At 37.0% G+C, this 144,179-nt stretch overlaps 1 protein-coding gene across 2 annotated transcripts; it reads left to right on the top strand.

The window, feature by feature from the left end:
* The first annotated feature begins 23,101 nt into the window (after positions 1 to 23,101).
* Positions 23,102 to 112,073, top strand: GLRA3 (glycine receptor alpha 3). 2 transcript variants are annotated; one of them, XM_075751926.1, is made up of 10 exons: positions 23,102 to 23,612; positions 46,823 to 46,950; positions 53,401 to 53,468; positions 73,097 to 73,320; positions 76,107 to 76,189; positions 88,897 to 89,034; positions 97,998 to 98,212; positions 99,831 to 99,977; positions 105,168 to 105,287; positions 108,845 to 112,073. In XM_075751926.1, the coding sequence occupies exons 1-10, from the start codon at positions 23,494 to 23,496 to the stop codon at positions 109,112 to 109,114; spliced, it is 1,512 nt and encodes a 503-aa protein (XP_075608041.1). In that variant the 5' UTR covers positions 23,102 to 23,493; the 3' UTR covers positions 109,115 to 112,073. The 2 variants fall into 2 exon arrangements, with proteins under 2 accessions (XP_075608041.1, XP_075608042.1); XM_075751927.1 differs by lacking the exon at positions 105,168 to 105,287.
* The last annotated feature ends 32,106 nt before the right edge of the window (positions 112,074 to 144,179 follow it).

Below are 144,179 nucleotides of genomic sequence, written 5' to 3'. Positions count from 1 at the left end.
GTTTTCCCAGATTAAATTCAGCACATTCAGCAGCTTTCAGTTGCTGTTTAACCTTAACATTAGACTTTTCATATCATCTACTGGATGCCAAGAAAGTGACTAGTCTACATTTATGCAAAGTTGATTCACTTCTCTTTCTTCTTAATTTTTAATCAGAAACATGTACAAATAGTTTTAAGTTTCCTCAACAGGCTGTCTTCGTGTTTAACAAAGAAAAGGAGACATATATGCCCACCAGAACAGAAAGCTGAAAAGAATAGTCGCTATTTCTTCAGCTTCTGTTTTCTACTGGAGAAAAAGTAACATCTTCAGTGATAAAAGCTACAGAAAAAGCTATTTTCCTGGTCAGTTCACTTTGGCAAATGCAGGGACACTTGCTTCATGCCTATTTAGTGTCCTCAGCAGTTTGGTGCCAGAACAACACAGCATAAATTAATTTTCATGAAGTAAGAGATGCAAAAATATCTGGAAAATCAACTGGCACTGAAGGCCAAACTAGGAGTGCCATAGAGTCCCTCAATGGTAAGTGGTGTTTTGTTTCACACGCTGCTTTGGAAGGCCGCTCTCAGGCTTTATGTGCATTCACCTCATGTCAACTAAAGTTTTTTGGGTCTCAGTTATTTTTGTAACTGGCAAGGAAATGTAGTCAACATTGCCCTGGTAGAATGGCCCTATCTTAGGGCTAGTCAGCTAAGGGAAATAGCATGAGCTTTTCCATAAAAAAACCAAAAACTGATGCACAACAGGTAGTTCGCAGTTTATTTCACTGTCTGGAAAGTGACTAATCTCATGTAAGCTATTTCAGTTGCTACTGGTCATAAATTAGGGTGGACTTTGACAAATTGCTGTAAAAACACCCCAAAAAAACCCATACTTAAACTGTTCTCTTAAGACAAAACCCCCTCCTCTAGGCTCAGCTGGATGGCAGTAAACAGAAGTCACTGACCAGAAGCATCAACATGGTCAGCATGAGCCCCAGTACAACAAAAATCTTGTAAAGGCAACTTATTTCATAGGAATCATAGACTAGCCCAAGTTGGAAGGGACTTTGATAGATCATCTGGTCCAACCTTTCATGGGAAAGGAAACCTAGATGAGGTTATCTAGCACCTGCCCAATCACACCTTGAAAACCTTCAGCGATGGGGACTCCACCACATCCCTGGGGAGTATTTTATATAGGATATTCACAGCATTCTGAAATTCCTCCCATTTGTCTTCTTTCAATAAATAATAGGGTTTAAAAAAAGTGACATTCACACAGTTTGACACATTTACATACAATAGCTGTATCTTAAAAAAACTTTTTGAACACTATGCTGAAAAAAAGAAGACGGGGACACTTAGCCATCTTCCTTACTGCACTTTCATTTCTGTTGAGATAAGCTCTTTGCAAATAATTTATTTTCAAAGAAAACATTTCTAAGAACTGATTTTTTGCCTTTCTTGGCTGGAAAAATCTGATTCACTGTAATGCCAAGCTCCAGAAGTCTCATGGTTTCCAAGGGAAGTTTATTTCCCATCAGATGATTTTGCAAGATGTCTGCATTGTATTTAAATTCAGGATGTTATTTACATGTGCATCCTTCCCATAAACAATATTATGGCTAACTATTGCCAACAGCCACCAAGTAGCTTTGCTATTAATTCTAGTAACCCAACACTTTTTTCCACTTTACATTTGTTTCACCTAACGGCCTTCACTTTTTCAAAGCAAACTCAATACTGAAATACACTGCAAAACAAGTAATTTACTAATGCCTGAGGAAGTAAAGAATTCAGATGCTTTCAAGAATCCAGTATGAATTAGTTTGGATTTGTTTTATATGTAATTTGTATTATCACCTCTTTATGGTGGCACAGCACATAGCTTCTTTTTTTATTAATTTATTTGTGCAAACAGAGCTTCTGAACTATGTCAAAATTTGTTGTTACTGTTTCTGCTGAATGCTGCTCGAGCTAAGAGGAGGTAGCAGTTATCTTTTTCCTAAGTGTGTTTTGTTGCCTTATCTGCTGACAAGGATGTCTTAAACTTCAACAGTTCAGCCATTCTGAAAAGCTTTTGCTGAATAAGATATTTTTGCCAAGAGGTTTCTATACAGCAAAAATATTTTGGTCCTTCTTCTAGCAGGAGTATCCTGATATTCATGAAAAAAATGAGCAATTTTTCCAGCAGGTCAGGCCTACTTGAAAGTCCTATATGTTACTGATGTCTCACAAATGGGATTTCTTCTTTACATCCGTCATTGGGGGTGTATTCAACAAGCTGAATGGATCTCAAATCTATATTCAGTCATTCAGCTATGCCAAGAAGCAGATAAGAAAGAAAATAATTTTTACTCCCATTTTAGACTCTGGAAAGAAAAAATAAAATAGAAAAAGTATATAACAGATTTTGAAAATAGCTATACACATTCTCCAGATTAGAGAGCATTAATATCTCCAAAGGATTTGGAGACACTTAGGTTCTTCCAAGAAATAAAAGACAACTCCTTTACTGACTTTCATATTTCATTCTATTTCCCTAAAATTAGTATGAAGCAATACCACAAGAAAAGAACTGCTGACAGCATCACTTTCAATTTGTTCTCCTGAAGACACTATTCTAACCCTACTGAGGCCTGGGAAATGCACAGCAGCTTAATTTATTTTTTGCCATTACTGCATTCCTGTTCCCTTGGTAATAGGCTGCATATATTGCTAGACATCCTAATTGGTGAACTGACACTCCATTTGTAATGCAAGGCTATTTACACCTGTATTGCAGTTTTTCATCCAACTTCTTTCATTCCAGGGATATGGTCACAAAAATCCACAATAGGATTGCTCACCAGTCAGAGACTATTTGAGCTCTGCACATTTACATCCCCAGACTGAAAGTATGAATCACTCAACATAATTTCTACATATAGACCATAGCTCCTTATCACCAGTTATGAATGGATTTGAACTTGATCCATCAGGGTTTCATCTGTTCCAAGGTCTTACACCCATAGAAATACAGGCATATTTCTCATTTGTCTCTCTCTTCTCCTGGGCTGACATACAGGACCATTTCTTTTAGAAAATGGCTTTTGATGTCATTTTCAGCAAGAAGTACCCTTACTGAGAATAAAGAATAGAAATACCACCTATATAAAATTTATCATCACTGCTTCAATTAATCTCATTAATTCTTCCAGTATCTCTAGAATTCTGCAGGGTTCAAACAAACTGCAGTATTAAAAGACATACTATCAATACACTCTGATTCCATGTTTTTGATGATTTCAGTTGAATCTGAACCTTTATATCTATATCTGTGATTGAAATAGACTTTCTTCATGTTCTGCTACTCCTCAGAAAAAACTAAGGTGCAAAAACATACCAGGAACATCATTCAGAAGAAAGAAACTTGATACTCCATATCAGATTGCAATTAGTATATAAACAGAACCAAGACATTGTCCAATGAAGCAAGCTGCTTAAGTCAGCAAAACCACGTCAGTTCCCTCTGCCTCAGAAACACACACACACGGTAGCTGTTCTACCACTATTTTGTTGGCAGTCTCATATTTTTCATGCAGTTTATATAAACTAGATTCCTTTTATTTCCTGCCTCCCAGCCAATACAGTCAGGATGAGAGAGTAGTAGTCTTCCATGCCTCATCTCTTCTGAAAAGGTGAGACACAATTTGGTCAACACGTGGAGTGATAGACTGCAGAAGGGTTGCAGAATCTCATCTCAGTCTTCCTGTATCCTGCTCCTATTGTTTACCACTCCCAGCAACACATTCCAGTCTCCTGAAGCTGTGAGCTATTCCAGACTCTCATCACACAGGTGAGCCATAAACAGACTGCTGAAGGGTGCTGCAGACCACACCAGTGAGCAGCACATGGACTCAACTCTCCTAGATAAATGCCATGACCCATGAGGTGTTTAAATACATACGCTTTAAATTTTTGTCAGAGATCAAGCTGGACTCACATGAAGATGCACATTAAATCTTCTCTAGTTTGTAAAAGGAAGAAATTACTATCTTGACAAGCAAATACCACATAAAGATTATTTTAAAAAACCCCAAAGAAATCCAATTAAGAGAAGTGGTCGAGGGTTGAAAAGTCCCCCCTGAGAATTACCCCAGGGACATACTTATGGACAGAGAGGAATGAGCGGCTGAAGTAGCCCTGACTACATAAAAGGGAAGTCAAATAATAGATTGCAATTTTTCTTTTTCCTTCAGAAGATTCTAACATCCAAGATGGGGAACAACTCAATACAGCTTCAGAGTCAGCAGTTGTGATTTCTAAAGTACCACCTCCCTCTATTCTAAATTAAATTCTTTGAGGTGTGTGGGCATGAAAAAAAATAAGTCTATCTTGGGGGGAGCTGGGTGCATATCTGTATATAGACTATACATCTTTCTCTTCTTCTATAAGTCAACCAAATAATGTTTTCCAAAAAAAGAACGAAAAACCCCCAAACTTAGAAGCAGTTGCCAGCTTGAGATCGTACATACAGGTTAGTTTTCCTTATTGATATAAATCATCTATTCTATAATCACACCTATAGTAGCAAAAGATGCCAAATTGGTTTGTCTGGGGTTTATGGTTTGGGGTTTTTTTTTGTTGTTATTTGGTGGTAGTAGTTTGTTTGGGGTTTTTTGTTGTTTGTTTTTTAAAAACTCACAGTAAACTCCATTTGTAGTAACATATATTCCCTTCCCCATCATACTTCCTAAAGAAAAACAATAACTATTTCTACCCATATCTGCACAAAGAGGGCTAATAATCACAAGAGATACTGCCATGCTTTCAGAATGCATCTGTAAATGCCATTAAAAAGTATTTGTAAGGTATACAAATAGGTTATGATTTCCCATTCTTCAAGCATTTCAAAGCTTGCTTTTATTATTCCCAAACTAAAGGCTAAAACTATGAGATACACGGGAAATTGCCATCCTGCCTGCACTCATGGAGCTCCCCCTCATGTGTGCTGTTTTGTAGATGTAGAAAAAAGGTTTTTCACTCTGAAGGAACTAAGCATTTTGATACTACAAGAACTCCAACACAAGTATGTAAAGCTACAGATTTCCACCAACCCCCTTATCTTCATGTCCCAGAGCATCCTCGAGGACATTGTAGTCCACAAGCTTACAAAAAATTAGAAACTTTAAGAAATTGTTAGCTTCCTATTCATTAGCTGAAGTATTAAAGTTACAATAAAAATGCAGCCTATGGAGTCTCACTGTTGTAACCATGCCATGCAAAAGCCTCCTCTGAAGTACCACCCTCAATGACCACACACCAGTTTGCTAACAGAGCAGGGCACCCTACCCCAGGGCAGTACCACGAGGTGTCTCACGTGCCTGTGCTTTGCAAGCATCTACTCAACAGCAAAGCAGATATTTTCTGACTCCAGAAACACATGCCTGACCTAAGTGGGGGGGGAGTCTGGGCATCCCAGAGGGTCCTCTTCCATTCCCAGCAGCTATCCTCTACGTGGTTACAGTAATAAGTCCCCAACTTCATTTTATCTATTAATGTAAAACCTTCACGAAGGCACTGCAGTTCTTCAACTTAGGAAAGCAATTGCTTAAATAAAACCTTGAAATAAAAGTCTCAATTCTGCTGTGATCTTATACAATTTAATGAGCTTACTACAAGTGAAGGAATGCACTTCTGCAAGTTTTTCATGCAGTGTCTGCTGTTTTCTGAAATATTTATCTGTTAGTTCATATGCTTCTTTTATTAATAGATTAAGTGTCTTAAGTTCCACATCAGCTTTCTATCTGTAGCTGAAGTAAAATTCCTGTTAAGTTGAATTGAAGATGCAGCCAAGAATAGTAACTTTAATGTGTGAAATAAACTTTACCAAAAGAGAATGTGTTTTTATACTTCACTGTCATTTTCTACTTCTGAAGTATTTGATTTAATGTTGTGATTATGTCAGAAAAGGAACTTGCAAATTCTAAAATTGTCTGTACTCAACAATATCACATAGTAGAGACAATAGAGAATAAATCCTTGAAACTAAGTTATAAATATGATCAATCATTAATTCAAGATGAAGTTTGCATTATTTTAAAACTTTATTTCAGACGGAACTTAATGCTATGTTATATTTAAGCATACGCTATATGTGTATTTTCACATGTGCATTCAAATCACAAACACACATCTGATTCAGGCCGTGTAACTGTTAATGAAACAGAAAACAAAACAAAACATTATCTACAGCTAAGTAGTACAAGCCACCTGTCACATCTCTCCTCCACCTGCACTTTGACTACGATCCAGAGCAGGGTAGTCACTCCAGCATCCTAAGGTCTGAGGATCACTCTGACCTCCTGCTGTGGAAGCATCTAGGAGCATAGAGAGCAGATTTTGGGTCACTGAGGAACAAAATGATTGCTATGTTGGATCAGAAGAAAGGTGCTGAAGGTAAGCCAAACTGAAAGCAAAATTTTTATTCACTTAAAATATCTTAAGGGTCAATTCAATGAGATTCAGTTGTTTCTAGATGCTTTAAAGGTAAGATGCATCACGTGCATGATCAGCACATACACGTAGGAAGTGTTGACTGCTGAACCAGAACTTTTAAAAAAATTACTATATATAGGTAAGCAATAAAATATCTATTTCATATAACAATGAATGATAGTCTAGAAAAGAGATGAGTACCTCTGAGGCAAAAGGTTTTAGTTACAGCGCGTTTGGAGGGGAAAAACAGTTTCACTTCTCTAACACTTTATATACAAGCATACACAAGTTATAGAAGCAGCAGTTATCCTTTAAGCGTGTGGGTTTTAGAACAAAAAATTAAAACTGATGTTTAATTATCTTGTTTGTTGATGACCTAATCTTGTTAATAGCCTAATTTGTAACCCATAAAAGTCCTACCAGAAAGGACACTTACGAAGTTGCATCTTAAAGAATGGAACATCATTAATAAAAATCTACTTTGTAGTCAATATCTGATAGAGATACACTTCCACTGTGACACTGATTTACTCTGTCTTTAAAAAAAAAATCCACCTTTAGAAAGACGTAGCTGTTACATTGTAAGACACCAGTAATGCACTGAATGGGCAAGTACAAGAGTTTTCCTCTGCCCTTCCTCTTACAGGATTACAATCAAGTGTATACTTCAAAACCACATATTTGTATAAGACTATTTTAATGTTTTGAGCATGTTGAGTATGTATTTTAACTATTTCCAATCTGTGTTTAATATTCTCGAAACTGTGTCTTTTATGATTTCTATTTTAAGTACACATGCTGAAGAACTGCCCCACAGCCTGTGCGAGCCAGTCCTAGAGGAGCGAGCCTCAGGTCAACAGACTTGTTCTACAAGTGAAACAAGTCACCCAAAGAAGCAGGTGAATCTTATTTGTTCTCATTTTCTACTATTAAATAACTCCTTCTGCAGAGTCTCTTACAGAGCTTTAACATTACTGAAATATTAAGCTCTCAAGATTTACGTTTTCAAATTATATCCTTTTAAGATATAATTACATGATGCACTTACCCCTTTCCTCCCTCCCAGAATAACGAGGCTAGAAAACACTCCTTAAAAGGACTACCAAATAGTTGCATTAAGTGAATCAACAAAGCAGGAGAAACTGTATAGAACTACATCTCTCAAAGCTTTCCTTGGATCCTTCCTGCATAAAGCAAGTTGCCACACACAAATAGATGCACAACTTCTAAAGAAGCCCCGTGGTCAGTTATGGAAGCAATCTTCCCCCACTATCTAGCTACTGTTACGGTAGAAATATATATGTACACGTGTATACATAGCCCACTGTTCTAGTTGCACAGCTGGATTTCAGACCACATTATGCCTAGCCATAGGAAAGGGCTGGCACGCTGGTACCACTTCCCTGGTTGTTCACACCAGTTCAGTGAGCAGGACCCCTTGAACCTCTGCCACTTCCACGTTCATATTGTTCACACTCAGGTTGGAAGCGGAATAATCTAAACAGTCTACATTTAGGGTTGTGGTGGGTTGACCCTGGCTGGGGGCCAGGTGCCCACCAGAGCCGCTCTATCACTCCCCTCCTTCACTAGACAGGGGAGAAAAGGTACAACGAAAAGCTTATGGGTCGAGATAAGGACAGGAGAGATCACTCGCTAATTATCGTCACCAGCAAAACAGACTGAACTTAGAGAGGAAATTCATCTAATTTATTACTAAGCAAAACAGAGTACAGGAATGAGAAATAAAATCAAATCTTAAAACACCTCCCCCCACCCCTCCCATCTTCCCAAGCTCAACTTCACTCCCGGCTTCAACCTCCTCCCCCCCCAGCGGCACAGGGGGACAGGGAATGGGGGTTACAGTCAGTTCATCACACGTTGTTTCTGCTGCTTCTTCATCTTCAGGGGGAGGACTCCTCTCATCATTCCCCTGCTCCAGCGTGGGGTCCCTCTCATGGGAGACAGTCCTTCACGAACTACTCCACTGTGGTCTCTTCCACGGGGTGCAGACCTTCAGGAGCAAATTACTCTGATGTCATCCCCCACGGGGTCACAAGTCCTGCCAGCAAACCTGCTCTGGCGTGGGCTCCTCTCTCCACGGGTCCACAGGTCCTGCCAGGAGCTTGCTCCAGCGCGGGCTTCCCACAGGGCCACAGCCTCCTTCAGGTGCCTCCACCTGGTCCGGTGTGGGGTCCTCCATGGGCTGCAGGTGGAATCTCTACACCCCCTCATCCTCCCTCCATGGGCTGCAGGGGGACAGCCTGCTTCACCATGGTCTTCACCACGGGCTGCAGGGGGATCTCGCTCCGGCGCCTGGAGCACCTCCTCCCCCTGCTTCTTCACTGACCTGGGTGTCTGCAGAGTTTCTTACATCTTCTCACTCCTCTCTCTGGCTGCAAAAGCTCCCTCTAACTGGTTTTTTTCCCTTCTTAAATATGTTATCACAGAGGTGCTGATTGTCTTGGCCTTGGCCAGCGGCGGGTCTGTCTTGGAGCCGGCTGGCATTGGCTCTGTCAGACACAGGGGAAGCTTCTAGCAGCTTCTCACAGAAGCCACCCCTGTAGACCTCCCCCCCTCCAGCTACCAAAACCTTGTTACACAAACCCAACACAAGGGTAAAAGAGGAAAGGCAAGCAGTGCCAAACAATTCCTAGAAATAATTCCAAAATACAAAAACAAAACCAATATGGACTTAGGAAATGCTATACCAGCTAATAGTCATGTTTCAAGCCCTTTTGAATATATACTTCCTCTCACCACATCTCTATTTTAGTGATGAACAGCACTAGCTGGAAATGTTTAGTTGGAAAGCATTAGATAAAAGAAAAACCAAAGGCATGTTTCAGAAAAAAACAATAAATCAGAGAATTAAACACACTCCTTTTCACACATGTGAATTACAGATCCTACAAACGTGAAGTAAGGTAAAAGACAGTAAAAGTTTAAATTAGGAGATAGAATGATTTGAAAATTAATACAATGAACCAAGCAAGCAGAGAAATAATAACAGTGTAGGAAGTCCAATAATCACCCGTGTCAGCTAAATATTGCCAGCACAGCCTCCCCCTCCCTGTAGTATTGCCTCTTTGCTTCCACACAGTAAGCTCCATGCTGAAAACTGCAATAGAAAGAAGAGATGATAGGAAGCCAGAGACTTTCTCCAAACTCTTTATACTCAAGAAATGCACAGGTGCAGCTATAAAACAGCTGAAACAGTCCCCTAGCATTCAAAGGCAGAATAGGATTTTTCAAGATTTCAAGGCATCCCTGGAACTTGTCAGAGAAGCACATTACAAAGAAACAGCAAGCCATCAACCATATTAACCTTCCCTACTTTAGGAGTTATTACTGTATGTAGTGAGTCCCAGCACTCAAAAAATACTTATAGAACAAAACCAAAACACACAACAAAAGCTACCTTCAAAGAACCATATTCCCAAGGAACAAATAGCAGCCCAGCAACAGAAAACATTTCATAAAAAAGCACGAAATAAAAGAAATCTTAAAAAAAACCCCATAAACCCACCTGTTAATTACCTTTCTGGGAGCTGTACCTCTTCAGCAGGTTAGAGCATCAGAAGAGCCTACCTGATCTGTTCTTCCTAACATAAAGAAAGGAGCAGTAGCTGAGACCAGGTTTTCTAGTTACCTTGTTAAGAGCTTAATTGAATAATTTAATTCTCCTGCTGAATGTCTGATTTTGCCTGTAGTTGCTCTAGCCTCTGTCTGGAGTGTGAATGAAAGCAGAGTGGTGGGGACTGCAGTTGGGAAGAAATAATCTGGAGACACTTCCCCCGCACCAGAAGTGGGGGGTTTTTGCAATATTTTATTATTAGACGTTTTTCTCAAAACTCTTCTTTTATAGGAGACAAATAAGTTTTTGCTTTAGGATGTTTATGAATTTTAAATAGGTTTTGTATAAACATCTTAAATTTTGTTCGTACTTTGACATGACATTTATTAAAGTTTTTAAAAAATAGTATCCATCATCAATAGATTGTGGTTGTGTATGGTGCCTGTATGAACAGCATATCAGCATTGAAATCAGAAGAATAGTATAAACTCATTTATTTTTGTGCTATACATTTCTGCATTAATAAATATGTATTAGTACTGAAAAAAAGAATTAAATTCAGTCAGACATATCATGTTGTTTAATACTTCTAATTTGAAAACTAGACACGAATCTATACCATTGAAGCTGACATGAGAGGAATAAGCCAGTGGAGAATATATTCTCCGAGAGTTGCCATCACTAGCATATTTTTTTAAATCATCAAAGCATGGATATGGGTATACAGCGTTGCTGAATCTTCACAGCCTTGGCCTTTTGTAGGATCAAAGTAGGTGTAAAGCACTACCATGTGAGAACAGAAGCTTTTCATACCCACTTTTCAATGCGTTTTCAGAGACTTTTCATTTTCCTAGAAGCCTACATGCTTCCAGCAATGTGTACAGCAAGGCACCAGGGAGCTGCGAGGGCTGCCTGACCCTGGAGGGGAGGTGAGCCAGGGCCCAAGAACATACCCAGGACAAGCCATGCCCTCTCTGATGGGTCCCACAGCACCCAAGCAGGGCAGGCACAGTCACACGCTGCCAACAGGGTCCATTGACAGCACCAGACACAGCAAGGGGTGAACCAGGTCCAACGGGGAGATCCATCAAGAGGCAGCAGGAGATGGGCCAAAGAGGGGACTGAAGGAAAGGCTACAACACAGGTCCAGCCTGGAGCAGCAAGAGACAGGGCTGGAGACTGGCGCACCTACAGCGTAGCTCAGGATGGGACTGAAGGCTCAGTCTTGAGCTTAAACGGGGCTGCTGGGCCCATGTGCAGGGTTGTTCTGCATCAAGGAGGTACTGGTTCTTTTGGCATCTCAGTAAGAAAGGCACGAGCACTTAAAGCTGGTTAACGAGTTTATTAAGTAAAAGGTGGAAATAATGGAAAAAGCGATAGCAATCTTATGTCCCTCCTGATGCTGAATGTGGCTGGAGGCCACAGGTGAGGCTGTGTCAGGGTCATTAATGCCCACTAGTGCACTTAGGACCCTGCTGTGAGTGTACAGGATCACACTGTTCAGGGCACTCATTGAGAGGCCTGAAATTTTACTCCTTTCCTGCTCGGAATTCCCAGTCATTTGCAATACATCAAAAAATTAAGGCCAGTTAATTAATGTTTAAGCAATAGGAACACTGAGGGTTGAAGGCTGTTACATAGCTGAACTGTCCTTGCTGCAATTTTGAATATGCATTGAAAGAAACAGGCTCCATCTTTCTTGCATGCTGACTCCCTTTGCACTTTGCTGTCAACCTTATCAAACTGTAGCAGCAGCTGTGTATCTACTCATGCTTGGGCTAATGCCTTCTGTAGACCAGAACAGCAACTAGTGGCTAAAGCAATGAATGAGTTTGTCTCCCGGTTCTGCACATCAGGCATGTTTGTCCTGACATGACTACAGGTAGAACAGGGACAGACAAGAGAGGCTTGGCTGCCTTGCTTTACCACTTGGAAACTCAGTAGAGGACTTATACTGACACTAAGACTGGCATCAAACTGAATAGAATAGGATCATAGGGTATCCTGAGTTGGAAGGGACCCATGAGGACCATCAAGTCCAACTCCTGGCTCCACACAGGACCAGCCAAATCAGAGCATAAGACTGAGAGCATCATCCAGATGCTTCTTGAACTCAGTCAAGCTCAGTGCTGTGACCACTTCCCTGGGGAGCCTGTGCCAGTGCCCGACCACCCTCTCAGTGAAGAACCTTTTCCTGATATCCAACCTAAACCTTCCCTGTCGCAGCTTCATTCCATTCCCTCGGGTTCTATCACTGGTCACCAGAGGGAGGAGATCAGCGCCTGCCTCCTCGCTCCCCCTCGTGAGGAAGCTGTAGGCCATGATGAGGTCTCCCCTCAGTCTCCTCGTCTCTAGGCTGAACAAACCAAGGGGCTTCAGCCTTTCCTCATACGTCTTCCCCTCTAGACTCTTCACCGTCTTTATTGCCCTCCTTTGGACACTCTCAAATACTTTTATGTCCTTTTTGTGCTGTGGCGCCCAAAACTGCACGCAGTGCTCGAAGTGAGGCCGCACCAGCGCAGTGTGGAGTGGGGCAATCACTTCCCTAGACCGGCTGGCAGTGCCGTGCTTGATGCACTCCAGGATACGGTTAGCCTTCCTGGCAGCCTGAGCACACTGTTGACTCATGTTCAACTTGCTCTCGACCAAGACCCCCAAGTCCCTTTCAGCATGGCTGGTCTCCAGCGTCTCATCGCCCAGTCTGTATGTATAGCCAGGGTTGCCCCTTCCCAGGTGCAGAATCCGGCACTTGCCCTTGTTAAACCTCATGCGGTTGGTGATTGCCCAGTTCTCCAATCTGTCCAGATCTCTCTGCAAGGCCACTCCACCCTCAACGGAATCAACAGCTCCTCCCAATTTGGTGTCATGTGCAAACTTGCTCACGATGCCTTCTAGTCCTACATCCAAGTCGTTTATGAAAACATTAAAAAGAACTGGCCCTAAAATTAGCTACACTGCACCAAGAAATCTAGCCCTAGAGTTTTATTTGTAGACTTAAGTCATGAGCATTCACTGATCACTACAGTACATTTTAAAATGTAATGAAATTATTGATAAATATTTTTAACTTAAAAGTCATTGAGACGAGTAAATTTCGTGAGCTCTGAAGAACATAAATGAAGGACCAAGATAAGCAAGACATCTAAAATAATATCTAACAAGATGGTCCTAAACCCATGAACAAGGATATTTTTGTTTATTTTCTTTGATTTGGTTCCAAATGAATACTGCATATGTCCGGAATGTTTTCTTGGTATTTCCTCATGTATTGGAAAAGTTATTTTTATAGGGAAATACTAGTGCCATTCTATAAAGTCCTGAACTGACCTTATGCAGAATATTGCATTTTACTGTCATCATTTAGTTTTGAGAAAGTGAAATTCAAAGTGGAAAAAAAGGTGAGAAAAGCTACTCAGGAGACTGAAAGAGCTTGGTTCCTTTGGTAAGTGCATTTCCTGAGGTACAAACAAAGGAAGGAAAAGAATAATATTGTTGAAAACCCCACAAATGCAAAAATCAACCAATAAAACAGAAAACTGTATGTGAATTCAAGCTTTTCAACAGGGTTTGAAAAAAGAAGAAAAAATCTTATCATCAAAGCAGTGAGATACTACACCTCTAGGAGCAGCAGCAGAAAAAGGGTTAGATATTTTTACAATTTAACTCACATTTGTCAAACTGTCGATGACTTTTCATGGTGCAATTACCCAAAATATCTGTGGACTAAACCTAAGTCTCAAAGTCAACTTCCAGACCTATGTTCAGCTTCACAGTACACACAGAAATACTCTCATTAAGTAGAGGAATTAGTGCCATACAAGCAGGTGTATACCCTGTTCCCTTCCCAACATGACTAATTAGGCCAAGGCAGAGCACCGCAATAGTGGTTATTGCCATTGCCAAATTATTTCAATTTGGCTCGGGTGTCTTTAGAGATTACTACGCTGAGTCAGGTAGAATCGTAAGTAATATCAAACACTTCTTTCAGTATACGGCTGCTGAGAGCAGACCTCATAGGGCAGTCCTCCTCTCTGTCCCACACAGTGATTTCCCATTCATAGTCAAGACGACTGAAAACACTCTGTGTGAAAATAGTTAGGTGGAAGCTAGGATAAACATGAAGTGAAAATTAGAGAAAAATAACCATAATCATAATCATGATTAATCATTGACATTTGAATGCTGTGTTACTTTTCCAGTTTTTAATGCATTGATCACATTTAGCAATTAATAGTAAAATTAATATATAATAATAATTAATGATAATAAATTCCACCAGTAAACTATGCCACTTGTGTTGGTTTTGCGTGGCAAGGTTTTGGTAGCGGGGGGGCTACAGGGGTGGCTTCTGTGAGAAGCTGCTAGAAGCTTCCCCTGTGTCTGACAGAGCCAATGCCAGCCGGCTCCAAGACGGACCCGCTGCTGGCCAAGGCCAAGCCAATCAGCACCTCTGTGATAACATATTTAAGAAAGAGAAAAACAGTTAGAGAGCGCTTTTGCAGCCAGAGAGAGGAGGGAGAAGATGTAAGAACATCTGCAGACACCAAGGTCAGTGAAGAAGGAGGGGCAGGAGGTGCTCCAGGCGCCGGAGCAGAGATCCCCCTGCAGCCCGTGGTGAAGACCATGGTGAAGCAGGCTGTCCCCCTGCAGCCCATGGAGGGAGGATGAGGGGGTGTAGCGATTCCACCTGCAGCCCGTGGAGGACCCCACGCCGGAGCAGGTGGAGACACCTGAAGGAGGCTGTGACCCCGTGGGAAGCCCGCGCTGGAGCAAGCTCCTGGCAGGACCTGTGGACCCGTGGAGAGAGGAGCCCACGCCAGAGCAGGTTTGCTGGCAGGACTTGTGACCCCATGGGGGACCCACGCTGGAGCAGTTTGCTCCCGAAGGTCTGCACCCCGTGGAGGAGACTCACGTTGGAGAAGGCCGTGAAGGACTGTCTCCCGTGAGAGGGACCCCACGCTGGAGCGGGGGAACGATGAGTCCTCCCCCTGAGGATGAAGAAGCGGCAGAAACACCGCGTGAGGAACTGACCGTAACCCCCACTCCCCGTCCCCCTGTGCCGCTGGGGGGGGCGGAGGTTGAAGCCGGGAGTGAAGTTGAGCCCGGGAAGATGGGAGGGGTGGGGGGAGGTGTTTTTAAGATTTGGTTTTATTTCTCATTCCTCTACTCTGTTTTGCTTAGTAATAAATAAGATGAATTCCCTCTCTAAGTTCGGTCTGTTTTGCTTGTGATGATAATTAGAGAATGATCTCTCCCTGTCCTTGTCTCGACCCGTAAGTTTTTTTTTTTCATTGTACCTTTTCTCCCCTGTCTAATGAAAGAGGGGAGTGATAGAGCGGCTCTGGTGGGCACCTGGCCCTCAGCCAGGGTCAACCCACCACACCACTATAAGACTACACTGAAACCAATGCTAAAAGGAAAGATGCTAAATGCAGAACGTTTACTTTGTAATGGAAATTTTTCAATCTTTTGCTAATACTGTTGCAATTCTTTATCATCAAGACCTGATGGCAATGATGAAAATGATTTATGTGAAGTTTCTCGCTATTACGTATGTAATTTTGAAGTATCGTGCACAATTGACTTGGATGCTTTAAATCCTTCTCCCTGACAACTATGGATTCAGATCAAGAACAACTGTTTCCTTTTTATGGAAACTACAATTTTAAAGTCCAGCTGACTTTGGCAAAAAAAGAAAAGAATTTAAAAAGGAACACTAAACTGACAGTATTTGTCTCTGACTTAGAACATAAACATATTCAAAATCTTGTGAGCTATGAGGTGTTTTATGGTTTATCCAAATTTAATGAATTATGAGAACAAGGGCTGGTTTTACAAGGGTTGAGGAATATTCAAGCTCAAGTTTGACCTGTTATACTTTCAGGCTCTTTTATCTGAACTTATTCTGCAACAAGTCTGAGGGAGATGCATTCACCACCCCTTGAGGAAGTTCTCACTGGCACTCCCAAGTTCCTCTATGAAAACATGTCAGCCCTTTTAATGAAGATATAGTTCACAACTTACCTCATCAGGATTGCTCACATGAACACATTTTCAAAAATCCTAAGGTATTTAGTCACTTGCTGTAAAAGGAATGTACAATAAGGTATGTTATAGCAATACTTTCTGCTGATAAACTATCACTTTACATACTACATCCATTTTTCCAAATTATTATAACTTATATCCTGCCCAAATGGAAATGTCCAATAGGTCAGTTGCTGTACAGAACAATCAGGGATGATCTCACTTTGATCAATTGTTTAGTTTCAGGGATAATGTTCATCTGCTGTATGTCTTGAAAGAGCTTCCAAGGGCAGGAGTCTTGAGCAGGCTGGTGAAGAGGGAAGGTCAGAGAGATGGATAATTACACCTCAGTGTAAACAATCCAGTTGTCCAAGCCCTTATAAACAAGTCAAAATATGTTGTCAAGCACTTATTCCATATAAAATGTAAAATATATATAAACAATTTCATATAATTATGACAAACCGCCCCTACATTTTCAAGCAAATTAATTAGCTGAAATAGGTCAATAGATGTCAAAATATGTTTAAGCAGAGCTACTCAGTAAAAAGTGGACAAAAATTGTTTGATTTTCAGTCGCAACTCTGAAAACCAGTTTTGAGTAACAGTGTTTATAAAGTAACACCAGATAGCAAACTAAGCTACCCCAGGTCTTATGTTTTGGAATCACTTCCCAGATCGTTATAAAAGATCTCCTCAAGTTATTGAAGTCATACAGGAATTCAAAGAGTCATTGACAGTTTATACAGCTCATAATCTTATCAGATTTATGTCCTTTCTCTGTCCTTATGCTAGAGGTAGCATGTACAGTCAGTAGAAGCATTGTACAGACCATAGCAAGAGAGAGAAAACAGTGGGAGATTTTCCACTTTGATCTACGTCTTTAGGATTCACACTCTCCCTAGATTCATATCTGTGTTTGTTAGCTTTCAGAACATGCTGCAAAATCTGAACGCTCTCCAAGATGAATGAGAAAACCGGTGTAAAGTATGGTGGGATGAGAAAATCTGGGCTCCCAGGTCTGATTCCTTCCACTTCACATACACCTGCTTGTCACTATGACTTTGCTGCATCTGTCTGTGGGCGCTGAGAAGTGCTTATCTGAAAGGGGGTTTTTTAATATATTTTAATGTAAAATATTGCAATAGAAACAACGCTAGTCTGACACCAGCAGATTTCGAAAATGTCATATCTAATCCCCTGCCTCTAAGCACAAACATCAATACAGCCTAAAATATAAAACACCGAGGTGCCCTTGTAATAATTCCACTCATTACAAGATCCACACATTTTCAGCTGTATCATTAAAATGGTCTCAAATCATACTATGTATTACACATGCAAACAATCACATTTCTAGCATCAAAATCTATGGGAGTTAATTTATACAGATACAATTTGCTTCTCAAAGGTTGGTTGTTTGGGGTTTTTTTGGTATGCAAAACTATTCCATGGGCAGAGGAAAAAAAATAACACTCCAAAAATTGGAAGAAACTTGAAGTTTCACACTGGCAAATGGCAGGCTACTCTGGATATTTAAGCATTGTTCTGCTATGATTACAAGGAGTAATTAAATAAAAAAAGAGGAGTGCTCACTAACTAGCAGGAACTGTCTTCCTTGAGGCTTGAGCCAGCAAACCATTCACAGGGCCGCCGACTCCAGCAGAACAGCTGACTGGCTTTGAGCTAAACAGAGTTTAACGGACTGAAGCCTTGATTAATAAATGGAGCTAATAACGAAGTATGAAATTAGTTTGAAAATCTTTCAGCTTTTGATTGGACTCTGTGCACAGTGGTTCACAGGCATTTCTGCCCCCTTTTTAGACCACTGTTTGCTCTGTACTTTTTTGTAAAATATAGAGAAACTACTAATTTCCCATTGACTCTCATTATCTAACAGAAATTCTGTTTATAAGCACATAAGGAAAAGACTAGAGTTTGCTCCAAGGCAGTCAAGACACTATAGTGAATAGGCAGTCAAGACACTTCAGCACTTCTTTTCAGTGATGATTACTTATGAGGTACAAATTTACACTGTATTTATATCCTTGCTTAGTTGTCTTCATATAAAGTGAATATATATATGTGCACATTTTATAAACATTAATATTTAATAAAAAGTTATATTTTGATATTAGAAAATTTCAGGGTCATATTTTTATGTATATACCTGTTATTTACTGGACCATGGAGTTTTTCACTGAAGTTTCCAATCTGTTCTCCCCGTATCGATGTATTTTCCAAATTCTGCTGTATATACACCTGATATGTACATATGTTATGTTATTACTCTGAAATATACCACTCTTATTAATATTGGATGAGCTCTAGTGCTGAGAGTAAAATATAGACCACCTATCTGTATTAATTTCCACTAGTACTATAACCCACTCCCCTAGAGATTAGCTCCCCATATAGTTTAGCACAGATCTAAAGAACATGATGGATGGAAGAACATCAGTTGCCAGTGGGTTTGGGGAACTCCATCTGAATTAAGAGAATTAAGACTTAAGATAGAAGGTGCTTGAGAAGAAAAATTATCTGAAGAAAAATGCATGCAATCTGTTGGTCATATCTCAGTTTGTTAAAAGACATAATTTAATTAACCATGAAGTAGAAACAATTCCTTTGTATGCATCCAGAAATTAAATGCAACAGCCAACAGTTAAGCAAACCAGACAAAAAGTCTATTTATTTTAGTTACCCCAATACTTGCTTTTAACATAATACATTTTGAAGAATGTTATCTTACAGCCTTGCAGTGAGCACCTATACTTTTTATGCAAAAACTGGCAAATGGTCTTATACAGACTCCCCATTTTATTTTCAGAGACTGAAATACATAGTTAAGCTTTTTGTTGCTTATTGAGGTATACTGCATGACTACATTTTTCTTTTCAGTGACTTTGCTCCCATATTTTAAAGTTGGCCTTTCTATTTTAGGATTGAGTTTATAAAAAAAAAAATCTATTCTTTTTGTAGTTTTCTGTTTAGTAATAGGTCAAAGCCTCTGGGGTTTTGCACTTGAATGAATTACATCCTAGGGAATCCTGCATACTGAGAAAGCCAGATTAATTAACATAATCAAACATGTCTCAGTAAAATCAGGATCTAAAACTACAGTGATGTCATATCCCATCACAACACCCTCTTAAAATGCTGGAATGTTTAAACTGGCAATAATACAAGTGTGGTAAAGACTACATACGTGAGATCTTTATTCCTTACCATTATGCTACATGCGGTTTTCAACCCCGTCATCTTGGAAGCCAATCTAATGTTTGTAAGGTCAATTTATTGCTTTTCCAAGAAAGTAAATAACATCATGAAAGTGTCTAAAGATGCCTCTAAACCTTCCTATTTTTTACAAGCTAAACTGCTTGAATCTTAGTATTCCAATTTGTAATGTTCTTGTAGCTCTTTTCAGAAACCTTTCAAATTTGTCAGCAGCCTTCTTACAGAATGATTATTTAAACAAATTGAACCATAATGTTCCAGGATTGGGCACACTAAAATGACAATAACAACTTCTCACGATTACCACTATGATTAGTTTGTCTTCCTATTCCACAAGCACTCTGTCGCACCAAAAAGTACGTTCAGTAATCCTTTGATCCATATCTGCACATTGGCTTCTCTGTATGAATACTGTTGAGTCGGTTCATGATCTTGCATTCAGTCGTATAAATTGTGAGTTATTGAAGTGAGCTACTCTATAAAACTGACCGATGCTTATCCCTTGCTGAGTGCAAATACACAAAGTTTTTCAAGTATCCCCATTTTTGGGACCAAAAAAAAAGTAATCTACTGTTATGATCCACATTAAGATCATCTCCTTCCAGTAACCTCAAAGCATTTTTGATTCTCAGGCTACTCCTGGTGAATATCTCTCAAGCTCATACATACAAGTGGTTTACTTTCAAATATACCTAAATACTGGTTGGACCAGAGAAAGAGTAGCTATACAGCCTGCTGGTTATGAGGAGAATTAGAGATTTTAGAGATTGGCATTAACATATTTTGGTGAAAACTTTCCATTTCAAAATACTAGTGTTTTCCATTTGTGAAGAATATGCTTCAAGTAACCTAGAATATTGCTGAAACTAAATTATACAGCTCAGCTTTGTACACATATGGTATACATGTACCAGCTATCATGTTCTGAATGATGAGTAATATTTTATGACATTGTTATCCAGGTAGATGAGGCATATATAAATGAACAACATTAATATTTGAGACAGATTCATACCACAAGTACCAAGTATCAAGCGATACCATAAAGATGTTCTAAATATTGGACATAGCCATGCGTTCAGCATTGTATAACAACAGTAGGTAAGTCTACCAGTGGTGATATGGAAAGAATAAAATGATGGTAATTAAAACAATAGTGAATTAAAACACTTTAAAAAAATTAAGGAATATTTTATCAAAGCTTGTGATTAAAAACTAATTATGCTTGTACGCTTCTAATCTCATTGAAGTCAATAGTATGTGCTTGAGTGTTTTGTTGAACTGGAACTTTTCATAAATCGAGGCAAGTTGTTTGAATCCACTCAGAAAAGAGCATTTTAATATTCAACACTACCCAAATGAAAATTTTCAAAGGCTTGAAAACAACATTCATATTTAGCAGAACAAAATGTTGCAACAGCAAAACTGCTACGTAAAGCACAAGCAAGTGTACGTTTTTCCCACCGGCATTTTGAGAAGTTTGAACTCTGCATATCTAAAGTATAGCCTATATTTATAATTAACAGAACTGTTCTGATTGGAAAACTGGAGAGTTTGTGCTGGTAGTTTTAACTAATAGCATCATAAGAAAAATGCACTTTCCTCAGTGCAAATAAATGACATGTTAGACCAAATCACTGTTGAAGTACATAAGCACAAAGATAAACAATGCCTGGAGAAGCAGCGTCACTAAATACTTATTTTAAGGGGAAAGATAAGAATCAGCTGTTCTGAATATAGAAAGGAAGTACTCTACACTGATTCTGTAGAACACCTCCATTGACAGACCGTCCTTGAACAAATACAGGGATTCTTTAGTTTGTTTGCTATTATGTTTTCAGTTAAGGGTTTAAATTAGCTTCTTTTCATGATCATTGTTCCCACTCAGGGCGAGGGAAGAAAGAGAATAAAAAGATAAACTTTTCGCAAAGTGGACCTAGAAACTTAGAGTACTGAATACAAAGAGTCCCTGAATTGATGTAACCGCTACTAATAAAAAAAAAGTTCAGGGAAGGAAGAAAAAAAAAAGTTAGTGATATTCTAGTATATTCTTCAGCCATAGACTTGACAGGTATCAAAAAAGAAATCCAAACTGGATCTAAAATGTGTGGTGAGCATTATTATCTAGAGGAACAACCTTGAAGAAGAGCTAAAATAAGAATAAGGATATGGCAAAGGTGGAAAACATGAGTTAAGAACTGAGGTGAAAGCTGCATGTGGGATATTTTTGAAACAAAAAAAGACAATATACCTGGAAGAGGAACATATGATTGCCTCTAAAGATTCCTAGTGATATACCCTATTTCTAACACATCCCCTATCCCTGGATATAAGGAATGCATAAAATCCCTGTTTCTTATTTCTTTCCTGCATCTCCTCTACTCAACAAACTTTTAATCTTTTTTCTATTCTGTCTAAAAAGTTGTTCTATATTTCACTCTCTGTCTTTCCATCTTCCTTTTACTGTCCTGAGTTTATTACACTTCCTTCAAATTTCTGTTTCTCTTACTCTGCTTCACGTGCCTAATCTTGCTGAACCTTTGCCTTTTCCCACATCTGCTTCCTTTGTCAGCACTTGAGCTTTCTATAGTTTTTTAGTAGTTTAAGACTCTGGCCTGAGATAATCATGTGGGCTGTGCAACTAGTGGAGCTGCACAAGTAGTGGGGCTGCTGTCTAACACAAATTAGTGGCTATAGGAAAAAGCAAGCCAGAAGATTATACCGGGGTGAACACAGAGAGGGGGATATGCCCAGCCAGATACATTTCACATATGCAGAGATCTGTCCCTGAACTGCTCCCAGATTTCTCCTTCCATTGGCTCTCCCAAACATGAGGTAGGTCTTCAAAGGCCATTGCCTTTTAGGCTCACAGAGAGTATCCCTGCTCTACAATCTCAGACATATTTTCCTCTTCTGTCCCTCTCCGAGTACAGCCCTTCCTCACATATCTTTCATTTTACTTCATGCACAAACCATACGGATGCCCACAAGAATTTCGCAAACAATGTTTCTTCGTATCGACTCATAAATCCTTATCCTTTTCTAATGCAAGCAGCTCCTGGCTTGCATGAAATGTTGGTTGGTTTCTCTAACAATATCTGTAGTCATCTCACTGTCCTACTGTCACCTGTACTTGTAAACTCATTCTCAGTTCCTGCCTCTTGTCTTGAATAACTTTCCTGTTTCTCTCTTACAATGTTCTTTCCCTTGTTCCTTCCCATAATCCCTTCCACTCTCCTCCCCAGCCAAACTTTCAAACTCTTTGTATTTCCCTAATAGTCCGCCTTATGCCAATAAATCATCTCTCTTTTCTAAAGAGTGGAATAGAACAGGATATGTATTTCCTGAGTCCATCAGCACTGTACTTTCAAAGAAGAGGCTGAAACACAGAGGTGGGTTTTTTCCCCCCCCGTTTCCTAAGAAGCAGCATACCACCAGCCCTACGGGCGAAGCAGAGTAAATCCCACCGCTCTTTCCCCAATCCTTTCCGAGACCCAAGGTTCAGTGAATTCACCCCAGCTCTGGAACGCCCAGCTGCCCTGGGCAGGCATCGCCCCCGCCGCCCCTCTTCCCGCAGGAGGGAAGGCACTCAGGCAGGGGCTGTTCGGGGCACAACCACCAACCCCGAGCCCCGGCTCAGCCCTCCGCCTCGCCCCCCGCGGGACCATCCCCCCTTCCAGGGGCAGCCCCTCCGGGGCGCCCCCTCGCCGCCGCCGGCCCCGGTCCCGCCCCGCCGGCCACCGCGGCGGCAGCGCGCTCCCGCTACGGGGGGGGGGGGGGGGGGAGGGCGGCCGGGGCCGGCCCCCGCCCTGCCTCCCCGCCCGCCCCGCCGCCGACGGGGCCGCGGCGCCCCCCGCGCCCGGCATGCGGCCGGCGGCGGGGTGCCGGCTGCTGGCAGGAGCCGGGGGCAGGCGGGCGGGGAGGTGGTCTCCCGCCGCCGCCGCGGCTCGGCGCCGCCGCCGCGGCTGGGATTAGGCTCCCGCTCGGCTGCGATGCGGAGCGGCGGGGCCGGCGCGGCGGGGCCCAGCGGGAGGGCGCGGGGCGCCGCCGGGCACTAGGCGGGCGGCGGGCGCGGAGCCGCCGGAGCTCTCCAGGGTGCTGGGGCGCCGCCCGCCCGCCCGCCCGCGGGGAGCCGCGCCGCCGTCCTCGCCCGCCGCGCCGAGCCGAGCCGAGCCCCGCCGCGGAGCCCCGCCGATGCCTCGGACACGACCGCTCCAGGGCTCCGCGGCGCCTCCAAGCAGCATGGCCCGGATTAGGTACCTCCGAGCGGCCGTCTCGGGCTTTTATCTGTGGGAAGCCGCGGTATTGCTCAGGTGAGTTGTTTTCTTGGGGAAGCAAAGGCAGCCCCGCCGGTTTTCTCGGGCGGCTGAAGCGCCTGGGACTCGCGAAAGAGTGGCCGCGGTCACTGCTTTTCTCACCACTAATGCCCGGCTACCTTCGGCAGCCAGACTGCGGGCACGGAAACTAAATGCGTGGGGTCCACACTTCGTGAATGACTTTGTAACATTGCTTTGCCAAGGATTTGATTTTGCATTTTGCAAACCTAAGGCCGGGCATTTCCTTCACCTGTTCAGTTAGGGTTTCCCCTGTTTGATCTGTGTTGTATCACTGTTTTTAGCAGTAAAGGTAACATGAAAATTCTTCAGGTGCAAAGTGTCTATATGTAAAAGTTAGAGAAGATAATCTGAGTTGAAAATATATAGACTTATTTATTACTATCAGTTCTTTCCAGTAAAAGGAAAATCAGGGATCGTGTTAGGTCATAGAATACTTATACAGAAACAGAAAAATGATAGCTGAGTGAACAGAGGATATGGTCTACAGAATTTCCCTCAAGAGGGAAAGCATTTGCCATACCACGGGCAGTCTAGGAGTTGTATTACGAAAGATAGCAACATATCCATAAATCATGACCTGAGTAGAAGACTGAGGTTCATACTGCTTTTTCTACTTTCTGCCCAGCACACTTTTTATAGCTAAAGTAATGGTATGATATCAATGCAAGCATTCTTTTAATATATAGGTCTAAAAGCATGGTGATAGCAGGCTAAAATAAACTTGAATCCTCTGTTTAAAGGCAAGGGGGAAACTCAAAAAGAAAAATGAGACATGTAAGGAAGCGGATTTCAATGTCATCATGTATTCGCTGCTGATGCAGAGTTAACCATGCTTGTTATCAACAAACATTCTAGCTCTGTATCACAATAAACAGACTGTGGCATATAACATGACAATGCCAGACTATTTTAAGAATCACATTGCTACTTGACAAAGATAAAAAAGGAAACTTACATTTGAAAAATGGTTCTCCAGAGAGAGTTTGGGGATTATACATGGAAGGGATTTATAACCACAAAGTTAAAACAGTAGCATGTAGTGCCCCACAATGATGGCACACTTCACAGGTGCTCACAGGTTCCTAGTAAATCTTTCCTTTTTTTAAGTTAGTTTAATGATTGGTTTTGTAACAACATATGTAATGTAAATAGTTTATAATGTGATTTTATTGTAATTGTGCCAAAAGAGATTTTTAAGAAACTGGGTCACATGGTATGGGATTAATTGACACTGGGAGGAAAGCATAAATGCACGTATATTACAGTTCAAATTTTCCAGTTGCATTGAGTATTTAATGTTCAGAGTAGATGACCAAACCCCTGTGTAGTGCAGGCAATACAAGTAGTACTGTGCTATTATTATTCTACTTCAATGTACTTATGGAACTTATTTTTCCTCTGCATATTATTTAAGTGCCATCCTACTGTTGAATGATTTATCCTTTATTTTAATGATATAAAACCACATCTTATGTTCCAAGGGGAAAAAAAAAAAAAAAAAGTTAAAAAATCACTTTTGGAAAGCATACATATACTTTGCATTACATAATTCTGGACTAACATTTAATTGTTTCAAAATGTATACAGGCATCTTATTTTGCATACATTCAAATTATTCTGTTCAATGTATAAATAACTGTTGAATTGCAATAGCTTTCTGCTCTTAAATTGTCATTTCATCACAATGAACATGGTTACTGTGCACAAGGACTATATAGTCTGAGAAAGATTTCAGAAAGCTGCTCAGAATCTACGTATATCTTTGATATATACCTCAACATAGAGACTGCTGGTGACTTTAGCTCTAGCAATAATACCTGAGTCAGTTTGAGGCACACAGGAGTCCTCTCCATGCTTTAAAATGGAAAAAGTGTTTAAAAAAAAAAAAAAAAAAGGTTGAAATATTAAAACTTGTGAAATTCCCAAGCTTTCTGGAGCCATTAATTCTAGTTCTTTTCCAGCTTAAGACTTGTGAAATTTAGAAACATTAGAGCAAAGGCAACAGGGAACAATAAGAAGCTGCTTCCACTCTGTAAAACACACAGACTCCAGCCTTAACACCTGTATAACACCCTCAGTGAGAAGATGGATGTGCTGTGAATTTCTAGGAACAACCAAACATTAAGAGGTCCACTTGCTTAAACATTGTGGAAAAAATAATGTATCTTCTCTTACATCATGCAACATTAAAACTTTTCTGCTCTTCATTAGCAAGCACTTAAGGCTGTGTGAGGACCCTAACAGGAAGAACCTTCAATTCTTGTCCAACAGCCTGGAGGGTGTTTAAAAGTGATTGTTTAAATTATATGCCTGTGAAGATAGACTTTTACTTTTATTTTCAGTACAGATCAAATGAAAACAAAAAAAAGGATTTTTTTTTTTTTCAGTATAAAGTCACAGGCTTGCTGCTTTAATGAGCAGAGTCTCTGGATTGGCATGCTTCACAAGAGGAAACTGCACCTGATTATTATTTTTTTTAATAATAATTTTTCATCCCACTTCTAAAGGCTCTTCAAATTGAAATGACTGAAACAAGATGTATATTGGTCATAGTAGGATCTAATTATTAATTTGATTTCTGAAAGACACCATAGAATAAAATGCTGTTAATAGTCTTTCATAATATTGCACATGTTTGTACTACTATGTCTTCGATTAATAACATACTTTTGGTAATATATTCATAGATTTTAGACATGAAAACAAAGGGTTTAAGCACATCGCACGCTATTATGTTTTCAGTAATATATTTGAAGACTAGGAGAAAAGCTATCATCAGACCCAAAATAAAAAAAATATTATTTATTAATGACTGCCAGGCCAAGCCCCTGTGTGATATTAAGAGGGTAGAGATGTAAAAATGAGGGTAAAAGCTAGGGAAAATAATTTAATGGAGCCTAAAAATTCACTACATAAGAAGGAAAATAAACACGTCTAAGATATGGTTTGAAGTGATAATAATCTCTAAGACAGAGTATTCCTCTATTTTCATTAAAGTAATAGTGTTAACAAAAATTCCTCTGGATTTGCCTAGATTCTACGAGGTCACACTGAAAGCAAAATGGTATTTGTAGAGTCAATATGAAGATCGTGTTTGTGAGTCAATCAGTTTTATGACAGCCCTCGAACCTGCAAGGGCACCAGCACAGCTCTCTTAGAACTGCACTGTCAGGGACTGTCCAGGGACTCTGCTTTCTCCTTATAGAGTATTGTATAGGTATTTTATATGTAGACCTGTGTATGGGGAAAACAGAGGATGAAAAGGTAGGTGGCACTGTGGAAATGCAAAATAGATTCTCCCTATATGATATTTCTTTAGATATCCATATTAGCATAGACCAAGAATCAAGCTACAATTAGGTTATTGCCTCTTGTTCGATTCACTGCCCTGTTGGCCTTATATTGAAGGAAACACTATCACAGAGACAGCCAGCTGCACTTAGAGACCAGATCCTTGTGGGAAAAAGCCCTCCATGCAACTTAGCTCTGGGGCATGTCTGAGCTCACAGTTAACTGATTTTGAAATTATTCTTCCATTGCACTGCAAATTGATTTCAGATTAATAGCTTTAAGAAGCAGAAGTCAATATTCTTTAAGCCAGCATTAGTTCCTCCAAATAATGAAAGAGAAAAAAACCAGCAGCTAAAAAAATACTAAATCGACATATCATTACAAACATCTTTGAAAATAAAGATTTTTCAGATGTTCTGATGAGACTTCAGTAGCTTATTAATATGTTAAGAATTATACCTTCGATACTATTCAAGAAATAAAAGTGTCTGTTAAAATCAGGATGTGAATAAAATAGTGTGTGAAAGAAAATGTAGTAATTCAAGCTGAGAGCACTAAGGCACAGTACCTTTCCTCAGCAGCCCAGACTCAATTTGAAAAGATAGTTTCTGTGGGATAAATCAGTCAATGGACTCCAGGTCCTAATGAAAAACATTTGATATATCTCAGGGAGCTGCAAGGGAAGGGAAGGTGAGCTGGGAGTTCAGATTCACAGCAAAATAGGCAGGAGCAGGGTCCTACCAACAAAGTCTGCAGTCCCATGGAACCTGTGCAGGAGCAGAACAGATCCAGTCCAAATAATAGTTCAGACTGCCAGGCACAGTTGGTAGTGATGAACTAGGTCCAAGGTCAAGCCAAAAAGTCAGGTCAGCAGATCAGGTTGAGGATCAGAACGAGGAAGGTACAAGGCTGGGTGAAGGTGTACTTGCAGAGACCGAGGGCATCTCCCCAGCACTCCTGAGGGAGAAAAAAAAAAAAAAAAGAAAAAGAAAAAAGAAAAAGAAAAAAGAAAAAGAAATAAAGAAGAAGCAAAGAAAGAAAAAATTAAAAAATCAGCTCCTGAGAGAAGAGGGGTGAACCCCTGCTGAGGCTTCTACAGCTTTCTATCAAACAGCTCTGCTTCAAAGCTGGGCTGCTGCATTATCAGAGCTGGCACTGAGCCCGGGTAGCCAAGCCCCTGGGATAAAGGAAATGTGCGCAGGGTCCTTATAAAATGTCAAAGGGAGAGAATCGGGGTTCCCTTGTAGGATGTACCCAGGAGCAGACATTGTGCCTTCCAAAACTCAGACAAAAAGGAAGTGGGGGGGGTTGTGACCAAGAATATGTAATTCAAATTCCCTCATGTTTCAACTATACCAGTGAAAACACTGAAATCCCTTTGAACCAAATATGAGCTTTGTCACAGGTATGAATTTGATCAGAACTTTTACTCTCCATTCTTTATTTCTATAAAAAAATGCATTTTTGTAAGTCACTACCATGTTTATAATTTTGAGAAAGAATTCTGTGTAGATTTTTGAGTTTATAATGTTATAAACTGTGAGAAAATTAAATAACAAAGAAATTTCAATTAAAAACATGATTCGTTCAATTCTTACTGTGTTACTGACATTTTCTTACTTTTCAACCTCTCCTAATTCGTTCCTAGCCAATTGATGCTAACAACAACTGAAAGCAAGTAATATTGTGAGATAAGCGCGGTGCTTCTGTATGATGAAAAATGTAATAGCTCCTCTATCAGATTACTCTTGTCCAGCTATCCTAGGAATCATGACAATTAGAGAAAATGAAAACTTTTATAAGATTAGAGCTTCTTCTTTTAACAGATTTAGAATGCAAGCTTCAAATGACCTTAGTGAGCATTATGTAATAATACCTATAGGGAATGATTCCCGCAAATCAGCTTTTCTCAAGTAATGAACAATGAAGAGCCCTTCTGTATGGTGTTGCATCTTCTCCTTTTTTATTGCTTTTCCTACTGATCTTCATGATGTTTATTGGAAGAATCAGTAAAAGGAGATAGGAACTAAAAAGGAGTATTTTTTCTTTCACTGATATGTAGGCATTGTGAACAGATCAAGCAAAAGGCACTGTTTTGAGGATGAGTATCAACCATCGGCAGAAAGGGAACATCCCAGAGAGCAGGGAAAGACACAGCTAGAAACTATGAGTAACAAGAAGGCAAGAATCTTTGAGACTGTACTTTTTTCTAGCACAGACTATAATCCATTATTTTTTATGGCTTCTGAAGCAAGATGATCCTTCCTGACTGATGTCTTTAGGTGCTGTGTCAATACAAATGCTAAGTAGTGCGAGTGAAAAGAAAGAATGAAGGGGAAAAGTATAAAAATAGACAGCATGTGGTTATAAAAGTATAAAAGACTGCATTTTGTTATTACTCTTCCAGTCAGCTGTCTAATGAATTGCTCCAACATTATTCAACAGCAACCAGGGTAATAATACTTGGTGTACATTGCAGTGGACTTTCTGCATAACGAACACTTTCTATATAATTTCCCTGTACCACATATTATCCTGTTATTCCTCTAGCCCTACCGCAGAACTACAAAATGAGCAGGGACAGAGGGGAGAGTCAGGACTATTCCCAGGTAGGAACTTCCCTAAGGAAGATCAGTCCTCTTCAATCTTGTTATTACCAAAGTTTCTATTTGGTGACGTGGAATATTAGTGAAATGCAGTTTCCAGGGGAAACAGTTTGAGACCACAGAAAATGTAGAAAACTTCCAAGAAGTCTCTTCCAAGCTAATCTTGTGGTCAGGTCACCGATGGGGCTGTTGAGAGTGGAGCTGCACAAGTAGTGGGGATGATGTCTGATACAAATCAATGGCCATAGGAAAAAGCAAGCCAGCAGATTATCCTGAGACTGTTTCAGTGAAACAATCAAGTGAGTAGAAAGCAAACACAGGTCTACTAAATTATCTCAAACTGTGAGGTTGAGTTAATTGCTATTAACCTGTATGTGATTCTTACAGCTAAAACTAATTTAGGAAGGGTATCATAAGCAAAATCAGTACAGCTATGAAATTTAAAAAAGAAAACTAGTTTTTTACTCTTCCTGATTAAAACTCAAGCTGCAGTTACAGCTGCATAACCTTCTGCCTTAAGATTTTGCCCTTTGTTGCATTCCATCTTTGATATAAAATATATATTAAAATATCTTTGATACCAAAATAAATAAAATTGGAATATGCTATCCATATACCCATCTCACCATTGCCCAAGGCTTCACATACTATGTACAGTTTGCACAAGACTCCACTATGTCTAGAATATATCTCCAATTTCTTATAAAATAATTTTTTCTCCCTTTCAAAATTTTGAAAGGTAAAATATGAGCCTAATGTAATCCTAAATAGCATCTCTGAGGATCCACAGGTACCAGAGTATGTAATTTCCAAGATGACTTGGCTGTTTACAAATTTGTATAATTTTTACCAACGATTAACTTTAATTAACTTTAATTTCACAATTAACCACTCAGCAGAAATGCCTAGTAAATACAGTTATACCAGCATGGTTCTTCAGAAGGTTGAGGTTTTTTAACAGTGTTATTTCTTTACATCCAGTGGGTGACTGCAGAGCTTAGGGACTTTTTTTGTGAAAAGTTAGTTTATAATGGTCTGGGATACAGTGGGAGCTGATTATTAAAAAGATCCCGAGTTTTTGTCCTGCTAAGGCTTTTAATTTCATAAAGTTTTCCAAACTGCACTGTCATCTGTTAGCTCCAGTAATGCACAGGAGTGTCCGTTCTCTGGGCATGTGTAGGCTAAGACATATTCATCTGCAGGGACCAACTAAACTTCCAGTTATGTGAGCAACATACCCGCTGCCTAAGGGTGCCCTACTGGATAAATAAAATAAAGGTCACAAACTGGAAACTTGCTGGCAAAAGCAGGGTAAAACTTTTCATTTTTTGAAGGGAAAAATAAAAATTTTGAAATAAATCATTACTAAAGCACTGACTTCACACAGCTAAATTATGGCTAAATACAGTATTCTAAGGTAAATGTTAATTCTGTGCCTAAGCATCTATGTAACACCTCCAAGAAGGGATGCACATGTGAGTGATGTTTTCTGTGATGCTATCGGGTCAGATCATTACCTCTGACTTAGTGGTATTAGAACTAAAATCAAAGTAGGCAGATTTCAGCATCACATCTGGAGTACATCCCATAAAAGATTTTTTTTGAATCGTAGTGGGTTTTGTCGTTGCCTTACCTATCAGAAAGAATGCTTTATGCAATGTTTTGGAGGGTGGGTTGTTTGTGGGGTTTTTTTTTTGGGGGGGGGGGGGGGGAGGAAGCAGATTTATCAGAGTTTGCTTTAACTCTTAATTTGCAAGAATTAAAGTAAAATAAACTATCTTCTGTTTTCCTTCAGTTCTTGCACATCAAAGAGTGTACACTGCAACTTTTTAATGCACAGTCAATATGAAATGCACCCACTTGTGACAGTAGTACATGATTACAAAAAGTACAGTGGAGTACTGGAATTAAAAAAGCTATTTGAAACCAGTTTTCATAGAATCATAGAATGGTTTGGGTTGGAAGGGACCTTAAAGATCATCCACTTCCAACCCGCCTGCTGCGGGCAGGGACACCCTCCACTAGACCACATTGCCCAAAGCCTCATCCAACCTGGTCTTGAACACTTCCAGGGATGGGGCCTCCACAACCTCTCTGGGCAACCTGTCCCAGTACCTCACCACCCTCATAGTGAAGAATTTCTTCCTCATATCTAATCTAAATCTGCCCTTCTTCAGCTTGAACCCATTACCCCTTGTCCTGTCACTACACTCCCTGATAAACAGTCCCTCACCATCTTTCCTGTAGGCCCCTTCAGGTACTGGAAGGCTGCTATAAGGTCTCCCCGGAGCCTTCTCTTCTCCAGGCTGAACAATCCCAACTCTCTCAGCCTGTCCTCACAGGAGAGGTGCTCCAGCCCTCTGATCAGCTTCGTGGCCCTCCTCTGGACTCGCTCCAACAGCTCCATGTCTCTCCTGTACTGGGGCCCCCAGAGCTGTATGCAGTACTCCAGTTTTTCCATATATCCATTAAAATTTTACCTCCAAAATTCCAAAATTCTAACACTGTGCAAATGAACTCTAAGAATATATCTATGTCTTTAACTATTTTTCTTGTTCCTGTACACAGATCTTTGGATGTACGAGTACTCAAATTTTCATCTGTAATCAAAATGTGAGCACAAACGTACTTGTTCAGATTCTCTAGGTAATGGTTAACAGAATGGCCTCTTCTCTCCTTTTTAACAGTGGTGACTCCTTCGGGACATGAAGTGTCTTGCACATAATAAAGAGCAGAACGCATTCGATCATGGTCTTTCCTTCACCCAGCATATTTCCATTTGTTTATACGAAGCTTAGATGACTCAGATGATAATTAAGGGGGTACTGGACACATGGCATAAGCAAGACTACTGTAGCAAAGACAAAGCACGTATCTGACGGCAAGTTTAAACACCGCTTTCTGAGTGTGAAAGAGAATGTGTATATGTGTAGTGGACCAGGATAATTTTAGTGGAAACATGAAAGGCTAGCAGCACTGTTTTTTAACCTTCACACTATTTTCTCTGACTTACTCAGTAAGGAATATGCTTCAGTGCATTTATTAGGAAAACTGGGTTCTGTCATTATGTGGCATGAATCTGCCACTCTCATCATCACCCTGAAGCTCAACCCTGTTTTTCCTTAAAGAAAGTCTCATATTGAATCATTATTGTGTTGATTCTAGGTAGAATTAACAAAAAGGAAAAAAATTACTTAACCCATTTATCTCATGTAAATTAACACAGCTGGCTGAACATCACCATTCCTGTCTCACAGAAAATTCCAAAGCTCTGAAAAGATTTTATTGCTTTTTCAATGCATAAAAGGAATTTTAAGTTGCAGAAAGCAGGAAAAAAATTTGTGGGAGAGATGTTCAGAGAATTTTTTGAAAATTAGAACCCAAGACCCCACCTTCAGTACCCATTGACATTAGAAAACTGATTGTGGCTGCCAGAATAGAAAGGACACTGGACAATACTCCACCCAAGCCTGCCAGCATTTCATTAAAACACCATTGAAACAGATATGGTTCTGCAAAAACCTATTTCAAGAAATCAGTATTTTTCCAACTAGAACTATTTTGTCTTAACTGAAAATTTTTAATCAATTGTAATAACACAGTATCTACACTATAATTAGATGACTAATCAAAATAAACAATTTCATGAGAAATGTTTTGGGAAAGAACTTTGTATAGCACTGAGTTCTATTTACTGATAAGTTTTGACTTGTTTGGGCTGTAGTCCTGCTTGTTGAAATACTTTATTTTAAGGTGAGTGACTCTTCAGGCTATATTCAGCTTTTCTTTAACTGAACTTATATCTCATCCAACTTATTTTGGAGAAAAAGTCTCATCTTCTAAACAGCCATCTGACATGCTCACTGAAAATACACTGTTGTACTGATACAAGCAGAGCTTCCCTAAGGCAAATGGAGTAGTTTTTAATTGAATTGTGCTTCAGTCCTCACAAACCCTGGGGTTTTAATTCAGAGTCAAATTTTTATCTAGTTTTGATAAACCCCAACCATGTCATTCTATTGTAATATTTTCTGTGAAGATTTTTATAAATACAAAAATAATTGTTTGAGAAGAAACATACTGAAGAACCCCAGTTTTCAGATTCAGTTACAGTTTTCAACTCATAAAAGTGGATTTTAAAGCAAAACAAGGCAATTGAAGAACAGAAGACTTATGACATTCTAAATGGTCATTAATTATGATTACAATAAATATCTTTTTTCTACAGATGCACACTTCAGTGGACACTGTTCTTGTTTCTGTTGAGTGAGAGTAGAGCAACCTAGTGGATGTAAAGTAAGCTTATGGGGCAATGCCACAACAATAGTTAGAAATCTAGGCAGTGAATTAGAACTAGAAAACACAGTAATGTGCAGCTCTACAATTTAAAGGACATTTCAGGATGCATTCAAAATACAGGGTCGACCAAGCAGCTATAATTCTGTTTTCAGTATTCACAGGTTGCTCCTAGATTTGGGAAGAGTTTGCCTTGGGAGACAATAGTTTGCAGTTTTTAGCCAGGTGGAAGTCTCATTTTAATTAATTCTCCTTTCAATCTAGAGTTGCCTCATTGACATCAGTTGAATCACTATTCATTATAGTGGTGAAAGACACCAGCCAGTTCCTGCACAAGTTCAGTTGGTTAGAGGAATTATTCATTAATCACAAAAATTAATGTAATTGTTCAGCTCTGACATGCTTTTATAGAAGGATATTTGGTGTTATAAAAGATAATAGTCTGAAATTATTTTACTTGGTCATTTTGCAATCTATTCATTACTCCAATAACTCCTCTCCATTACTCAATGAATAGACTGTCATGACTTAGCCCCAGCCAGCAGCTGAGCACCATGGGGTCAGTCGCTCACTCCGCCCCCTCAGTGGGATGGGGAACAGAATCGGAAGAAAAAGGTAAAATTCTTGGTTTGGGATAGAGACAGTTTAATAGTACACCAAAGGAAGAGGAAAATAACAACAATACTAATAAAAGAATATACAAAGCAGGTGATACACAATGCAATTTGTTCACCGCCTGGAAAACAATGCCCAGCCTGTCCCCAAGCAGCATTCCCTCCTCCCCAACCATCCTCCCCTTTATATGCTGAACATGACATCATATGTTATGGAATATCCCTTTGGCTAGTTTGAGTCACCTGTCCTGGCTGTGTCCCCTCCCAATTCCTTGTGAAAATTGACTCTATCCCTGCAAAAAAACAGACATACACAAATTAGTCTTTATAGTGAGATAGTAATGCAAGTTCAGACTACTATAAATCAGTGATTTACAGTTTCTATTTTCAAAGATATTCCATTCATTTTAGCCAAGTATTACCTGTCTTAAAAAAAACCCCAAACAAACAGTTGAATTTTGGGAAGATCTGACTGTCTTTAAATCAAAGTTAAAGTTGTCAAAAACTCAAGTCATGCAATAGGTCTTTGGAAGAGTGAGAGATTTCAGAATTTGAATATTTGAAACATTCTCTGCTCCTTGTATATCTTTTTGAGTCAGCTTTTCAACATAGGTTGAATATATTAAGAAACAGCAAGAAACTAAGACCTGAGTTTAGAACATACATAAAAATAAGGTATACAACAGGTACAAAAAAACTAGTAAGGAAGTAGGTGCTTCTGGGAAAGCAATGAACAAATTACTCAGATTAGAGTTATAATTCATAAAATGTCTTAAGAAAATTCACATGCTGCATGGCTGAAATCGGCAACAATAAACTTGTCTTAAACAAGAAAGCAAAATTAGGGGGACACCTGTAGTTTATTGAATCCGTATCTTAATTAAGCTAGAAAGCCATGCCCATAGGATTATGAAGAACGCTGACAAATTAGTTTTCTTCCTTTACCCCAAGAGATTTTTATTTTTCCCCAAAGGGGGGGTGTGTGTGTGTGTGTGTATTAAAGCATTGATCTTATGTATACATACGTAGTCAGAAACAAAAACAAGTACATACCAATTTAGCCTCATCTAGAATATAAAGCCCTTTGACCTGTAGAATGGTGATCACGGCAGAATGACTTAATCAGAAGACTTAAAACCCCATTATTCTCTATTTTTTCTCTCTGTTAAGGAAACACTCCACAGCAATCGAAAGCTTTTTTTAAACCATAGTACATAAAGTAAATAAGCTATAAACATATCATTTTACTTCCATGACAAACAGGACTGGAGGAAGACTATAGGGCTGGAGGAATTCTCAACTGTATTAATAAAAGGGAAGAAAATATGACACCATAAAGGTATCGGGAACATCATAACAAAATGCTTGTAAACATTACCTAACCTACAAAGAGCACTAAAATGCAATGTTACTTCAGTCATTGAAACAGAAAAATGGAATTTTTCCAAATCTGAAAGAAACAACATTTTTTAATAGTTGCATTGACATGCAATCACATATATTTTTCATGTAGTGTTAATTTCTAACCACTAAAATAATAAAGAATGGCTAATTAGTGATCTTAAAATGGAAATTTATTTTTTGTTGCACATAGAAATTGTTACTTTGGCTGAAAATGTGTCCTAGTGTAACTCTACTTATCTCTGCAGTATTATATTGAAAAATTAATCTGACCATTTGAACTTATTCAAAATAAGAGGATAACAGGGCAACTAGAAAAATCTAAACTTGTGAAAAATCAATAGAAAATCTAACCTGTCACAGAAAATATTTAAAATTCTCCTGAGGATTTTTCTTAGAAAATACCTCTTTAAAACCTTGCTGATACAATGCTGCTTCTCCTGTTAGTTGAAGTGACAGTCTTTTATCTGGCAAACATGAGTTTAGAGTGCTTCTCTCTGATGTGATAAAATTATTATTATTATCTAAAACATTGTGGGATATGAAAATTTGCCTTTTCATTGCATTTGTAACTGACAACTTCATGACCTACAACAAATAAAAGAAATTTCATCTTTAATTAGCAAGCAACACATTATTGTCAGTTTCAACAGAAATGATAGCAAAAAAGTTGGATCTTGGTTTTATTTGAGAGATTGCAAGCTTAATTCTTTCTCCTTCATTTGCTGTCTTCGGGCTTAGTATATGTCACCCTCTTCCACTACTCTTTCACCATTGGAAACTCACTTTGTTGGGTTTGGGTTTAGTTTTTTTTGTTTGAGGTTTGGGGGTTTTTTTGGTTCCTCAGAATGAAATTAATTATTCACAAATAGAGCTCAAGTAGAATTATTTTTGTGCTAGAATAGAAAGGAGTTGGAAGGAAGTTATCTCCTTGCATTAACCTTAAAGTGTAGAAGAAGGTAATGTTACCTAATTCAGGCATCTAAACTAGGAGTTCAGTTACCCTGGGTTCACAATGGAGATAATATGAAGAGATTGAGTTCTTCCAAAAGATAATTCAGAGAAGGAGCTGAATTGTGAGTCTTCCTCATAAGAAACTCTTTCTGTGTGAGCTAGAATGGGACAGCAGTGACAGTTGATTCTGTATGTCATTTTCTGGACTGGATCCACATAGCTGTCATCCTCTGACACAGCTCCTGGCTTTTCAGAATGACCCTGGCTTTTCATCAATCAATACTGCTGATGAATGGCTTCCAATAAGAGAAGTCTTTTTATCTTCTGTTTTCTGTGAAAGGATTTTAATTTGCAGTAAAGTGAAGAGATTGCCTTAAATTTTATTGCCATTTAAAAAAATATTTGCTTTAAACATATTTGTTCCTCCCTTCTGAGCTCCTAGTCCACAGTATTTGTCTCATCTGCAAGGCTTTCAAAAGTTAAAATTGTTTATTGAAAGAAAAACCAGAGAATCGCATTTCTGTTCTGACACAGCTATCTCAGGTAACCAGTTTAAACACATCACACCTCAGAAGAATATCTGTGTCATGCTACTTGACTGAACAAATGCATTTTAATGAGAAATGTTGCAAAAATTTGGAAAAAAATTAGGAAACAGCTTTATCCACAAAAATCAAATTAATTAGTATTGTCTATGATTTACATTGACTTTTTTTTAAAAATTGAAAGCAGTTTTTTTCTTTCTGAAAGAGCAGGATTTATTATTTTTGTTCAAACATGGAAAACATTCATTTGAATGGTCACACTTGTTAACATCTCTGGGGTTTTGGTTTAAGCTGTCGTATTCTGGAACATTCTTCTGTCAAAAAGGTTATCTTTGTCAGGTTTATGGTCACTCAGAATAGCACGTGCAAATTCTACATACTGTAAAGTCCGATGTTTTTAGTTCTTTTCCAATTGTAATTAATAGTTCAGATAATTAGAGACACTCCCTTTACAAAAAAATCCTGTGCTTTGACCTCTTCAAATATAATGTCCATTTTCCCCATTAATTGTACCAAATACTGTTATTAAGAGATCCATATTACACAGAAGAGGGTTTAAATACTGTCTTCATACCACAAAATCTTATTGCCACAATTTTCAAAATGTAATTATCAGACATCATCTATTCAAGGATCATTTCGTTTTAGCAGACCTTGTTAATTACATGGGTATACTGAATAATTTTTGTTTTAAAGTTGATGAATTCTATCACCATTACTTACAGAATCAAGAGAAGTAATCATGAGATTAATTCACTTAACCATTATTGGTGAACCAGTGAATAAGTACAAATTCAGATTAATTTACTGAAATGCTTTTGTGTATTGATGTTTGTGAGATGCAATGAGTGCATATTGGCTGGCTGCAGTTTTAGCTTTCCTTATGAGTGTGTAATTAATTTCCTTCAGCTTCTCTGCAAGGCTTTTTAATGTAAAGTGCATTAAAAACATTCAAGCATCAGCTGGAGAGAATAGACTACAAACACAAGATCCAATTGCTCCAGGGGTTTGGCCACACTTGCTGTCTTAGAGAATAAGCTAAGTAATGAAATGAAAGAGCTATTGGACCATCATAATGCACGCAAAGCATCCTATAACAGCTCTGTGGTGTGCATTGTAAGATGAAATACAAAACTGCTACCTCTCTGAATGGCTAAGATGGATTGTGTTTGAGAAGAAATAATTTAGGATCAGATGAGAAAAATTACCAAACCAAATACGACAGTATCTTGGTGTTAATACAAGATTTTCAAGATAAAATGTATAGGTAGTTTAACTATGGAAGGAAGAAAATGAACAACCATCTAACTCAAAGATTTTTGAATTGTATTCAAAAGTAAGTTAGTGAGACTCTGGAGACTACTCTCAGAATCACTTGGATAAATTAGGGGATTGCTGTAACTTGGACTTGGAAACTTCTCTCTGGGAAGTTTCCAGTGGAAAGTCTCATTACAGCACACCATACTGTGTCATCTGTAGCAGCAACAAACTGGGAAGAGTCAGCTGTCCTGGTTTCAGCTGGGATAGAGTTAATTTTCTTCTTAGCAGCTGGTATAGTGCTGTGGATTGGATTTAGGATGAGAATAATGTTGATAACACACTCATGATATAGTTGTTGCTAAGTCAAGGACTTTTCAGCTTCTCCTGCCCTGCCAGTGAGAAGGCTGGGAGAGCACAAGAAGCTGGGAGAGGACACAGCCAGGACAGCTGACCCCAGCTGGCCAAAGGGATATTCCATACCATATGACATTGTGCTCAGTATGTAAACTTGGGGAACTGGCTGGGAGGAAGGGCTCCTCAGGGACTGGCTGGGCATCGGTCAGGGAGTGGTAAGCTATTACATTGTGCATCACTTGTTTTGTATATTCTTTAATTGTTGTTGTTGTTATTGGTGGGTTGGTTTTATCCATTTCTGTTCTATTAAACTGCCTTTATTTTAACCTACAAGCTTTACTTTTTTTTTTTATTCCAAATTTTCTTCCCCATCCTACTGGGCAGGGGGCAGGGGTGAGCTTATGGCTATGTGGTGTTTAGCTTCCTGCCAGGTTAAACCACATCAGCAAGTGGTGTAAGATGTAATTTCTTCCTTCACATTTTCTCTATACTGTTCTTATTAAGTTCTTCTGGAGGGCTACAACCTTGCTTCTACAAAGGTTGACAGTAGCCCATTACTTCTTTTCTTCAATATTTTCAAATAAATAGGTATTCTTTTAAGGCTGAAACAACACACTGAAAGCAATTTCTAAGAACCCATCTTAAAGATTAAAAGTTCAAAAGAGAGAGGAGAAATCAGTGAAAAACAGTACTTTCTGTAGAACACAAATGATACAAAAGTCTCAAAGGCAGTATGATTGAAATTATTTTGGAAAATACACCTTTTAAAATAAAGCATATATAAAGCACTTTTATTTGGAATGTTCCTTTCCTGCATTTGTGCTTTGGTAAAAATGTGCAGAGGTTTGGGGCAGACGGAAAAGAGACAGTTTATGAGTAGGAATACAGTGGTTCTTCAAAAAAACATGAGAAAGCTTCAGTTTGTAACTTTAAATGTTTTAGAGAAGGAAACATTTGTGGAGATTGTGAAATTCCCTTTGAAGAGTTTTTCTCAATCATTTTCTTTTGGAGAAAGGGAAGAGAGTGATGTTTTCTCTCACAAACATGCCTACTTTAAATAGACATTTCGGGAGCACAGATTCATGACCCATGCTTTCTCTTGCTATCTAAATTGCCAGCTGCTGGATGAGATCGCCCATTTAAATTCTATAGATGTTGGTGCTCTGACTGCATAGCTGTGATAACTATATATTTTTTCAAAGTTCTGTAGTAGTAATTATTTTTAACGCATGAAAGAATCAATAATAATGTAAACATATCCTCAGCAGAGGGATCAGAAAAGAACTGAGTCCCATCACCTGCAATCACAGTTATACATGTCACAGCATCCTAATATCCTTATCCAGCTCCATCTTGAAACACACAGGGATTTTCTATCTCTACTCAAAGTGCTAAACTATTCCTGAACTGAAGTTTTTCAGTGGTTGAAAGCCATTTAATTTATGATCTAAATTTATCCCTGGTCTCTTCACATCCATTAGCTTTCATGGCAATGCTACCATTTGGCTTAAAATTCTTTCCTCTTTGCAGGTGCATTGCATAGATAGCACATTAGCTCATTTTTTCCTAGTAGTGGTCAATCTCTGATTTTTTAAGCTGCCTTTGTTTATGGGCAGCTCAAGTGCACTTTCTGTTATGGAGCTTAATTCCATACCGTGCAAGGAGCTGATGCTCGTACAACTGCTGGGTAGTAACTCAAACACCCAGCTGTGAAAGGAATTGAGCAAAGTGGGCCAAGATTACCACATGTAACCTGCAACCCAGATTACAGGTTACAGTACAGGCAACTGCAAGCCTCCAACCCAGGCCCAGGATAGAAGGACCCTAAGAAGACATAATTTTCCACTTTGAACTACGCCCATTGCTTCCCTTCCTTAAGGTCTTCAAGTCCGTAAAGTGTCTTTTGGCAATCTGAAGATTTCTGCATGAGATTTGTAATGTCTACTCTGAATTTGCCTGCTTTTCTATATATCATATGTCATTCCTTTTCACCAAGCTAACCATATATGAAACAATACCTCACATTTTGCTAAATTGTTTCTTCCAGAAAGCTGTACTGTCTTGGCTGGTACAGTTTGATCTTCTGTTGCATTACCTTTATTAAACTGTGTGCATAAATTCCCATTTGAATGTCTGTCTCTCATTAATTTTTCTTCTGCCTTTCTTCTTTAGATAAATGTTTTCTGCCCCTTTGAGGTATTTATACACTTCAATCATGTTATTTTTCAATCTTTTTTTTTTATAAACTAAGCAAATTGAGCTCTTAATGTCACTTACTTTAAGAAAACTTCCCTAACTGTCAGATCATGTTTTACTGGCTTTGTTCAGTACCTTTCCTAATGCTATAATGTCCATTTAAAGAATTTGATGCAATGTCCCAGAACTGGTCTCATCAATATCATATAAAATAATAAGTGACCTTCATGCTTCTACTCATTCACGCAATCTTTCCACACCACTGGATAACACAGTAGTGCAGTGAGAACTTTACCACAGCAGTGCTGACTTGTTCAACATGAATTCTGAATCCTTCTTCAGACTCACTGCTTTCTCCAATTCTGCCCACATTCCCAATTCATATATCTCTTCATATCCTTCCTCTGTCTTTTTTAACTGTTTATTTTGGGTTTGCGTGGCAAGGTTTTGGTAGTGGGGGGGCTTCTGTGAGAAGCTGCTAGAAGCTTCCCCTGTGTCTGATAGAGCCAATGCCAGCCGGCTCCAAGACAGACCCGCCGCTGGCCAAGGCCAAGCCAATCAGCGCCTCTGTGATAACATATTTAAGAAGGGAAAAAAACCAGTTAGAGAGAGCTTTTGCAGCCAGAGAGAGGAGTGAGAAGATGTAAGAACATCTGCAGACACCAAGGTCAGTGCAGAAGGAGGGGGAGGAGGTGCTCCAGGCACCGGAGCAGAGATCCCCCTGCAGCCCGTGGTGAAGACCATGGTGAAGCAGGCTGTCCCCCTGCAGCCCATGGAGGGAGGATGAGGGGGTGTAGAGATTCCACCTGCAGCCCGTGGAGGACCCCACACCGGACCAGGTGGAGGCACCTGAAGGAGGCTGTGGCCCTGTGGGAAGCCTGCACTGGAGCAAGCTCCTGGCAGGACCTGTGGACCCGTGGAGAGAGGAGCCCACGCCAGAGCAGGTTTGCTGGCAGGACTTGTGACCCCGTGGGGGATGACATCAGAGTAATTTGCTCCTGAAGGTCTGCACCCCGTGGAAGAGACCACAGTGGAGTAGTTCGTGAAGGACTGTCTCCTGTGAGAGGGACCCCACGCTGGAGCGGGGGAACAATGAGTCCTCCCCCTGAGGATGAAGAAGCGGCAGAAACAACGTGTGATGAACTGACCATAACCCCCACTCCCCGTCCCCCTGTGCCCCTGAGGGGGGCGGAGGTTGAAGCCGGGAGTGAAGTTGAGCCCGGGAAGATGGCTCAACTTCACCCCCCCCGGAAGGGGGGAGGTGTTTTAAGATTTGGTTTTCTCATTCCTGTACTCTGTTTTGCTTAGTAATAAATTAGATGAATTTCCTCTCTAAGTTCAGTCTGTTTTGCTGGTGACGATAATTAGTGAGTGATCTCTCCTGTCCTTATCTCGACCCACAAGCTTTTCGTTGTACCTTTTCTCCCCTGTCTAGTGAAGGAGGAGAGTGATAGAGCGGCTCTGGTGGGCACCTGGCCCCCAGCCAGGGTCAACGCACCACACTGTTCTACTTAAATTGACTGAAGTTAAGAAATAGGTTATTTTCTTGCCCTCATCAATATTTATATCTGTGAATTTTTTTTTTTCAATTCTTCGTTTCATTCATCAATGATTTTGTATTTTCTTTCCAGATCATAGATGGCAGTGCTGAATGCCATTGTTACTACAACTCCCTACAGTAGCTTTTTGTCTAGAATTTAGGATGTGGGTGCTGATCTGGAGAAGCTGCATCTTGGCTCTGCTGGGATGCTTCTTACTATCTAACATACATATTCCAATGTAAATGTCCTCAGCTTGACCTAAGAGTTTCTGACTCAAATATGACTCTTGGTAGGTCATGCACTCTCACAGACCTGTGATTCAGGATGTTTTCATCTCTCATCTCTCCTCTGATTTTAGGTGAACACTGATTTGACAGACATGCTAGACCAAAGACAGGAGTAATTATCATCCCGGTGATTCTAATTTTCTGTTCATGCTTGGGTTTGTATAACAACTTATTTGGAACAAAAATTCTTACCCTAATTTTTGATAGTGTAAATTCAGCCCGTCACAGACAATTTTTTGAATACATCGTTTGACAACTTTCTCCATTTTTTTCTTGATTTTTGTCCTTTACTTTAGTTAACAAATTTCATTTTAATTGTTTGGCAAGGCTTAATTTACATTGAAAAGATGTTCAGGACACATTCAGGAAAGTGAAATAAAGTACTGCTTTAAGTCCGAAATTGGAAAATCTTCTAACTGTTAGTAATATTTACCAATAGCCCACAGGAACAAGACAGAATCACTACCAGGGCTTGCATTTTTGTTGGTAGCTTTTCCTGGTAAAATATGAATAGACCAGAAAAGTGGGAGCTTATGATCTCTCTCCAATAGACTTCAGCAATGGGAAGCCTTTGCTGCCTATACCTGTGAACAAAAATGTACAGCTTTCCTTCTCGGTAATTTAAAGTTGCACGATGACTTTATGCTAATCACAAAGTCTATTGTAGCTTACTTCTGAATGCACCATAGGATTAAAGTTTTGCTGATATTAAGTTCTTAAAATTCTGCCTGTTAGAAAATGCATGGACAAATTCTTTAAAAAACTGCGACAGGCCAGAGTAAATCCCCTCTAGAGGTGCGCAAAGCCATTCCTGGACTTATGCAATAGTTGTGATCAAGGAGGAAGCTATGAGCATTAGCACCAAAAGGAGCTAAATTCATACTTCATGAAAGGAGCGTAACTTTCTCTCACCACTTAGCCGTTTTTCAGATGTGACGTGCAATAAAACTGAAGAATCCTTACCATGCAGAATTCATTTTTATGTTAATTTGCAAACAGAAACGCCATACTTTGCCAGGTAGGCTTTCCTAAAATCCACTGCCTTGCTCATATTTACTACATTCCCAAGTCTTGCTCCTTGTTAACAAGAAGAGTATTCCACGAGTCAGCTCAGACAGATAAAAGTATTATTTGTCCAACGGTATTCTTGAAATACATGTTTTCGATTAAAGGTACTCAGTAACACACCAAACTGAGAAAAAGGGAAAACATTCCTTGAAGAAATATTTAGTTACAAATTATAGCTGATTTCTAAAATAAAACTTGCTTATACAAAATGTATTAATTATGCTGAATATATTGCTTTCAGAAGGAGGTGATTAAATTATTCAAAATATTCTGAGACTTTTAACTGGCTAATGAAAGCAAATATTAATGATGCTATCATACAAAAAGGTAAATGCCACTTAGAGAAAATCCATAGTCACAGCAATTACTATTTTCCCTATTCAGTATTAGTTACTTTAATTTCAAAGTACTTGATTCCATGACAGCATTTAAAAGCAACAAGTAAAATTACAATAAAGATAGATTTAGAAAAAAGTGCAGAGAAGTGAAAAAAGGACAAACAAATAAGTTCTCCAGTCAGAGAAAGTGATCAATATTGAAGCTAACAATGGGCCTTTCAATATTTGTGTTCTGGAGAATTTATTTATATCCAGAATAAAAATATAGGAGATATATATCCTGTAGTGTAGGAATTCTACATACCTTATAGAATAGAAATATAACTTGCTTATACAATAGTATAAGACAGAAATCTAAGTGAGATACATATATACACACTGTGTATATGTGTTATATGTATATACACAGTAACCTGATTCTCCCGGCTTGCAAATAGATAAAATCCAACAAAGTGTAATTGGACTCTTCTATTTTATTTCTTTTATAAAAACTTATGATGTTTCACAGAAATATCAATGACTATGAGTTGCAATAATGTGATGAATTATATATATTCAGAATGATTGATAATGAAAATGATGCCATTAGGATAATTTCAAATTGAACTAGGAAAAGAATATGTTAAGCACTTACCTTCTCAGAAAGGGAAATACATTCTCCAGCTACGGGAAGAAATAAAGAACTAGGTTAGCTACTGAAGGAGACTAAAGAAGCATTTTTACTGAAAGATAATACTGAAAGAGATACCAAAGTATTCAGAACAATTTAGAAATATCCAACAATATAGAAATGTATGAACAATATAGAAATATGCAAACCAACTTACACATATAATAGAGTAAACACTAGATAAGCAAATAAGCAGGATTAATTTTTAACTGTCTGGTTTCAGTTAATATTATAATTAAGACTTAATTGGTGGTTTTAATTAAAATATGAGTAAAAATATGATTTTCTATCTTCATATTCTGTCTGTGTCCAAATTCATAACAAACAAGACTTATTATGAAATAATTTTTAAGATATTAAATCCAAATTTCAAATTTGAAGACAGATTTTTTAGCAGACATTTTAAATGGAAGTTACCATAAAACTGTAACTTTTCATGACCTGAGTAACACAGTCTTGGGAGGAAAAAAAATGACATTCCCAGTCTGCTCATAACATGGTATCTGCATACACACATACCTGTATGGAATTTTTCCATTTTTGAACTCCATCCATTGTTAACAAGCAAAGTTCAGCACAGGTTTTTTAGGAGTTAGAAAATTCCTAAGGGGTTTATATTATTCCCTGTGTTTATTTCTAAACAAAGGCATATTTAAGCACTTCTAAAAGAGTGAAATGGCATTAATAGGAGACAATGCAGTGGGTAAGTAAAAAAGACGGACATCCTTCTGCAATAGAATTTTGACTAGAAGTGATCACAAACTGGAAAAGCTCTTTACCTTTTCTGAGACTCCAAAAGCCACAAATGGTTTTAGTTGCACTGTGTATCACAATGTTACTAACAAATTTTATTTAGGTATACATTTACTGATTGGTATTGGCTGTATACTGATTGTATTGGTTTTTCCATGTGTTGGCGAGCACTCAAGTAAGAGTTCTGCAACAATAAAGACCTTTTCTTTGGGTCCACACGGCTGATTGCAGTGCCGATACTCCTCTCTTAGCATGTGCAGAGCACACTTCAGAATGTCAATGGGAGTTCTGCATACATATGGAGAGGAGGCTATAGGAGATGACATTTGCCATGTGGCCCTGAGATGAAAATTTTGCCCTAAGATAGTTCCTTCAGTAAGTTGTGGGGTTTTTGCCACCGCAGCAGTCACTTTTGTTTTAACAGAAAATGAACGTCTAAGACCTCTAAGAATACCATTTGCCAAGAGACTGATATGTTGAATTATGTTTCAATATCAACATAAAACATTGGCTGAACAAAAACTGGTGGTAGTACTATGCTATGAAAGATCCTTACTACATTTGTTGGGGTTTTTTCCTGATCTAAGCTTATGTTACACCACATCCTGTTAAACAGACCAATCTTAGAGTAGACTCCAAATTATGTTATTCCACATGGACAGCTCTTTGTATAGACAAAATTATTTAACTCTGTGATAATGGATTGATTACTGTGGACTGGAAGAGTTACTAATCTCCAGAAGTCCTAAGAGGTAACAGCAACCTATAACTATGCAGCTTAGCAAAATAAAATGACAAATACAAAAAGAACTTACTGTTTCCATTTCTTTGCTATTACTACTTTTGAAGCATAAACTGGCTTGAAAGGCAACCTTAGCTTTCCTGTTTTTCTGTTCATACAAGAATGAGCTGTTATGATTATGAAAAATTAGTTTCCCTAACAAAATCTCTAACAAAATGCTTTGTTCTGTTTTGGTTTTTTTTTTCTTTGTTTGTTTTTCCTTGCTGTTAGCTTGGTAGCCACAAAGGAAACAGACAGTGCAAGATCTCGTAGCATGCCAATGTCGCCATCTGATTTCCTGGATAAGCTAATGGGTAGGATGTCAGGCTACGATGCAAGGATCAGACCAAATTTCAAAGGTAATTTCAAAACTAAACTTCCAGGTTTTCAGTATTTCAGTATTTCTTGTCATACAAATGCTGTTTCTGGAACAAATATAAAAATCAAGAAGTACACTCAGTGAAAAAAGAAGTGCCTTCTTTTGTGTTTTTTTGCTATGACAATTCATTTCAGTAGCAATATGCTCTATTATTGTCACTTTCACAGCTGCCCAAGTGCAGACCTTTTGAAAATTTAGCTTATCGCTAGATTTGAATTGTCTTGGGTTGTCAGGTTTTTTTTCTTTTTCTGAAATACTTGTTAATGGATTCAAATTCCCACCTTGGACTACAATAGCCTGAAGCACTCCGGAAAGCAAGTTCTGTGAAAGACAAGCCAAACCCTCATACTTGCATGATCCTAACTAAAAAGGAAGAGTGTGTTAATCAGAGTCAAAATCAAGAGAGCTTATCTTAATTACCAAATCTATCACTAAATTCTCCTGTGACATTAGATTCCTCATTCCTGTGCCCCATTTTTGCTTTGAAATGGCAAAAGGGACCATCCTTCCTCTTGTTTCTTTCCCTGTTTTCAGTTCTCCACTGAAACTGCGGGTTCTCAATACCTGGAATTGTCTCTTGGCATGTGCCTTTCATGCACTTATCACAAAGGAGATTCACCCAAGACAAAAGGAGATTCAAAGACTGAAAGTCCAAAGTTTGCAAATGCAATGATTACATCTTCTGGGGGTCTTAGCACAAACCATATTATCCAGAATCAAGCATGCTAAAGTATTTAATGAAGGTTTATACAAACTATGTTGTTATACAAATATACAAACTATTATACAGACAAATACCACCCATTCTAACTTTTGCAGTAGGGGAAGTTTAGGGAAATTTTACTATTCTTTTTTTAAAATGCAAAGAGTTCCAATAAAATAGTGGAACTATATTTAACTCTATTTCTGAATCTTTAAATCAAGTTATCAGTCTTTAAATTCTCCATAATATAAATATTTTTTAAAGAATAAAGTCTAAGAGATTCTCTTAGTTCTAACATTTTACTACAAGGTGGGATTTACTCCGTGTTAACTACAAAAATTTCCCTTCAAGCAGACAGTCCTTCCTCCTCTAAGTCATCTGTCACTGTCTTTCCATCTTAATTCTTATTCAGCACTAAATTTTATAATTTTTTGACATTTCCAAGTCCCAGAAACTTAAGTGGTTATGACTCTAAAGCCACTGCTATTTGCTGGGTTTGCCAGAATTTGTCCAGACTGATTCATAAGGACCAAGTAGTTTGTCAAATTACTTCCTCATCAGTAAGCCATAAACAGTCGGTGCTGTACATACAGACTTATTACCCCGGATTTACTGCGGCTGGACATGCTTTGCTTTTAATAAGTCAGCAGTGCTGATATCTCTCAGAAAATTATAAACATGCACTGGAAATTCAAACACATCACTAAAAGATTTACAACAGTGATCAATATTCCTGATGACCATTCAGAATGAGTCCCTTGGACTTTCCTTGCCAGAACTACTGTGAAGAATGTTCCAGTGCCTGGCTTCCTGGAGGGTTAATGTCTCAAACAATATTTGCAAAGTAATGCAAAACACTGTATTTCTAAAATTACTTTCTTATATGAATGGTAGCTTTTAAAATAATTTTTGCTCCTTATTAAAGTTACCTTGACTTGTTGCCACAGTATACTCTTTAGCACGCAAACTGAAGGTTCAACCTAAGGTGAAGCTGTGCTGGGCAAAAGACCTCAGGCAAAGCCTAAGCACTGCAGTTTTTCTTCTTTCTTCTTTGAGTCTCTTGAAGTCCTACAAACAAATGTTTAAAAATGAAGATCTTACAGCTTAGCAGTTGATTTAGGGATTGGATTTTGGAGTTTGTCATGGACACCATGCAATCACAATCTTCCGATGGGGCTACAATGAAGAACAGGCAGATGGTTTAGAGATCAGTGACTTCAATACAGTACTTCTTGCAAGTACAATTCAAAAGACTTAGAGCCTTGTTTTGTAACTATTGAAATTTAAAGAGACAAAACGTAATTTGACATTGTGCTTTTTCAAAAAGTGCACATTCTAAATCTTCTGGACAGCTATGCAGTTTGAACAAATCTGCCCAGAATGATTCAGATCTATCACTAAGAATAAGTATCTCCTTAAGTGACTTTGCCACTTTCTGGTTAGTTTTATTAGTCCTAGAACAAATGCTGGGGCTTAATGCCTTTTTGAGTTTATAATCTGGCAACAGTTTTGAAGAAATAGAACGAGTACTAATAAGAGAACTCAGACAATCATTTTAAACCATTTGTTCTTCCAATGAAATTCCTATGTAGATAAGATTTTTAGATACCATCTTTCAGTCATAATTAATCTTGATCAGTAACACATAATTATATATTTTGTCTGAGTGCTCTGCTTTTGGATAAAGAATTTTGCATATCTGTTCTTGTTCATCAGAAATAATAGAGAAGACTGTTGGTATTTATTTAGCTATGGAATAAAACAGAAAATTAAGTACTCTTGTAAAAATCTTTGTTCCAGTTGCAAAATATTCTTATTTCAAGTACATCAACCCTATTCAAGATACTTCTCTTACTCAGATGTTCCATATCCCAGGCTACATCTGTTCGTGCAAATATGGGAAATACTTTACTGTCTTTCAAATTTGGACACAATTATGTATTCTGTGTGTAAAAATTGTCATGGCCTCAAGATGGTAAAAATTAACCTGATACAGAAGAGGTGTTATATTATTAAATCTATACAGCCCAGATTGCACCATTGATAACAAACTATTAAGGCGGAAATTTGGGGATTTACATAGCAATGTCTGAAGTGTTCTTTGCCCTGGTATTGCCAAACTGTATTCAGCAATCATTAGTTTAGGAACTTGTTAATCCAAGACTTAACTGAAAAAAAAAAAAAATTAGGTAAATATGTTCTTCTGATCACTTCTGGAAGCTGTTTATGCTTTTGGCCTTTCCAGTATTTCATGGCAATAAAATCTTCATGTTTTGGAATAGTGAAAAGTATCATTTTTTGTTTGCTTGGAATTTGGTGACTATTTTACTTATTTTATTGCCATATGACATTGAGAAATGGAGGAAAAGGATTACTTCCTTTTGATCTTTACAGATTTGTATACTTACGTATCACTCCCTACCATTTTCCTTTTCCAATGTGAAGAGATCTGTTCTACGCAAGCTGCTTTTGTGTGGCAGCGTTTCACAGAATTTGCGATCCTTGTTTGACTTCTTGACATCTCTTTTCTCTCTAATATATCCTTTTGAGGCGGACAGAGAAGAAATTTTCAAGTATTCAAGATGGAAGTTCATGATCTGCTTGTATGGTAGTCCCTATGTTTTTATGTATTTCTTTGCATTCTCCTATCTTTATTGATTACAGAGCATGCTTCCAGAGAACCATCCATAATTAATCTAGCCACTCTTTCCTGCTTGGAAATCATTAATTTGGAGCCCATCAGTAGGAATGCATAGTAAAGATTATTTTGCATTTGACTGACACTGAATTTCATCAAAAATTTTATTGCTTGATAGCTCAGCATTTTGTGATTTTTCCGCACCTCCTTGCAGTCAGCTTTATATACAACCACCCTAAATAACGTTGTACCAGAAGCAAAATTATATTGCTATATATTCTTTTCTAGGTTGTTAATATTGGACTACAGAGATTCACTGCAGATCCATGGGGGAACTCACCAGCAGTCACCTCGCAGTTTGAAAAATGGCTATTTATCCCTAACATTAAATAACTTTAAAGCAAAAGGTCTATAAGATGACTGTCTCAGTTCAGCGGTACTAATATCCCTAAAAAGCCTTTGACAAAAGATCATGTTGAAAAGTTTTTTAAACTCCAACTAAACTATTTAATTAATTTAATTATATATTACAGTTAAAATTAATATGTATTTAAATTAATTAGATTGCCTTTGTCCACATGCTCATCAGTCCTTTCAGAGAGCTTCAGTAGATTTGAGAGATGTTGTTTCAGCAAAAATAATATTAATCCATATCTCTTAATAATAACAGTTCTCATCATTTCTACCAGTTTGACTGGTACAGAGGTAAAATTTACAGGGATAAAGTTCATTGTCAATGTCATCCACCATCACACCTGAAGCCTGTTTTTTAATTCAATTTATACTTGCTGGACATGCTACACATTTCCACTGATAACAAAACTGACACAGGTGATAGCTGACTCACAGGGATTCATATTTCCACAATTTTGCAAAGATTTTTATAATGTCTGGCTTGCTATCTCCTCGGCCTGTCAGTTTGTTCCTGTTCACTTAGTCTGAAATGCCTTCTACAGTCCTCATACAAATCTTCCATCAGAATGGCTCCAGTATTTGACACAGCTAACAACTGGAGACAAATGCTGCTACAAAGACTTCATTTAGTTTTCTGCTCTGACCTTCTTCACTTTCATGGATACTTTTATATCTTAATCATCTTCTCTTGACTTCACCTTCCAGATCTTGGCAGGATTTTGTTTTTAACACCTTGCAGATAGTTATCATTGTTAGTTTTTCTGTCTCTAGTGAGTTTCAGCTCTATTTTTTTCTCCCTGTCTTTAATCTATGTTCAACTTGCCTGAGTTGCTGTGTTTAACTACCAGATTTAACAGCTTCAATTATGCTTCTTTTTGACCATGTTTTGAGAAGTTAATTTTTACTCTCAACACAGTATCTTTAAGTAATCTCTAAACTATTTGCAAGCTACTTTTAGCTTCTCCTTTAATGTTCTTTTGAACTAGCTGTTAACTATATTTTTGTAATACTGCTTTTGAAATTAAGCATCTGCATTGTAGTGATTTAGGGTTTTTTTCTTTATAAAAGCAACTGTTTTGTAAGCAAACTTACGCTTTAAAGCATATTACTATTTTAAACCAGATGGCATCATACCAAATTTGAAATTATGACAAGTACTACAACGTGAAAGTGTTTGAAAGGAAAGCTGCCTTGCAAACAGGTTATCTAACACAGGCAGAAGTACAATTTTCTCCCTGACGGTTTTTAGTGAGTCTGCCTTTTTTCGTGTCCCCTGCTTCTTCTTTTTCCCTTGATCCTTTTCAGGAGTTGTCAATGTCAAGCTTTTACTGAATCCTAAGAAGTATTGGATATGCTCAACAGCTCTAAATAATTAACCAAGTATCAAAGTGAAAATGGTGTCAAAGTGACTGCAGAGTGATACCTCCTTACCCGAGAATTCTGCTCCATAGGTGTGGTCTTGTGTATTATAATGACTGAAGTACATGTAGTGATTTTTTGTTGCAATTGCCATTACAGTACTTCAAAACAATTATCGCCTTGAGGAAACAAAGCTGGATGTTCCAAGTTGTGTGTCCTGATGGTAGAATTTTTAACGGACATTCTGATTCTTTGAGTATTTAATATCAAATTTATTGGTCACATTAGATTTTGCTAGTTTCAAACCATCAGAAGTGGCAGAGCAGCTTCTTACTTCAGCAACCCTAAAAAACAAATGTTACATAGGGGTTTGTAAGACCAGTCCTCAAATTCCAGATATAGATTTTTCATTATTAGTGACTGCTTACACCTGCAAAAAGAAACCAGGTTCTCCAGTGCTGAACTGGATTATTGATATAAGAATATCAAGGTGCAGGAGGGTGACAGAAAAACCTTGTGATGGAAAAAACTTGTTTCCACTGTACACAAACTGAAATTGATAAGAAATAATGGAGAAATTAGTATGCTCCACCACAATGCCATTTTTACAGAGACTTACAGAGAAATAATTTAAAACCTTTTCCATGAAGAGACGATTCATTGTTCAGTTATCATAATGACTGCTCTGCCACTACTGATGCTTCACAAATGCAAGATAAGACAGAACAACAGTTGAGTGAAAACCCATGGTAACAGAATGTTCAGTTTAAATGGATTCTTAACCATTTTGTGGATTTAAGAGAAATGAGAATAGAATCTAAGTCATTCTTTCTTATCCACATTTGTTCCTGTAAGCAGTAGAGATAAGAGCAGCAATAATGTATTTCTGTTACCAGTGATGACAGATAACATTAAAGGTAGCAGCTGCCTTGAATGAAAAAGGTCACTTTTTCCCCTAATTATTGTAAGAAGTGACATACATTACTCACTGAAATGCATATAAAAATATTTTTTACTATATATTTCAAATAGGATGTTGGGGTTTGGTTTTTTTCATAGAATTGTCTGTGCAAGTTTATAATGAACTTTCTATCTTTTTTATTGCTAGAACTGGCTAGTCAAGTAGTGTACCTTTGAGAAAAAATCAAAACAAAATTATTAGAAACCATTCAATTTAATTTTGTGTTAAATAAGTTATGAATGTAGCATTATTTCCTCCTAAGTCAATAAACATTGTTTCATAATGGTTTATATTTTACAGTCACTCAATAAGCAATGATTCTGGAACAAGGACTGGTGTTTTTTCTCTTTTGCAGGCCCTCCAGTTAATGTCACATGCAACATATTTATAAACAGCTTTGGATCCATTGCAGAGACAACCATGGTAAGATATTTTACCTCAAACAATGTTTAAAGTTCAAGTTAAATATGTTCAATGACCTCAAAAGCTAGCTAGGGCTTCTCTTCACCTAGAAGCAAATGAAGAAGGAAACCCACATCTGAGAACAGAAAGTGAGAACATTTAATTTGGCAATTGATTATTTTTTTAACAGAAAATCCATTGTTATACCATCAAACACACAAGTAAAAATAAAGCCAAGGGTTGTTTTTTTTTTATTTTTCCATAAGTTTTATCTGACAGTTGTAATGAACTAATTATTTTCAATTAGATACATATTAGTTTCTATAGCGTTCCACCTTTCTAACCTCAGAAATGGCAATTTATTAAGTTGCTTTCTTAATAATAATATTTTATAATTTTATTATATACAGTACATATGGGGATGTATACTTTATTTAAAAGGTCCTTCTTCCATAGAGCTATTGCATAGAGATACTAGAATAACTAAAATGGTGATCTGGTATATAAGATTTTATTATGAATTCTAAGAGTAGAGTAAATATAAGTGGATTGCACACTTTTTGTACATACACTTGTAATTTGTCTATAAAAGAAAGACAGAAGATAGAGTCCAAAAAGACTGGATATTTTAAGGACGTAAGGAGAGAGAAGTCAAAGCCTAAAGATAGTAAAACTAGATATTGAACCATGAACCAACAACAATAACTTGGATAGTCTTACAGTGAAACATATATGCTAATAACTTGGAGCACAGATTTACTCATTAAAATTTGGTGAGAATGAAGATACAGGCATTCTTTCTCCATACAACTTTCTCATATATTTTGAAGAAAGGCAAATAAACATCTTTAAAAACAGTTACATAGTAATTTGGGGACAGAGAGGGTTAAAATATAGGGAGATAAAGGAAGAACTGTGAGACCTTGTAAGAACCAAATATAGTAAATACTCTGAAATCCCAACAATTTCAAGGGTCAGGATATGTACTTGGAATGGCAAAACACAGACCAAAAATAATTGGTAGAGCCGAAAAAAAAAAAAAAAAAATAAAAGAATAATACTAAGCAAAAGCCATCCTTCTAAATTACCATTAAGAGCAAAAATGAGACCTTTGAATGTACCCAAGAACCTGTAGTTAGGAAATCAATAATATAAATTCATAAAGTCAAATATTTATGCCCCCCATCTCCAAAGTGATATTCACAGCTGCCTCATCTTTGCTCGCCTTGAAATATAGTGGTAGATGTTACTGAGAGAGGCAGATGATTTTTTTCAGGTAGAAAATTACTTTAATTTGTATTTGGGTGTCTTGCCAGATTGCAAATCCCAAACAGATTGACATGGCATCCAAGGAGATTTATTCAGCTTCGATCAGAGGATTAAGCAATGCCCACATGATTAGAACAGTGCTCCACAGCTACTTTTTAATGGCTGTACGGGTGAATCTGGTGCAAAGCAGGAGACAGACCGCAGGGTCAGTAAAGTGCAAAGATCAGCAATTAGAAGTTGCTACCACTTAAAAAAATTGTCCTGAATTTGGGAAAAGTACGCCTGAGTTCACATCTCAAGTGTATTTTCTCCCCAAGAAATAATAATTACAAACGTTTCTTTTCAGTACAACTTAGTAAGTTAGTGCAATACTTCTATCTTGTAATGATTACATTCTGTTCTGTGTTGCCTTGAAAGCCAGTTAAAACAGTCGAGATGATAGACTACACCCTGATCTGTAACAAATAGTTCCAGGTAGTATGTTATAGAAAATACCAAACCTGGTCAGAACCACAGGGTTTTTCATTCTATCAACTATATGCATTCAAAAACTGGACAATTAAGCACAACCTTGACCTTAGGACAAACGCTGCCTTCATGATGCTGGTATCCTGTTTATAATGTATTCTCTCATACAGTCCAAACCAGACTTTTGCTTATGGTCAGCAGCTGTTGACCTCTCAGTGACTCAAATCTTCCTTTGCAGAAGAACAAATGCTTTTGTGTATAGGACTTTAAATTGTGTGTTTTATTAGCTTTACTTCTCCCCAACACTGAAGATGAACGTCTTCTGAAAAACATGAAAATCCTTCTATCTTAAAATTACAATCAAAACCATCTTGTGTTGTTTTACAAACTGAATTTCTGCATTGTTGAACAAAAGTCAATTACTGCTGTTCAGTGTTTTAACGATTGTCATTATTTTAGCTATTTACTATAGTCCTTAAAATTCAGGTATCTGTGTCTTAATATCTATTCTAAATCTTTAGACGTAGAAAGACTTATTAGAACAATTAGACTAAAAAAGAACTTTGGTATTCTTGATACTTTTATTCCAAACTGCAAAAAAAAGAGCTTAAGTAAGAAACAAGTCCAAAATAAAACCTGGCCACTAAATTGTACCCTAAAATTTCGCTGGTATTTAAAACTACCAACTGAATATTGGGATATGCATTTAATCTATTACTTTAAAGAAGTCCGAGTACATCAAGCCCCGTCCTTCACTGGGGTAATTGCTCTTGGCACTGCCAGCCTCTCTCCCCTTCTCCCTGGTTCTTTAGTTCTCTCACCGGCAACCAAAATCTTTGAGCTCCCTCTGGTGCCTCGGCTATGTATAACAAAGTAAACAGTTACACAAAAACATCGGGTTAAAAAAATAAACAAGATCGGCAGCAAAATAGCCCGGTGCCAACGTTACATTACCGGCCTGTGTCGTTCTCAATAAGAAGAGGAGTTTGGCAGTGTGCAATGGGAACCTACAGCGGGAACCGGCTTTCAGGCAAGCGGAGTCTCTTAAACTCCCCCACACCTGATCTAGCAGATCAGGAGAGAAAGCCAAAGCAAAAAAAAAAAAAAAAAAAAAAAAAAAAAGTAGCTTAATTGGCTTACAGCTTGTTAACTCTGTAAATTGGCTCTTTCTTTTTTCTTGGTTGTTTGTTGGGGTTTTTTTTACATTTCTCTCCACTTCTTTAGAGTATGGCTTCCAGTTATTTCATATTCCCTTTCTTGGTCTCAAAAGAGAAATCAGATGGTTCATAGTGGGGAAAAGGCATGCCACCTCATGGTGGGAAACTGTGATTCTAGTTGAACCTAGGTAATTTTAAGTGATCATATGAGGAACTTAATTTATGTCACATTTGCTCTGAGGAGGCAGAAAAAAAAGTAACACTCCCTTAAACAAACTTTCATCATTGGCACCACTTAGAGTCCAGCCTTGCCAATCTTTCTGTTTTATTGACTCAAATGGTAGAACCAGATCTGTGTATGTCTGTATGTCTCAACGTTATTCACAGAGGGAGGATTTCACACTCATCCTCTAGCCAAGTAAAACTCTTACTGCTTCTCACATATAATTGAAAACCTAGGTCCAGTCTTTCATTTCTACATGTTGCTACTATTCTTTTTTTCACACTAAGATTTAGAAATCTTAAAGAATAGGAGATTAAAAAAGATGGAAGCCTAGAATAAAATTACTATTTCATTATATGAAATTAACATAATTAACACAAATTAATATCTGAAGTTTTTTATTTAAGATAAATAGCGATGTACCTAAGCACACTTAACCTTAAAAATCTGACAAATCAATTGGATTGCTTGGTCATGTAAAGTTAATTGTATGTTGGCAATATGGGAACCATATCCAACAGGAAACCAAATCATTTGCTTATTGGTGCACTGGAACCTAAATTTCAGGTTTTATCACAACATCCTCAAAAGTTCTTTACAGAACTTTTTTGTAGCTCAAGCTGTGCTCAGCTTGTATTTGCACTGTATCTCCTAATGCGAAGAGATTTCCTGATTGTTAAGAGCAGTGTCATATATATTGTTGGCAGTTACCAACAAAAAAAGAGAGGAGAGATTATTCAGTCTTACAGGGTGAGAATAACATCAATGCCAACATTGTCAGCTACAAATGTTCAGAGACAAAATACTGAATACATGAAGAAAAGGCTACAGAATAGTTAGGCTATGGGGCAGATAATAGGCCATACCAAAAAGTCTCCTTTTATTCTAGTAAATATAACTGACCAACTTCCTCAAGGTTTTCGGAGTTTTAAAGGTCAGGAACAACACTTTGATCTTAATGCAGTTTACAGCAATATTTACTAAGTATGTATTAATATGCTTAGCATAATGCATGTGCTAAAAGTGCATTGAAAGGGACACTCACTGAGAGACCTAATGGCAAATGACAACACTGCAAACAATTAACACATTAAAAACCATATGTCTGTTATTTGTTCCTGCCACATTTTTGCTGATGGGTATTTCTTGACTCAGTCTGAAAAGAACTGTGTTAATTCTGAACGTTGCTAGGAAGCAGGTGATAGATCTTTCTGTACCCCCAGCACTAATGATATTATCTTACATTTACAAATAAAACATGCTTTTAACTTACATTAACCCATTTTTAAGCCATCGTAATTACTCTCCTTTCACAAAACACAGCTCTTTAATTTCATTAACTTCATCTTTCTTCAAGTGAGAATTTCTCTTTATGTTGTATTCTACCTATTCTAGGTTGTCTTTAAATAGAGTGCTTGAAAGGAGTGTTCATTTGTATACATTGCAAAGCTTAATGCTGAAGAGTTTCACCAAATATTTTTCCTAAATTGATCATTTAGTTGATTGTCTCAAATACAAGGAAATACATGCCTTTGTTAAAAATATGCTGTAATAAATGGTGGAGCAGATGGATAGGTGGGGTGACACTACGCATAGAAGAGGCTAGTACAGATGATACTGCACATAATGGTTATCAGGTATCGATAGCTGAATTTCCAAATCTGGGGAAATCTGGTTCTCAACTAACACTGGAAATCATCCTTACCCAACAAGTCAGAAATGAGGAGAAATAATCTCACTGTGTTTATCTCCTGGCCTCTGGGAAGCTTTGTGAGGGTGATTGTACTATTTTGTACCTTTTCCTCGCCTTCTGTGTTATAAGATGAGAATATTCCTGTATTGTTTCCAGGCATCTGTATAGGAGTTTTTTCTCAGGAAATAACTCAGCCTTTTGGGCACCTTTTATGACTCTGAAAAAGTAAAGGAAATGTCAATTTTCCCTCTTTGATTCCTTTGATGATTTATAAATGATTCAGAAAAAAATAATAGACAGTGTTTGGACTGGATTGTTCCAGAAGTAAATTCCAGGAATTTGGGCAGCAAATGGGCTTTGCACTAAAGAAAATAATTTTGACTGTTATGTTTGGTTTAGGTTTGCACTAGCAAAAATGGCTGATTAAATTGTTTTTTAAAAATTGCCAGAAGCTTTGCCTTTGCTGGAGTTGATGACCTTTGCAGAAGCTGGTGGCAGGCTTCTCTCCCTGGCCCCTCAAGCCAGTGGTTCTTAAACTGTTTTCAGAACCAATTCTCCAGTGAGTTGTTAGGGAGCAGTGTTCGTTCCTTGGTTAATAGAGTGTGATTATGGTATTTGAAAAAGATGCTTGGTTAAAGGGATGGTTTCCACATATTTCATATGTTTGAAAGCCAGTATATTCAACATTCAACTATGAAGAGAGACATCAGTAAAAAATGAACAAATAATCTTGTCCTATTAAACGTTAGGTTATTCTTTCTTGTTTGTCACTGTAAAACAGCAACAAATCAATTCAAGACCAAGTCTCCAGTTTATTTTTAGATAGCATCCTAAGACCAAATTCTGCCAAAATCCCTAGAGATGTAATGTAATCTTGCCTAATAACAGAGTGCATTTGTCTGAGAAAATACTGGAAAAACAGCAAGGTCTTGTTTTCAGGTCTCAAACCCTGCCATTTCTAGATATCCTTTCAATGATTTATGAAGAATTGAAACTTCCTTTATGAAACGAAATTATTTAATGCAGTCAAGATCTCTAGATTGACTGTGAAGTTGCAGTCTATAATAAGTGATACTGTAATGATGGAAAGCTGCTTGAAAAAATTTTGGACATTTTTGATAGGTTTAGAGAAAGTACTGTCATAGAGGATCCGACTCAGTTGTTAGTGTGCATTTGCAGTATTACTGGAAATTTAAAAGTGATGCAAGAACTGAAAAGGACTATATTCTGTGCATGAACAAGTCATAGGTCTGAAAATATAATAACAAGTATCTACAGTAAAGCAGAAGTACAAACTGACAGTTTTCACTAACAGCAGCCAGGTAATGGGCACAGAGTCCTTTTTCAAAAAAAAAAAAAAAAGAGATGCCTTTAAAGCAGAATCTAGAAACATAATATACCAGAAGGTTTCCATAATGAAATATTGAAAATCCCATTTTAGTTGTTCTGATTTGTAAACTGAATTCATTTTTGTGGTTGTGACTCAATTTATTTCAAGATTTTTTGGAAGAAGATGAATCGGAATAGGTTGATCCCAGTAAGTCTTGGTGGCTGAGTCACAGCCGAATTCTGTAATGTTTTCTGGAAGTTGGAGCTGAAATTCAATGGGATCTTTATGCAATATGGAGAATAAATATCTAAGTCAGAAATAAAGACTGCTGGTTCCATTTAACTTTCCCTACTGATATAAACAGATCTGGATCTTAATACCCGTCTATAAGGGTAACATGGCTAATTTCAGACCTGTGTGGTGCTGTCAAGGTTTCCAGACATAACTTTTATTACTTATTGCCAACAGACAAGAGGTTTCCCAACATGCAAGAGCAGTGTTTCTAGACTATGGCACGTGCAGAAGACAGACACTCTGAGCTCAAGTAGAAAAGCTGCAGGTGGAGCCTGACAACAGGTTTTCACATTTCAAAGCAGACTGCTCTTTGCTGATAGTATTTTTGTGGTGCCTGAAGATGCAGTTTCATACCTACAAAGTAAATTAATTGAAGAGAACTGCGCACAGATTTTTAAAAAGTAATCACGGATAGTCTTCACTTCCTAAATTTTAGCAGTTTTTTGTCATTCAGTTTAACAAAAGACTAAGATGTGATGCTTAAATACTCTTTTGCCAATACATAAATCCACAAACGTTTTCATTAATGAACAACAGCAACAACAAAATGTTAAGTGTTGAATAAAAGTAATAAACATTCTTAAAGATTTTACAAGACACCAAATTTTCCATGTCCCCATAGACACATATTTCAATTATTAGGAATAGAAGACTTGAAGTGACCTCCTACATCATCAGTGCAAGCCCTTGCTACTGCAGACAATTTTGCTTTATAATCCTATTCATCACCTGTTCTAATGCTGTCTGAAACCCAAATGGTTTCTTTACATACCAGCCCTTACTTATGAACAGTTCTTCCAGAATCTTTATCTCCTCAGTCCGAGGGAGACTTAACCTTTAGCAAATTTTTTTGTCCTGTGTTTATCTACAGCCAACTGATCTTGTTCCAGAAAAGCTGGAGAAAAGTTCACACCTCGTATTACCTCTTACCTATGCTTGCTTACATTGATTCTTCTTTCTCTGACTACTCTTTTTCACTTCAGTAATGAAAAGTCATGACTTACACAGCACTGCACTATGAAAGACTATGGCATTACTCCCATCCCCTCCAGCATTTTCTTACTTACTTTTACATTTTATATTAGTCTTTTCAATCTGTTTGAATAGCAGCTATCGGGTTAGCTGTTGCTAAAAGTCTATATCCTGCTATAGCAATTACAGCATTGCCCAGAAAAAGCTGTGAAGGTAACGAATTTGCAAGCTCAGATCTATTCAGTCACTATTTTTGAAAATCTGAGGATCTGTGAAAATAAGATTGTAGCATCACAACATAGCTCTGTTCCCATTGTATGAGGTAGGCTATTTATAAAGTTTCATATTTTGTTGTAATCATACAAGAAGATTTATTCCATTGAGGTTATGATTATGTAACACTCATGATAGTTCTTTATAAGGACTCAGATACCAATGTTAAAGACATTGTTAAAAAAAAAAAAAAAGACCAGGCCAAAATAAATAATTTTTCAAATATCTTTATTGTAGCTGTCTCATGATGTGTATTTAAGCAATGGAAATGAATCTCATCATGATATATGGGGATTTTGTCCTTAACTGCCATTAATGCTAATAGGACTTAAGTCCATAAATCCCTATCTATCACTGTAAGACTATATCCTGTCTCCCTCATTTTTCCATGAACCTGCAATCTACTAACATTTCATTTACAGGAAGAAGCTACAGTCAGCTTTAGAATAACTGTTAAATGAACCTGAATTAAGGAAATAAAGGATTTTCAGATTGTCACCTTTGCTCTTAATTTTTGTTCTTGAGTCTAGTAAATATGTGCTGGAAAAGTTCTACAGGACAAATACTTTACATGAAGCATTAACCTTGAAATTCTTTCCTTGAATAAGATTGAGTTATTTTGGCATCATTTAAAAATTCAGTTCTGCTCTCATGTCTTCATTCTGTTCTGAATACTTTGTACTTCATGCACTCTGAGTGTGCATTTTTAATTACAATGGCCAGAGTAATCACTCAGCATGAAAAAGCTGTGCACTTAGATTTTTTACACATCATACCCGTACTGCAAAGACATATCCTAAATCATATCCAAACCAAAGTTGAAACCATTTTATAATACTTTAAAATTAAACAGTAAAATTATACAATTTATCAAAAGAGCTTGCAAGAATATGTTTTCTACATAGCCTTTTTCCTTTTCCCAAGAGAATACACAGCATGCTATCAAATATGGTCATTAACAGCTGGTAGAACAAGAAGTATTATGAGATTGTGATTCAGGTTTTAATTTTCTTTAAAAGTCAATACGATCACAGCAAGTTGTAGGCTGATATGCATTTTTTACTGACATGTCCCTCCCTACGTCATAGCTGGCATTATAACGATGGTGTCAGATATCTTTTTTTTTTTTTTCCCTAAATCCTTCTAGATTCTAATACCAATTTGCACAAGAGTAAAACTCAGCATCTCTGAGACAGTTTGGTTTCTTCAACAGCACAAAATAACCCTTATGACTTGAGAATCTGTCTCATTTATCACATAGTCCTCAGCAGGCCCAGTCATCTCCTACAGCACAGAAAATGGGTTCTGTATCTTCTCTCACTCCCAAGTGCTTTCCTTTGTCCCTTCAGCTAGTTGACCATCTTATCCAGGAAGCACTACCCTACCATCCAGATTCACCACACAGGTGTCTCTAGACCGGGATCTACAGGTTGTCACCTTCCTCCCTCTCCAAATCGCAGGTAATCCCAGCTCAGAGGCTTCTTTGTTCCTCTCCCTCTAGTGCTCCAGCTTGCAGAGGCTTTTAATTTCTCAACAAATTCATACAGGGCTTTCCACACAGCAAAGCCAACAAAACTCAGCTCCCTCTAGCCGCAGCCTTCTCCACAGTTCGGAAAGGTCCCAACTTGCAAGCGTCTGCAAAACATTATCAAACCCTAGGAGCAAATTTAATCCTGTATCTTTCTTTCCCAGAAAAAAAATAGCCAGCTACCTCCTCAAGGCATTTCTTGTTGGAGACTGTGAGCCAGCATGAACAGATATTGATCAAACACTTTATCACAATCATGAAGATATTGAAGGTAAATTAAAAACAAATATATTGAATACATGTAACTGAGAAAAAGTATGTATTCACTATTTCTTCTTTACCTGGTTTTCATGATAAAACAATAATCTTCAAAAGCACTTCTGGGGAATCTGAATTTATTCCCTTGCTTTAAAAAATAAGCAGTCTTTACCTTGCCTGATCTTTCAGTCACTAGATTTCTTTTTCAGTTAAGGGATTTTCAAACTGTAAAAGTATAGGAACATATGAAAGCTAATTTATTGGCATAACAGGATTAGTTAAAGAAGATTTCTAGTCTGCTTTCCATCTACAAACATTGTATGCTACAATACGTGGGATCTCTCACAATCTTCTTTTTAGTTGCTCTATCTTCTTTTATAGATTTAAACTGAATGAGGGCTTAGCTACTTGAATCCTAGTAGGATTGAAGGGATGTTTCTACTCAGTCTTCATTAGTTCCCTCTTTTGCAATATACTTTTCCTTATTTTTGTGAGCATTATGAAACTGGCTACTCTACAGTTTCAGAAAACTGAATATATAGTAAAGTATATGTTCAAAAGTATATGTTTATACTTTACACTGGTTAACTCTTTCATTCGTTTTCGATAATTTTACTGCAATTTTTAACTATTTGTACTAGACTTTACCATCTAAAAAGACTGTTTCCCAGCTTAGCAAAACGTAGGGAAAATGTTTCAGATTTGTGCCTGTGACTACTGTTGTGGTATGACTGTAGTATTACAAACCACGGTATTTGAGATCTATCAAAATAAGGTTAGGATTGGCTTTTCACAAGTAACCTCTACTTCCACCCCCTTCATCATGGACCTAGTGGAAGCCCATGAATTTGACATTTCTTCTTTCTCCCTTGTTACTCACCTAGACCTACGTGCACTAGTTCACAAAGTTAATTTCTTCATGAAAGGAGCAGGTTAGCAAATGGGTACTGAATGGACTTTGTGCATGCTCAAGTTTTATTTTGTTGCCTAAGTGCATTTAGTGTTTTTAGAGATGGCCTCAATAATCCCTAAGAGTCCCTGGGTTATCTAGGCTGGTAGACATATCATAGGATTACAGGAGACATACATCTTTTTGAACCAGCAGCCGAAAGGCAGAATATCTTAGGGCTTTTCAAATGACGCTATATGTCTCTGTGTGCGAATTGTTCCCTTTCTGCTCAGTACTGGTACAGTTCAGATCCATATTAACTTTTATGTGTTGCCATGGCATCACGGTAGAACCTCTAAACCAACATGATTTTTCTGTCAGACTTCTTGACACGCTTCATGCCTATCAATAAATTTAAAGACAACTCATATCTAATCAAGTTTTTTTAAAAGTTAGAGATATATCCCTTCCCACAGCCCATTTTAGCAGGTGTTTTAAAGGCAGGAGTTAGCAGGTGCTGCTTCTGGACTTGAGCTAGTTCAGCTTTACTTTATATTTTACCTCATTTACCCTATTCTAGACAATGTCATATTTATCTACTAACACAAGAAAGGCTGCAGAGAAAGTTAGTATAGAATTCCCAAATTCCTATTTGATCTAACTGGGTTATATTTCCTGTAAGAGGTGAAACAGAGGATGATTTCAAATACATATTTTCAAAAAAGATTTCTACTATTAGGCAATTCAGTCACTCATTGAAACCAGTCATATTCTAAGTGCTAATATACAAAATGTATTAATAACAACATGGAATATATAGCACCAAACTGAACAAATGAATAATCTCAGAAAAAGCTCAACTTTTCACTTAGCAAGAAATGCCTTTCTGCTGTTAGAGCAAAAGCATCTTCAGGGACACATCATTTGCAGAAAAAAACCCAGAATCTTTTGTCAACTGAGAACATGGCAAAGATCAACAAAGACAGAGGCTTAGTGCATGATGTTTGTTCATGTAATTGTCATGTCCATTTTCATCTAATCCTTTATACTACTGCCTGAAAGTGCAAACATTTTAAAAGCCCCTGAGCTAAAGCTTAAAAAAGCAATTACGTTGAACAAGTTGCAAAATGTGAATTTAGTGTAATGCATTAGGAGTTGGGAACACACAACTTCCATTAAGAATGGAAGTAGTATATTCAATCTTCAATTAATAAATATTCTAGGACATGCAGTAAGAGCTGTGACAAACATTATTATACGGTATGTCAGTACTGTGTTTAATTAATTTTTTTTAAGGGTAAACATCCTAGATTTTAACTAGCTTTGACTTTTGATATGACAATTACTTCTGAGCACAGAAACTAAAATCCAGCCATTGCTACTGATAATAAACCAGAAAAAAGCCCAACACTAAAATTAATTAAACCTGTCCATTTTGCAATGTTTCCATCCTAAAACCTATGGAAAATAAGTAGATTTTGTAGCACACGGATCATTTCAACAGATTTTGAATGATTTGTAATAAAGACAGAGGAGTCAGAAGCTAAAAATCAAGCAGTCCTCACAGAAACTACTGACTATATTCTTCTTTTAGCTATGGGTTGAATGACAAAGACTGATAGTCCTGTACTAATAAGCATCCTGTAAGTGACCCTATATTTTCAGCAAGAGAAAGACTGAACTGGAATAGTGACAGAGCAGTTCTCATCCTCCAAACCACTATCAGTGATAGTAAATGAGATATTACTCAACCCAGATGAAAAGAAAGCAAGCAACATTCATCTGTCTCAGGCAGAACATTAACAGAGGCCATGCCACTTCAGAATCCAAGGTTATGAAAGCAGGTGACAAACCCAGGAAGAGCACTTGGTGCAGAAGGTAGTGTGTATACTTATTTGCTGAACTCTGAATTTTGATTTTCTAAGGGAATCTGAGACATCTGATGTTACAGGTAGCAATTTTGAAGTCCTAGTTTTAGCTAGTTCTTTGCCAAGTAAGTTCTAGTTGTGTTGACTGCAATATGAGTATTGCTGGGCAGTTATTCAAGTCAAACTCTGAAAAGGAATTAGGCAAAATTTACATAAAACTTTAACAAAACTATTCACAGGACACCCACCTGGATAAGAAGCACAAGAAAAACAAACAAAACCAACCAAAAACCCCAAGCAATCAAAAAAACCCAGAAAGATTAAAAATATTAATGAACACCTTAAAATCTGCTTTTATACGTCCATGGACAAAGAGAGAGCTCTTCATCCAAAATCCATCAACAATCTTTTCTGAATAGCTCAAATAATTTCCTAAAGCTTCCTGAGATCAGAGGCAAGTTAGCCCTCACCCAAATCCTCAAACCATCTGGCCTGTCCTACTTAATGGAGGGGGTAAGAGCACCCACCATTTTCAAACTAGTGTAGGATTAGAGCTTTTATCCAGGAACCAAACAAGCCTCACTGCTCATCCTCAGCCTGCAAGGGCTCAACTCTAGAGATCCTAATCACCAATGAAGCCCTTAGCCAACTAACTTGAAGCAGGACTAGACAGGAAAGTTTTCCATGTCTTCATGTATGGAACTGCATACTTGTCCTTATACAGCAAAATTGCAAGAGTCACAACATTAGAAAGAAAAACTGCATGAGGAAGGCTTTCTCCTAAGGCCCATCGATGAAGACATTCCTTTCTGAGGGAGGAATCCTGTGGTTCTGGGAAATTCACAAAGTTACTTCTTACTGAGAGAGCGGTGCATTGCTGCATTTCCTTCCAGCCTCTCTACGGGTTCTGTAATTCCAAAGTGCGAACAGTAAGATCATCCTTAGTTTTACCCACTGCCAAAATCGGTTCTGGAAAGAGACCTTCCATGTAGGGAATTATCCAGGGACAGATCATCAGCAAGGATTCTGTGAGTCAGACAAACTCTTTATCATAATCAACAGTGTATCTACATTGCTTCTTGTAATGAATGTCCTACAGCTATTCTGTACAGAAAAGCATGTTCTTAGGGATGTTTGGCATTAGTCAAATCTTGTTACTCTGACACAGATTTGACGTGTCAATTAAAGTTAAGTACTCAGCGATCAATTTAAATCACAGTTAATTTCTTTTTAGCTGCTATGGTAAACCTCTGACAGATTAATGAGTTACAGTTAATGGTGGAGCATGGAGTCTGTTGCAATATTTTTTCACTCATTAATTGAACTGCCATACGGTATAGATATATACACTATCCTTGCTGCAGTTCAGACCTGTAATAATGCAAAGATGTAATAAAAAATAAAGAATCCCCTTATTTGCAATAATAAATCATGCCAGTGAAGAGATCACCAATGCTTATTAGCATGATAAGCAAAAGGATGAGCCATTTCAGACCAGCCTAAATTTATTGATAGTTAAGGATGTTCTTGTCCTTAGATTTAAAATGTTTTCTCCCTCTAGTATTTACCCTTCAGCATATTTACAGATGGCAATCAAGTCATCAATCAAATCATAATACAAGTCCTTTGTACCACCGCTTTAAAGAAATCAGATTTTTCCTGTCTACTCTCACAAAACTGGCTATCCTGCCCAGTCCTGTATAATCCTTTTCTGCAATTTCTTCTATATATTCTTTTTCTAAACATGCATGACTACAGATGAGGCCTCACCATAAATAATCTCAGTAATAATGGAATTCCAACTCTTAAGCATGAGGAAATACAGGGGAATCCTTCAGATTACACAAACTATATAAATATTTCTCAAATCTCAGCGTGAATTTCAAGGGTCTTCTCCTATTTTGATTTTGCAATGACGTTGGTAACCTGCATGGAAAATTACTTATCAATGTGAGAGGCTTACTTAAATTTAAATACTTGAGTTTCTTTACTAGGGAAATTTCATCAAAGGCATACTGAAATCATTAGCTGAATAGCTTTTGGTCCAGTCTGAAATTTTCAGATATGTAAAGAAAAACTAAGGAAACTCCGTCAATTTACCCAAAGTAATGAGGTTACCAAAACTGCAGCCATAGTGCTTAGGGCCAGTGAACAAATTTAAAATGGAAAGATATTATTCCCACAAAGTACTAATATGTCACAGGGTATCCTGCCTAATTACACTAATCAAGGTGGTAATAAAAAGCACGTCAAGTTTTTCAGAGACTATGATAGTAACTTTAGAAAAATTCACCAGTAAAAATTAAAACTATTAATGTGTTCTGTAACATAGTAGCTTTTCATGTACAGTAGTGAGAATGAGAAAGCAAACCTGAGAGAAGACAATTACAACAATCCATATCCATCAAGTCCCCACATGGTACTACCTTTGTATTAGTATAACAAAACCCAAAATCATAGAATCATAGAATCTTTAAGGTTGGAAAAGACCTCTAAGATCATCAAGTCCAACTGTCAACCATCCTTCGCTTTTTGTGAAATTTTCTCCAGTGGTTTTCTAAAATAAAAAAAAAAAAAATAAAAATAATAATTCTAGTTGTGGTAAACCAGGAAAGCATATGTCACAAAGAGAAAACTTATCTTAGAAATTGCAAAATAAAAAAGTTAGTATTATTTTTTTACTGCTTTTCCATAGCAGTAAAAAGTTTAGTGCTATATGGATTGTGCAGCACTCATCTGGTTCAGAAAATAACCATTTTCTGCTGACTTTTGCATTTTATCTTCCAGTTGTAGAGTTAGTCTTAAGTCTTACTTTTTTTTTCCACAGTATTACATCAAAAATAAAATATTAAAGGTAAAATTGCTAAGAGCTTTTTAAATATCCTGTTGCAAGCATCCTATTTAACAAATTACATCAATATTAAGAAATCAAATTATATTGAAGATAAAATGCATAAAGCAACCATAATATTTTGTAGAACAAAGGCCAAATATCTTTTTCATTTACCCAAGAAACAAAATGGAAAATGAAGCGAAATATGCTCTAAAACATTCCTTTTTAGGTGGGTGTACCAACGACATTGTGCTGAAATATGAAACTACTAATACTATTTCACTAGCAACTGAACACCTGATAACTCAGCACCTTATAACTTTTTTTGGGGTGAGGAGGGACGTGGATAGAGGGAGAGAAATGATAACACACACACAACTGTATGACCAAATAGTCAAATTCCCTATGAGGTGATAAATCCAATAAAACAAATAGCCCACTATAGTTACAAAATTATACTTACTTTGAAGTGGCTCTTCAAGATATTGGTTACTTTTTTAGGCCAGGATTCCCTTGGGACTTATTCTTCCTGATACACATCTCTGTCCCTTGTAACATCTACTGAAACCATTTAAAACATTCCCTACACCCCCCCTCCCACCCCCGACTCTATTAGTTCTCTCTAGTTCTGCCTGACTTTTACTCCAGGTCACCCTACTAATTTTCATTCCTCACTTCAGCCTTCATGTAAACAGCTTTTTCCAGTATGTCTGTGATGTCTTCTTAGGAACAGTGGATTATATGCAGCTTTCATTACAACATAGTGGCATAGTTATCAGATTTAAAAAAAAATTCTTTACAAGAACAGTATTTCTCATAGTGCGTTCTTGGAAAGTTCATAAGATTTCCATGTTAAAACTTTACAGTGAACTAGAACAAACAAAGCAAGAATGATTTGACTACATTATGCAAAAGACAAGTCTAGATTTCACTTACGTGGATATATTAGGCAAAATTATAATAGTATTTGGAACCGCAACAGGTAGAGTTCTGGAAGATTATTCATTTATGCATGAATGACAGCATTCAAAATTTATGAGAGCAGGTGATATGCAATGTTCAAATGAAGGGCATATTTTGGAAATTTGCTTTTATATATCTCTCTCTCATATCTAGAAGAATTCCACATACAATGCATATTTGAAATGTATTAAAGAAACCAGTGAGAGTTAGGCAATTAATATCTTGAAGATCTTTGCAAAAGTTTCCATAAAGCAGTCTAGCTATATTCTGTATGCTATGGGAATACAGCTCTATCTGCACTTCCATAAAGCAGTCTAGCTATATTCTGTATGCTATGGGAATACAGCTCTATCTGTATCAGTATAACGAAGAAGAAATCAACATATTCTGTAAGAATTTTAGATTTCACTGTGTGCTGGAAATTGCTAATCAAAATGTTAGTACCGGACTCCATAATGGCCTCAGCCTCAGTATGGACAGCAAAGAGCAATTAGCTGATCTCCCAATTTTTATTTTATTGAGCCCTATGAAGCAGACGAACAGTATTCTGACCCTCTAAGAAAGTTCACCCTGTAGCTAATGGTTTCGAAAGACAGTGGAGCAAGTGCACACCCATAAAGCAATCTCGTTCTGTAGAACCAGGGTACAGCAGCTGTTCAGATGAGGGCAGCCTTGAGGTTATGGAAGTGGTTGTGGAAGTCACCACAATTTAAATGATGATTTCTCTCTCCCCTCAAGGAACCTGCCCAGCACAGAGTTATTTGAGTTAGGAGTCACCCCTCTGGGCAAGTAGCACGTGAGAATAGTATTCCTTTTGTAGGAAAACAAATCAATTCCGGCAGTTTAATTCTGGTCTCTGCGTTTGCATCAAACAACCCTACTTGTTTAAAGCAGTTAAGCCTTATTCTCATAATGTGTAATTATAAACTGAGACAATGAATACTTGTCCTTCATACTATAGCAGTCAAATGTATCTCTTTCCTTTTGATAGATTAGGATTTTTTTTAGTGAATAATGAGAGCCAATTTAAGTCAGACTTTCCAGGGGAGAGAACAATGAAAAATAGCCTCAATTGCTTCAATGAAAAAAATTAACTAGGATTTTTTTCAACTTAAAAGCTGGAAAAAATTTAAACCAATAAACTTTAGCCAAACTGACATACAGAATAGCTTAATATAACCTAGAACAGATTCCTCCATTTGTCTTCCTTCATTTTCTTTTTCATTTCAACTCTCAACTATGCATTTTTCACCTGTTCTGACTTTTATATATGAGACGTCCCTTACTCTACAAGTAATCCCATTCATAAACTCATCATAATCTGCAGAGAAAAGTAAAGTAAATAGACATACTTCAGGTTATACAAATTAAAAGGTAAAGCTCGGGGTTTGGCTGAAGTGCAGATGAAGTCCCGAGAGCTGCAGTGCTCACACCCAGTGCCCCAGGTTTAGAGTAAATGTTTCCTTCAGTGCAAGGATTGCACATGTCGGGACAGGCAGTAGAGTCGTCACTGCTCCCACATCCTGCTTCTTCCTGGCCTTTTGATTTTATACAGGAATTTGGAAGACAAACTGGTACTACACAGTATTTAGGATATCATGCAAATAAAGAAGGGTATTTCAGGGGGTATTATGTCCTCTTGCTGCATGGAAGACACCAAAAGCTCAGTTCTATGGACACTGAGGCACAAGCTTGTCTAAGGGTTTTGGCTTACTTTAGAAAAGAAAAAGAAGCTTGTTTCTACATCTGTAAAGTACAAATCCTTGGCTCTGATTTTATCACGCCATGGTGCTAATTGTGAAAAATACCAACAGCTTCTCTTAAGAATTTTTATGGCTCTTGAGGCTGTCACTAGCCATGATGAAAAAGAAGAGTAATTTCTTTCAGTCCTTTTCTGAAAGGGAGGGCTAACAAGTTAATTAACATTTTAAAAAATTAACAAATCCTATGCTTTTTCCACCTGGCATTTAATGTTATAAGCTTCCATTTGGCCAGAGAGTCTTTTTCATGTCTGCTGAAAACGATAATCTGAATTAATTTCATTCTCCAGGTGTAGTTTTCCACTTACTGGTTTTGTCTTGAAAATTTATAAGGTTATATGAATATAAAATTCTCTACTGGGACTTTCTCTATATGATATGCAGTATTTTCTGATTATCAAGCAACAAATGCTTGGTAAGCATGTTTTTAGCATGTTTGTCTACTCCTATTCAAGGTGAGTAATTAAATTGACCAAAACTGCAGAATGCTGAAGATATAAAAAAACTATTTGTCATGAGGAAATGTTGCATATTGATGTTCCTGTTGTCCTTTATTATGTCTGTTGGGATGATTCTTGCAACTGTATGGCTGCATGTTCCAAGTTGCATAAGACCAAATATTGATATGGCATTGAAATTTTAACAGTACCCACAATTTCTACACCAGTGGGGTTTTAACTAGTTATTCTAACCACTAGTAACTACTAACCATAGTTATTGGCCAAATTGTATTGCTCAGCCTTGAACACTTCATTTCCCATTCTGACTCAAAAAGTTTTCATTTTAAAATTAATTTTCATTGTCTTTTTAAACAACAAACAAGTTTTGTTATTTACTTCCATTACATTCAGAAGTGTCGCATAAACTTTGACAACCAGCTCCCATCTCCCCTCTGCACCTAACATGTCTTTGTTTCTATTTTATTTTTATCTTCTTTCATTAATGCAGTAGTGCAAATAATGAGAAAAATCATAATATGACCAATAAAAGTGTAGTCCCTATGCCCGTATGCTCAGTGTCTCAATTCTCTCAGTTCTTGATATAATGTAATGAGATGCTAATATTCACTTTTATTTAAAAACAAATATTTTCATCTTTCAGAGTGGTAAAGTTTTAAGAAAGTGTGCAGCCATAAATACAGCATTGTCTCTGACAGAGAGTATATACAACTCCAAAATGACTTCCAGAAGTTCGAAGCACTCCGCTCGTCTTTTATATAAAAGCACCCTTGATTAAGACAGGACTGGCTGTAGGAGTTAAGGTGACTCCACTTGTACCTAAGCTAATTTATCATAAGGACTTATATGATCTCCACCATATTGGAACAGAGGTGGAACATGTCCTCCTCAGACAGCTGTATGGCAAGTTACTGCTCACACAATTTTCAATTGGGAACTGACGCACAGAAAGTCTAAAAGTGGTGGGTCTAAGATATGTAAGAATTAGAGAAAGAAAAAAGAAATGAATTTAACTTCCCTTACAGTGGGACAGATTCTCACTGCCTAAGAGAGGGAAGTGGGAATGCCCCCACCAAAGGCTGGGCAGAAAAAGGTAACTCCGTAAAACTCTTTTTATGCTTCTCACATTTTGATTTCAAGACAAAGCTACTGTAGGGGTAGAGTTATATGGAGTTATATGAACTGTACATGGAGGTTGGATTTTCTTAGCTTGGGATTTTTTCAATTGCCCTGAAATGCATCTTTATTCTTAACCATTGTGTCCCTACTAATACAAATAGGTATCATGCTGGCATTCAGCTAAGTAATTCTTTTGTCATCCACAGATGGACAAGGGATTACATGGCTAAGAAATGAAATAAAAGCTAAATCCCTATGCTTGATAAAGCATTGCTTGTTTTCTCTTTCATTCAGGATTATCGAGTGAACATCTTTCTCCGTCAGAATTGGAATGATCCACGCCTCGCATACAGTGAATATCCAGATGACTCTTTAGACTTAGATCCATCCATGCTGGATTCAATTTGGAAACCTGATTTATTCTTTGCTAATGAAAAAGGTGCCAACTTTCATGAGGTTACAACAGATAATAAGTTGTTGCGAATTTTCAAAAATGGAAATGTACTTTATTCCATCAGGTGAGTATCTAATCGAATGGTTATTTTTCAGATAAAATTTCAAAAGCGTACCTAAGAATTGCTAACAGATATCTTCAGTTGCTAGTCATGCAGAACTATCACTAAAGTAGTTGTGCGTTTTGAATACAGAACTTTATCATGACTACTGCTCATTCTTTATACTAAAATAAAAAATAGTCCCTCATTAGGCAAGCACATAGTAAAAATAATTAGAAAAGTATCTTTTTCATTTTAAAGTACAGACACTGAGCCTAGAGGAGCTAGGACACTTGCACAGAGCAAATAATTCTGGAGTATTATAATCTGAGCCGGCCTATGTATGAGTTTCACACACTGTAGCCTCCAATGTCATGACAATTCAATGTTATTTCTTTTTCACCTTTTTGGATATTGCAGTTGCTCTTCAATAGGGAAACATGACCTGTCTGAGGAACCATAACATTTAAAGAATAGTTCGCTTACTGCTGGAGATGGAGAGAAAAGTGGAAAGTAAACTTTTGAAAAGGTTTAAGAAGCTGTAAGCAGCAATCATAAGTATTGACAAAATCTAGTTATACTACTTCTATCTTCAAAAACCTGATCTAATGAAAAACACATTGGATATAAGTATCCTAATGCCCCATTAGACATGAAACAGATGTGCTATTAATACAACAACCTACTTGTGCAAAATGTTATACTTTTCAAAATAAATATACTTTTTGTCCACTTAGTGTTTTGCTTCGCATGCTTTTATGACACTGCATTAATTGGTAATTGCACTTTTTGAAGAGACATCAGGAATCTGTAAAAGTTTGCATACTAGGAGAAAAAGAAAACATCTGTGATTTGTGTGGATGTATCAGTGACAAGGGAGTTTCCTTCCTCCCTTCTTCCAGTGCAAGTGGGAAGTGTCTTGTCAAGCTTACATAGGGAGAAAGGGTTGGGTTAAAATCCCTATGAGCATTTCATATCCAAAAGGAGGTTAGTCTGCCAGTCTGGGAACATAAGCATTCTTCAGTGTCACAACATGTATTCTGTCACTAGAAAGAGATGGAAAGCAAGTAAAAAGGATTCCTTCTCTGGACCCAAGTAGAAAGTAGAGCAAACCCACTTTTTTCCAGACTGCCTGAGTCACCCTGAGAGGCACTGGCAGTGGTTCCACTCTAATCAGATAACTCCTCCTCCTTGCCCTACTCCCTCCAGATAGGTACAACCAGAGTATAGACATCACCACTCAACTGAAGCAAGTTTGGATTGCAACTTCAATGGAATTCAGACCAAGTTCATGGTCATATGAAAAAAGAGAAATATTATAATATTAAATTATAAAAGCAAACATGGACTGTGATGAAAGCAGATGCCAGATAGCTATTTTGTTTCTTATGAAGCCAGAAAGTTTATGTTGCCATGATTTAATTAAGACCTATTACAATTTCTGAAACAGATTTAAAATCATGTAATTGGCATCTAGTTGAGTTGTTATGTGACTTTGAGTCAGTTAAGCTTTTGATGAGGGGAGATATGCTAATTCCTAACATGCTGATATTAAAAGGAAAAAAAAAAAAAAAGATTTCTAAATTTGCTTTTTCCTTTCATTCCCTAATGGCTCCTCCTCCCCTAGCTGCACTGGAACAATTCAGACAAGAAAATAATGAGAAGGTGCTAGTTCCTGATTCAATGAATACTTAATATAAAATACTAAAATATTTACTGAAGCACAAAGTAAAGTCCAGGTGCCTCTTCTCTGAAATGACTTGCCATGTTACTAGCCTACCAGTCAGATTTTGCATTTGGAACCATTTATAACAGCAAGAGAATAGGGCCTGGGTCTGTGTTCCCTCCTCAGACTCTCCCCCTGCAGCTCTGTCACTGGCAGGCTAAACAGAAGATACAGCAACAAAGCATGAAGAAGCTTTGGAGCAGGAATGGGTTTAAGAGAGGGGGATTAGAGCACTGCCATTCTACAAGAGCCTTATGTGTAACTCAAGCCCCTCAGGTTTTTGAAGAACATTCTATCAACTGAACTGATAATTGAATATGGGGCAAAATTTTCAGGCAAGATATTTTCTAGCAAGAAGATAGGTGCAGTCATGACCCTGAATAATGAATGGATACCTAAACATGGCCAGTGAGTGAAAACATGTGCCTTTAGCTCTTGTATTCTTCCTTCTCATTCCTCTGAGAAGTATCAATCTAAAGTTATTGCATTGGTATAAAATGTAGAAATACCTCTTTTGCCTATAGGTTGGAAAGTATTTCACAGGAAGTATCAGGACTAACGTGAAACACAGCTGCAGTTCAAAATTACAGGCATATTTCAGTCTACCATCAATAAAATAAAATGTTTTCTTAAACCTTTGTGTTGACAATTTAAGCACCTTATTTTAGGGCAATAACACATAAATTACTTTGCCACCATGATTTGCAGCTGACATCTGTTATGAAATTCTTGCAAATCCGGGTAAATTTTATGTCAAGGATTTGAAATACTATAATAGTACAATAATTCTGCTGCAGCACAAAAAGCATGCTGTTATTGCATTCCTTTAGATTTCTCAGAAAGTTAGGCAACTCTACTGAAAAATTCCTTTTTCTGAAAGTCTGTAATCATTTTTTTCCATGTTGTCATACTACACTGAGCGAGTGAAATAAGTTCAGGTAATATACATCCCTTTTGAGAGCTTTCTAACAAAAAAGTGTATTTTCCTCTATTTCTAATGACTTCCACTGTTTTTATGCATTCTTCCTGTACAGTTCTTTGGCATTTTTGTGGTCTATTTTTAATATTTTTTCGTGTTTTTCAGATTGACTTTAATACTGTCCTGTCCGATGGATCTCAAAAATTTTCCAATGGATGTGCAAACATGTATAATGCAGCTGGAAAGCTGTAAGTTTGTGTAATATATTATCCTATAAATACTTTTGTAGGGATTGCAACAGCTATGCAGGAGGTAGAAGGACCCCTTGTAGCGGTACAAGAACAATTTTTTTTTTTAAAATGCTCTATTTTACCAAAAGAATCTGTGAAACACATGATTTTCAAAGGAAAAGATTCTTTCATCTTTACTTGTACTGAAAATAAAAAGTTTTGTGTAAATCTAAAGTTGCAACTAGACTTAAGTACCAAGTGCCAGTTTACCTTTATGCAAAATTTATGCATATGGGGATTCACCATTAAGTCTTCCCTGTGTTCACACATACAGGGGGACAGTAATATGGCAGAGCATAAAGGAAACAGGAGAATAACTTAAGGAAGGGACTTATGTGATTTATGTGACTATCCTGAAATTGATAATAACTTAGTGTCCCTAAAAGCTGATTGAGTCCGTGCTCTTCAGATTCCTGCCCTAGCTCTTCAGTATGCCTACATGTCATAGCTACATATCTGTGGTTTTTACCTAATCATCCTAGAAGGGATTAGGGAAAGGGTTTACTACAAGGGAGAACTGTAGAAGACTGCAAAGCATATATCTGTATAAAAGTATATGCCCATGTACCTACCTAGAGTATGTCACTTACACAGCCCTCACCCCCTCAACTGGGGCAGTGCCTTGGATAAGTGGAACACCCGCCCAGCAAATCTTGGGAAGGGCTGTAGAGCCCTTGCATTATGAGGAGGAAGAAGTCCATACAAGGTATCATCTAACTAGAGATAAAATGTGAGTATGATCTGACCATCAACCATAACACTGGGAAAATTTCTAGCATCTTCCAAAGACTCTGGGCTTAAAGGAATTTGTAGTAGCACAGATAGCTTGACATTGAAAACACACAGCAAAACACAGAAAGAAATAGCTTTCTAGCGCAGAGGTCTGACAAGTTGACCAAACTTGGTGTTACACTAGAATTTCAATGGAAAATGCAAAATTATAGGTCCATGTATTTTAAATAATCTCTTTGTAAAGCCCTATTTGCATTATACACAAATATCCCAAGGAGAACAGAGGAGAAGGTAAAACCAGCTTAGACAAGACAGGTTTTGCAGAATTATCTTTCAGTTAACAGCAATACTTTTTATGTGAAATAAAATTAGCACTTGTTAACTCAACCCATCATATATTGTACTTATCATCTCCTTTGATATCTCGCTTAGAACAAAAAAGGGGATGGAAAGTGTACGGCAGCTAGGCCATTTCAAGACACTCACACAGGCAAAAAGACAACCCAAAGGTTCTGTCTGATGTTATGATCTGAGCTAACACAGGATGTGTGAGGAGGAAGGCACAGATGTGCGTTAAATTCTCATTTTCCTTGTGATATCAAGTATTTGGGAATTGCCTTTTCCCCTTAGAATGAGAGGACTTTGGAAGAGAAAAATAGCAGAAAAATCCTCTTAATAATGTGAAGAACAAAATTAAATAAAGTAAAGCATTCTTTGAAAGATTCCAGCACTCCGAAGTTTGTGAAAAATAATGATGGGGAAAAACAGATAAATAATAAGTACCCATCTTAATGTCAGATATAGATTTACAGTTTTAAGATCAAAAAGTAAAATATTTCAGAAAAATAATTTTCTGCATATAAAAGGAACATACCAGATTATTTGAAATATATTATGGATCAGACATATATATATAAAAACATATATAATTTGATTCAAGTATTTCTTGAGTTTTTTCTTCTTTTACTGGAACAAAGTAGTGTCTAAGAGAAGAGGGAGGTAATTATCTATCAGTCAGTATGCCAGAACTGTTTGTTGTATGGATAGTGGTATGCTTTCAGAAAAAAATTGCAGGGTGAGTATGAAAGCCAGATCTTTCATTACGATGGACAGATGGTAACATTATAAGGCAGGCTTTCAATATAAGGGCAATGGCTGAATCTGACAGCAGAAATTTTCTTGACTAAAATTGAGAGATAGTTATTTGCTGCAAATGTCAAGGAATTTAGGGCAATATTATATATTCAGCATTTAAGCAAAACTCCACAGTCAACCCAAGCGGATAATCCTACTAATAACCTATGTCACCTTTATAATTAATGTGACTAAATAAAAGGTTAATGTGAGGCAGTTGTATCAGAGTACATACAGATGGGAGGGATATTCACTATATACAATTATGTTTCAAACAGCAAATATCATAGAACACTATGATATTTGTTGACTGAACAAGCAAAAGGTATAATTTAAAAAAAAAAAAGTTCTTTAAAAGTTATGAAATTATTGCTTTAACAACTTCATAAAACTCAGCTGTATTTTTCCACTCTTTCAGCCCTTGTGAGGACAGGTCATACAACAACCGAGCATTCTTGAACAAACAGGCATCTGTTTTGCTTTATAGTAACCTTGCAGGAGCTCACAATTCCCACAAACTGCACCATAGGGAACCAGTACTTATTAGTTGAATAGCACTGTAGATGTTCTACTATGTTTTCCGGCAGAACATTTTTCACTGAAGTCTTGTTTTTAATCATTCAGTTCAGTGGGAGTAAATTCCCTGCTGCACAGTCACATAGTAGAGAGAGGCAATGTTCACAAAAGAAGAGCTGAACAAAATACAAACGAGTGCTTCAAAATCTTCTAGTTACAGAGAAAGATTAAATTTGATTTCACAAGGAAGTTAGAAGTAATAAAGCTTTCCCCATATCGTCTTGTCTAATTCTATTTTACCTGTAACTCCAGACATTGAAAAATAGAGACTATGAGCAAAGTAGCTGGCCTGAGGCAGAAAATTTTGCAGCATGTGGGAGCTCTGGCTATGTCTACATGTCTGATAGCAGAATAACCAGTTAGGTTTGCAAGAACTAGCAGTTCCCTGAAATTACTTTGGGACAGACCCAAAGAAGATAGGCACAGTGACATAATTTCCAAGCTCCTAGACCTTCAAGAGCCAGAATTCACCTGCCTGAAACCAGTTTCTCTATACAGAAAATACATGAAGGGAAATAGACGCTTTGAGGAGTTACAAAAAAATATCTACATGCTGGACGGGAGGGTAACTACATTAAAAAAAAGCTTTATGTGAGTCTGAACTCTGACCAATTTCCAAAACTTCGAAAAACGTGAGCAGAAACATTCAAATTCCAGAGTCTTTGGCTAAGAATAGGTATCCAGTTCTCTTTAAAATTATAGAAGCAAGAAAGGAGGCTGGGCGCATTTAGCATCTTCCCAGGCTTCATATCAAATCTCCCGAGGTAAGAAATGACCTGACCCTGAGCGCCTGAATCCATCCAAGCATCTCTAATTTCTAGGCCAGAGCGTCACACTCTCCTGTGGCTGCCTGGCTTACATTTTTTGGTGCACAGCAAGACAACTTAAACAGGGGGATTGAAGCACTACCCCTGGTGGTTACTGCACTGTCCGGGGAAGTGGAAGACGTGGGGGTTCAAAACCGAGAATACCGTCTTCTCATGTCCTGAGTAAATGATCTGATCATCAGGCTGTGTTATAAAAACCAAAATGGTTGCAGGAGCAAAACAGCAGCAGCCATGCTTCCAGATGTTTCTTTTTAAAGTGATGATCATTGCTGGTTTTTCCACTGAGTGCCAAGTTGGGTAGGACACTGTACAGCCATGAATTTACAAGGCCCATTGATCTCACAGGTTTTTTAATTTGTATCTGATCTGGCAAGTCTTGCTCCTGCATGTGTGACTAAGAAAATGAGACTGTTTCTAACAAATTGCTCATTTTTTTCTTACTCATCTTACCACCAGGTTGCAAAGAAAGGCTGACAGTTACTTATAAAGGACAGATTGTAAGTTTTACCTCTGCTATAAAATACTTTTGCTTAGTACTAGATACTTTCCTTCAATATTGATACTGTTACTCCAGCATAGAAAGCTCTAAGTGGAAAATTCATGTATAGCTTTTCTTCCCAAATGATTTTTTTTTATTTTTAACCAGCTAATGTAATGTTTTTCCCAAGGTCAATCTAAGCAGCTGGACTTGCCCCTGGTTATAGAACTTCACTTACATCATGAAGTGTCTGAAAAATATCTAAGAGGGAAAGTCTTCTATTTTTAAAGGATTTATTTTACCAAATGATTTCTTAGCAACTAGAATGAGCTGCTTTTGTATCTTAGAAAGGAAGCAAATGAAAATGCACATATGAAATAATCCCTTCTACATTTCTATGCCTTACACCAGGGCAGCCTATAGGCATGTGAGATAATTTTAGTTTTATTCTGCTTGAATAAGATACAAAGAAATGTCAGCTAGATACATATTTATTTCTGTGGCCTGTCTCCCAGGAAAGAAATGTTTTTCTTTCATGTGCTAGAGCTTGTTGTCTCCCTCTTTTTAAAGGCTCACTTTTACCTCACAGCATTCCTTTATTCATATATTACAATTATAACTTTATGTGACATCCAATATTCCTGAATTTTCAAAGAATAGTGAAAAGACTAACTCAGTTACAAAAGGAAAAATATACTATGAAAAGCAACATATGTAAGGGAGAAAGCACCTGCTCACCTCATAATTTTATTCTGATGCTTATTGTGTCTCTTAATAAATTAAATAATGGCCTTTTTTTTAGTATTTCTAAGCAATCACCCTCCTGTATTTTGGATTTTTAGAGAAAATACACTCCGTACTACATGATGCTGTTACCTAAATACTACAATGTCTTTCCTCCCAGTCTCTGAATTGGAGATTGTGCAAATGGAAAGATCTCTAAGCAGGCTACAGCAGTACAGACTACTGCATTACAGAAAGTGCTGTACAAATTGTTCCTTTCCCACAACAGCACAAAGACCATAAGAAAGACAATAGAACTGGAGTGTATTTCTTATCTGCCAGGGAACCTCAGGTGTCACCTGAGTGACAGTAATTATGGACACACTAGGTCAATGCCTGCCGGTGCCTGACGTGTGGAAACCATAGCTCTTCTCTCCTTTCCATTTCAGCAGCTCACAAGTTGTCAACAACTCATCCTGTGGTTTCTACTCTGCAGATGAGTGACTCAGTCCACTGTGCATATCTGAAGTTAGACCTGACACACAGCTACAGAGAGCTAGGTATTTGTAGTCTTCAGCTCCCAACCAATGCAGGATGAAAGGGCAGTAGTAACTACAACTGCTGCTGAACCCACAAAAACTAATAAAAAAGTGACATCTGAAAATCTATAGGCTTCAGCAAGGAATATTAGGTTTGAGAGATGTGATAGAGGGCTGGGCCTGAAATGTTATTCTCTGAAATTCAGGCTAAAAAGGATAAACCTGTAACTCCCAAGGGAGAGGTTCCATTAGAACAACTTAGAGGGCAGTGTAAGGGGCAGACCCTTTGCAAAGCAGCTCAGAAGTACATAGAATAAAATCTTGCTTTCTTGGAGCTCTAGCATAAATTTAGCCTTGAAATGCATCACAGTTGATTTCTGAAGCTCATATTTTTAGTGCATAATGTATACTAGAAGAATTTATTCTAACCTCAAGCTAAACCCAGATTCGTTAGCTCTGTCATACCTTCTCCCTGCTATGCTGCTTGGAATTTAGGGCACAATTCAAACCTCTGCCATGTTCTTAGGAACAGTAATGTGCAGGCAGCTCATCCTGGAGGCACACTGCTGGGAAGTCTAGCCAAAAAGTAGTGAAATAACTCCAGTTAACATGACTGTAGTCCTTGCCTCAGCTGGATACCTAAAGAATTGCTTGGTTTGCTGAATAAATCCAATGTTACTCTTGGACCTGTACCTTACTAAACATTAAAGAAATGAGAATGGAATGTAGATAAATCACTAGGATTAAAAGAACTGTAAAATAAATTCTGTAGTTGAACTAAGCTTTCTTGTACAAAAATGCTAGATACTCAGCTCAGTTTTTTCATGCCATTCATGTGTTTGTTTATTGAACAAGAGGAAAAGAGTTAGGTTTTAATATGCCTGTAGGTATTGTAAAATGACACAAGGGAAGCATTGCCTTCCTGGAATAAAACAGAATGAGTAGAACATTTACAAGTTATATCGGTATTCAGGTGGATCGCAAGTTTGCTCAAAAATTATATTCTTCATGGCTTGGAATGGTACTCTCAGGGTGATTAAAACTAAAGAACTTAGCAAATAAGAACTGTGTCAGCAGAAGTAAAAAAGGGAGTATCTTGGAATTGCCAAGACAATTGTGGTTCAAAAGCATGGAGTCTCTGAAGGTACAGCGGAACTGCTTGCCTTGAATAACTTTATTTTTATGCAGTGGTGTAGTGTTTGGACAGCCTAGAGAAGAGATGTTAATACTTTCAAGACACTTCAATAATTCCTCAAACCAAACTTATTGGATGTCCACTGTCTTGTCTATGAGATTATGGGCTTTTAATGCCTACAGCTGATATTGAATTAGCTAAAATAAAATCTTCATACTCTTAGCATGCATGTATACAATTGATATAAATAACTTGGTTCCAGTAAGTTCTATAGACTCACGTGGACAGATGTGGGTTGAATTGAATCCTCTTTTTTTAAGGTGGGCTTTGTTCCTATACTTTCAAAATTGGATGAATGAAAAGGTTATCTTTATTATTAAGATTAATAATAGTGTTTAAAAAAACACAGATACAATCTACTTTTTTCTGTCAAGGACCTCATATGGATGTTGATAACAACTTGTCAACATCATTTTTGAAAAGATATTCTGGGAAAGATGACCAAGACCAAGGGAAAAGTTTGGTTTTCTCTTTTCCAGACACTATAGTTGCCTTTGCTACTTAGAAATACTTCAACGAGATCACATTCTTTTTCTCTGCAATTTTTCCTGAAACCTGTAATTGAACATGCTGAAAAATTTCACTCTAGCTAGACAATTTTCAGTGCTGTCTAAAGGCTAGAGTTAGTATGTTCATCTTGTCCACCTTCTGCCAAAGAGTTTTGTATAGATTAGATCAATTAAATAGACTATCACGACAGTCTCATGTTATTTGATGGCCAGATATTCAAAACCCTGCATCAACTATTCCAGGCACAAGTCCTGACAACCACTCCTCATCCAATGTCTTATTTTTTTCCACTTCCTCCCTCCGTAAGTGTGATCACACAGTGTTTTACTTTCATTTTTTCACACTTATCACCAGTTCTGTGACAATCCATTTTCTAAAGAAAAACTTCTGCAGTCTAAATCCAACTTTCCCAATTGTTTCAGGCCCTCTACACTGCCAGTTGATTCTAAATTCTGCTTAGTTTGCCAGTTCTTCATATTCATCTCAGGCAGAGGTCTCAGTCTGCCAGTACATGCTTCACTCGCTAATTACCTGGGATGGCTTCAGGCTCCTAAAAATGAGTTGTCTCTTTAAAGAGAGCTGTTTGCTGAGAGGCTACAGTGCCATGCATACATACAGTTCTTGAGTTTTCTTAGGAAATATTCCCTCTGGCAATCTCCTCCTGGGATGATAACCTTGTCGTATAATTACCAAAAATTTATCATCTGCTTTTGCATTACAGATGTGCAATACCTCAGACTTTGGGTTAATAGAGACAGTATTAATGTAACCTAACCAGTCGTGTAACTTCTGAATACAAAACAAAATGTTTTTTCTGTCCTTTCTTTCCAGTTCTATGATAACACCACTTAGGTTTTGTGTGATTAGTAATATCTTTATCATAAGATCATAGGATAGTTTGGGTTGGAAGGGACCTTAAAAATCATGTAGTTCCAACGCCCCTGCCATGGACAGGGACACCCTCCACTAGACCACGTTGCCCAAAGCCCCATCCAGCCTGGCCTTGAACACTTCCAGGGATGGGGCATCCAGAGCTTCTCTGGGCAACCTGTCCTAGTGCCTCACCACCCTCACAATAAAGAATTTCTTCCTAATATCTAATCTAAATCTACCTTCCTTCAGCTTAAAGCCATTACCCCATGTCCTGTCACTACATGCCCTTGTAAAAAGTCCCTCTCCAGATTTCTCGTAGGCCCTCTTTAAGTACTGGAAGGCTGCTATAAGGTCTCCCCGGAGCTTTCTTTCTCCAAACTGAACAATCCCAACTCTCTCAGCGTGTCTTCATAGGAGAGGTGCTCCAGCCCTCTGATCATCTTTGTGGTCCTCCTCTGGACTCGCTCCAACAGGTCCAAGTCTTTCTTGTACTGGGCTCCCCAGAGCTGGATGCAGTACTCCAGGTGGGCAAAATCACCTCCCTCAACCTGCTGGTCACACTTCTTTTGATGTAGCCCAGGATACACTTGGCTTTCTGGGCTGCAAGTGCACACAGCTGGATCATGTTGAGCTTCTCATCCACCAACACTCCCAAATCCTTCTCCTCAGGGCTGCTTTCAATCCATTCTGTGCCCACCCTCTATTTGTGCTTGGTATTTCAGATTATAGAATTAAGTAAGAGCAAACACCTGGAAGCAGCCAGACAGTAAGAAATACATTGCAAACTGTGCTCTACTTCAGCCACAGCAGCTGGTTTGCATCCCATAACACACACAATTTGGCATCTTTACTTCCTTTCTCAACCTTCATGCATTTACACTCTGCGAAACCAAACCCTAGAATACTGCATTTCAGTGACGTAAATCCTTACTAATCCACTTGATTTAGTTTATGTTGGCCTGATCCTGCAGACTCATTGTTTTCAGGTATTACTGTAGTACAAAAGGGTCACTTCTATAATCAGCGATGAAAAAGTGAGCTGCACTCTCATATACTAATTAGGCCAGTGACTGCCTGTCCTTTTTTGAACACTAAAATGTAGACACTAGGACTTTCCTCCATAACACTGTATTTCCATAACACTGTATTCACTGTAATAAAAATATCTGGAAGAAATTTATAATACTCACCAAAACCACCTCATAGTCAAAGAAGAAAAACTCCTTTTTAGTGAGACTGAATATCATCTTGGGCTGCAGCAAATGCAATTAAGTAAGATATATATATATATATGTTCTGCTTCAGAAAGCAGCAGCAACAGAGATAATACAGTAAGACTAAATGGCAAGAATTTACAAGGAATAGGAATAACCATGATGTAGCAAAAGTTTACCCTGAAAGACAGGTGTGCTCAGAAATGGATTCACAGTTTTTTCCTCCAGACACATAGACTGGGACTCCCTTCAGGCATGCACACCACATTTCCTATGGAAAGCAGAATACAATGACAGCAAGGCACAGAGAGAAAACATCTTACACTCAAGTCTTATTCCAAGAAGAAGTCAGGAGCTTCTACACATATCTACCCAACAAATTAGCCTGTTCTGCTAGTGGTGCCATTATTCAAGAATATCAAAGCAAAATTTGAGAGATCCCACAAAAATATCTGTCTTACTGAATTTTACTGTTTGGGTACTACTGCATTCAGATCAATTACTTTTAATTGCAATTGTGTCTCAGGAACACTCAGCTTTAATTATGAGCTTGATCAGTTAGATTGACTGGTGCTGCATAAACCTGGAACAAAGAGAGGACTATTACTCACTTCTCTCATCTGCCTTTTCTCAGCTAATCTTATACAATGAAATAATTTACTTGTTTTCATTTTTATTCCTGTAAAACTCATTTCAGCAGTGCATGGGTAAGTTTACTTTTTTCATCTAGATGAGTAAGGCAAATGGATTTTAGTGGAGACCTTTGTTGCAGCATTTAATCATTTTCATTTTGCAAATGTAGACCTCAGTACTGCAAATAAACATGCATGAAAGAGCTGTATAGTGCCATTGAATCCAGGCACTGGCATCAAAATTTTAAAGTTATTCACATAATTCTAATGCTGTAAGCTTTTATGATTGGCAATTCTAGAATCCTAAATATAAGAAATAACACTCTGCCTCTGAGGCTTCAAAATTTTCATTACCAAAACTCCCTACACTTCTGCTTGCTGCGCACTTAGCACCCTCACCCCCCATTGATGGCACTAAGCAATTTGGTGCCTTAGCCATAGCAGGAGCGTAAGTCTCTACTTCGTGGCTGAGACTGAAATTTAAGGTAATTTCAAAATCTGCCATGACATCTAACCGTGCTGCTGGGGGCCCAGCCTCTTCAATAAATTACATTAATCAGCACAGCTGCCAGAATTAGGCTGCTGAAGGACTGATTTTTAGGCTCATTGCATATATAACACTGTACGCCTAAACTGTAATAGTATATATACTACACTATGGTAACCACTGACTGTTTTAAAGGGTCATTTCTAGAGAAATGCCTTTTTCCCCTTATGCACAGTGTGCACAATACCACAAGCATTCTGAGTGTTAACCACTGTGCTATTCAGCAGGTCTTCTTCATAAAATTAGTTAAAAACCAAAAATATTTTCCTTTTTTGAGATATTAAGGAAGTTCAGTTGGCTCAATTAGTAGTGCTCTTCCCCTGAAAAAAAATTTAGCACAGAACAATGTGTGTTTTAGCCCTTTTGTGCATAGAATATGGGCCTTATATTTAATAGAAATTTAATTTAAGTTGATTTCATTTAATGTATCTAGTGGTAATATGATATATATTATACTAATTTAAATTTCTTTGGTATAACATAAACTCATCTCCATTAAGCTCCTCCATATTTTAAGACACATTTACTTTATAACTGTGATCTTGACTTACAAAACTGAAGTTACCGTATTGAATGCTAAAGCTATATCTGGGTATTTAAAATGCAAACATGATAAAAATTAATTGCTACATCAGCGTTTTGCATATAATCCTATTATATTGCACTATAGAAGAATTAGTGGGCAGCGTATATAATCAAAATTAAAAGTATGCATTAGACATGAATGAATCTGATTTAGTGAAATACATTTTGACACAGCAGTTGTTTTTTGTCAGTTCAATGAGTTTTAGTCAGGGCATATCACTTCTGGCCATAATCTACATGCTTCAAATGATAATCTGCTTTACATACAACTTTTTGTCTGAATTAATCCAAAGTTTGATAAGAGCTATACTTCTGATTTTTCATAGTTTATTGCATGTAATAGTGAATTTCAAGACTGTTTATGGAATGTCATTCATTCAGTAAGACAGAAAAATAATTGTTTCCTTGCACATTTAATATATGTTTGTAATGACTTGAGTAATGTCTGATCTCAATTAAATACTTATTTAAAAGGATATGGACTCATTTTTAGCATATTGATCCAGCCCCAACAAAATACCAAGTTAAACCAACAGTCAGGCTGAGTGCCTATGAATACCTTGTATAAAGGTACTCCCCAAAGGAAACATCAAGAATCTAGATACAAGGAGAGGTGTTGAAAACAGTTTAAAATTTATCAGCACTGATTCTTAGTTTATAGGTGCATTCAACATAGATCAGAAAGGATGAAATGTATCTCACATTTGAGGTCAGCATATCCGGGCATTACGACTGAATAGCACTGATAGATGTATTCAAAGAGTAATGAAGTCACTGAATATAACAGGGGAAAGATTTATGCCCACACACCAAAGAGGTTATTTCCTTCACTGGAACTCAAAATTTCAGTATTTGTGGGCGGACAGTTACTCTTAGACAGTTCTGAACAATATACTTTGAACAGTAATTTGTTACTGAAATGTTAAAAGATATTTCCAGTTATCAGTAGGTTATCCTCAACATCTCATTAGCATTGGACTAAAGCAGAAAGGAAATATTGCAAAGAAGCAAAATAGATGAATGAAAGCTATATAATTTAGATGTAAAAATTACTCCTTTTTCCTTCTGCTTCATGCTATTATATGTGGCTCAAGTGTATCCTTGTCATTCAAACTATTACAATAGAAGCTATATAGTTTGAGATTTCAATCTTAAAATCTCACTTTATCCAAATCTATTAGATTCTGAGAAAGTCTTAATGAAACTTGAATGAGAATAGGATGCTTTTTTTTTTTTTTTTTTCAGTTGTCATAACCAAAAAAAATGTATTCAGAAAAAATTTAGAATAAAATGCCAGGGATATACTGGAAAGTTAATATATTGCATATTCAGAGGAAGTAGAGCTTTTTCCCCAATGATATCCCATGCATATATTCAACTGGGAGAGGAAAACAGAAGGAAAAAATACTTGCCCTTTACAAAGTCTGACCCTTGATTAGTACTTCTACTATGTCTTTTGCGGTTTTATTTAATGCATGAGGTATGGATAAGTCCAGGAACCTGAATATTAAAACTGAATGTCTTTTAATATCATAATACGTCACAGTCAGCTAATATGAGAAGATTACAATCAATTGCTTTCCCTTGTTTTGTACCAGTTTCAGAGAAAAGTATTTTTCAATTCAACTAATACCTCACTCCTGCAGAAATTTTCATTCATTGTTCTCTTTGAAGAATTTGCACCTAACAATTCAAATTGACATAAATCCTTAAACATAGCTTTGACAACGTACCATTTCAACTCAAATAAAAAGAGAGAGAGGTCTGAATGTGAAGGGCCTATTTTATCCTTCATGGGCTCGGAAGGGTAAAATTTTCCCAAGTACTCAGGAGAATTGGATGTTTAGCTCATTTTGATGCTTTTGTTAATTCCATGAATACCCTGACTGTTAAGATTTCACAAAGGATATATAAGACTGGCTTTTTTTCCTAGTTCAGTATGGTACAGAATGGTAGATAACACTTTGTGATTAACAGGTACAAGCACACCCCCATATTATCTCCTTTTTATGACATTTACTTAAGTCATCATTATTTGTTATGTCTCTGTTTCTCAAAGTGTGCAGCTGACTTAGAGTTTATTTGCCTTTTTTTTTTTAGTTGGATACACAATGAATGATCTCATTTTTGAATGGCAAGAAAAGGGAGCAGTTCAAGTAGCAGAAGGTCTCACTCTGCCACAGTTTCTGTTGAAAGAAGAAAAGGATTTATGTTACTGCACCAAGCATTACAATACAGGTAGGAAAGCATATTAGTGATTAAAACTGGAAAGATATTTAATGTTTATTGTTATTTTGGAGAGTTATTGTTTTTTTTCTTTTTAAATATTCTCAATGAACTCACAGGAAGATTAAAACGTACAGGAGCATTGTGCAGGATAACGCAATCTTAAGTAACTGACACAACGAAACAAAACTACCTGAAGGCCGATCAAACTTCTGTTTCAGGAAATTTAAGAAAATACATAGTTGAAATAATTCAGAAGCAATTCAATCAGGAGTTTTATTTTTACAGTGGGTGACATGACCATATCTACACTGTGGGATCTGACCCACTGCTAAAATCCAAAGGTCCATAGGCACTAAGCACGGCATGGCCCAGTCAGGAAAAAGGGACACAGGGCTGCCAAGCCAGCTATCCCTGCCCTAGTTCTTACATCAAGGGAGCAATGCAAACAAGCTGAAAGCATCCTTAATGTACAGCAGGTTAACACTGCTAATATAGTTGTTTTATTTTTAATTGTAAAAAATTCTCTCAATAACTGGACAATCACAAGCAAAATAATCCTCAAAAAAACATGTAGCAAAGGCTAAGAATGCATAGCTTCTGTCTTCTCATGGGAAAAAACCCTAGAACTCTTTTATTGTAATCCATATCTCTTAATTTCTGGTCTCCAATATGATTCTTAATAGATTAAACATATCCTGAAATTTAAGTTAGTACTTTTTTTGGATTCTGCTGAAATGGCAGAAGGGATAAAATTCAACAGGTGACATTCATGAGGAATGTCCTGTTGCAATCAAAATTAAGGAAGAATGCTTTTCAACACTCAGTTTGATCACAGCTGCCATGGTGCCCTAAGGGAGGGAAAGGTTCTCTAATAATTTCCATTTAGAGTGGGGAGATATTGATAGTGACATTTTGAAGTGTTCCCTAAAATAAATTGGAAATACATAATATGCATTTATACTGTACAAATACTAATATCTGGCTAATCCTTAAAAACCTTCCAGAAATGGAGATAGCAGGGTATGGAATCACATAGCAGGGTAATATTTTCATTCAAACATCCCTTTGTTAATGGTAATAATGAAATTTATACTATTCTTATTTCCTTTTTACTATAATCCCTATGACAAACAAGAAAATTTTATTTTAATTATTTTTCTCTGTCTCCTTTGAGATATATAGGAAAACTCTTCTTCCTTTTCAAAAATCTCCTGCTTTTCTGCCATTTTAACATGTGCCTGTAACTGTACTTCTGTAACCTGCATAGTGATGTTAACAAATGAGAATTTGTGGTAGACAGTACCACATTTTTCCTCATTTTTCCAAAGTTCGTTTGGACAATATTATGCACCAAAAATCTCTAATTGAGGAATTAAACCATTACTGTGGTACTCAATCTGGTATTGAACACAAACCTGCTTTAAAATGTCTGAATTTCCAGTGCTTTCCAAATATCTCTCCAAACATCTCATCCAAAGTTGAATCATACTCTTACTCATTTCTCTGAGAACTTTCATTACAATCATAGTAGTTTAAACCTTTGGTTTCAACTGAAACTTCATTTTTTCAATATTTTTGAGCCTCTATCTTTTTCTTCATAACCTATGTTTCAAACCTCTTTAAGTTGTTATTAATTTTCTTCTGTGCAAAAATAGGAAAACATGCTAGGCCTAGGCATAACACACTAGGTTGCATGGGGTCAGCTTACGTCTACGGAGTTTTTCACTGTGACCCTACACCGAGCTGAGAAAGCGGGAGGAACAGGTGTTATTAACTGCATGTGAGGTCTCATGACTCTCAAAATGTGCCTGCGAGAGAAGCGTGCTTATCCTTCCTAAATGCTGTCACATTTAGGTGGGAGAAGAGGTTTAATGTCATAACTCTAGAGGACAATGTGGCCAATCATCAGTCTGTTGTATTTCTGTATTGCTTGGCAAAACTGCATTTCTGTGGTCAAACGGGTGCTCTAAAATGTGAGTGCAGCCCACAACCCTGAAAAGATGGCTGAAGTTCCTCTAATTAAAAAAAGAATTGGGCCATTTAATCCGTCCATAAGAAGTCAAGCCATTTACTAATACAGAAAACTTGGAAGCCTGGATGCAGGCACCCACCGTACACATCAGGATGGAGACTTTAAAAGAGAAGACAATTGCACAGCTGTGGGACCTGCCTATGACTGGCAGGGGCAAAAAATTGCAATGCTGAGTGGCACCAGCTGCAGGCAGAAGGGTAGGTATGTCCTCACCTGAGGAACCAGCAGAGTGGCCTGCTCTGAGTTACAGCATCAAAATTACAGGTACCAATCTGGAAGAACTTTGGCAGGGCAAACCATTGTCAGTCCGACACCAGTGCGAAGTTTACCACCTGCCCCAGTATTTGTTTCCAAACAAGCTATGTAAAGTCACTTCCTGAGCAAGAACTTATGTAGTCAGTGGCAGGGGACAGCACCAGCACACCGATATCCTCCAATATGCCACTGATATCCACAGACTGTCTTGAAAGAAAAACTGAATGGTAATACATTCCTACAGTCATTTTATGAATCTTGGCTTTAGATACAGAGACACCAGCCATATATTTTAGAACTCCTCTAGTTCTACATGCCAGGCACTCAAAAATTATCATTTGTAGTCAGGCTGCATGATCATAGATATACTTCAATGTTTTACAATGAGGAAAAGGCAAGTACTTTTATAATCAGTTTTTATCAACAAAATGTACTCAAATTGCAATTTACATTTCAGTGCAAATTGCAAAAAGTGTCTGGAAACTGCACTTACCAAGTGATTTTTTTATTACCCTGTCTCCTTCTTAGAGAGGTATGAAAATAATTTCAGCTAACTGTACTTACATATAATCAATTTTACAGACAGTCTCTTGAAATAACCAGCTTTGCACACACACACAGTTTACAGAGTGTCTTGGTTATTTAAGAAATCTTATAATGGGATGGCAAAAGGACAGAAAGTATTTAACTGCATTTCAGTAATAAGTAAAGCAGAATGCCTCTCAAATGCCTGTGTAACATTCCGGGAGAAGTAAAAAAGGGTCTTTTTACTGAACAATGTAAACTCAGCTAGACTGCTTGCCTAGTGGTGATTCTGATAATGACTCAAACAGGAGAGAAAGTAAAAGGAGCAGTACTGCCTCATGGAAAAGTCAGTTTATGTATTTCGTTCTCCTTCTTCATGCGCTCTGTGAAAATCATCTGCCATTATGATTGCAGCGTGATACATAACACGCTTTACTTTGTCTCCAAGAGAGGTTAATTGTGGTCTTATTTTAGCAGATGCAGAGCAAAAAGAAAGCACATAACAAAAGGCAGAAGGAAAGTGCTGGTGGTCTATGTCATCGCTGTTATGGCAGTACAGTTTTATTTCATTCCGAGACTCTCTGTTTTCAGCCAGTTATTTCAGAACATAAAATTGTCCTCAGAAAATTTCTTTCAATGTTAATAACTTTAAAAATAAAAAGCTTTCTATTGGTGCTTTTGGAGCTTTTTTCAGTAAGTCAGTTTATGCAAGGACACTTGAAGCCAATACCCTCACTCTCACTGAAAACAATAGCAGCCTTTGCCAGGGTGATTCCATCCTATGTACTAGATAACCTAAAACATTAAGACTTACATATGCAGGGCGCTTAATAAAAGCCTTGAATAATTACATGATGAATTATTTGGTTTCAGGACAATAGTGATCAAAACTTCATCTGTCTGGAGCTCTAACACACACATGCATAAAGGACTAGCTTTCTACTACCTAGCACACTGAAGTGTCCCAACTCAGGACGAGATGAGTGCCAGAACCAGCATTAAGGAAGGGCTGGGCAACTACAGCAAAGGGGAAGTCAATGATGGCCTGCAGTTACATCATATTAGGTTGCAACCGAACAGCAATCTAAAAGCCTCTTATGAACTATTCTGTGTGTGTTGTCCTGTGATAGAGATTTGTTTTGAGTAAATATTGGTCCTTTTTCCCTTCATACAAAGGTTCAGAGAGTAGACAAGAATATTCAAAGCATTGCAATGGCAACTACTCAATGAGAACCTGGCCATCCAAGAGATCCTAGCCAGATCCTTGGGCTGGCTGTATGTTGGTGATCAGTCACTGGTAAAAACAGAATTGTGTAGTCTACACCCATATTGACAGGATTTGTCAATTTGTGTTGGAATCAGAATATAAAACATCTGCTTCCCAGATCTAAGATTCATACTCTGCAGAGCTCCATAAAATTTATTCAGATTTGCTTAATGTAGTTTAGTTCTATTTTGCTAAGCTTTGAACCATTCTCTATTCAGCAAGTATAAAATTCTTATTTTAAGTAGACAGTTTAATGTAAATTCATTAAGCTATATATTCTTTAGACCACAGTCCTCTCTACATCCATAAAATATTTCTCAGTAGATCAGCTATTAGCATTGTCAATGTCTTTCTTATAAGGAAGGCCAGGCTATGACTTATTAGTGTCTAAAGTAGTATCACATCCCAGCAGCTGCAGCAGATATCTCTCCTTTCTGCATGGATTAACAGCTGAATCTCTCCACGCTTAGTTCCTTTTTTTCGTTGTTTATACATATTCATTTTTTATTTTATTATGTTATTAATTTTTAATTTCATAGTGATTTAATAATTATTATTACTCTTATATTTATTAATTATTTCTCAGGCACACTATTTCCTTGGTTGTTTCCTAAGGTGATTCTCCATTATGAAAACTTTCTATGTAGCTTCAGAAACAGCTACTCAGCCTTCCTGGGAATTGCAAACATGACCATGACATCGTAAGGGTACAGTAAGAAGAGCTTTCCCCAAGGGATATCTTAAGGGTTGCTAAAAGGGGACAAATACATTTAAGTTCTACCAACTACTGCCTCTGGAGCAGTTTGAGGCAGATGAAACTGAAAAGAAGGACCCCTTTATGGCCTGAAAGCTGCTACTTAAGCTTGATTTCCCCAGTGCCTTTTAATCACATAGGCATACTGCTGCCTGCATAACTCACTGCTTAAACAGCACCTGTCACGGTCCGAGGTGGCTGTGCTGTGCAGTGTGAAGGTGTGCTAAGGTAGAAAATTGCTCTTCTCGGGTTATTCACAGTTGGCCACAGCAGAAACAACCAAGAAAAGAATATGTGACCTAGACACTGACTCCCAAGAAAAGCCACGTATACTTTCTCGGGGAAAGAAAAATCGTATAGACTGACTGGAATATACATTTTTCCACTATATATTGGCTTCAGTGTGGTCATTGCATGGAAATCATGCCAACCCAGCAGATCTGACACTGTTAGCAAAGAACGTGTGTAAGAGAGAAAAATGCACCATCACGTGCCTGTATACCAGTACGTTCACTTTATTTGCATAGGTACGGCATTCAGCAAGGCAGCACTTGGTGCCTTTATCACACTTGAATCTCTGGCTAGGCTAGACTTACAAACACAAAAAACATTACCTCTGTTTCAGGCAAAATTGCTTAACCTTTAGGAAGCCCTCAATAGCTGTTCTTTCTTTTGCATTACAAAAACCTGTCCCTTGTATGGATTGTGTGCACATCTATATTTAGCTCTGGTCTGAAACTAGCATCATGCCTAAATTTGTTCAGCAAAACCACGATACCACAAAGGTTTCATATACTCCTCCTAGCCACTCTCTGTGACATTTACAGTGCCTATCAGAATGAATGAGAGCTTACCTTTTATGTACCGCAAATGAATTATTAGAACAATGCTTTTAGCTCCTTGTCTACCTCCTTCCCCAGCTGAGATGACTTCATGGGTATGTCTCTTCTGATCCATTCAAGTATCCAGTCAAATAGATTAAACCACAGCTAACCTGGCTTTGAATTTGAAATGGAATACAGGAGAAAAATAGGGCCGACAGCTGGATGCCGGCTTCAGCTGGGAAACAACAGCACAACCTCTGCTGGCTGCCTCCTAGCTGAAGCTCACATCTGCTAGTGCAAATGGTTTTTTTCCATTCTGCTTCATTAGCCAAGTTTATGCAGGTGGTTCTGATCTCGAACACGAAGGGCAAAAAATAACATCAACCCTTCCGCACTTGGACCAGCAACTGCTGCAACTGCAGTGCCGAGACTGACTTCCAGCTGCTGCCTTTCTCCTCTGCTGTCTTCCACCGGAGAGAAAGCTGATAGTCAGCAGTGGAGTACAGAGAGAAGTGTCGATGTGGGTAGCCACCAGTCTCCCTGGGGAGTCGCCACATATTAAGTCTATTTTTCAGTGCTGCACTGGAACAGAGCAGATGAGGAACACAGTGGTCTTGACTGGGAAACTGGACATATGACTGGCATGTCCATAAATTCACTGGGCCTAAGACGAAAGCAGGAGTTAAGTCACACATTCTGTGGAGTTAAGCAGATATTTTTCCACTTTGAGACACCCTTCACTTTCTTTTTTTCAGTTTTTTTTTTTGTTTGGTTTTTTTTTTTTACCTTGGCCAGTGATGTTTACAAAAATACAAAACTAAGTAAAAAAATCATTCTGTATAATTCCTCTGACACATCACTCAGTCCTAGTTCTGGCCTCTTCATAATCCCATCTCTTTTCTCTCCTTTTCTGTGGTTACAATGTATTACATATGCACTCCTTTCATTCACAACCTCTTTCATTTTGTTAGGGTTCTGTTGTCCACAGCTATTCCTCTGTTTCTCCTTAGTTCAGAAAGCAAACTTGCAACTACATAAAAATAATCCACATCAGAGCTAATATATTATTTATTGCTCCTTGTTTAGGACCATGGTATCTTTGTGCTGAGATCTCTGTAATAATTCCAGCCCACCTGAGTACTCAGGAAAGAGACTCAGATCTTTTATCCCACCTTTCTCTGGGGAAAAAAAACAATGCACAAGTAATAGCCAACGCTCATTCACACTCCAGTTATGCATAAATGACCCATTCTGATGCTCTTAGTTTTTCTTCCTAAGTTGTTTTGAAAGAAGAATATAGGACCCTATAAGAAGAAAATGTTGCGTGTTGAACTGTAATTCTTGCTGATGTGATGCCAAATAAAATGGCTTTGCAAGAGACCTGGATTTGATTGATGCATTTCTGTCACTCCTTACCACCATGATTTATGGTGATATATGAGAGAGAGATCGCTGCTGTCCAAGGCTGCTGAATTAACAGAACAAATGTCACAAAAAAGAAACCTTCAGGGTAAGGACCAGCTTGAAGTAAGAATATGATTCTGACAAAGGCCGGTCAGAGCAGAACTAGTTATGTGGGATGTGCTGAACTGCTAAGTAACAGAATGTATCATGTAACCTTTTGAAGATCCTGGAAGAGAACATGGGGGGGGAATCCTGGCCTTTTCTAAAGTAAACACCAAAATTCTCATTCACTTTGTTAAACCAGGACTTAATTCCTTGATTGAAGCAGAAATCAGTTTTGAAGCTAGGGCAGCAGATGGTTGAGCCAGGATTTGGGACACAGATTTCAGGACTGTAGGTAGGATTCAGAAAACACCAGCAATTAGGAATGGAACTAATAACTGAACCAGCAGACATAAAATTCCTGAGATACATCATCTCATTTTAAAACTGAACATGATAACTATCGTCTTTCTAAATATGTTTTTTTAGTTCCTCAGTAGAACAAAAATTTCATACAGTCACATTTACTATGACATCATAGAAAGAACAAATGGCCTATTAAGAGAACTATTATGAAAATAATGAAGTTCAGAAGATATTGCCAAGTACTTATTATGTCTAGAATAAAAACATTACAGTTTGGCTTTATCTGAAACTCATTTCTGTATGCCTAACACTATTGTCACAGCATAATACACAATATATTAAATTAGTACAGGATAAGTTCATAAATAAGTCAATTACTTCAATTTTGTTAATATAAATGTTAAAGCACTATTAATGTGCAACAATTTGCTATAAAATGGCATTTTGGCAAATAAAAATGGATTAGCAAAATATCAAAAACTACTGGAAAACATAACCAAAAAACTTCATACCACTTAAGAAATAACTAACTACATAGCTTTCCATGTTAAATTTAGAACTAGGAAATGCTTTTATTCAAATAAGAAAGAAATCTGTATATTTCTTGCTATGAGAAACTATGTCATGTGTACACTGTTTATAGTAACAGCATTGCCTTCAGCATCATTCATATGTGACTAATATAAGCATTGAGAAGAATTAGAAAACCTAATGAGACCAACTCAAGATCTTTGAAATAATCTACAGTTTTACAAATTAAAAAAACCCCACCAATCTGGATAAGAGAAAAAAATGGGTTTATGGCATCTCTATGAGCAAACAATAGATTTTTTTCATTCTGGTTTTGTTAAATTAGTGGAAGTTGCATGATATTCAGTATCTGGAAAAATTAAGCAATTTAATTAGCTTCCTTCAGTTGCCTAATCTCAAGTCCTCTATTTCTGACTGAATATCAGTCATTGTAATTTTGAGCTGGAACAGTTTGAATGGGGATAAAGGCAGAGATTTAGCAGAATCTCCTATGGATAACTCACCCAGATCTTACTATATTTTTCCCAAATTCATTGGATTAAAAACTCATAAATTTTATCTTAAAATTGAACCAAAAGATAAAGGAGATTTTGTACAATGGGAGACCAAGCCTTTTCTTTGCATACAACAGTATTTCCAAACAATATGTGGGATAACAAGTGTGATTGCAACTTTCCTATGTCATAATGATTTCTATTTCAGTCATCTCTTTGTTTTTATAAGGAAAGAAGAGTTCCAGAGCTTATCGAATTCTTAAATTTTCAGTTTTTCTGTCCACTTTCTTTCCAGTAGATACTCCTGTTATAATGGGGACTGTAGATATTAAAAATCACTGAAGAGAAATCAAAACATTCATCTTTCATTAGTTAACATATATATTTGATGGACTGCAAATTCTTTAGAGGGTGCACAAGATGTTGACAGTCAGGAACATTCTATTTCTATTGAATATTTCTTCTTTGTTATAAAAAGGAAAGTTTACATGTATTGAAGTCCGATTTCACCTTGAGAGGCAGATGGGTTACTATCTCATCCAGATGTACATACCGAGTCTCTTGATCGTCATTCTCTCCTGGGTGTCATTTTGGATCAATATGGATGCAGCTCCAGCCAGAGTGGCTTTAGGGATCACGACTGTACTGACCATGACAACACAAAGCTCAGGTTCACGAGCATCTCTTCCAAAGGTAGGCAGAATTTCCTTTGTTTGTAATGCATTAGTCATAATGCTATATGGCAAACACACACCTGCAGTCAACCTTGTAATATGTATTTTAATTATCAGCATTTAAGCATGTTCTAAAGAAGATAAATAACTTTGGAATATTTTGGGGTTTTTTGAGCCACTATATAGAATATATATATAGAGGGAATATATTCTATTTCTCTCCTGTCTCAAGTATTTAGCCAACCACGTATCTACTAAATTCCATAAACCTCAGCAAGTGATGAAAGCAATGTTATTCAGTAGTACATAAATGTGGCTTGTTAGCAATTGACTAGCTCATCCTTTTCCAGATCCCAGTATCTGATGACATGCTAGCAAATATGACTGAATTTCTAAAGGTCATAGATTCCAACCTGTTCTCAATGATATTCCTTTCCCAAAACATGCCTACATTGTGAATTAACTCACTAGTCACAAACACATTTACATGAAAATGTATAAAAATGTGAAGCTAAATAGATCCAAACAATTGTCTAAAGAATGGTTCACCACACAATTTAAGTATCTTAAAGTATATTTCTGTGATTAACTATTTAAGTTTTCTGACTTGTCATTGATTTAAAGATTTTCATTTTAAGGGTTATTCCTTGACCAACCTCATGTGCCATTGCAGTTAATAGAAAAAATGTATACAATAAAATTACACAAAGTCTACTTCTGTATTAGTTTTAACATGGTATTTTTAGGTTGGCTAATTAATTTTTTTTCTACATAAAATAGATGCCCTTAACAGAGGTGAGTGTGCTTTGCGCCTCAAGTATATGGATTCAAATGTATCCACATGTAGCATCAACAGATAAGAAAATGGAATGCTGTAAAAACTCAGAAAAGCGAGAATGTAAGAGGTTACCAGAGAGAGCTATAGATGTTTTTGTCACATTTCTGAGGCCTGAAGCTAGCTATGTTGACTTATATGACAAAGCTCTTGTATATCTGCACACAGAGAAGGAACAGGCCCTATTTTCCTAGTTCAGATTATGTCCTGCAGCTGAGTTTGGCAATAAAGGACTGCAATGAGTTCATCTACTCTATAATTGATTTTCAGTACTTCTACTGTGTCAAAATTACAGCACTAATTTGAACCTATGTCTTTGATTTACCATGCCTATATTAGCAGCGAATGAACATATCAGAGTTCTCCATCAATCTCCCTCCTTCTACCTAATTTCTTTTCCAGGAACTTTACATCAGATCCATTACAATACAGGAATTCCCACTGGTCCCACTATAAGCTATCCTCTGGTTCCTTCATTCACAGATCTCAGTGGGACAAATGGAGGAAGAGCATATGCTTCTTGTGGATTATTTGGTTTGTGATAAAATACACAGTACACTATGAGGAACTGTTACTGATGTAAACAGTAAACAGATTTTGTGAAAAAAAAATTACAAATAATATTTAACCCTTATAGATTGAATTGCTGTGCCTCTTATTATCTAGCTATCAAGTTACGTTTTGTTTGATAAAAGTAGCTTTGGGATGTGGAGATATTAATACACTTCTTTCTGACATGAAATACTAAACTTCACATCTGTGGTTTTAACATATTCAGTCTTCTGCTCTATTCTCTCCATAGGTGTCATATGTCAAAGCCATTGACATCTGGATGGCTGTGTGTCTGCTCTTTGTATTTTCTGCACTTTTGGAGTATGCAGCTGTAAACTTTGTGTCGAGGCAGCATAAAGAACTTCTGCGATTCCGCCGCAAGAGGAAGAAGAACAAGGTAAAAGTAACAGTATTCCCAACTTTGAAAGAGAGTCTGAGATTGATTTATGCCAGGATATAGGGTTAATTTGGTAAAGATACTGCAGCTTAAAGTGGCAATATAAATAAAATGGCAACCAAGAATGAAATTCACTATAGGCAGAGGGTCACTGCAAGGACTATACACTGCATAAATCCAACTTGAATTCTCGAAAGAGGGATTAAGAGGGATTTAAGTGAGACATGGGCCATGTGGGAGCCATCTGCACAGGCATGAATTTCACTCTGTTAGAAAAGTCAGATTATACTTCAGTGGATGAATGTTACTGGTACTTGCAGGAGTTTGTACTACATTGAGATTCAACAAATAATGTTTGTTAATGTCATTCTAGTATTCAGTTCAAAGCCTTAACAGCTGTGTTTCATGTAAATATTTTTTAATACAAAAAATACTTATTCAATTAATTTTATTGGTGGGAGAACAGATGTTTTACTTTAAAAGGCTGAGAAGTTTTGCTTTTTTCCTTCTGTCATGTTAATTTAGTGTAATTTGTTCATACAACTAGTAAGAAACTTTAATACAGCAATGGTGGTTAAAATTTGTTTTATAGCTGAAGCTATCAAGACTACCAGTAAAACAAGTCACTACCAATGTGCAAAGTCAAACAGCTGAGGCTACAGGTTTGAATTCTAAAGTCTGCAGTTAAATCAAGCAATAAGCAAAATTTCTTACAACAATATGTAACTGCTACTTCTAAGTAAATATTTCTCCAACCTACTCAGTAAATGAGTACCTACCACTGATATCACTCAGAGCCCTTCCAATGGCTTTCAGCCACTATCTAGAATATTAAAGTGGGTGAAAGTCTCACTGTAGCAACATGACTCAGTTCAGCTATCTTTCATTCCTGAAGATATAGCTCCATTTACTTCTTACATCACAAGGAGAAGACATTGTACAGGTTGTTTCCCATTTACTTAGAAGATATTGAAAATCTGTAATGCTGTAAAGCCTACCTAAGCAGTCTCTGCTAGCAAGACTCCATGTTAAAAGGCAGGCTGGACAGTCAAATGGAAACGGCATTTTCATACATTTGCCTGTTCCTGTTTGCTGAGTCCTAGACTTCTCTAGGTGCAGAGAGAAACTCATGTACGCCTAGACGATGATTCAGACTGCATGTACCTGCTCTCAACATTTGTCCCTGTGAAAAATGTGGTTTCTTCTTTTCGCTGACTGTAGCAGAAAAAACGCTTTCTGAGACACTCAGAAGGAAAGCAGCATTTTTGTGACAGGGTGTTTGCTTTTGAAACATGGCAGCTCTCTGAAAGCTGCTTAAAGGTTTGGAATGGGGGGGAATGGGATGGGCAGACACAGATTGCCGGACGGGGGGCAGGTGAGCCACAACAAATGCATCATGTATCAAGTACAAACAGCTGCGGTGAGTGATATATTATGTGACTATACTTTAGTCCATTAATTTTTCACCATGTATTATAGTGTCTTCTGGATCTCAGGCAAATTTACCATATTCAACTTTACTGGTATCTTTTCACTTTGTTAAATACACTCCATTATTATAACCACAGGGTTAGAAACTGGCAGGTAATATTACCTTCCTTCCTTGGAATCAAATCAAATCTCTTGCCAGCCTCCTCTTAGCAAGACTTCAAGCTCACCAAAGACACTTCTTCAGCAATTGCAATCAATCAAATTTCAGCTTAGAGGTATGTGAGGAAGGATCCACAATATACAAAGCACTTCTAAGAGGAGACCACTTAACAAAAAAGTATTCACATGAGTAGTTTCATTGACTTAAGTGTTTTGACGGATGAGCACTTGGCATCATGGTATTTTTTAATTCACGCTTAAAAGTCCTTATTCTAATTTTATACCTCATTAGACAGTCTTCTACTTCAGGTAGGTTGCCTGCTAGGTTTTCATAAAATTAGAGGATTCGACTTAGAGACTACAGAGTCTATAGCAAAGTATCAAGTACTCCCCTTAGATTCTGAAGGACGAAGACATGCACTTCAATGCTTTTCTCCATAACATACCCAGGTGAGGGTATTAACTGTATTCGGGGATAGATGGCTTTCCCTTTCCCCCTGTATCTGTATGTTTCATCATGAGACAGGTTTCTCAGCCTAAATTTACCAAAAAAGTGCTTTGTTCCCGTGCAAGGTTATAATTTTGACAAATAGACATTTTTCTGAAAAGATTATTTTAACCGAATGTTTCTTGACTGACTCCAATTCTATGTAGAGCTAAAGCTCCTGGCCAGAGTTAACCTTTGAGAATACACCTCCTCAAGCTCCAGAGACAGCTCAGCTAATTGCTTCTCTTTTTCTCAATGTTTTATTAAACCATTCCTTGCCCAACAAGTATACTAGAACTTGAAACATTACAGCATGGAGATTTCATCTCTCAAAAAAAATTGGATTACATCCTAAACCCTCTGGTATACAAATAATAAATGATGTCTTATGGATTAAAGAAAGTAGCTAATAACTAGCCTTCCTTACCACAAATGTTATTATTTATTCACCACTATTTTTAACATGAAATGCAGGCCCTAGTATCATAAATCAAATTAACTTGTGTTTCCTTCCTCTCTTGTCTTTTTCAAAGTCAGTTACTACAGCTCAGGATTATAAAGTTTTGTATGTGTTTATTATCTCTTTGGACTAGATCAAACAGCCACTGGCCCTCAGGAATTAGATTGAATTGACTTTCAAAACTACCATATATAAAGAAATGTTCATTTGACCACAAAGTCAAAAGACATGAAAAGAAGTTAGGTTAAAAGGCTGCATTTAAAATAAACTTCAGGGGCTTCCTTGGACATTAAATCTTCTTTCTTTTCAAAGTGAAAATTGCTATTCTATTCAGTACTTATGTCCAAATAGATTCGAGAAATAGAGCATTTAGGATAACTTATTAGATCTTTTCATCCTATATGCTTGCCATCTTGGGACATTTTACTAGGATCAGTTTTCCCTCCAGCTGAATTCCAACCAATGAATACAGAAATTTTTGGTACTGACATTTTATCTGCAAGGGTACAGCAAAATTCCTAGTGATTAGACTGTGTTGCAAAAGTCTAAAAATAGATGGGTTTGAAAATGTTTCATTTGAGGTATATGTTGACAGAAGAGAACGTGTATGAATAATATCTAATTGCAATAGGGCAGCTGAAGAATTCCCAAAGTCTATTTTCTTTGTAATTAAAAAGACACGCTTGTTACAAGAAATATTTACTTTTACCAAGTGACCCCAGCAATGGTCAGCTGGATTTCAGTGCTGGAAAGCCTTGGGAGGTCAACGAATCAATTTTCCTGACCTAAGTCAGGATCAGTTATACCTCATTCATTCCAGTCATAAAAATTCCACAAGCTCCCCTGCAATCTGTTCCAATGATTTAGAAAGTTTCTTACTTATGCCTTTTTTGGCCTCTCATGGCTTGTCTGGAAGAGGCACTGAGAACAGACTACTTCATTCCTTTATGTAGCCATTTGCACATTTCCATTCAGTTTTCTTTTCTTTAAATACTCTGAGTTGGTACAGTCTTTTTTTTTTTTTTTTTTTTGCTCATTCTCATTCTCCTTCACTGGAAATTCTCCTAATAAGTCCACATAATTCCTCGAAACTGTGTTTGCAACATGACACCTAGCCAGTAACAGTTGAGAGCAGCCAAAGAATCATGCAAGTTATACGCTTGTTTATCCAAACCAGTTTGCTATTTGCCTTTTTAATAACAGCATGGTATTGGCCCATATCAAGATTGTGACCTTCCATAACTCCCAGGTCTTTTTCCAGAACTACTGCAGAGCCGTTCACTTTCCATCTTATGTTTGTGAAGTTGATTATTCCTGGCTAAATGTAGTACCTTGTATTTGCACCTACCAACTCTCCTCCTGTATTTTTCAGACTCTGTCCAAAAATTTGAATTCAATTTTAACTCTAAACACATCCTCAAACAAATCTGCAGCTTTTCCCAGGTTGGAGTCTTCTGCAAGTTTAAGCAAAACTACAGGTCATTCCTTCTCAATGCTGATTAATAACACAGGAGAACTGGAATCTCTCTAAAAAAGCGTATGATCAAACTCAGATAAACAGATAAAAAGATTACCCTGCAGTAAACAAGTGTAACAAACAAAATAAGAGCTGCTGAGTTTTATGGAAAATTATACGGCTATACAAAATGTAATTATGTACAGAGCTGTATCAAGACATTTTCGCATCCGAAGCTCATCTATCCTTGCCATTTTCCTTATGCTTTTTCCTCCTACAGTCACTGCCTCTTTCTTACACCATCTAATACATTTGCAGCCCCCCTTCCCAGACAACAGTAACTGCAGCATCAAAGGCGATTCTTAGGTATAACTGCACCCTCTGGCTACCGTTTTTATGGTTGTAGGTATGGACCTCACTCAATGATTCCAAATAACTGAAAGGCAAATTTCCTTTCAGAGGCCAAATCCAATTTGCACAGAATTAACAAAAATTTTGAAGTGTCTGGGATTGTGTTGTAAATGTAAATAAAAACTGTTTTTGCAATGTAATATGCAACCTACTCATTGCTTTTTTTCCAATAGGCATCACAAAAGATATAGGAGATTTTTCAAAAAGGGTCTCATTTCTTTATGATTACATAAATGGCAAAATGAATCCTGAGAACTGGGCAATTTTGGTTCCCAGTTTGAGACTTCATTTGGGAGTCAGTATACGATCTCTAGTGCTTTGTCTCTGTCAGAGAAAGAAATCTGGCCAATGAACACAATTATTTCACAAATGTTATATTACTAATGTGATGGAAACATTCCTTCAGAATGAATGAATATTAATTATTCATTTGCAGTTACACTCTTTTCAGTCTTAAAAAGACAAAAGGAAAAAAATGGCAGAATTGGAAGTCATACACGGGTACTGAAACATACCTATGATCAGTGCTTTTTCTTAGTTGCATTTACACTGTACAGGGAAAAACATTAACTGTGTACATATACTGAATAACACTTTGATTCTATGTTAGCTTTTAATATATTTAGTTTTCAGGAATAGTCAATCTTTTAATTCTATTTTCAAAAATCTAAAGATCACCATATCTTTAGTGAGGAAAATAGACATGCAAACTAGATTGTCTTTAATGGTAATCACACCTCTTTTCTTTTGTTTTCTTTTTGGTCAACCCATCCGTTTTGATGAAAGTATTTTGAGGGAGTTCTTGATGGAAATGATATCAGTGAATCATTGCAGCATAGCAATGGCTTGAGATGTACAGGACCTATAGACGGGACTTTGCCTCAAATCTACAGTACAAATTTAAGGGTAAACTACGAAGAAGATGTCCCATTTGTCATAATGTGATATCCAATCATTAACAGAGGCCCTGTCCTTTTGTCTGAAATAATGTCTTCCCATGTGAACTCCATATACCTTCATTGCTACCTGTATGTGATGACGTGAAATGTTAATAAAGGTACCTGTCTTGTTAATTTTGTAATCCATTTTGATCTGTTTAAATCTGGATTAAAACATAGTATTAAAATTCTACATTCTGCCTCAAAGGAACAGTGGCATCAATTCAAGGAGAACTCAGTAACTGATCAGCATTTAAAACCAAGCTGTTTGTAGTGTAAAACAATTCAATAACACTTTGCTTCTCAAAAATTAACAGTAAAAAAAAATAGTGTTCAAATATCAAAATCAAGGCTTCAAATAAGCCTTCAAGCTGTTACTACAACCTACAGTCAAAAGGCTATATTTTCAGCCCTTACACATATTACTCCTCAAGAAAAATGTATTATTAAATATATGGATAGAAAACAGAGTAGTCATAGAGCCACAGAAACTGACAGTTAACACTTTGTAGAACAGTTAATATTTTGTAGAACAATGCGGCTGTGAAAAAAACCTAATTGAAATTATTTCCTTCAGGCCTCCAAAGAATTCTAACTTTCTAAATAAAAAATGTTATCTACATTTATTTCCTATCTTTAATTACAGTAATTTTAATAGAGATGATAAAATATTTATATGTAGCTGTATGAAGAATAACTTTCAAATTGTTAATTCCAAAGCCTTGTGTGTGAAAAGCACATTCATAGTAAACCTTTATTAAAGTTCATTCATAATAAGATTTTAAAAGCTTTATCGAAAATCAGTAAGAAATCATTCATTTTCTTTTCTTTAGTGATGGTGCACTACACAAATACACAAAAGACAAAAAAAAAAAGCTTCCATATTACATTGAAAAAAAAAAAAATTCAACCAACTGGGACATAGAAGGTACTTCCATTAGATGGTTTTAACAGCTGTGGACTCAGACACGTGCATCATGAGAAATATTTCTAGTCAAAAAGAGGGACTGCAGCCAAGTCAATTGATAAAAACAAACGGGGTGTCACTGACATTTTATAAAAATGCCTTTGAAAAAGCACTCAAAAGTTAATATTAATAATGGCAGCAACTGCATCTTTCCTGCTGTGCATGAGCACCCTCAGATATGAACCTGAGGCCAAATTAACAATCTTTCTGCATTCTGAATCTGCTGGAAAACTTGCAGAACCACATTTTGGATATTCCAGCTGGTACCCCAAGTATGGTTGTACCTGGCATGTTACAATGCTCTGGAAGTTGTCCTTTCCTGCATATCCATTAGCTCTAGCACTTAGGTCTGACTTGGCAGGCTCCAACCACCCTGCCTGCCCTCATGGAGACACCATTCAAACCACACTGGGCGGAAATGCTAGACTCCTAGAAGGACCTTCACATCACTTCCTCAACAACAGGGAACGTTTCCAAGCAGCCTGCTTGCAGACTAAATTCAGGATGTCTGCAAGCCAAAACATAAGCAGAGAAGAGACCTGGCCTTTAAAACCATTCTAGGGGATCACTCAATTCAGGTAAGCATAGAACAGACAGTAGCGTTTTAGTATATAGTGCCTCATCCTGAAAACATACCCAACTGAATGCTGCTACTCAAAAGAATTATTTTATTATCTTTTTGAGCCTGTGCAGTCGTAAGCATTATTTTCTGGAGAAGCATGCAAAGATTTAAACCCTGAATTGTACGTATGAAGGTGTTTAAATGGCAAGTTTAGTGTAAATTCTCACAGTCCGTGTATTTGTGACTTCTGTTAACGGGAATAGAACACTACAACTCTTCCGGAATACAACTACTATAAAGATGTTATTTCCCATTCTTTTCTGACAGGAGAGGAACACTATAGTAGTAATTAGATCTTTATTTTATCACGTCATCAAATAATGATCCTATCATTTTGTATTTCTGTTATTCATTTCCATATTGCAGTCAGTCAGTGATTTTTTCTCCTCCTATTCTTTCATGTTAATTTTTCGTTACTTTTTGTTTTTATAGGTGAATTGTAATACAGATTTGAAGTATAGTAGTTTCAGTGAACTATATTAGTCTATAAGTTTATTCAGTTTACACATATGAAAAAGAGTTGCAGTTGGGTGATAACTACAGCTCTGCTGGATGCTCGTGCTGATTGGCAACTAGTTCACTTCAAACTTAGTAATTGATCTGCATTCTTTTGTAGATATTTATTCAACTAATATTGGTAATAATCATCATTGGAATTTTTTTAAAGTAATTAACAATGGTTCTTCTAGCAAGTACTACTTAATGGAAACTTTAAATATTTTTAGAATTAATGCTCCATTCCAAAACATTTTCAGATTTTCCAAATGTCACAGGCATTTTCAAAATGAAAAATTTGGAAGTTTGGATTTAAATTGTGTTCATGGAAATTCTTTTCCAAAATACTTATTTAAGAAATAACATATACATAATACTTTGTCACACTTCATAAAATTCTAGAATCCTAAATCAACTAGGCTAAATTAGACATGGAAAATAGGAAATCCTGAATTTGAAATCAGTTAAAAAATTGTGAATGCCATGAAAAATCACATGACTATCCTTGAGCAAGTGAAGGAATACACTGGAATATATTCCAGAACCAAATTTGACCCTGGCTTCACAGTCTATGTATCATTTATTTGCCTGCATTTGTACCTCCTTTATTACTTGAGAATATCTATAACCAGGTAAAGAGAATATGTCTCCAGACAGAAGCCACATTCTTGAAATACATGCTATGAAAATACATATATCTTCAGACCATCTACTTCTGTTTCCATGCCATGTGATTAAAAATCACTTTCTCTTATAGCTCCCTGAATTTAGAATGTCTTTGCCAGTTCTCCCCTGAATTGACAGAAGAATGCATCAGAAGAAAAATCTGGTCTTTAGCTTTCATTCGCTTTATTTGAAACAAAGACACTTAACTCCTATTCTCTTTATCTGATGTATTCACAGGAACAGCAGAAATAAGGCATACAGATAAGTTTAACTAAATATTCAATGACCAAATAGGCAGAATTCTCACTATTATAATTAATGTGAACATTATTAGTGCTTGTGTGATAAGTATCTCTAGAGGCCAGGATCCCATTTGGTTAAGCAATGTACAGAGTTAATGGCTGTTGTCTAAAAGACCAGTGTGAAGTTTGCCTAGTTGAAGACTGTGGACATTTACTGTAAATGGGGAATATCAAAACAAATCAGAAGTTTTGTGCCTGATTACCACTTGTTTACTAAGCTTTGTCTTTAAATAGATTACAGAATCTATAAACAAATAGGAAAATTCTGTGCTTGTTAAAGCTGCTGCAATATTTTTGACAGACACTGATAGGGCTGAAATTTCAACCAGTTGAGATAAACTGTGGATTCAAGAAGTCACTGAGGTAACAGTACAATAGTTGCTATTTAGCAGTTGGTAAGATTTCTGTAATTAAAAAGAAAAATCTTCTTGCTTTTTCCTTTCTCTCTTTTTTTTTTTTTTTTTTTTTAACAGGATGATGACGTAAGGGAAAGTCAGTTTAGCTTTACAGCATATGGAATGGGCCCATGTCTTCAAGCAAAAGATGGAGTGACACAAAAAGGGCCAAATAATCCTGTCCAAGCTGCACCAAAAAGCCCTGATGAGATGAGAAAGGTATTCATTGACCGGGCCAAGAAGATAGACACGATATCCAGAGCATGTTTCCCGTTAGCCTTTCTGATTTTCAATATTTTTTACTGGGTAATTTACAAAATCATCAGGCATGAGGACATTCACCAATAACAAGATTAAGGCTTGCAGTACATACAGATCTGCTGCCGTGTTCAGCGGGAGGCTTTCTGTCAGGAACGCGCACCGGAGGAGTGATTGGGAGAGTTAAAAGCACTGACGGGGGGGGAAGATCCTGCATGGCCTGCAATGCCCAGTCACAGTGGAATGGAAGACTGACACCCAGAGAAGATATATCTGCTATTGCAAACTTTCTGTGTCAAACTAAATATTAACAACTGTTTCATTGTAAATCACTCTCTACTGAAGCTTTACTGCCAAGTATTTATACATACTGTTACATAGTGGTATAATTGTACAGTACTCTTCGATGTTCCTTTTTTTTTTTTTTAATTCTGGTGTCTTTTTGATTAAAAACTGAATCCAGAATACCCTAGGTAAATCCCACAGTATTACAGAATAGATTAGTATTTGTAACCATTGTTTCAATTTTACAAAAGAATGACAAATTAAGGATTTGAGATTATAGTTTTAAGGACATTTTCTTAAGGACAGTATCTGTGCTTTTGCAATGAGCACTTTTGACATATTTAAGTTATATAATTTATTCAATTATTACCGTTCCTCTGGAAGGCGTATGTTGAAATAATCTCAGACAGCACAAGGTATCTACAGCCTAAAAAGTCTGCATATCACATGGGAAATATATTAGAATTTGTAAAGTACTGATTCCTGCAAAGGATTCTTTTTCTTTTAATTACCTACATTTTGATAATTGAAAGTTATAATAGTTTTAGTCCTTTTTATATTTTTGAAGGGGTTTTTTTCTCAATTGATAAAACTCATACAGTTTGTGAGATAGACAAACTACATCAAAATTTTGCAACACTTCATTTTGATTCAATGCAAAGAGATCTTGGACCAAAACTAAAAGCAAATAGTCAACTGCTTCACTGAAACATTTGAAGGATGAGTACAGCTGTGTTTATGCACATGTATCTCCTGCATGTTACATAAATACAGGAAGTTTAATTTATGAATATATCAATTTTTCTGTCTCATTCTTTGAAGTATATTGATATGACAGGTACTGGTTAAGAAGCACTTCACAACTTCGGAAAAACATGCAGCTCTTCTAAAACATGAAAAAGGATCTGAATGGTCTTTTACATTTATTGTACTTCACATTAATAAATGGCAGAACAACTTTTAAAACCCTTAGATTTTCCCTGTTTAGGATTAAATAAGTCATATTAGTTTCTTCTTTGAATTGTAACACAATGGACCACATTTATGGCATAGCTTGTAGGCAAGAGTGTTTATTTTGCCAATCTTGTCTATTGAAAAACAAAAACATACTAAGATATGGAAATCTGACATTTAGAATTACTAGATACTTTAAGTCCAGTAGCTGAGGCTGTTTCTCATTGCAAAATATTTTTATTTTGAATATATTTTAAATTTGTGGTTTGTTGCTGCTCAGAATGTGTATATAAAAGAAAATCAGCTGGAGGCAAATGTCTTGTCCACTGCCAAAGGCATGCTGCATATGAAGTAACAGAAGCAATGTAACTCTGCACTGAGGATTATAATATCGCAGCTTTGGGTTTGGTTGGGTTTGTGGTTTTCCTCCAAGGATTACTTAGATTCTAAAGTAGTAGCTCTCAGATTTTGTTCAGCTGTGTCAGAAAGAAGCTGTATAATCCACCTTTACTTTAAAAGTGTGTGTGTGTCGGGGGGGGGTTATAGTTTTGCTTCATTTATGATCTGAAATTAATTCATTTCACTTTAAACAATTATTTTTTGCTGGGGTTGTGTCTTGGTTTTGTTGATTTCCTTATGTGCATGTTCAAAAAATTCCTATTCACTTATGAAGGTGGTCATCTGTAGTGAGGGGGTATCATGAGCCAATGGCTGATATTTCAGTTGGGTTATATTAATCTCTCTCAAAGTTATCATTAGCTGTATATCATTAGCTGAAAAGGGATGTTAACTTGCTTTGGCTATCAGCAAAGTCAACGGTATTTTGTTTAAGGACTGTTTGAAGTACTGGATCCATAATCAAGAGGTAATCATAAGAAATTACATTATCTTTCAGGGTCATCTCTCTTCTCCCTTTCTAAAATAGTTGACTTGCCTTCAATAAAGATTTCTTAATTGAAGGGATAAGTGCATAAAAAAATGCTGGCCAGATCAGAATAACTCCTTGTTACTCTAGTTTATAACACTTGAGTACCTGGTTCACATTGCCTGTTTCCCAGTCATTCAACAGTCTGTTGCTCTTGCTCATGTAGTACTACTACCTTGTTTTGAAAACGTTAAGAAATTTGAGCAATGCAGAGCTAGACAAATTTAGCCCTAATTTCTTTCTTCACTCTCTAAGGCAGGAAAGGTCTATGCTGTCAAATAGAGAAACCAGACAGGAAATCTTGGAAGTGATAAAAGAGAGATTGGATTACAACACTGGCAAAATGTAATAAGTCAGAAGGAATGTAAATTGTTAAGCAAGAAGGACAAGATCCTTCATTCACATATGAACCTATTACCTCCGTGAGGGAGGAGAACCCTTATGCCACATTTCTCTGACTAAAGTATGCTGATGTAAGGAAAAATTACATCATATAGCATGTATAAAATAAAAAGCATAAATCTACATTATAATTCTTATCTGACCTCCCTGATGGATTGTTACCTATATGTTCTATTTACAATAAATTAGATCTGTAGATTTAATGATTGGACCTAGTGCCTAGTGTTGCCTCTCTGGATGCATCTCTTCAGCCATGCACTATGGTGAGAGAGAAGAAGAGGGTCTCCGATCTGGCCAATGGAAAGTATATCCCTTCCTCTATGTAGTTATATTTCTCTTTCACAGGCCATTACACTGGGATGTTGAGCATACCCTACTTCTATACTGAAAAATTACATATAATGCTCAGTCTTCTAACAGGGCACATTGAAAATAAAGGGAATTAAATATGTTTAAAACATCATTATGAAAACTCTGCAGTGTTGCTGGTAACGAAAGTATTTCAAACAGAGGGGAAAATCAAAAAATGGTTCCATGATGATGTTTTCAAATAATATTTGGCGTGTCATTCCGCTGCCCTCAAGTAAGTAAAGATTTTCTATTTTGATGTAATGGAACCGAGATCTCTCATGAAGCGATAGTTTTCTGTTTTTTTACTGAAACTGTAACATTTGCCAAGGCAACAGAAGCCTCTGCAGTCCATTAAATAATATGCTTTTCAAAAGAAAGCAGAACTTTAAATTCCATTGAGATTATTCCTAGATGCCATAGAGTACAGTCACATGATAACGAAAGAGAGAAATGTCATTTGAGATGATGAGAAACTTCAAGGCACAAATGCCTGCTATTGACCACTGACTAGGTGAGAAGTTCGAAAAATGCCAGCAGGCATGCCAGCCCTCTGTACAAAGCTAGAATCAACAGCTACTGTCATCAGCTAAGATTAGCGTGGGAGATGATTCTTTTGTAACTGTATAATGAAGTAGGAGGGAATAACATTAAGAAGATGCAAAAATTGAAAGTTACTCTGCAGTATTTATCAGATTGCAGTATTTATGCTACAGTCCTGTGAAAGAAGTAGTGGAGAGGCAGAAAAATAATCATCAAGGAAATAATGCTTGATGCAGATGCTACCTAGCAGGGCTTCTCCTACATTTAAAAAAGACCCCATTCATTCAGCTGAAGTAGATAGCTACCTTACCTCGCTACCACTGAACCTGGGCTCTGCAGAGTACAGGGTCTTAGCAAAGCCACACAAGGCAGGTTTTTGTAAGCATAACCCCTATGTGACAGGCTAACACAGCTTTGGCCCAAGTCATTATTCACCATAGGTGCAGAGTCGGGTGCTGTTCACATCATGTTTTTACGGTCTCTGTAGACCAGCCCTATACTTCAAAAATAAAATCCTGGCACTAAAAGATCATTGCAATACAATGAAAACAGAGGGAGAAACCAGGATCTGGATGAATACTCCAGTAACACAGCTACCAAAGAGCTGACGCAGTCGCCATAAAGGGGAAAGAAGGAAGCATGAGACATCCTTACTACTTTTCCCCATCCCCCAGTATCCTCTCCATAGGTACACTTGTTCAGGTAGAAGCAGTAGCTGCAGGGGGAAACAATGTATGTCAACTGCTGCGAAATATAGAAGAATATAGATATTCTCTTGGGACATTAGTTTCTACGTGTGTGGATAGAGAATTGCCTTCCACACTATCCGCTTTCTCAATGGGAAGAGAAGCAGAGCAGGAAGGTACAGGATGAAAAGCATGGGCTGTACATGGCATAAGAGGGACCACAGGGAGAGAGAAAGCCCAAGGCAGTGCCTGGAACCTCTCATATGTCTTTTCTTCCTGCACTCAGGAGAGAGATGTGACCAAATCCATGTCACCCCTCGTAAGGCCAAAAAATTCAGGACCTTGAGAGAGGATAAGAAAGGTGCAGTAGCTAATACTCAACTACCACAGTACCAAACTCCTGCTTAAATTCTGAGTAACAAAATGCATTTTATTTTTAAAACTATATTCAAATATCAACAAAATAGTCTTGCATGGTTAGAGGGCTGGCTTTTTTCTCTGCAATGCTGACAAACTAGAGGAGGCTTGAGGCAGAAAGGGAAGAAGGGATACTACTGGTTTACTATTTAGAATTTATCTATTTTAACACCAAATAAAGCACATTCTACTTTCAAGCAGTTTTGACAGCAAGCACTATTATTTAAGCAGGTTAGTGGAATTCAGGAAGAACATGGGATTTACTTATTTTTTCAGCTCAATCATATATTGGCTTCTTTGGATTCTCTTTATTAGAGTTTGTTCCAAAACCTTTTTATAGGCTGCTTTATTAAGAACCCTTTGTGATGTGTGAGAGATGATTCTGTTTAGTCATTAGAAAGACTTATATTTATGTGATTTAGATGTGCACTTTACATTTAAGGAGTAAGGTATTGCCTCCACTTTGTACTATAACCCCTTACAGAACTGTAGGTTGATAATGTAGATAAAAATAGAATATAATAAACTGTACAAAACCTTATATTTATAACAGTAGGGAAAGATAAAAAGTCTTCCTTAACCTTAAAAGAAAAGAATTATTTTTAGCAATAATTTTATATTAGATGGAAATGAATTTATTTATACAGTTCCCAGCCCAAGCTGAGATGGTTGGTTGCAAAAGATAGATATACTTTATGTGCAACTTCTGCTCTCATTTGAGCTATCATAGGAATTAATCTAATCCAACAGAGCAGAATTTGGCCTTAAACTGTGAAACTGCTGAATGAGCTATTAATTCTTAGAGTACTCCTGTGAGGTAGTAAAATAACTTTATCCACATCTTACTGTACAATCATAAGGTTATTTAGATGAGAACAATATCAGATCATCACAGCTTTTTTCTTTTTGAGACAACTAAGAAGAAAAATATAAATCACACCCCAAACTACTTGTTAATAATAAAATGGGTATTCTATTTTGGAGTGGTTATGGAAAAGGTGCCTTCAGGCAATACACATCACCTACAGTAGTTACTGAAATACTATCAGTTTGGAAGGCTTGTGGAAGCAGGTTAGATTGCTAGAAGCAGTGGGTTAAATGCCAGAAAAATGTTGGCTCAATCTGTGTTCTTGACATTCTTGAATATTACTGCACTTCTTCACTTTCATCTTTGTGAAATATGCAAGAAACATTTCTTACGTTTTTATTTTAATGTATAACAGAGTGATGTTAACAGACGAAATGGACTAAAGTAGCTACTGATGTTCCACGAATGTGTAATTGTGAGCTGTATAAAAAGAAATTGTGCCATAACCTTTTGACATAAAGGTTTAACATAATATACAGTGTTTTGTGTGTTAGTGATCCCAGCTTTTCAAAGGCTACAGCAAGAAAAAAAGAAAAAAAATTTAATATGATAGTGTATTAATAACTTGTCTGTGAGTTTTTAAAATATTCTTCTGTGATTTCTGTCTGATGGCAATTTCATCTCAAAGTACTTTTTTGGTAAAACTCTATAAATGTGTTGTGCATGGATTTGATTAAATTCCTTTTTATTGTATTACAGTATCATATTGCACTTAAACCGACATTCTCTGCAGACAGAAGTGTTCAAATGTGTGAAATTTATGGTGTCACCCATGTCATTGTCGATATTTTGTTCAAAAAGAATAAACTTAACGTTTTTCAGAAACCGTGCAATTATTTTTATGATATTTTAGGCAATGGGTTTAAAGTCACAGGAGGGACTATCAACACCATTGGAAAAAAGGATGAAACCCTCAACAGTAGTTAAGGTGCATTACCATTAAATATTTCAGGAGTGAAAACTTGAGAGACAAGTAATAGGGTGCCTTCAATTGTTGTATTATTCAGATTAAGCTTCAAAATACTTTAACTGCATGAATATAACTGAATACATACAAAGAGGTGTTTTCAGGGAGCATGATGGAGGATGGCAGGCACTGAATTAGGAGTTTGATCTTCCAAGGCTTCCTTCACAGTGAGTGGACAGAAAGAGATCTCTCCGGAGGACAGGTGGAGGATAGGCTCCAGTTCTGGAAAAAGCTCATTCTGAAAACTCAAGGAAAGTTATCTCGATAAATGCCTACTGAAATAAGTACAGCCACTCCAAAACAGTCCTGCTGATCTTATTTTCAAAAAGGCAAAGAATTTCATTTGCAGCAAAATAGCCTTATGGAAACTTTACAGATCTGTGGGGACCTCCTAAGTACTCCTTGACAGAAAAATTACTTCAAGAAAACTGAAGTTAGCAAATAAGAAGTCCTATAAGAACAGTGTGAGTTCTGCTAATCTGATTACAGCAGTGTTAATATGCTTATAAAGACCATACAGAATGGTCATCTCAGTAACAGCCACAGGTAAATGTGATGCCATTTAGGCTAGAAAACTTCAGCAGTCTCAGCACAGATGCTTTGCACTCCCTGCCTCCACATGACAAAAAGCAACATCAGTTCACTCCTTTCAACTTGCTTTTCACGTCGATGGGATACAAATACAAGAACTTTGCTGTACTCACGAATGAAGTATTTCAATTTTCTGTTGCTAATATTTCAGTTCAGCAACGTATGGCTTGGAGCTTTATGAAATGGAAATTTCTCAAAAGAACAGCCAACTGTAACAAGAGGACCAGTGGAATCTGAGCCGAAATCCTGAGCGTGCCCTCATAGAGCCCGCAGAACTGTGTCATCTGACCCCTGCTATCTACAACAGCTGTTGCTCCAGCACATCTATACCATCTGGTCTTCCCAAGAGCAAAGCATAACTTGTATGTTGTTCAAGTAAGCTCACAAGCAATAATGTCATGAAATTGCTGCTGCAGCAAATGTTTCCATGCTGAGGTGCGCAGCTCCCAGAGCATGAAAACTGCAAATACACTGTACCAGGTGTGCAACAAGCAATTAAACAAGCAAGTAACAGCCAGGTAATGTGACCTGAGAGTAAGAAAGAGTAGAAAAAAGAAGTAACAGATCTTAAAGAGATCAATGTGTGATTGTATTGCATAAACTGTGCAGACCTTTCAACACAGAATTCTGGAAAAACAGATATCAAATACCCTCTTTTTCATGTTTGCATATACAGCTACCTAATTATTTTAAAAATTAAATAAAGATTTAATTCCATCTGGTCCATGCAGTGGATTTTATTTCTGGTATCCTACTTTCTATGCACTAGCAGGATCTGAGAACATTTCTTTCTGAATAAAACACAGGCAGGTGAATTTAAAACCCTGGACAACAATCCACCAAAGTCACAAAACTAGAATTACAGGGAAAATTTCATTTTAGAAGTAAATGAAACTTTTTTCAAAATTTGGATAATATACTTCCAAAGCTTTAATATACAAATATATATTTTATATATAATAATTTGTCATTGACAAAAATTAGATATTTCAACATTTACTTCACGACTCAGTCACAGAACAGCTGAGGCTGGAAGGGACCTCTGAAGATCATTGGGTCCAAACCCCCTGCTCAAGCAGGGCCACCTAGAGCTGGTTGCCCAGGACCACATTCAGATGGGTTTTGAATATCTCCAAGGATAGAGACTCTACAGCTTCTGTGGGCAAACTGTGCCAATGCTCAGTCACCCTCAGAGTAAAAAAGTGTTTCCTGATATTCAGAGGGAACCTCCTGTGTTTTGGTTTTGGCCCATTGCCTCTTGTCCTGCCAACTCAAAAGAGCCTGGCTTCATATTTACACCTTCCATCCATTTTTTTACACAAATTGATGAGATCCCCCAGAACCAGACACAATACTCCAGGTATGGTCCTACCAGTGCTGAGTAGAGGGGAAGGATCACCTCCTTTGACCTGCTGACAACACTCTTAATGCAGCCAGGGATAACATTAGTTTTCTTTGCCCACAGGTGCCCACGGGGCCCTCAAGCCCTTTTCTGCACACCTGCTTTCCAGCTAGTCATCCCCCAGCATACGCTGGTGCATGGGGTTGTTGCTCCCCAGGTGCAAGACTTTTAACTTTCCCTCACAATACTGAAAAAAGTTTTGTTGTAATGTTAGCCTCTATTTAAGTAATCCGCATTTAAAATCTCTACTGAGGTAACAAGCTGAGCCTGAAACCCACTTATGCTATGTTTTAACTCCTCTCCTAAACAAGCCAAAAAACACATCTGTCCTGCCTTGAAAACCAGCGTGTTACCTATACAGACTTAATCTCAACAGGTGTGTTCAGTAGGTACAGAAGACATTCAAACAGTTGTTTTTAAGAGCACATGATACTGCAGCTTGTTTGCCATTGCATGAAGTAGGAGTAAACCTCGTGTAGGTATATTAGACCAGAGTAAGTCCATACATTATTAGAATTTGGCTGAATTTACTAAAAGAAAGAGGATATTGGAAATTCTTATCACTTTCAATTACACTTGATTGCATTATATGCAAAACAGGTTTCCCTCCCGATCCATGTCTTGCTTCATTGTAGCAATAGCATCATAATTTCTCAGGAAAGTGTGAATTACTCCACAAGATGGCTCCCTCTCATATAAATTGAGGGATGTCATGGATGTCTGCATTTTGTTAAGGAGATAAACTTTAGCAAAATGCATTCTTCATGGAGAAACTCCAAGAACTAACGTTCATTTAGAAAGAAATTTATAAAGCATAAGCACTATTCATGCTACAAATCACACTTCATTTTGAAAGTGATGCAAATGTTTTGAGTTGATGCTGTCTTAAAAACAAAAATAACTGAGATGTTAACTTATTAAGAACTAAACCCAAGGGTTTATGTCTAAACACACATGTGAAAATGTAAAGGTTTCTGTACCTGAATATCTTATTAAATAAAAATGGCATTTTAAAACAGAAACCAATAATTTACTTTTTTAAGTATCTGTTGACTGCAAACTGCTTATTGCTACAAATATGGTTTTGACCAACAGAAAATGAATGGCTGACCACTTTTTAAAGCAGTGTTTAAAAAATTAAAGAGGAAATCAATAATTTCCACTCTGCTCCCAAACCTACTAAAGTTAAAAGGTCTTTGGAGTAGACTCCTCATGTTAAGGATGCTTTCAGAGCAGAGGTACAGGTACAGGTACAAATACATCAGTTATTAGTCATGCATAACAGCTATTCCACTTACTAACAACGTGTATGCTGCTATGCTGTAATAAATGTAAAGAAGGAAGCGTATATTGTTTTTGCTGAGGAATATATAACTTCATATCATACCTAAGATGATGTAAGCACATACACTTCAGCAATGTGAACAGTGTAAATCTGTAACTCGGTTTGCCTTGTGATAGCTTGTTGTGCCACTACCCTCTCACTTTCCTAGCAGACTTTACCCCTTTACACATTCACTGAACAAATATGGAAACAGCAGCAAGAGCACCCTGAACTCTGATCTGGAAAGATACTAAGGATACTATTACAGATAGATACTACTGAACAGTTGCAGATTAGAGTAGGTACTACAGTGTACCACTTATATCCATTTACTGGTTCTCCTTAATTTCTCAAAAGAGTACAACATATATTCTCTTTTGTAATTTAGATGCTAGTTAAATGGGATCACGATGAAGACTGTTAACTTTGAATCTAATACCGGTTAATAAATTGTCTGCCAAAAGTTAGAGAATGATACAGTTAAGGTTCATAGCAGTATTTACAACTTAAAAATCAATGAGTATTGTGTTTGTGGTACTCTTTTTTTCCCCAGGCTTTGCAGGCTCTCCTGAATGATGACTCAACTGAATTACTTTGACGTAACAACCAACTGTTTTATATTTAACTACATTGCCAATAAAAGAAGCTCAGAAAAAATAAAACAAGAAGAGGATATCTCAGTTCAACAGGAAACCTTTCAATTTTATACAAACATGACTAGAGGTAATACAGAAAAAATTTTATACCAACACACAGTTTTGAGAAAATAAATTTAAAAGCACTTTCAGAAGTGTCCTATACCCTTTGCAGTAGCCTCAGATTTACTTAAGGTTTCTGAGTACCAAAAACTCCCTTAAATTTTGTTATTGCAAATATATGAGACCAAGTAACTTTGTGAAGAGTTTTGAAGCAGTACCAAAGCAGCTTCTAGGTGAGGGAACAGGAAAATGTAATATGTCTTTTCTCTCTCTCCCTTTCTCTGTCTTTTCTTCCCAATAGCTTTGTATCTCTCAGAAAATCTGATCCATTGGGAGACTAGGACATCCTTGGAGGACTTTGCTCAATAGTTGCACTGCAAGATAGCATTGGTTCAAGTCCTACCTGGGCTACTGGTTGTGGCAGAAAGAGTTCAGTGTTCAGGTAAGTCCCAAAGGTATAAGGCGGCCCCTTTCTGGAAGCTGCTTGCATACTGACCTGAAATGATTTCACTCTGCACTAATTCTTTTATTCCTTAATGATGTCTTAAGAATGCTGCCTTGATTTGAGAGGTGGTACATTCCAACACCACCATCTGACATAGAGCTAAGTGTATTGAACTGGCTTGTTTTCCCTGCTCCCTTTCTAATTATTTCTCCCCTCTAATCAGCATCAATGTTTCACACAGCTGCTCCACTTGTAGTGTAGTTACATTGTCTTTCAGATTATCAAATTTCTAAGACTTCATTTTTAACTACAATACTCATGCTTGTGCTCCCACTCCAGCTCCCCCTATAACAGAATGTATGGACCTAGCTTAACATGAAAAACTGTGCTCTTCTCTGAGACCCCAGGCAATCACTTGGAATAAGAGTTACAAGAAAATTCAAGTGCTTAGATCCCTTCCTCAACTCTTTCCTTCCTTTACTACCTAATCCTGGAAAAAGTTCAAGCTCAATACTTAGTATTAACATTTCCAAGTTACCTAAAGACCTCAAATGTTTATAAGCACCTTCCTCACTACACATTTTCCAAGTATCAAACCTATGTCTAAATCCTATCAATCAGAATTTACAAAATGTATTTATTTTCTCCCTGGTTTCTCTTGAGGGGTACAGTTAGTTTGGAGTGCCCAAAGGGACTGCTGGATAACCTCTGTAAACATACAGAAAACTCTATGCATTGTGTTTTGCTGTCCACCTTCATAATCTCTCCTGAACCTGTACTGGCTCTCATACAACCATATCGCATTCACTAATGTTTATAAGATGGCTGCAAGGTAATTCCAAGACACAGCCGGTATTTGTTGATCTATGAATTTTACAAAGTTACTTAACTTTTTTAAAATTAAATCAGAATATTTTACTTGTAGCAACCAGAGCAATGTATCCTGCATGCTCCTTTAGACACGTGCCAAAACAAAAATATTTTTTTCCAGTGTGATAGAAAGTGTTAGTGTTTCCCATTATTTGTTCCATGCCTAACAGTTTTCTAATTCAGGGTCAAATTTAAGCCCTAGTAAGCAAGCAAGTCGATCTTGCTCCATGTGTGTTTGTCCCTGCCAGGTTCTACATACATCAGTAACAATTTACATATGTATCACAATTTTGCAGCTCCAGATAGAGCAGATCTATATCTGTTCACAAAAACGAATTGAGTGTGCAAATTCACAAGCTATGTTTACATATTCATCTTGAACAAAAGAGGATAAAAGGTTATTCTGCCATTGATTTTTGGGCCAGACTGTCTTACCACAGCACGATCTAATTGTCATGAAAGCAAGTGGTAAAACACCTACTTGGTCACCAGAAAATTATTCCGAGCAGCTGTTGTCCAAAGTTTTATTTGCAGCTTTCTTACCTCTGTTGGTGCCTTGCACTTGCCCACCCAGATGTTCCAGAGCAAACAGAGCTTGTAGCAGGAACAAAGACAAACTGTGGGAAGTGTACTGTAACTTACTTCAGCCTTACTGAAGTGCTGAAAATGGTTTGTTTATATTCCAAACAGAGCATTCATCCAGTACTTTGGGTGCCTTTAAGTGCACTAAAATGCAGAAGGATACATTTCTAACAGAATTGTCAACCCACATAACATTTTTACAGAGGTATATGTAAATATATCAAAAATCCATGGGTTTGCTTGTTTACTTTTCAAAAAACACCAAAGGGAATATTAAATGTTTTTTCAATAAGCACTGCCAGGGGAAGATGCTGCTAGGCTTGCTTCTAGCCACTATGAAAAAGTACAGAGAAGTAGCATAACAAAGCAGATTGGCCTTTTACCCAATATTTTAACCCACCAGAGGAAGAAAGGCTAACATGTAACTACTGTTTGAAGCCTGTCACAGGTTTTTTGAGACAAAAATCTTTAACAAGGTAACAGGCATTTTATTTGTCTTACTCTCAGAATATCAGTAATGTCTTTGAACTCTACCAGTTTCACGGTATCTAATGCAGCTACTTGATCAATCTGAGCTGCCTTCTGGGAGAAAAACCTCCTAACATCACCTCTGAGTAGGAAAATCATGGAGGATTTTCCTTACGAATGTTACAAACTATGCGTCCCATCCATCTTACTCTCTATAATTCTTCCGTGAAAAAGATATAATCAGTTTTCCAAATTGTCCAGTCTCTAGTTTAAGATCAGGTTTGAACGAGAATTTTCTGTCAAGCCTGCTCGGGTAGTTCCCACTAGCTCTGTTCTATGGGTCTGAAGTCAATGGAAAAATGTCTGAGGAAATTGGATCAGGCTGGCATCCCTGCAAAAGGCAGTGGTTATATATCTCATTGCAGCCAGAACTTTAATTATTACTTTTCTAAAGGAAATTGAATCATCACCTTTGTGACACAATCATTCTGAAAATTTCAGTCTCCTTCAGACCTTAAACAAAAGTTCTGAACTCAGGGACTTGAGCAAATTATGAGTCCTTTCCAATGTTTAATTGTTGTGTGCCTGCAAGTTAATCAGGCATTAAAAAAATATTCTGGTCATAAAAAATAATGTGCAGAAGAATCTAAACTGAACTTGAACATCTGAACCAAACGAACATCTGTAAAATATGCTTGCCATCTTGCCTCTCTTAATTCTGCTGCAATCCAGTCTTGCTCTGTCTGAAGCAGAAATATTTGTACTGACCTCAGCAGTGGCTGGGAGAGGATTTTTAAGACTTATTCGACTCAAACATGTGCAATTTCAATAGTTTCAATTATTTTAAATGGTAAAATAAACATGGAAAATCTTCTCAGCGATGGTAAGATAGTAATCATGCAACATCCAGAAACACTAAAAAAAAAAATTCCTTTCATTGAACAACTCCGATTCTTCTTTTATCCTTCAATCTCTCTCTCTCTCTTTTTTTTTTTTTTTTTTTTTAAATACTTAGGATAAAAGCTTATGGAAACAGACTATATATTTTTGTTTGTGCTGTTTATATCCAGACAGTAAATAGTTAACTTAGAAGTCAGAACAAGGAAAGAAACACCTAAATCCCCTAGCTTTAGACAACTTATTTGAGTTGAGATCTAAAAAAAGAACACTTCTTTTTATTTTTTGTGTTTTAGAGAGGATCCATAAGTATTCCCAATGGTTCATGACTTTTGTTTCATTCCCACCTCAAAGTCTGAATTGAAATTTTCTCTATAAGCATTTTAAATCCAGCAGACAACACCTCTTGCCTTTTCATGGATCCCTGGAGAGTAATCTTCATTAAAAGAAATCTTTATTAAATCCCTTGTGGAAGGAAGTGGACTCCTTCAGAATCTAGATTTCTCCTGCAAACAGACATACCAAGGAACAGAGCAGCCTTTAGCATTCCTCTAAGTCCAAACACATAAACTGTCTCCCTGGAGTTTCTGTCCTGATAGAAACTTATCTGTGATCAGATCTCTCCAGAGCTCATGGAAAAAAAAAGACTTGCAGAAGTGATTAAACAGACTTTACCTATATTTTACCTGCGGAAGAATTACTCTTGGATGTTGTTGTACTTTTCTGGAAAAAAAATGCAAAACCTTGGAGATGTCCTTTTTGATCAGCTCTTCTATAGTCTGTTGCTACTTGATACGTATGAGAACTCCAGCCATTTAACTATATTACTGTACTTGTCTTAAGATTATCTAGACTGGTAAAAAGAGGAATTTGGCAGATTTACCACTCCATAGATTGATGTGAAAATAATGCAGATTCTTGTTGTGCTTCTCTGGGTAGATCAGTTGAATCAGAAGGGAAAATGGGTAGAAGAACAATGTGTAGAGGCATTTCCAGTCCTTTTGTCCATACAAATAAATCCATAGAAGGTAATTATTTGTGAGCAGTTAATTTGAAACCTAACCCAACTAGTCAGACTCCATGGCTGCATCTACATAGTTCTGAAGGCACCAGAATCAAAACAAACAAAAGTGTTTATTCAACAAGAACGTGTAATTAACTCCATTCATTTCATGCAATGAAATTCACATCTCACTTGCGGAGAAGAACAATCTAAGATGCAAAGATTAGTATTATTTACAGAATGATCAAAAAGCTATGAACTAAATCTCTTCATATGGCACCCGTGACAATAGTTCTATGAATCTTCAGCGTGTATTACAGAAAAAAGTCAGTTAGCCACAAAACGGAAAGAACCAAATTACCTTTGCTGTTTCTCCAGGATGCCTCCCATGAAATAACTGGAATTGTAGAAGAGTAAGAGAGGATAACTTAAGCCCATTCCAATCTCAGAAATAACTTTATTGCTATTTGTTAGACTTAGGGCTGCATCCATAATGTACATACTAAACAAACAGATTAAGTGGCTTCAAGTCTTGCCACTGTTGTTTACTTTCCCTCCATGGACTCATGATTCTTGCATATTAACTGCATACTAGTGACGGTAGGTGCAGAATCAATCTTGACAGGACTCGCCTAAAGTATCACAATATTAATAGTTGGAACCTTATTTCAAAGGACAAAAGGACAGAGCTATTTTGGGAGGCTGAAAGTAGGAATCTTTCTTTCTCACAGTACCCATCCATTCCTTGACCTCCTCATTCAGGCTAGGACCTATCTCTTGCAGAACTTTTACAATCTGAGTAGACTTCAATGCAAGATAGAACTGAGATCTCCTTCTTTCTTTCCATCCCATGAGGTATTGCTTTTCTACTCCAGCTCAGCTCTCTCTGTCAAATGTTCCTTCCCAGAAACCCTAGTCCCCTGCATGCTTTGCTGGCAAGAGAGAATAACCTTATAAAGCTGATGGAGGGTTCTTCCCACAACTACTGGAGTGGACTGCCCATGCACAAAATACTGCCTGACATTCTAGAAAAAGAACCATCAAGAGGGAGCAGGAATACAGTGGGATGAACAATAAATAGCAAGGGTAACATGAGCTAGGCTGGACTGCACAGGCGAAGGCACAGACCACTGCTGTAACATACAATACTGTGATAACCCAAATCCTCTGACTGCTGTCTCACAATAAAGTTTTATAAAGCTCATCCTGCTCTTCACACACACTTACAGAGGCACCAGCTGGTTTAGTTACCTAATGAACTAAAGAACGTGTGGAGAGTTAATATTCCATGTGAAATAGATCTGTCTGAATAATTGGGTTTCCTATAGCTGTGCAATGCAAAATTTGAACAAAAATTCACCCCGATGGTTGTTTATTTTTAATTAAATGAAAATTCAGTTTCATATCAAATGAACAGTTTTACTGGTAACAAAAATGAGTAATATATTTTTAATTAAATCAAGTAAAACTCTAAATTAAAATTCAACTTATTATTTTAAATTCTACATCTAAAATATTCCTTAACTAAATGTTTCAGTTTTAAAAAAAAATTCTAATACTATTTATCTGATGCAAATTCCCATATTCATTCACTGTGCCCAAAATTTGCACTGTAAATAAACATAAAATCACAGGGGTAACAGGGACTTCTGCTTTAAGATAAAATCAGCTATGTATATCTGGACAGACACTTGTTAAACTTGTTTTTAAAGAACTTAAATGATTTCAGCTTCACAGTTCCCCAAGGCTTTATTCCAAGACCACTATTCTTACTCCTAGAAGTTTTCTAAATATCTAATATAACTCCTCCTTTTTGCAATTTAAGGCTATTATTTCTATTCTGTCTACAACAAAGAAAACACATTATTCCCTTCACCTTTGCTAGTAGTTTATTTACCATATTCCTTCTCCACGCTATATTCCTTCAGTCTTATTTTCTTTAAGACAGAAAATTCCTATTCACTTATTCTTTCCTAACAGATCATGATTTCCAGACTTCAAACCAGTGTTGCTGCTCTCCTCTACGTCCTTTTCAGCCAGTCCTCCGCCTAAGTTGGAGAGCAAAACATAGAACTGAAAACAGTATTCTAACAAGCCTTAGTATCACTGCACGGAGTGGAGGGATTATTTCACATGTTTTGGATATAGAGTTCTGTTTATATGTTTTCCTTTTCATAGCAGCATGCCTCTGTTGATTCATGTTCAGCACATGAGCCATACTAATCCATAGATTCTGTTTTGTGCGCAAACACTAGTTAGCCTCTTGTTTTGCTTATCTGAGCAAAACATTTTGCTCACTTCTAGTGCGAAGTGACATGAAAACAATGTAATTTGAATCTATTCCAAGGAACAAGAGGCCCCTTTTAAAATTCCTTCCCCAGCTTCACAAGACCTTTCAAAATGTTTTAAGACTGTCTGTGTTGGTGGAACTGTCCCCATCACTCAATAATAACAAAGTATCCCTGTCACAGCCAAGCTACATATTATTCATATGCTGTAATAACAGTGCTTTCAGGAAAAAAGCATGAAGATTTCAAGTAAATATTCATTTGATGCCATTTCTTGCTTTCAGAAAAATGAAAAACAGATTTTTCCATCCTTCCCTTTTCACACATGTACACTCACAAGCACAAATTAATTTATCATGGAGGATGCAGAATTCTGTCCCTGTTAGAGAGCTGTTAGAATATTTTCAGCATGTAACTTTCTGTTATTGAATGGAAAATTTTTGTGATAAAGGTTGGAGGAACATTTTAGGTGTAATTGCCCAAAGTATTTCAGCTGCTTGATAACACTATTTTAGAGGAAAAAAAAAAAAAAATCTGTAATTGCTGATTAAAGCACTGACACATTTAGGTCCTAGTCTTAAAGCAAGGGACTCATGCAAAAAAACTTGAAACACAGAAAGTCACCAACATGCAGGGTCAGAATCCAATGAAACAAATAAATAAATAGTCTATTAATAATTTTGAAAATAATTGGATTATTCAATAATTTCAAATAAATAGAAGTTACAGGTTTGTCTTAAATGAACTACCTGGGTTTATTTTCTATGACCAATAAATTTTGGAGATTACATGAGAAATACTGAGTAAGAAGAAAATGAAAAAGTTATCAAGGAAAATAACAACTTTTGTGAAATAATTGTAGTGTTCCTACGTTCTGTCACTGTCAAATCAATTATGTAATTTCTCAGGAATGATAGCTCAAGGTCAAGGTAAAACATAGCTAATAGACTCATGGAAACAATACCATTGCAATGACATTATACAAAAACTGAGAGTAACATTGTGTTGCTCAAAGCATATTCACCTTTCTGTGAACCTGTCCTTTGACTTTTTGCTGGCTCAACAGCCAAACTTACAGCTTTTCATCTCTGGTTATTAATGTTACAACTAATAAGGAATTATAAACAGTTCCTGAAGAATGCCTCCAAAACATCAAATGATAAACAAGTTAGTTATACATTAGATTTTCCTCTATTAGCATAAATATTTTGAAACCTTTTAATTGATGGTGTAAATTGATTTACACTGACATTTATCAATTTAAGATTTTTCACCCATTGATAACTTAGGATAACTTCTGTTGGAGACAGTTCCCTGATAAAAGCTAAGCTATCATTGTAGCAGAGACTTCTGCTATGAATATGGAGTTTCTTAAGGTTATTTTATGCATTTTTGAAGCCACAGTTAGCAAACTCAGTGAAATTTGCTCTCTTACAGAGGCTAGCTGGTCAGCATTCGCTTAGCAGGTTGAGCTACCTTACAAGCACCTAACAAGGAGAGAATTTACTGCACAGTAAAAGACTTCAGTGACAATCTATAAAAATGATAACATAAAGGTATTATTTGTGACTAGTAATGATGAGAGAGATTCATGTAAAGAAATGAAACATGAGGCTTTCAGAACACTAGGAAACTTGCTATGACTGAATAAAGGCAACACTGGCATCATCACGTCTCATAAGGGAAAGAAGAGAAAATAACCATTTCCAATAAGCAAGTGGGATGTTTTAGCCCACTTTCATGTGAATCTCTAGACACAGCCCCCAGGAGAACCCACTGTAAATGAACCTCATTAACTCCAGTGGCATGACCTACTGCAAACTGGCCATAAAGGTATTATGGATTTTTGGGATAGCTTTCATTCCTTTGGGGGTGTTGATGATCAGAATATAAACCGGTCTTGCAGCCTACATTGCCCAGCACCTCTCTCCCCACCCTTTTGTTGATCAGAGTGGTTCCTATTCCCCTGAAGCTTCACCTGGGGATGGTGGAGAATATATCAAGCTTTTTTAAATGTCATATTCTCATCTGCATAGCACTGCTTTATTCCAAAGACATTTTGGGTTTCCCTATTGCAGACTCTTTACATTTCCTCTAAATGTGTTTCAGCCATTACCTAGTAAGGGAAGAAAATATAACAACTTTCTAGCATTCTTTTACCATAGTCCCAACAGTTACATTGATGCTACCCCCAAAAGGCAGTGTCATTGATGGAAAGCTGGATCTGGTGAGAAGAAAAGCCTTTGCAGAAGGCAGATTCAGGAAATCTGCTATGGGCAGCTGTGTTTAAAGTTATTTTTCAGTGCTCTTAAAGAAGATGTAGTTGAGGTTTTGCATAAGTGCTCTAATCTAAAATGTAGTAAAATATAGCACAACAATTTAGTATCCTCACAGCCTGGTTTACAATACTTCTAAAAGCGCACCTACACCCCTTTTCCCTCCTTCCTGTTGCTAAGGACAATATGGTCAGAATCAATAATTATTTTTAAAGGACATTTTTCTCTGAACTTGCCAAACTTTTCAGCGTGTCAAGAATTATTAAATAGGATTGCAATTATTTCAGAGAACACATGGGGTGGGGGGCGGGGGGGGGGGGGGGAAGACCTAGATAGTCTTCCAAAATCCTGAAAGGTCAGCAAATCCAAATGCTTCCTTTGATGTAATTTCAAACATCTGAAAAACATTATTAACCCAATGCTAAGGATTCCTCTTAAATCATTAGAGACACAAAAAAGATAATAGATCTGATTCTCACTGTCTTTAATCTCATAAAGTTATTAGCTGTGTAAAATGTGTACACAAGAGGATGCTAATTTCAAAATTGAGAGGGAGGGTAGTGAAGTATTTCATCTATCAAAAATAAGTGTGTAAGTTGGAAGGTGAGTTGATATTAGCTGGCTTAAGTTCACTGAACAATGCTGTGAGATGTTTCTTCTGTTAAGCACTTTCTAAAGAAAAGACATTATTAATCGAAGGTGAGTTGTCCTTTTGCTTCCCTCTTCCATATCAGTTGCATCTCTGATTGCTAAGCGAGAGAGGGAATATCAGTTTGTGTGCCCTCTGGGAAGCACAGTAATTAGCAATGAATAATATATTGAGAATTTTAAGGTTTCAAGAAAAGTCATTTTTTCTCTTCACCTGAATTTATTTTTCTAATAAGGTTCTTGTTTTGTACTGTGGTTCATGCTTCATGACTGTCATGGTTTACTAGATATATTGAATTATGTGACAGCATACTATTTCAGTAATGCTATACCTGCTGTGCAGAAAGAGACTTGTTCTGCTGAAAAAGGAATGTGATGATAGAATAAGTTATAAACCATGGTAGAAAGCATTCCCCTGTCTTCCCCCCCCCCCCCCCCCCGCCCCCCGCCCCAGGGCTCTGTCATTATTGTATTTACTCATACCTTATCCAAAAGGTTGCTGTTATTTTGACTTTGCTATTTTATATGCTTGCAATGGTGTAAATGACTACAAAATTACAAGGTAATAGAAAAGAAGGGCTGGTTGTGACCAGGGACAAGTCTGGCAGAAATTCTTTAGCCAAAAAAACTGTGAGGGTGTTGCTCTGAGGAAACATCTCTGAGGACGGGAAACAAAATAACTACTTGGAAATTAATTGCAACTTTACAGAGATGTAATCATTTGCTTTGTTGTTTGGTGTTTGGGGTTTTTTTAAGCCATAAATAAAAGGAGACAGTGCAAAGAGAAAAAGCCATAACTGGCTGAATTTTCCATATAAAATTTCCATATAATTTTTTCCTCAATAGAACATGTTACACTGAACATGGAAATTCCCTGGGTGGTTCTGGGCTCCTGTCATGCCAGAACCATTATCAAAACATAAGCATCCATATTCCTGGTAGCAAAAATTCCTTCTAAGAAGTCAATGCAGTTCATTAAGTCACATTTAACAGCTACTACCCAATCCTTTGACTACAAGCATAAGACACAATGCCAGATTAGCATTACCAGTACACGTGGTCTATCACATCTACTTCTGTAACTCTCCATTAGCATGTAGCTTAAAATTCTGTTTCACAACTTCTAAACACAGCTGTTTGGAAATATGTAAAACAGTCTCCATAAACTTCTCAATGATCTTGTGTACTGGAGAAGAAGGGAGGAATTGATTTCCATTCAATAGTATAACACAGAAAGTCTTCAAATTCTGCTGTAAACTGGAAGCTGGTCAGCAGTAAATGCCCAAGAGAAGGACTTAAGGATGATTATAGAATGATAGTAAACTGTCATTTCTTGCAGATGAGAAAAAGGCAAAAGGAATTCTAGGAAACATCAGCAGATAAGGCTTTTGTTAGGAACAGGTCCCATTCGACAGTACTGGAACTGTTCTGAATGCATATGTTCAAAAACCTAAAGCAGGTACAGAGGAGGACTGCTTGGATTACAAAGAGAATATGAAATTTGTTTTTCACATGAGAAGCTTAATTTTTTAATCTAGTAATAGAAACAGCAATGATATATGACTGATCTCTGGAAACTGAGCATATTCTTATAATCTTGGTGAGGGATAAACACCAAGAATAAAAAACCCCCTCTTTAAACTGAGAAACAATGGCAGAAAAAAAAAGAGAACAAAATTATTCATTAGTATTTTAGGCTTTCTTCCTATGGAAGAAAGAGTTCTAACCTATAGAGCATTCAAGATTTGGAACAAACTTCCAGTGAAAGCAATTGAGGTAAAAGCCTTCCAAAGCAGAACTGCTTTTATGGAACATAATGTAATTGCCTACAGCAGAATGGGATTTCTCTCAATGACTGAGTAATTTCCTTCTAATCCATTGTTTCTGCTACTGTGTGAATATTTACGTGTGCACATACAAACATGCACACATATATGTATATGCAGATAAAATTTCCAATATGTAGAAAATACATGTTATTATATACTGCATTTTACCCATGGCATTGTGTAGTATTTGATCTGACTATATGCATGTGAACAGTAAATAGAGATATGTGAAATGTTGGCTAGGAATTAAATGTCATAATCTCTTGTCGGTGCAAAGCAAAATATGTACTTTGGGTGTATAACCCTGAGCCAGTATTTTTATTGACTTTAAGTTGTTATACAATATTTTTATTTTAGATAAACACAACGGCAAAGCAAGAACAAATATATTTTTCCAGGAACTAGTTAGGATCTAGTGTACCTTAGTATACCCTGAAAAACAGTGTATAACTTCGGAGTGACTCACTAGGGCACCAGCTTTGGAGACTATGTTCAATTCCTGCTCTGTCATGGACTTACAATTAGTCAGAAGAAAGCCAAGTGGGACCTATTTCTACTGTTGTTATTTCAGTCACGGTGTTGATGGAATTACTGAAATCAGTGCTAACTCACTTACTACCCTGTGCTCTGCAGAGTCTTCAAGACGGTGTGATAAAAATTAAGTCAGTCCAGCAACCCCATGACAGTGAAAGAGGGGATCTCATTGCTTCCACTCTCCTCCCTGATGCCCAGATACACAGCCCTGCCCTCTCCCTCATACCAGCTCTGTGGCCGCCCCTCAGAAATCTAATTCAGCTCACTAGGCTCACTATTTCTGTTTCACCAATAAAAACAGTCAATTCTAGCTGCTCAAAGTCAGAATCATGGGATATAGGGTTACATCTTTCAGTATAAAATGTTCTTCAGTTGGTTTGGTCATCTGAAACTGCATTCACAATCTTCAAAAGGGATGAAAAATGTGATTTCTCAAGAGAAATAACACCATTTTCTCAAACCTCTTTTAGGCAATCATTCTGCCAAAATGCTGAGGAGCAGGAAAGAGAGGTAATTTGTCCAGGATTATACCCCAAAATGCACTCATTTACATTTAATATATTTCTAGTAAATTATTAATCTTTAGATCTAAATTTCTTCTGGATAGGTAAAAATGTGTATGTATTTGAGAGTGTATTATATAAATAAAGAAGAACCGAGTTACCTATTTCATGTTTCAAAACCCATGATTAACATTTAGAGCCAAAAATACCTTGGTGTTGGGAATTTCTATTCTGGATAAGGAGGGGAAGGAGAACGAGTATACACAAACTGCTTTGTTTAATTGCTTGGGATTAGATTTGTCTTGTACTGACAGGAAATTCTCATGAGAGAAGTTGGTATATTGAGTAGAGCTTATAAATCTCAGGTTGATAGGGATCTTAATAATAGTGACAATTAGCCAATCAACATGACAAATAACCAACAATAATACATTGTTTAGTTACACAGAAATACTCACTATCATTTATGGCTATCTATGTATAGGAACACAGCAAAATATTCATTCCATAGTCATTGTTGACGTGAGCCATGACAAATCTCTAAATGAAGCCAATGCTTTCAGCATTTTGCTACATAAAAGTTGTTCTCTGCTTTGAGATTATTATTAGTGATGTATTCATTCAGTTTATTCAAACTTTTAAGTAATAGACAGAAAAGAAAACAGAACGTATCTCTGCTTATTGACTTAACATTTTTTAATTGGATGTCTAAAGTGAGATTCCCACATCACTAAAGAAATGTCAGAATAGAAATAATCTAATGGCTGCTGAACACTTTTAATTCCCATTAGTGACAAGAGTCATTTACCTTATTGTGACTGGCATCATGTCTATAATGCTAATTTATTTCCATTTATTAATTAATTTTCATGGTACATCCTCTTTAGCAGCAACAACAATTTTTATTGCCTGTATTATGTAGCAGAGTATATTAAAAATAGATATGTTTATTCTGGAATAATCGCATAGATAGCAGGCATCTCTCACAGGGCCTGTTATGCACGATGCCTGTGCAGTAACTGTTTTTTTCAGCCTTAATGTTAGGAGCAATGAAAGCAGAAGACAATCAAACTGCCTAGAGCTACTGGCTCAGAACTACAAACAAAGAAACTGATTCTAAAATTTTGTTTAATGGACTCCATAAACAAACAGGTCTGAACCGACGCATATCATATTCATCTCAAGAACTGTCCCTCTGAATGCAAAATAGTGACCAAGCTGACTACCAAGAGAAGCAATAGTATTTGCTCCATAGTACTGCAGGGTTTCTTGGATATTTCTAAAGGAACAAAAGAAATCATGGTATTTCTTGAACCAGCTGACAAGTCCCTACTCGAGGCCTTTCTCTGGCTAGCCATCTGTTAGCTCAGTTTCTCAAGTCCCTAAACAGCTTTCTTCAAAATGAGTTGGGCTAGTTTAAGCAACTGGATTTTAACTGGTTCATTTTGACAGAAATGATCCCAGGAACAAATATATGAATGGTTCAGCTAAGCAGAGCTGATGGGACAGTAGTCTCTGGCAGGACTTCATAATATACATCCAGCGTTAGGGTATTCTCTAAAATCCACAGAGCTGCTACTGAAAGAAATCGAGCCCTAAATGGCCAATGTTTAATGACGTGTATTAATTAAGTTCTTTTTCTCCAGGACAATTCTAGCCAGCCTACTGCTTTTGTGATGAGGAGCCACTGCCTCAAGCCCCACATGAGAGGCAGGGATAAGACTGGTGGCTTGCTGTATCCAACACACCCAGGCAGTTAAACCTGAGCTGTTCAATCACTGATACTGCAAAACAGGATCTGAATATCATCACTAAAAAAGCTGCGGTTCTTCTACATTATATTCTGCATTTTTAATTGTATCTAATTGGTTTACTGATAGTGTCTTTTCTACAGTACTGATCACCACATTATCTAATAGCTCAATTCGTATTTTTTACAGCACCTCTGTGAAAAAAGTTGGGCTTTGCTTCTATTTATCAGAAATGATAAACAAGTACAAAGAGAAATTATTTTAAAATTTCAAAATGGGAAAAATCCTAAAGGAGATCAATAGAGGACCTTACACTGAGCCAACAGCAGCATCAGACTCCATCCTTAAGTTCTTAAGTGATGCAATGGTAACAGAAGAAACACTGGATTCACTTCATGTTTTACTTTACTGCCTTCATACATCTTTTTTATGCTCATTCGTATTAGCAAGAACAGTATACTCTCAGCCACTCCCAACACAAAAACCTAGTAAGACATAGGCAGTTGGAACAACCTTCCCTTCTCTTCCTAATGACTCAACAGCTGCTTAGCATGCATTTGAGTAATGTTGTGTTGATTTATTTGCATTTTTCCTATCTAACTGGTAGAACAAATCCTGCCACAGCAGACTATGCATATACACCTCTGCATGACCTTATTCAAAAGCAATTTCACTCGTTTTCTTCTGTAATTCTCCTTTTTAGTAATGTTATGTTGCTTGTACTTATGAGAGTTCCTTGCCAAAAAATGAAATGCTCTCTTTTTCTGGAATGCTAAAATGACGAATTATCATCAGACCCATGGGTCTACAGATTAAGTTATGTTTTTGTGCCTCAGCAAATGGATTGCAATCAAATTTTTATGAGTACCATACATTTCCATTTCCCCTAAACTCTCTAGTCTCCAATTCCATCATTATTTTTGTTGAGAGATTTCCCATTGTGAAGGGAATTACATGAAAAGCACAAGTACTGGAGGTGTACTGAGAAAATATTGTTGTGCTTTGTTATGAGTCAGACTGGATGGAGTCAAAACACATGACTTGTTAAGAAACACTGGCTGAAAATAATGGAAATCCCAGATATGCATCTGCTTTCATAGAGTTTATAACATCTGGGCTGAAATTCTTCCATCATCCAATTGCAAGTGATAAATAGTCTCTTTCCCTTCCTTCATTGGATCTACTCTAAACTACAAATCTATGATTTTTTTAATCTTAGAAAATATATAGAAAAATCCAAAAACAAATTTCTGTGTACCATTTATGATGTCTACAGTCAGAATATCTTCTTTTGGTTCCTCTTTCCCACAGTCAGTGATAAGCTTTAGTGTCTTCATGTGACTTTAGAAAGCTTCATCTCACACTACAGTAAACAAAAAGTCCAAAAACCATGTTATGGATACCAGCTTCCCTATCAGTGTAATCAAAGCCAGCAACCTTTGCTCTTCTTTCTCTTCTTGTATCTTTAGCTGTATTCTAAGCTTGCTGACGCCTCCTTAGACTGTAACACTCAAATGTGTACTTTTCTCATGAATATCATCCCTTTTTCACATCTGCATGACAGGAGATGTTTTGGAGTGGTTTATGATCAAAAAAAGAATAATAAAATTCACATTTCTCAAACGAACTGAATGTAAATACTTGTGCAATTTTAGAAAGCCATTTTTTGGCATGGCACAGTGCTTTGCTTTTTCACAATCATAGCAATTGCTCTTCGGAATATACAGTGTCAGAAAGCCGATTGCTGTGAGAGGGGAGAAAAAATAGAGACTAAACTTATGGCAGAAATGCCCTGTGGTAGTGGAGGTTTTTGAAAATTGAAATAAATTATTCTCTTTGGATAATTCAGAATCTTTCCTTGAAAATGCAGAAAAGTTTCCCTTATTTGTTGTTTCTCTTCTTTATTTTGTTTGGTTTTACCCTGGTAAAATCTGAATGAGCTGCCTTCCCCATTGACTGCAAAGGTGGTATTTGCTATACTCCTTGAAGACTGTATTTTAAGAGAGAATATAGTCCAGGAAGTTATTGTACAAGAATTTGACTTCATCTCTTCGGCGGGGTGGGGGACAGTGGTGGTGTGCTTGAGAGAAATAAAATATAACTCTCATACAAATCAAGCAGACAGATCACTCTTCTCCTGAACCTTTTTCTTCTGTTTTATCATTACCTCAGCAGCTTCATCTACTCATTTGAACAACTTGTCAGCTTTGTATCAAAGGGCTGATGGGCTATCATCTCTCACTTGATCCTGTTACCTCAAAACCACATAAGAGGCAGTTTTTGGTGCCAGTGAAGAGCATTCCTACCTGTGATAAATAGCTCATTTCACATCGTCTAGGAGAAGAGGATGTAGAACTCTTTTGGCCTGAAAATTCATGTGATGGAGGAGGAAAATGGTATACAAAAGATTCTGCAAAATAGACTTGTTTCTTGTGGTCTTCTGCTCAGTTAAAACAAACATCGCTTAAGCCTAAAATGATTTCCTAAATTTAGAATTCTCTTTATACTCAGTTGTGTACATATTATTGTGGAAAGTATGAAAACCAGAAGTATAATAAGTTCATTGTTACATGTTAAATGTATGCTCACTAAGCTCACCAAGAGTGTTTCCAGTTGACTTAGAGATATGTCAAGCTATTGCCTTGGAAAACAGGGTATTAAATGCTTTCAAATAATTTTGTTTTCCCTGAAAAAAAAAAATAAGGAGAGAAGCCTTCTCTGAACTGTGATATGACGATAGTGACTATGTGTTTCAGATCACATTTAGTTCTTGGTTAAATACACATGAAATTGATGAATTACTGATATACATAACTAATTATGTTTGACGAGTTCAAAAAATAAAGGATATGCTTCTTGGTTGAAAACACTGTTAGCTCCAAGATTTGTTGTGCTATGCTTTTGCCATTTTGCATCCATCGTTACTATTATAAATAAGTATTTGATGCTATTAGACAAAGAAAGTAATCAGTCTAGTTGAAAATGTTTAAGAATACAAAAACTTAATAGGATTTTCATTTGTTTTGCAAGACTGGCATATATGAGACCCTAAGCATACTAAAGGCATCTTTGCTTGGGGATTGCATAAAGCAAGATTACTTCAGGTTTTACAATCCCAATGATAACAATAATGAATAATCTCATTATTGCTGTCCTTCAAATTCTGATTTTTATAAATTCAGCAATTCTATATGAACATGATATATGTCATAATTGACTAGAAGTTAATTTCCCTACCAAAAAACCATAAGAAATATTAATGGAAAGAAGACTTCATACCACAGATGATAGGTATTCTTCTTCTAGAGAAAACAATACACCTAAGTTAGACTCAGAGGCTGAAGTTAGCCTTTGACAATACCTGGTTGCACTTTGTCTTTCTGGCTAGAGCCATATTGAGATTTTTTTAAATTATTTCTCAAAAGGATAATAATAAATATATTTCTAACAACAATGAGCATGAGAGAACTGCCATTCAGTGTGCAACTACTCTATTGTTAATAGTTTCCAAAATCATAATTTTTTACGTAAGGAGTCAATCTTCTGCATGAATTTCATTTGTATAAGAATATGAATGGTAGGAAGAGTCTACATGCAAGGTAGAACTTGCACTTTAACACACAATGACAAAAACTCATAGAAAAATATGTGAAATCAGGTCTACTTCTGTCCTACTTGACAGATTTGTAAAATTTACTCTGGAATGGAGCTGAAATTGTATTTGGTTTTGCTTCAGATAATAATAACAAACAAATACAAATCTAGAATTTTCTAACAGTTGAGAAGAAGGATTTAAACACAACTGAGCCATGTTACCTTAGACCAAAGGTCCATGTAGTCCAACAGCCTGTCTGTGCCAAGAGCCTATAGTACATGCTTAGAAAAAATGTAAGAACAGGAAAAGCACATAACATACTTTCTGTGAGCATTCCTGATTACCAGTTGTTTGCAGGTATCTCCAAGCTGTAGGTGATTTCTGCATATTTAGAAATCCCTAGTAGAGTTTTATCCTGTGAACTTGTTCAAGTTTCCATTGAAGTAGATAGATAAAAATTTTGGTATCTATAGCATCTGTAGAATGGAGTTTCATGGTTTTACTATGTATTGCATGAAAAATGCTTTTGATTGGAATTCAGGAGTTATGACTGATTATGAGACCAGGAATTTCTTTTGTTTTCATGGTACAACACGGGGTTTTATTTTATTTTGTTGCTCAGCATTCATACACACAAAAAAAACCCCGACCCTAAATCACAATAACATACATTCTCTAAGTATCTCAGGTCATTTGTTACATAAACATCTGTAAGTCAAGAGTACCAAACTGCCTTAAAATAAAATAAAATAAAATAAAATTAAATTAAATTAAATTAAATTAAATTAAATTAAATTAAAACAGACTCAGCACAATTGTCACATTTATGTGTACCCGTAACAATTCTAGGTTGCATGGGCAAAACTGCATCGAAGACACATAGCACATTCTTCAGATGGTGCTAGTAATTAACAATATAAATTCTCCAGAGATCATGTCTATGTGCTCCAGTAGCAAGTGCGTGGAAAGCTCATATTGCTACTTATCATTGCTAATATCTACAGTGCACACCACTAGTGATATACTATCTAAATAAAAATAACATCATTGTGGTAACATATGCTGAAATTACAACTTGATTTTGTGTGTGAGCTTTTCTCCATTTAGAAAAGATAGCCTTTTTTTCACCTCCAAATATATTATACAATGTCTTTTTTGCCTACTGTGACTTTGTATTCCTAAAAATTGCCTGGCCAGGAGGACAGGTCTTATTTTGTAAGGCCGAACTGAGTAAAATATTGCAATGGAAAACCACTTGTTTCTCATAACACTTCATCTTTTGTTTTGTGGTTGGTTCCTTAATCCAGTATTAGCCTCTCAAACACATGTGGTTTATCTCTGTATATCGAGAAACAGCATATAAGAATATAATCCAAGGAAAAAATGTCCATTCACTGTGAGACTAAGGTCACTCTTGTCTGAATTTACTGGACACACTCCAGTTTCTAATCTTATCATCTGTAAAACTTCCAAAACATACACAGCTTCCCCCACTGCCCTGGGTTTTATTCATCAGCATTATTGCTACAGAAAAACCTGCAGAATTCACATCAGGTCTTAGATACAGGCTCTAAAACATAATGAATATCTCAGTATCACATACATTTTTAGTTCAGCTCATTTATATAATCACAAACCAGCCAAAAAAGCATCGTAAGTCCTTTCTGAAATTCCAAATATAAAAGCAGGCATTTCCTCTGTATTTCTAAGTAAAAACCAAACTGAGGCATATACAGAACTAGCAAACAAACAAGCTGACTCACATGTACATATACGCATATACACATTCAGCTGTATAAACTGCTGGGCAAACTGCAAGGATGAGGCTGCGTCCTGTACGCAAGTTCATATTTAATTCAGTTCTCTCTCTTTCCAGAGATCCCATGGTGATTCAGTCTCAGCAGTTAGTATTTAGCCATTACACAAACTAAATAAAATTACTACGTATCGTATGATCTACATTTTTGAAGTCTCTGTGTACAGGACTTTTTAATTTAGAACATTGGTTGTACCCTTGACATGATATATGACCCTTAACAGATAATTACTCTGTGTTTTACAACCTGGAATGGCTATGTGAACAAAAACACAGCCTCCTACATAGAAAAGCCATGGTTATTGGACAATTTGACCAAGGTAAACAATGGGTTCAGATATTTTTACCATAAAAAGTGTAACCAAAAATCATAGAGAAACTCAGTATTTTAAATAAACCCTTTCATTTTCAATTCATAAAACATATAGCTTTGTAATTTCAAGGAAACTCAAGAGGAATTCAGAGTCAAATTAATTTAAACCTTTGTTTTACGCACAAAGGCAAATGCAAACCAAAAGGTAAGTATCTTTATTTTTCTACAAGAAGTGATCTACACCATATCAGCATGATAACAACGCAGCATCCAAAGTAAGATTAATAATAAAGTGTTCTGGTTCTAAATGAGGACAAATAAACAATTTAAAACAGTTATCTCCTTTATGTTTTACATCAGTTTAATTTTCTTTTAAATAACATCTCTATTGAACAGTTCATATGGATCTATTTTTGTGGGAGAGCATTGTTGTTTGCTGGGTTTTTTTGTTTGTTTGTTTGTTTGGTTTTTTTAAATATCCTGACTCCTTTAAAAGAAAAAAAAAAAAGGATACTTGCTTAACCTTACCTTTAGGTAGAGGTATCTTACATTCTGCAGTCCAACAATACTGCTTAAAGCAATGTGATTAGCACAATAAATGTATTTGGGCAGGATATAGTAGCAGATCAATTTACGTAACTCCAATTCTGGATGTACTCCTTCCTGTGAAAGACTTGTGATACCATGTGTACAATTATCACAGGCAAACTGTAAATTTCTGACAATTACTGTTAGAGCTTTCATTCACAAGTTTCTCATTTGCTTTTCACTAGGCCCAATAGGTAGATCACTTAGATAAGAAAATATATTAAGAGGATGATTTATTCCACACTGATATTAATTGCTATTTCAATCCAAACAAAAATACATAGCAGATGTCAAATAAAATGCACAATGACAAAAATATTATCTGTCACATTTTATGGCTTCATTCTGCTCTGTGTAAATGCAGAGTATATTTTGAGCAATCCTCTCACTCATTCATCTGACTGGAACACCAGTGTGGGCACAGAGTTGGATTCTGTACACCCCACCTTGTCATACAGGCATCCTCCAAGAGCTAACGTGAAGCTGGGTGGTTGTTGTTGTTGTTACCCAGATTTTACTGACAGAGAAACTGAGATAAGCTAAAGATCTCATTAACAAGTTTTTGCAGCCTACACAACAAGACAGAGCAGGTCAAGCAACTTGTCTTAGACCAAGATGTCTTACTATCAGCAGAACCAAATGACCTTGACTTCATAGCCCTGTCTTAGCATACTTTTCTTTCTGCTCAAGGAAAGAACTTTTTTAAATTGAGTGCACATATAAACATCCATTTCAGTTTGTATAATATCTCCATGAGTATAAAAAAAATCTCTATTGCCAGTTTTGTATAGATGCCTATATGTGACAACTGGGTTTTGACTAAAAATATAACAATCTCTTGTATTCTACACTGGTTGTCTTTCTACGTGGATCAGAGTTAAGAATGCTCTCTATCCTCCCAGAGTGATAGGGAGTCAAAATATTGCTCCAAGATGTTCTAGAAGTGAAGTAAATTCAATTAACTTCAGCACATGTAGAATTTAACCTTGAATAAGTAATGTAAACTATGACTTGTTTTCACTACAATTATTGATCTGAAAATGTGAGACTCTTCTGAACATCTACATCAAAACCAGGAAAGATCCCTCTATTTGGGAAATATAACCTGTCATGCTAAAGGTTATAGTGATAATTAAAATGCAATGTTAAACATAATTAGATAACTGATACCAGAATGATCTCCTGCTACAGAACAACTGATTGAACACACAGTCTGCAAGAAAGGAGGAGAAAAAAAGAAATTGGTTGTCTAATCTTAAGAATATAAGATGTTGGTTTATAATTAATATTAATTAAATTAATAGTTGCTGTTGATTAATTCTTGAGCTATTATTTTTATCAATTTATGTTTCATATTAATTTGTTGAATTGTTGATACTCATAAGACAAGGTAAGAAAACAAATGGCTAAATATCTCCTAATTATTTTGAATTGTAATGTTTACATACATCTATGTACGTGTGTGTTTACGTGTGTGTGTGTTTATATATATGTACGTAAAGTGTACCACATATATTAGCTACTTGAAATCTTTTTTATTCCTATAAGCCTGCAGAAGACAGCAATTATTTAGCAAGAAATCAAGAATTTCACTCTGTATTATTAGGAGACTGGAAACACACGTGGTGCTATGGGCAAGTTACCACTATATGATTCACATAGAAAAGGTGCAAGTGGATTAACAATTTCTGTCAAGTCCAGCTGCCCTAACTGCAAGAGAAGTACCTTTCTACACCCTCAATCCACTCCCGCATCCCCTGCTTTTTCAGTCATAACTGGCATAGCAAGACAATGTTTCCCGACATTGTTTGGTTTCAGTCTTCCACAACAAAAAAGAGAGAAATCATGCACTATATTAAACAGTTATTGCAAAATGAATCATTATCTGTCATACATCTGAAAAAAATTACGATTAATTATGGCATGTTCTAGCTACAGCATTTGGAGTCTCACCATTTGCTAAATTTGTTTTCAGTTAACTTTCTTGAAAAGAAAGAAAAACCCACTGTTTTGCTTAGATACTGTTTCCTATCAGTTTTCTTAACAATCTTAGCTATGTTGTTTATCTACCCTGTAGCATCATTAATATTTGTTCTTTAGGTTCCACAAACTTTCTACCACAATATGAACATACTTTCAAGCAAACGAACAAACAAAAAAACCCCACTAAACCAAACAAAAATAAGCAACACCTTGCTAAAAAAGAGAAACATTAGCTATCTAAATTAAACAAAACCCTACTTTATACAGCTCTCTAAGCAAAAACTTTACAAGTCTGCGTAACACCATCTTCATAAATGTCTTGAGAGCAGGCTCTCTTAAACGGATAGGGGAAGGGAAAGGACCTCAAATTCCAAAATGTAGGCTGTGAGCCACAAAGCATTTAACAGCTGCTTAATTTGAAGCAGGCAAGTAGTCCAAACGGCTGTAAACTCTGCATGCCTCCGTCTGCTTGCTTACTTGCCTGCCTGCAGCTAGCGAAACAGTTTCCAAGCATGGAAGCCATTTTCATGGAGGATGTGTCTTCACTAGGAAACTAGGTGTGTCTTCACCTCTGGTAACAAACACCTAATAAATTCCTAATGAAGACAGGCAATTTGCAGCTTTCACACATTAGTAATTCGCCTTAGCAGATTGTGTTCCAGCAAAGGTCCAGCTTGATCTCCCAAATTCATGTTGAAATTATGAACTGACTTATCTTCATCAGGACTTTACTGAGTAATGAACACGATTTTTTTTTGAGAAAACAAGATGTATGAGATAGCTTACCTATTTACCTGAGGTCTAAATTAGGACTCATCCGAAAACAAAGAAGTCTGCTAATGATTACATTGAGAATAGTCTGGTGATCTTTATCATCTTAGTGTTACAAAAGAAGGCAGTTTCTCAAACTGTTAGGATACAAATAATTCATAATGACCCCTGGGGGGTGGACTATGTGTGGGGATAGATATTGGTCCTTTGTCAAGGACCATTCTTGGCAATATTTGTTAATTAGGCTGAACAGTATAGGGTTTTTCAAATATTTTTTTTTTTTTCCTGGCAAGCAACCTGCAGGTTTACATTCCTTTAAAAATCTAAGCCAGGGTTCTGGTGATATGCCTGATTTTCCAAATGAAACATACATATGTAATGTTCATAGAATCCTGGGTTTTTTTGTTTGGTTTGTTTTTCAGTGAAGATAATTTCCTGCTTTATTACTTTAGAAAATGGTAATTTGAGAGGGATTGTTATTTATTGTTGGTTTTGCTTTGCTTTATTTTTACATCCAGAGTTACAGACCTATGCTGAAGTAAAAGCTTAGTAGAGGCATGATTCTTCAGTTTTGCCTTAGGTAAAAGAGATTAGGTCAGCAGTATACCTTCAGGTCTCTCCTTTTTTTTTAATATTTATTTACCTGGTAGAAAAACTGAAGTTCCTTGTCACTGCATGCATTTTGCTTGTAGTAATTACCCTGAGGTAAAAGCTTACTTAATAATGAAAGCCAGTCTTGGCTTGGAGTTGGTAAGAATATGAAGTCTGTTGCCTGCTCTGGTAGTAGTCTGAAATTATTACTGTTAATAAATACTAACAAGTTCCCTTTTCCCTTTCAAGAGAATCTGACATGGACCCAAGTTAACTTCTCTGTTGCTTTCAGACAAATTTTTTCTCAGATCATGTCGCTGCTACATTCTGACTAGAAGTTTAAAGCAACTCTGTACTTTATCCTACAGAGCCACGCCTTTGCCGTGGTTCCTGAACACAGCAAGCAAAGTCAGTATAAACCTAGAAGAAACAACTGCACATAAAAACTCATATGCAATAATTATTAAATGGACTTTTTGCATACAAGTTTAATTAACTTAGTTTAATGGCGAAGTTTATCCAGTAATTTCCAGTATACAAGTACATGTTTTTTATTCATACTCCTCATTAATCACGAGTAACTTTCTTTGACACTTTTCTTCTTTGAAACATGTTAATCAGAGAGGTTGGCAGACTGCTTGTATGTAACAGAGAACCAATTTTGGACAAATCTAAATGCCGGTGTAAACGAAGCCATTTCAATAAAGTAACTACTGAAATGTACAAATGCAGAAACTAATTTCATTTACAATAATAAATATAAATAATAAGTAGACAAAATAAATAAATAATGAACCAGAACTGAAGCACCGAAAACTATGAGACCATGTGTTGAGAGTAATGTTAGGATCCCCGTATCCTGATTCTAAAAGACAAAGGAAGTAGCTAGAGAATAGCAAGTACAGGGCAAGCAGAGATTGTATTTTCTCTAATACTTTCCTGGCCTCAACTACTTTCAGTTTATGGAATTTCTTGAACCTGATGCAGTTTATCT

Source organism: Balearica regulorum, chromosome 4, assembly GCF_011004875.1.
Source record: "Balearica regulorum gibbericeps isolate bBalReg1 chromosome 4, bBalReg1.pri, whole genome shotgun sequence".
Taxonomy (NCBI): Eukaryota; Metazoa; Chordata; class Aves; order Gruiformes; family Gruidae; genus Balearica; species Balearica regulorum.
The sequence above is the reverse complement of the archived record's forward strand: the minus strand, read 5'-3'. Positions and strand labels throughout refer to the sequence as shown.

Excerpts from the sequence above, each read along its gene's own strand:
- GLRA3 (XM_075751926.1), top strand. The coding sequence starts at position 23,494 with ATGCCTCGGACACGACCGCTCCAGGGCTCCGCGGCGCCTCCAAGCAGC. Across the intron at positions 23,613-46,822 it reads GAAGCCGCGGTATTGCTCAG|CTTGGTAGCCACAAAGGAAA; the intron begins GTGAGTTGTTTT and ends CCTTGCTGTTAG. Across the intron at positions 76,190-88,896 it reads TATAATGCAGCTGGAAAGCT|TTGGATACACAATGAATGAT; the intron begins GTAAGTTTGTGT and ends TTTTTTTTTTAG.